The sequence below is a fragment of the Cibotium barometz genome, chromosome 35 (assembly GCF_041138505.1).
Source record: "Cibotium barometz isolate CiBa-2024 chromosome 35, ASM4113850v1, whole genome shotgun sequence".
NCBI lineage: Eukaryota > Viridiplantae > Streptophyta > Polypodiopsida > Cyatheales > Cibotiaceae > Cibotium > Cibotium barometz.
In genome coordinates this window covers 4,716,797-4,850,354 of record NC_141080.1, presented here as the reverse complement: position 1 = coordinate 4,850,354, position 133,558 = coordinate 4,716,797, and the positions used below count along the sequence as shown (strand labels likewise).

General features: G+C 41.7%; 3 protein-coding genes across 4 annotated transcripts; 2 read left to right on the top strand and 1 right to left on the bottom strand.

Annotated features, from left to right (window-relative positions):
* Positions 1-50,068: 50,068 nt before the first annotated feature.
* LOC147618081 (putative acyl-CoA dehydrogenase IBR3) lies at positions 50,069-103,824 on the bottom strand. 2 transcript variants are annotated; one of them, XM_086775325.1, is made up of 17 exons: positions 103,644-103,824; positions 68,623-68,757; positions 68,396-68,536; positions 68,164-68,295; positions 67,875-68,063; positions 67,700-67,777; positions 67,497-67,613; positions 67,318-67,416; positions 63,269-63,395; positions 62,840-63,072; positions 52,225-52,419; positions 52,013-52,155; positions 51,809-51,893; positions 51,446-51,655; positions 51,201-51,353; positions 51,000-51,104; positions 50,069-50,754 (listed from the first exon to the last, which is right to left on the bottom strand). In XM_086775325.1, exons 1-17 carry the CDS (start codon positions 103,770-103,772, stop codon positions 50,563-50,565), a joined length of 2,463 nt encoding a protein of 820 aa, XP_086631451.1. In that variant the 5' UTR covers positions 103,773-103,824; the 3' UTR covers positions 50,069-50,562. The 2 variants fall into 2 exon arrangements, with proteins under 2 accessions (XP_086631451.1, XP_086631452.1); XM_086775326.1 differs by lacking the exons at positions 62,840-63,072; positions 63,269-63,395.
* LOC147618083 (uncharacterized) lies at positions 60,553-61,377 on the top strand. The gene is made up of 2 exons (XM_086775327.1): positions 60,553-60,769; positions 60,900-61,377. Exons 1-2 carry the CDS (start codon positions 60,600-60,602, stop codon positions 61,231-61,233), a joined length of 504 nt encoding a protein of 167 aa, XP_086631453.1. The 5' UTR covers positions 60,553-60,599; the 3' UTR covers positions 61,234-61,377.
* LOC147618082 (uncharacterized) lies at positions 85,880-89,165 on the top strand. Its single transcript, XM_086775324.1, has one exon. It carries the CDS (start codon positions 86,542-86,544, stop codon positions 88,711-88,713), a length of 2,172 nt encoding a protein of 723 aa, XP_086631450.1. The 5' UTR covers positions 85,880-86,541; the 3' UTR covers positions 88,714-89,165.
* Positions 103,825-133,558: the final 29,734 nt, after the last annotated feature.

The following is a 133,558-nucleotide window of genomic DNA, read 5'->3' as shown; positions in this document are numbered from 1 at the left end:
TTCTTGTGCTTTACTCGCCACGTGTATCACCTCTTTTTAGGGAACCTAGACATCACATTTTGGGTTGAGATTGTCCAACTTGATGACTATGTTATTTGTCATGGTTATCCAACATGTGTACTCTCAATCACTATGTTATTTGTCATGGTTGTTAGAGACGATGCCGAATAAAGTTAGTGTTTTTACTAATATTATCCTTAAATTTTGTCAAAAAATTAGTGACCTCATGAGGGGGGTAGGCTGCAAGCGCTAGGGTGTTTTTGAAAAAACCAATATTTAGTGTATTTTACATCAGTTGGAACTCAAAAAAATCATAATTAAGTCATTTCAACACTAAAAATGGAAACTTTAAAATGCTATTTTTTCTGCTTTGCAACCACATGTATTATCTCTTTTAGGTTAGAGCTGATGTGCTGAATAAAGTTAGTGTTATTACTAATATTATCCTCAAATTTTGTCAAAAAATTAGTGACCTCATGAGGGGGGTAGGCCGCAAGTGGCAGGGTGTTATATGTACATTATGTGTGCTATGTTATATACACATTATGTGTGCATATACTAGGAGGCTAACCCACATTAGACTTGTGAGCATGGGAGCATGGGAACAAGCTCTAGTGGAGCATGGGTTAGGACTAACCTTAAGGTTTAAGGTTAGGGTCAGGCATCCAAGGGTCACACATGAGGAATGGAAAGTCAAGAGTCACTTGAGGGCCCTCCTATATAATAGGGGCATGGGGCACACTCAAGGGGGCTTGGGGGCTTGGAAGCTTGGAGGCTTGGAGGCTTATGCTATGGTCTCTTGTGTAGAGGTCCATATCTTCTCACCTACCATTTCACACTATAGCTACATGCTATTGGATTGTGTTATACCTCTTGATGGTATGGGACATCAAGGTAGAGGTATGATGTATTTCATTCATTATTCATGTGTGCATCCCTTGGGCTCGGGGGTGGTTGGGTGGTTGAGTTTATGCCTGATTTATGCATGTTTTATGCATAACAATTATCTAGAGAGATCTTAGGGTTTTAACAGTGGTATCAGAGCAATCTCTATTTAATTGTTGTTGATTTTTTTTAGTAAATTCTAATATTTACTAATAAAATGTTATTTTTTTGTTGATTTGTGTTGATGAAATGCACATGGATCATCGTTATGGTGATTGGAACGTGTGGTACTTCAATTCAATGGACGAATCGACGTTGCGGGGGAATATCGTGAGTTAATGCTATTTTTCCCTATTTTTTATGGTTAAAATCGAGCATTAATGGATTTTTTTACAAAAATACCATAAAGTTTATGGTGGATATTTTTGTAGGATGGATTCCCTGAATTTCTAGAATTTTTAGAAATTTTTTCCTAAATTTTTAGGAATTTTTTGAGCATTTTTATGATTTAAAATGTATTTTTATACATTTTGCGGGTTTTTTCCGCGGGAATGCGATCAAATTTCTGTCAATTTCTACTGAAAATTCAGTAGGGGACAGCGTGTTGATGCATGAGATGCTCTCCCGTGTGTGTGGGGTTCTCTCCGCCTCTCAAATCTGATATTTCCTTCATTTTTCCGTGAAATTTCTCTTAAAAAAGGAATTTTTTAAATTAAACATTAATCATAATTAATGTCTAATTATGATTATGAGTTTAATTAAAAATCTTAATCAAAGATTAAGTTAATCTCAAGTTAATCTTTGATTAACAGAGTAGAGTAGAGAAGAGAGGGAGATGTTGGAGTGGGTATGAAGAGGTTAGAGAGAAGAGAAGAGAGAGGAGAGGATTATGCTACCTCCTCCTCTCTAGTTTCTGCACGCAGCAGCCGGCGAGGGGCTGCGCAGCAGCCGGCGGGCAAAAGTCGCCCCCCCCCCTATAAATTTTTTTAAAAAAAGCTTTTAACTAAAAGCTCATAAGCTTTTTTTGGAGAAAATACAAAATAGCTTTTTTTTTTAAAAGGTATATTTTTCAAGATTCATTTATTTGGAAAAGCTTGGGAAAAAAGCCTAAAAATTTCTGAAAATTACTGGATTTGAGTAAAAAAACTCTGAAAAATTCCTGGAAATTTCTTATTGAAAAATTTTTGGCTTTTCATCTTCCGGAAAACCTTTGGCTTTCCGTTTTCCCGAAACCTTTTGGCTTTCCGAATTCCGGAAAAACTTTTGACCTTCCGTATTCCGAAAACTTTTGACCTTTCACATTCCGAATTTTTTTTTGTCTTTTCATTTTCCCAAAACTTTTGGCTTTCCGTATTCCCGGAAAACCGTTGGAATTCCGAAATTTTTTGACCATTCGTATTCTAAATGCGTTCGGGGTTGATTAAAAATTTCAAAAAATTCTTGAAAATTAGTGGAAAATTAGACAAAGGTTATTTTAAATTTTGGAAAAATGTGGGGTTGGTGTTTGGCATGTGGTGTGTCCATTCGGGCACCCGTGACCATTCAAATTCCTTTAAAATTATATTTTTTGATCCAAAAAATTAGAAAAATCCATTAAAATTAAAAATTTTCATTGGATTTGAGAATTGTCGGGCGGAATTGGAAATTTCGTGAACGATGGGATTCTTAGGGAAAATTAGGAATATTCTAGATATTATATTTAGAAATCCTAAAAATTGGTATTTTTAAAATATCAATGGTATTTTGGCAAATTAAATTGCTAAAAATTTTCTGGAAAAATATAGGTTTGGAATGCCATGAGATAGGTTTGGTGGAATTCAAAATTATTATATTTTGAGACCCTATAAATTTGGAAAAATTAGAAAAAAATCATGATAATTCTTTTTCTCGAGAATTTAATATTTTCGAGGGTTATTTAATGTTGAAGTACGTTTTCTCGTGCTGACATTAGATAGATGCGTGTTATTCGCATATTATTAATACGATTATATCTCGTATTAATGGATATTTATGTTTGGATTAATTCTAAACGATGTATTCATGATTTTTGACCATTATTTAGCCATTCTTTTTGGACATGTTCCTTAATTTCTTTTGATGGCTATAATTTTCGTTCAAAGTGTGTTTCACCTTTGACACTTTTCCATGATAATTTATTTTGCACTTATTAAAGTGTGGTTTGTGCTTAATTTCTTAAGCCTCTATCATGGGTTAGTTGATCGGTTTGTTTTGGTGGATTTTATTGGATGTTTTTCAAGTTTTATATGGACTCATCAGATTCTGCCAGGGTTTTCTTATTGAGTGCTACACACATGTGTTACACTTTCTTACTTTGGAGTTTTATTTGAACAACACAATGTTCATATACTCCGGATTGATGAGTTTGCCACCAATTTTAATGCTTCTTTTGGCATGATTTATGTCCATTAGATGGTATGCATTGACTTTTATGATCAACTATGGTTTTTATGGTTAAGGAGCTTCTATGCTTTTATCCATGGTTTTATAAGGATCTTTTGATCTTTTGGATAATTTCATGTGCCTTGAAGGTAGCATTTGCCTTCGTTTTTATCACATAATTTTGGAGTATATTTGTTGTACTCTTGTGCATTTTCCAACTCAGATACCTAGTTACTTATATATCTAGGTGAGTTATTTTTCTACCCTAACTTTATTGTGTTTTGGGTAGTTATCATTAGAAAGGCGCCAATAATTCAATTTCTTTTCTAAATGATGTACTCAGAAGGAGTTATTCCTTGATGTAGTCTCAAGTATATAGAGACAGGTTTAGTATGTGAAAGTCTGGATAAGGCCATCTTATTCCTTTTACACAGGAATTTATTTATATTTTCCTAGACGGCATACTAGAGAGTTTCAAATTGTTAAGGTATGTATGGGTGGTATCATGGTGGTATGGGACGCTAGGGATCCCTCACATATATTATCTTATGGGATAATTTGGGCTCAAGATTGTTGCTTTGCTTACATCACTTAGCATGTTGAACTCAACATTCAAAGACAATCTTATTTTCTAAAATTCACTAGAAGTTATAGTGTGGGCATTCTCTAGATAAACTTCTTTTATCTATAGCCTGCATGTTTTGATGAGGGTAATCTCATCGGCATTTTCACTTGTTGAAATCTCTTTCTTTAGAGTTCAAACAAGTTTATCTTGTTGTGTTCGGATAAGGAAATTTGGATTCTTCCTTTGTTGGCATTTCTTTCTTTAGTTCCGTACTTTAGGTGATTTACACAATCAACCTGATAGGTTTACGGATGGACATATGTGACTCATCGAGACGTTGATGATTCTCTATGTTGATATGGATAACTCGAGACGTTGATTATTCCATATGCAGATGTGGATATGTCGGGGCGCCGATGAATCCCTGGTTTCTGCTGTATAATGCCATGTTTTCCTACTTTATTCTGAATGGTTTACAACAAGGAAGTTACTTTGAATGTGAATTGTTCTGATCATCCGCAGTAGTCTGATGGGCAAACAGAGTGTATGAATCAGATTATAGTGTATATGCTTTGTGCATATGTCTCTAGAAAATCATCATATTGAAAAATATCTTCCAATGATGGAATTTGCCTGTAACAGTTCTAAATTTACGGCTATTATTTTAGTCCGTGCATACTTATGTATGGGTATCAACTCAGGACACCTATTGATGTCAGTCTCTTAAGGACATCGAGCTTGATGCATCGAGGGATTTCTTGCGAGATATGTAGGAAATTCTGACCAAAGCTCGGGATTCTATCAGGAGTGCTCATGATAGGGCACGGTTTTATGCTGATAGGGGACGCTCATCTCGGTCTTTTGAACCAGGAGCGTTGATTTATTTTAATGTTCTTAAAGATTTTCAGACTTTGTCAATGGGAAAATGCTCGAATTTATCTCCTAGATATTGTGGTCCATTTCGAGTTATATATCGGATTGGCACGGTTGCGTATGAACTAAGACTACCTCCAATTGTTAGGGTTCATCCAGTCTTTCATATCGATAGATTGAAAGGGAAACTGGGAGGTGAGGATGACACAGTTACTCCTCAAGAACTCGTTGAAGTTGATGAATTATCCTATGTTCCACATGAACCTGATAAGGTACTTGAATTCAGGGAAAGGAAACTTTGTAGTTGACTAATCCCTGAGGTTAAATTTAGGTGGAAAGATAGGAAAATTGAGAATTCGACTTGGGAGTCGGTTGAGTTTGTTCAGCGCAGTTCTCCTTCTTTTCATTGCAAGAGTGCAATGTTTTGAGAGAGGGGAAGTATGTTATATGTACATTATGTGTGCTATGTTATATACACATTATGTGTGCATATACTAGGAGGCTAACCCACATTAGACTTGTGAGCATGGGAGCATGGGAACAAGCTCTAGTGGAGCATGGGTTAGGACTAACCTTAAGGTTTAAGGTTAGGGTCAGGCATCCAAGGGTCACACATGAGGAATGGAAAGTCAAGAGTCACTTGAGGGCCCTCCTATATAATAGGGGCATGGGGCACACTCAAGGGGGCTTGGAAGCTTGGAGGCTTGGAGGCTTATGCTATGGTCTCTTGTGTAGAGGTCCATATCTTCTCACCTACCATTTCACACTATAGCTACATGCTATTGGATTGTGTTATACCTCTTGATGGTATGGGACATCAAGGTAGAGGTATGATGTATTTCATTCATTATTCATGTGTGCATCCCTTGGGCTCGGGGGTGGTTGGGTGGTTGAGTTTATGCCTGATTTATGCATGTTTTATGCATAACAATTATCTAGAGAGATCTTAGGGTTTTAACACAGGGTGTGTTTGCAAAAACCAGTATTTAGTGTATTTTACATAGTTGAAACTCAAAAGAACCCATAAGTCTTTTGTGAGTAACTCTTGAATGGCTAAAAATAGTAGACAATTTGCTTAAGCAATTCTTAGGAGGTCTAACAAAACTAGATATCTCATTGATAGGTTGATCGATGATAGTTGCATTATAATGCATCATGCCTACATGGCAAAAGTGACACAGTGTCATGAGCAAGAGATGTTTGAACAAGCAGGAAAAAGCAAGTTGTGGTGTTGCTTCCATATATGTGTGCAAAACCTAGCCTTATGGACTGACTCACATCATTTTTGTCCTCAAAAGTTGAGGTTCCCATAGCTACATTACTTTGGGGTAATCCAAGCATGTGAAGGAATTTGAAGGATTAGATGAAAGGTCATTTACATGTAGGTGTAGAGAAAATAGTAGAGCCTAAATGTGGAGAAAGGTCATTTACATGCACGTGTAGAGAAAATAGTAGAGCCTAAAAGTGGAGAAAGGCACATGATTTACAAAGAAGCATATTCATGGAGGCTAAGCCAGCGGCTTATAAGGAGTGCCATTAATGGAGAATTAAAGAAACCCTGCAGTGCAACCCATGAATATGGTTAGAAGTTTTAAATTTGTTTGAGCAAATGTAGTTGTTATGGCTCACCCTAACCCTCCTTGAAACACATCCAACAAGAGATTACCTGGTGAACCACAACTATCGTGAGGATCTTTCCAATGGCCAAGCTCGTAACCCTTGAGGGCTCCAAGCTCTACGACTCCTTGAGAAGCAATTTCATCGCGTCTCTCACGAGCGTTGTCACACCGCCACATTGCACTACGTGTACTCGTCCCTCCTCTTACCTCACATCACTCACACACACTCACTAGCATGCATTTTAGAGAGATTATCTAGAGGATTAGCAAGAGCAAGACTCTATTGCACTATGGGAGAGTTCTTTGTATTATGAGAGATATTTACTTATATACATGGCCATAAGTGTTCACACTCACTATGGGAGAGTTCTTTGTATTATGAGAGATATTTACTTATATACATGGCCATAAGTGTTCACACTCACTTAAACTGTGGCCAGCCGGGAACTTTAGGCTCCTAAGAGGCCTAATGCTATTAAAATGACTCATCTCATAATATATCCATGAAGTACATCACTCGGGACTTCCTCCTAACTTACTACCACACGCTCTTGAAATGGAAATCACCATAAGTATTCCATAGGACCATTACAGGCGCCCGTCCAAGTTGTAGGTTTGGACACCATTGCTTCATATCTTGAATGTATGACCTTTTGGTGTATCTAACTTAACTCCTTAATATAAGATAATGGTAGTAGCTCTTGTTAACCCTAGGAATGGGTTAATAGTGGTAAGATGGCATCTCAAGATGCTATCACATTTGTCTATATCTTGAAAGCATGTTGTTGCCACATAGAAGCCCTATGTGAGAAGTGCTTGTTTGACTTGTCACACAAAAGTGGGCTATGATGGGGAAGCGATGATGTGGCATGTGCAACAAATTTGAAGCTTTATTTTCATTTGGGAGGAGAATGGATATAGTGGCAAAAAGTCACGAAGGAGGAGGGTAAGGGATGGCAGCCTAGTGGGGGCTTTGAGCACAAATTGAACAAGGTTTAGGGGACGCATCATCCAAAGCCTCATATCGACCAAGGGTGCACAACTAGCACTAGCTAGACTCCTAGTCAAGGACATGAGCATGGACAAGTTGGGAGAGAATTCGTTTAATTGTTTAGACAAGTTGGGAGAAAATTTTCTCAATTGTTTAGACAAGTAGTGGCGCAGAGCGAGCCCTAACGAGAAACATCAAGGTAAGCCCCAACTAGCACCTCAAGTAGAACACCCACATCTATTCCGATGAAGAGGTATCCTTTGGTGCACAATTTACTGTCGAAATTATATAAATATGAAGTGGGATCAATGCAAAGGCCTAGAAAAAAACAATTTTGCACCCATTTCTAGTGCTACAGGAACCATGACAAGGCTTATTGTGGTACCAAAACGAAACAAAGTAAGGTGGATTCCAGTACTACGACAGATTCTCAACAAGCCATGAAATTATAAAAATACAAAGTGGGGTCAATGCAAAGGCCTATAAAACAACAATTTTACGCTCATTTCTAGTGCTATAGGAACCATGACATGGCTTATTATGGTACCAAGGAAACCGAGTAAGGTGGACTCCAGCACTATGACAAATGCTCCCTAAGCTAAGGCAACTATTGGCCTTGCTAGCCCCACATGTCACTCCTCAGTAGTAGGCACAAACTCTAGTGGCTACCTATCAAACCCCCTTACCAATGTGAGGTATGAATAGAGTACCCCCTAGTTCCAGAGTTCCGATAAGTTGTCTTTTACATTGAAATTCCCAACTGTGGGGATAAACTTAATCAACTAGATGAATGGGAATTTAAGAGCCCACATAACTGAAATTAAAACTGAAGAGGAGGTCCATGCCCTGTAAGGCTTAGTGTGCCAAAAGATTAAGGCTAAGAGAGTTAAAATGCTAGGAAAACTATAACCTCTTGATATTGTACCAAAGAAGAATGAGAAGCTGAGAATATATGTAGATTTTTGGAAGCTTAGTGCCAAGTCAAATATGGACCACTTCCCAATACTCTTCATTGAGCAACTTTTGGATGTTGTGGCTAGTCATGAAATGAATATGCGGGTAGTGAGCCCGTCAATACAGCGTAGCTGCCCACGTCCACCACACTACCTGTAGCACTATAAATGGACATAGTTGGCACAAGCAAAGGCATCCAATTCTTGTGAGAATATATTCCCTATACTCTCAGTACGCCCTCTATCCAGAGTCTCTTTAGATCACCATTTAAGCTCTACACTAGAGCGCACGGGAGGACAGCACCATCATATTGTACCTATCTCTTGTTTGGTATAATCAGAATTTTAAAATTCTCTCCATTCTCTCTATTGCATTATTTAGTGTACTTTCTCTTGTTGTATCTATTTCCGCCGTGCCATATTCATACAATAGTGAGTACAACCAAGTCCTAAATAGCTGAAGAAGATAGAGCCAAGACCACCTCACCATTGAATGGGGAACTTATGCTTACAAGGTGATGGCTTTTGGCTTATGCAATGCCCTAGAAACCTTCCAAAGAGTGATGATGGTTGCCTTCTTACATGATTTCGTACAACTAAACGTGCATAACATTTTCGTGTTCTCTTCAAGGTCTTCTTCTTTTCGACCTCTAGTGTTCTAGTTTATTAGTCTTTTTAGGGGCTACTACATCCTTTAGGGCTTGTGCCTCAAGCTCTTTTGCTACTTGCTTTGAAGTTGAGGAATATTTTGGTATCCTTTGGGATTGTCATCTTGGATGGAGCTTGGAGCTTGGAGCCTTACGATAACATTGAGAGGGACTGTATAAGTAGGTCCTCCTTATATACTTAACATCTTAAGGCTCATCAAAGTGGTAACATATGCTTTTGCCACCATTGGGGCAACCACTATATTGGGAAAATCCTTGTAAGCATGGTTAAATCTACACTTGTAACATGTGCCTCCATAAGGAATTATGTTGGGGTTTGGCACGAGATTTGGAGTGTTTGGAGCACTCTAGGGGATTATTGGTGCAGGGCCTTTGAGAGAACTCTTCACAATGTGGTGTAGGCCTCTATATCAAAAACATTACATTGGTGGCCTACATACCATATCGTTGAGGTCCTCACTCTTTGTTGCACCATGACTTTGAATAGAGAGGCATGGTCTATAGCTACATCCCATTCAAGATACCCGTAGGGTGTTGGTTAGTATCTAACCTTACACTGAGATAAGACACAAAAATAACAATGAAAAGCTTAGAGAAAGCAAGCGATTGAAGCTAATCTTAAACAAGATAAAGCGAGCAGCAATCATGGACCACATCTTGACGAGCTTGAATACACATAAAAGGACAAAATGCATTGATAATTTTCATTAAAAACTAGGCTTGTTATATAGCCTGTAGGATGCAAGACAATGACATCATTACTTAGGTGATGAAGATTTCCTCTAAATTGACTCCCCAAATGTGCTCCTAGATTTACTGTAGACTCTCTCCATAAATATTTCCTAAATGTGTTCCATTGATTGAGGTTGGCTTCTAGTAAAGCCCCATAGATGCTTTTACTTAGGCTGACACCTTTACTACTAAATGTTATGGCTTTACCGTCTATGACTCTAGCCCATGTTCCCATCCTAGGATGGCGGTGTATTTCTAACACCCTCCCTCATGGACCGTTCATGGCTTGATGGCTAAAAATAAGTCCTAGTTACTATTTACAATCCTCAGCCTCTTTGGATCTTAAATAGGTATTGATGGACATATGCTAGACCTAGCTATTGTTTACACTCTACCACTTTAGGTCTTACATCGGTATTAATGACAATGCTAGTGGGCGAGCAAGCTTTGAATGCCTTGTTTGCTAAGACAATATAGGTGGAGATTTTACAAATGATGGTATAAGGGCATGGTTAAGGAAGTCTTAGTATGCCAGGTTATCCATTAGCACATGTTTGGGCTTTATTTTTAACATCCTCCCCCATGAACCAAACATGGGTAAAGTTGAAAAAGGCTAAGATGACCTAACTTGAATGCCCTCCCACAATCAAAGGTAGGTACAAAAGCTTGAGATACATTGGTTATGATGACCAAAGTGAGTTTGCCATACACAAAAGTGGCTATCTCACTAAGCTAGATGCCCGTATAAAATATGATACATAAGATAAAAACTCGTGGTTACAATGCCATGAAAAAGAGTATCTAACCTTAAAGAAATAAAAACCGTGAGAGTAGAATGGGCCAAATCCATGACCATCAAAAGGCATAATCATAGTCTTCAAAGAAACTGGTGTTATGTCTCTTCAGAGGCTTGACGGTGATGATGACATCCTCTTCATGCATATTGTAGGAGCCAAGCCATATGATTATTTTAGCCATATTAAACATTAACAGGTAAATCTTACCACCTGGCATATGCTCAAGAGCATTGTATAAACCATTTATATACATCATCATCATGGGCATATGTGTCAGTGGCATCATGTGCACGTGTATCACTATTATCATGTGTATGTGATACATCAATATCATCATGCGTGTGTGTGTGTATGATACATCATCATAGGTATGTGGGTGTGATACATCAATGTCATCACATGTGTGTGTATGACCATCACCGTGTGTATGACCATCACCGTGTGTACATGTGTCAACATCAATACCATCATCAACATGATGATCATCATCACTATCCACATCATCACCCACTAAATGCATGTCATGATGATACCCATCCTCAGGTATACAGTTATCTCTACTCACAAATGTAGGGCACTCGATCAAGTCCCCACCTACATCATCCCATGCAAGCAAGGCCGAACCATCCATCATGTAAAGATAACCACATAGATCCTCAACAAAATCACCATATCTAGAATGTCTGGACCATCTTGCACGAACATCCTCTTCATCAAATAGGTGTCTAAACTAGCTAGGCAGCAACAACATCTGAAGCTCAAACATCCACATGTGACATGAATATGATGTGTCATCATAGCATGATGTCGATGAAAAAGGATTTAGAGGTCGAAGCCACGATGTGACAAATGTATGTATGAACTCGGCAAATAATATGCATCTCCTCACCTAAAATGGAAAATCAAGATGACGGGCATAAAGCCAAAGTAATAGGGTATGAGCGGATGCCGCACGATCAGTGTCTGGGATGGAGTCATAGTGATGTCGACGACGATAATGGTGGGTAGTACGGCGATCGTAGGCGAGGTAGAGGTAGTAATGGATCCCCACGTCGTCCCTCCGATGCCCAAAAGTGTGTGGAAACACTCCCAAATGTGCACAATAATGCCACACCCCATGTGGAAAAGGCACCAATATGCTCAAATTGCCAAAAACGTACATGTGAACGCCCAAAAAAATTAACCAAATGGTCAAAAGTCTGCACATGAATGTCCAAAATACACTAACAAGGGACAAGATGTACGTGTGAATGCCCAAATACACTAAATCCCCCAATGTGTCAAGCGCACGTGAACACCCTTCTTTAGAAAATCCCTATACACATATACACATACCCACATCACAATGCATATGAAATGACCCAATAATAAGCGGTTGCACAACCATGTAAATGGGCTAAAGAAAAGAATGTGAAGAGGTGTGGGCAAAGAGACCAAAGGGTGAATGAAGGGTGGATCAAAGGGAAGTATGAAAGGACAAATATGAAAAGGAGGGAAGGGTTCCCAACCCTAGCTCAAAAAAAACTTAACTCTAATGTTGGCAACCTCTTTGTTTTGCTCTCCTTCTCCTTTCTTCACCGCTAACTGCATACAGCTGACCAGCTACTCTTCGAGTGGCTGAAAGATTTTCCCTGGCTGCACTGAGTGCTCCTCCCGAAGGGCTCAATGATGCTGCTGTCTTTGGTGCTGCACTACTTCAATGCCGCTTGACGTTGTTGCTCTCTCTCTCTCTCTCTCTCTCTCTCTCTCTCTCTCTCTCTCTCTCGCACTACGGATGGTTGAGAAGCGTTGCTTACCTCTGTGATGAAGTCCTAGGCTGACTGCACTGCTTTGCTTAGCAGCTGCTTCACCTTGACAGATGTGCTACGTGCAGCTTGCACTTGCGCTTGGTGAGATGCCTTTTACCTTGTCTATTGCAGAGCCGGTGCCATAGCCACACGCAGAGTCTGAGGGAGCAATTGCTAGTCAACAAAGCACAGCCTCCTCTTCTGAACTGGTCGCTTGTCGTGCTGCTCTCTTATCATGAAATGTCCGTTGTGCCCCGTAGCAGGCAGAGCTGTGTACTGTGTACTATTGTGATCAGCTGAAAGGCCAGCGCACACGGAATGTTGAGTAGGACTGTAACTATAAGTATTGCGATCAAATTGCTATAGCAGGTTGGTTAGACCAACGAGATAGAGCCGAAATGATGTCTTAGCAAGCTGCACTGATCTGCGTCAATTTTGATAATATACATGTTGGCCTATCTGATGGCATCAAGAACCTTGAATTGTTGTGAATATTGTGGCATATAGGCTTGTTATTGCTGGTTTTGTTGCCCTTCATCATCACCGGCTGCAAGTTTTGCACTGTTGCCCTTTCTCACCACTTGGCTGCATGTATACTCCTGCAGCATGGTTGTAGCTAGCCTTCTATGGAACAAGTCAATGATGTCTAGAGATCTTGGTCTCTATGACGGCCAAAACCACTTTCATATACAAGTTGCTCTTGTATGGGTATATCACATGCCTAGCTTACTGCAATCCTTGATGGTTGCCAACCAATCAATGGTCGATAGTCTTTTCCCAACATCCAACACAACCACCAAGTTCTTTGGTATACGGAGCACACTGGTTAAGACTAGAGGACTAGGTTCGACTCCTAGTGGGGCTTTACTTGCAAACATAGTGTTAACCAACAAATTTTTTTGAATTTTTACACTCGAACTTGTAAAGCATGTACACTTTTGCACCAACGATTCATCAACATGCTCTCTACATAATACTAATGCTCGGATCTATAATAGTATAACATGCTATACATTTCTTGATGAAAATGTGTTAAAATGTTGTAATCTAGGGTATGTGCTTGGAAATTGTGTATTCTCAACAATTTTCTTGATTCCCTCACGTAATTCATCAAGATTTACATTAAACTATCTAATCTATTAAGAATCTTGATATCTTGCAAGATTTGCACTTCCTTGCATTCTAATACACCAAGATTCACTTCTGTCTCTATTTCCTGTGTATTTGTGACTAAATAAAATTTGATATTGAAGTTTTCTTTCACAGAATGTTTAGATGTTGGAGTTTTTATACAAAATGTAAAGATCTTGTATAAATTTCAACAAAATCAACTATAGAGCAAGAGTAAGGTCTAAAGTAACTCATTGCCATCATTTCTTATACTAAATTTAAAGAAATTTAAAATTTTTATACTTTCTCATAAAAATTTGTATCAAGTGTACTTAATTGTACAGAAAATCAAATTTACAATTGGTATAATAGTTTACACTGCACTCTGCACAGTTTCCCAAAAAGATTGCAAAGATTTTAAATTTGTAAGAAAATCTTGAAAATCTACAACTAGAACAGCAGTTCTGCATTGTACTCTACACACAGAAATCTATAATACTCTGCACAACTATTAGAAAACTCTACATAGTGGTATTTTGCACTCAAATCTTCAAGAAACCGTAATAACTTTGCAATAGATCTTCACTTTGTTGATTGTTATTGAAAATTGCATCAAAACAATACTTGCTATTTGTCTTCATAACCAACATCTTTCTTGATAAATCTTTTACCAAAATTGCACAACAACCAAGAATTTCTCCAAAATGTAAAGAACTCAAAGGATCTTGCAAATGATAGTAAGAAACTAGGATTTGTGTGAAGATTTTATATAAATAGGTTCTGATTTATACAAAATTTCTCTAAAATTCAAGAAAATCAAGAAGATTTCCAAGAACATCAAGGAATGGAAAAAAATCTATATATTCTATAATTTCTTAGATTTTCTGCACTGCAACAAACCCTAAATCTCTCCCTAGATTTAAAACCAAGGAAAAATTTAAAGGCTTGTTCTAACTTTGGAAAAGTTCACTACATTTTCTCCCAAAATCAAGAAAATCTAAGAAAATCGTATTTCTAAAATTTAGGGTTAATGAAGTGGCGAAAATGATTCAATGGACCAAAACCTAGGCTAGGATCAAAAGCCTAAGCTCTCGAATGGAGTGAATCATAAAGCTCAGATTAGGGAGAAATTATCATGGATTAATACAAGATTAAGGGTAATCTCATATAATGGCCATGATGCCTAAGTGAGTTAATCTCCCACCAAGAGAATGGAAACAACCTTTCATAGGCCTAGGTTAAAAGCCATGAGGCTCCAAGAGTCATGAGATGACTAATGTCAAAATGTATCAAAAGATGTAAAAAGGTATAAAGGGTACAATGATAGTCCATGAGCCCTCTTTTATACTTGAGCCCATGACCAAGGTCCTAGACCTAAACTAAAGGTGGTGCTTCATTACACCATGAATACTTCCTAAATGTTTTCCATTGATTGAGCTTGGCTTCTAGTAAATCCCCATGGATTCTTTTACTTAGGCTGACACCTTTACTACTAAATGTTACGGCTTTACCATCTATGACTCTAGCCCATGTTCTTATATAGCGGTGTATTTCTAACATAGGGATCATATTATTGCTACTTATATGGGTCTTGGAGGATTCGGTTGAGGTGATAGTGCCAGAGGTGGATATGGCAACTCTGGGGGTCTCTTCATGCAACTCCATGAGGGGTTTTGATAGCCATGCACTAGAGTTTATGCCCTTTAAGGAGTGAGTGGTGGGGCTGGTAGGGCTAATGGTTGCCTTGGCACACAGGGAGCATCTATCATGTTGTGTCGACCCTACTAGGCTGGTACCAACAATGTATGCCATTCTTGGGTGCTAGCAATGAGCACAAAATTAGTGCTATCTAGGACTCAACAAACTCTTTGTACTTATATGATTTGCAATAAATTATACACCAAACCATATTTCTTCATGGTGGTGGAAATAGGTGTGGGTGACTTGCTTGAGGAGCTGGCTGGGGCTAGCCTTAAGTTTGCTCTTGGGGTTGGCCCTCCTGTCATTGCTAGCCTAGAAGGTTGAATAGATTTTTTTACTAAGTCATCCATGCTCATGTCCTTGTTGTTAGGACTTTAGTTTGTGTGGTTAAGGAACCTTATAGTGTGGTTAAGGCTTTTAATGATGCATCCCCTGTCTCTTGGTTTGGGTGGATGACTTCTGCATCTTTGACTAATAGATTGTCTACTAGATCTATTGCCTTACGATAACACTCATTAAAGATGTTGTGTCTAGACTTGTAGAGATGGTCATGGAGCCTCTTTCTCTTAAGACATATTGTCACGTAGCCTATAACGGCATGTGTGAGTCACCCGTAAAACAGCGAGACAGAGCTCGACTGGACACAAAGTCCACACACTAGAGCACGTGTGGCGAGTGTGTTCGGGGTTCAAGGGTGAGGCGCCCGGGTCAGAGGACTGTGGGGTGCGGCTGGGCTAGTGTGGGTAGGCATGCCACTATATAAGCCCGGCAGTGTGGACACTTATCCACATTCCTCTATGGTTTGGTGGTGACTAGAGCTCAGAGCTCTCCTTGGCTATGGCAACGACTATCGTAATGTAACATTGGTATCAGAGCCCAGTTCCGAATTGGACGCTTTCTCTCTCTTGTGCGTGTGAAACTACTCTTGACAAGATAATATTTCTTAATTACTTTTTAATGGTTGAAAATCTATCTTCTTCCTCTTCTTTCCATTTTTCTGCATAGAACTGTGGGTGAGAGAATTGGATGAAGAGAGAAGAGAGGGTTTCTTGCTTGCTTTGTCTAAGCATTGGATCAGTAGAGGCTTTCAGTTGTTGTCAAAGGTGTTTGTTTGCAAATCTACACGAGATAGAGAGAGGGACAGAGAGAGTGCTTCAAAACTATGGGGATACGAAGGAGGATGTGATGCTGAAAGTTTTCTCCGATGGCGCTCTCATCACCACTTGCTTGTCAACTCCCTTAATATCCCAGTTTTTGTGGGTTTGAAGGAGAAGAAAAGGAGCTTGGTAGAACCTCTCTTTGGCCCTGCCTACATGGAGCTTCTTGTTGGGACCTGTGCTGCTCGATTGTGGGCATCGGCGGAGGGGAGGCTACTTATGAGGCTACACGTTTTGGCTTAGGCCAGTGGCTAAGGCTTATCCTAGCTGGGTATCTCGCGAAGGCAAGTGGCAAATGCCTCTCATAATGCGACCTCCTTATGGTCGATGCCTTCCGTTTGCTCGCCATTGGCTGGCACCTGGACAAGGTTATGGTTACCCATACCTTGTGAGCTGCACATGGGTCACCATGTCATGCATTGCCACATTGTAGGCTCATACCTGAATAGAGAGCATATTGTGTGCTGCAAAATACAAAAAATGACAAGGTTGAAAGGAATCTGAACCTTATCATTTTAAGTATGGTTTAGAAGTGGTTCCCATGTGGTGATTCAAAACCATTGAAAACACATACTTTGCATTTGACAGCAAATATATGTGTGTTTAAAGGCCTATGCTTTATAATGCAAGGGATGGTTTCTGCACTGCAAGTCTATGTGGGTAAAATTGAGATTGAGTGATGATCACCTGAAATATTTTTTTTGTTTACAAACCTAAATATAGCCCAAATTGGTGATTAGATGCATTTTACTTGAAATAATCGTACTTAGATGCCCAACTTGATATGCTTATTACGATTCGTGTATTGCAGTACATTGGGAGTTCCTATGAGGGACTTTAAGTGGTATCAGGTGTGGGACTGGCTATTACCTCACGTGTGTGGGGACCATGAGAATTTGGGAGGATACGAGGGAGTCTAACTTGGCATTTTTGGCTCTAGCTATGCGTAGGCACACACGGCATCAGTTATGCATTACCCAACAAAATGGTTCTCTGATCTGCAAGGATGTTATTTCTCCTTTGGCCCAAACTCTAGCCTGACTCGCACGGAATCGCAAGTCACCCCATGAATGAATGATGAAAGATAGAGACCTACTATATCACAATTATAGATTGTTATTGACCAACAAAGTGTGTTGTTTGATACACTGAGACTAGTCTTGCCCGCCCCGTTAGTGACAAGATATATTAGTCTGATTTTGTTTCATCTAATTGCTCCAAGTTTTATGAGAGGGTAAAGCAATTAGCTTTTATTTTCTTTAAGACCCTCTTTCATGTTCTTCTAAGATTTGGGTAATCTTAAAGTATGGTCCGTAGAAATCAATCATTTTATAAGATTCGTAGTAATCTCAAAATGAGATCCTTAGTGATAATTGAGTTTGAAGTTTACCGAATATACATGAACCTGGGTGTTGATGACGTTATGCCTAATTGTTCAACATGTGTAATAGAGTACGGAGGTACTCTACCTACCTTTGGAGTATGTATTTTCTCATGTTGTCCGATAGGATGGGAGTACCTTGGAGAGATTTTATTCAAAAGCTACACTGTATGGCTAGTCTTCAAGATCTTCATAGATGGGCTTAATTACTAGTTATGTAATAGGCCATTGAGACCTTATCAGATTGGTTTGACAAATACTCAAATGAGTACTTGAGGCTATGGTTCAACGTGATATAGTGCTTCAAATTACAGCATGTTGAACTTTGGAACAGACTGTGCATGGTTTGTTTAGTGCAAACACCCATGGGTGTGTAGTCATCCATATGCTTGAGATTTTATTTCTTAAGGAGAGGAAAAGAGTTTGTTTGTGTGTCATGGTGAGATTCATGCTCATTTGATGGTATGGGACATCAAATGTTCATGAAGGACATGGTAGTCTTGGTGGTATGGGACACCAAAGCTTATACGTATAGGTTGATCCTTTGATTGCTTGTACGCTTGTTCCGTTAGTGATCAAGTGTTTGGACAAGATTGAGTTTGAGACTCACTTATAGCCTTTTTTTGGGAAGAAATCCAAAGACAGAGTTCGGAGAAGCTCTGTGTAGTATAGCCATGATTAAATACTAGTGTTGTGACAAAGTGGTTTCTAGTTTGTGAGTGCTATAGAACCATTGGTGAGCAAGGAGACTAGTATTGTTGGATGGTTGCAATATGTGGGGGATGCCCTACAACATTTGGGGAGTAAACTCACTTATATCCAACACTTGTGTTCATTTTTGAATGCATTTTTGGCTTCTACAATACAAATCATGGAAGTATGGAATGACTTTCACATGAAAAGGAAAGTAAATTCCTATTTTACTTGGGCTATTTAGTTTTGCAAAGTTTATGTCCTTGTAGAACCTACTAGTTTGCAAGGCACTGGGAAATGAGTGGATCATTACCAGTATGTGATGGGGTTACTACCTTGTTAAAGTGAGAAGTACTTCACTCAAGACGAGCATGGTTATTTATTGTCATTGGATCCAACATAGATTTATAAACCATGACTATGTTTGTTAGAAAGAATTCTAAGCCAGAGAGCTTAGCAGAGTATTCTAACATGTCTGACAAGTTTAGGATTAAACATGGTGGTTCAAAAGTAAATTGAAGGTTTTAAGCTAATCTGGAGAGATTAGAGGCAAACCACACTAGATTTAGCATTAATCCAGAGTGATCTTGATGATTCATTTAACCGATACAGGTGTTGACTTCCAACGAGCTCAAATTTTATGGAAAGTCACAAACATTAGGTGATTGTTATTCCATATGAAGCCCTAACCTTGTCAATTTGGTGCTAAACCAAATTGGTAAGAGTGTTTAGTGTGTAGTTAAGTATGCGTGAAATTGTTTTCACACTATGCACAGGCATGGTGATTGCCCATGAGGTGGTACCACAAAGTTTTGAGCAACTTCTTTAGGGACTTTGCTATTTATATTCACACTGAAAGTTGAAGTCTAAGGCTACTATTCACGGCCTAGGTTAAATGCTACCATAGAGTTTAGAGATTGACATAGTTATTGAGTGAATGTCTTTGAATCAACAACAAATGGGTGCTAGAATGCCCGATACTTTGTGTCCAAAGGTTTTAAGTCAATCTAGATGAGCACTTTGCAGTAAGTGGCTTAAGCATCTTGTTAAAGATGGCTCTATTGATATTCCAACTCGGGAAGGTGTATCCACAAGTACGGAGTTTCTTGTAAAGAGTACGGACTTACTTAGCCAAATTGAGAAAGAATTTGGTATCTAAGATAGACGAGATAAGTGGTGAAGTCCAACTTTACCAAAAGTCATAAAAGGATTCACTTGTACAAATTTGTGTTTTGTAATATGTTTATGAAGTGCATATAGGACCTGTTACTTTTTTTTTGTCATCGATTATAGTTGGGTCGTATATTGCCACCTACAGGTAGGTAGTGCATTGCCACTGTAATAAGGAGGCAACAAAGATTTGTTATACGTCGAACTTCATATTGGTAACACAAATTGACTGTTGTGTTTTCATGTCAAAGAAGTCTCAAAGTATAGAGATTGATATTGTTTGTCTATCAGTGTAAGGTGTGTTGGAGGCATACCTAATCCACATATCGTAGCAGATGTTCATACAAAATAAGCGATAAAAATTTCTTATTTATTGCTTTATAGTAAATCATTTCCCATAATTGAAATGGTTTATGATATTGTTTCACATAGTAGAGGTGTCTAGTGAGACCACACTTGTAGAGGTGTCTAGTGAGACCACACTTGTAGAGGCATGTCTAGATGGTGCTATTAACTTTTGGATGTGACCATAGATAGCTCATAAACATGTCCGTAGAGACAGGGTTGGCGCCGTAGAGACATAGATATGTATTGCCAAGCAACTAAAGTGGTTTCACTAGTAGACATGTGGATAGGCATGTATCTACTTGTGGGCTGGGAGTGGTACTCCCATTGGTTCACGTTACTCTTGATTTTCTAGTAGTGCATAGACACTATACATCACATAGACGTTGTCTATGTGAAAGTCATCTTCGTGGTTGTTGCAAGATGTGTAAACTATTCTTGGAAGAACACTTGAACTTTTGGAGATAGTAAAGTGTACTCCCATTGGTTCACGTTACTCTTGATTTTCTAGTAGTGCATAGACACTATACATCACATAGATGTTGTCTATGTGAAAGTCATCTTCGTGGTTGTTGCAAGATGTGTAAACTATTCTTGGAAGAACACTTGAACTTTTGGAGATAGTAAAGTGTACTCCCATTGGTTCACGTTACTCTTGATTTTCTAGTAGTGCATAGACACTATACATCACATAGACGTTGTCTATGTGAAAGTCATCTTCGTTGTTGTTGCAAGATGTGTAAACTGTTCTTGGAAGAACACTTGAACTTTTGGAGATAGTAAAGTGTAGCTTTCCTTAAACTATATGTAAGGTCAATTGAACTTTACCACATTATAGAACAATTTGCTAAAGCCTTCTAACAGTTGTGCAAATTTGTTAAATTAAATTTCATGTGGTTTCTAACCATAAGAGGAAAACATCTTTGATGTCGTAGAGCATGCAAAGAAATTCCTTGAATGTCAGAGCACATTAATTATGAGGTTCTTGAGGATTTGAGAACTTCTAGCATATACTAAAGGCATGATGTCATTCGATGCCTTAGTAGCAATTTGTGTTTTACTAACATCTTTCATAGTTGCAAGTAACAACTATGGTTTGGTGTTCTAGATGAAACACGAGTGTTGCATGTTTCCTTGGTCGTAGTACTTAAGGAAAATATGTGATGTGTGTCATTCTTTCCTTGTCGTAGTACTTAGGGAAGTTACAAATGTAATACTTAGGGAAGTTACAGATGTAATACTTAGGGAAGTTATAGATGTAGATGACCATATGGTCTACACACAGACACTTGTTTATAACTTTCTGAACCGTTTCACGGACGAAAACTCTTCTTGAAGGGAAAGTAAAAAGTTCAACATTTGACCAACTAATAAGACGTGAAAACATCTGAGTTTGAAAGGCTCTTTATCAACAAACATCTCTACAAACTATATGGCATGCCGCCGGCCGCAGATATAGTGTTGGGTAGAGATAGAAAGTTTGATAGTCATCTTTGAAGGAAAATCTTCAAAGTTTAAATATCACTCTAAGTAAGAGTGAAATCAACCATCCGTAGTTAAATATCACTCTAAGTAAGAGTGAAATCAACCATTCGTAGATTGATAGTGGTCAAACTAAAAACCCAACGAGGTTCTAGAGCATATGCTTATGCCATAGATGAATAATCTAGTGGAGAGGAGTACCTCTCACCTTTGGAATCTCTTTTTTGTTGTTGTTCATGACTAGATTTTATCCATTTACATTGTTTTATCCATTTACATTGTTTTATCCATTCACCTTTGGAATCTCTTTTTTGTTGTTGTTCATGACTAGATTTTATCCATTTACATTGTTTTATGAACTCTAGTCTAGATCTCCTATGGCCATCAAGCTATGCAAGGAGAAGAGTTAACAAGTTGGTAGCATAGCATGGTAGCGTAGTCTACAAATATTTAGTAGTGTAGTCTACAAATGGTTGGTAGCATAGTCTACGAGCTTGAGTTGCCAAAGAGCTCTTGAGTACACCTAGTTTTTCATGTCACTGGCATGTGAAAACAATGTATCACCAAGACAACATACTCTGTCTTAAAGTTGTTAGTTGAGTCCTTGGAGTTACCACACTTCCACATGAACCAAGGAGAATTCTTAAGTTCAAAGACTGGAACACAAGGTGTACTGTGTACCGATTGGCAATTGTTAAGTGGAAGGATAGGTCAAAAAAGGTCTCAAGTGAGAACAACTATATATGCTTACCAACAACTTTCCCCAGTTTGTTTTTGCAGATGAAAACTCTTTAGAAGGGGGGTTAATATCACCTAGCCTGTCGGCATATGTGAGTTGCCCATAGCGGTGGGGCGAGCAGAGCTTGATCGGACACGGAGTCCACATGATGGAGCACATGTGGCGAGTGTGTCCTGGGTTTAGGGGTGAGGCGCTCAGGTCAGAGGACAACAGGCGATCGGGCTAGTGTGGACATGCAAGCCACTATATAAGCCTAGCAGTGTGGACACTTATCCACATTCCTCTATGGTTGGGGGTGGTGACTAGAGCTCGGAGCCCTCCTCGGTTATGGTTGGGTGGTGACTAGAGCTCAAATCCCACCTCAGTTATGGTGGCAACTACCACGATGTAACACATATTGTCTACTAGGTCTATTACCTTGCGAGACAACACTCATCAACAAAGAAGTAGTATCTAGACCTGTAGAGATGGTCATGAAGCCTCTTGCTCGTGAGACTGATCACATAAATCAACCAATGAGCGATAAGTCATCTAGTCTCTCATGGGGGTTGCATCTCATGTGAAGATACTTGGTTCTAGCAAATATTGTCCCACATTGTCTCTCCCTCCTTTTGCTTGAGGTTATAGATCTGTGCAATGGGGCTCAATCTAGTTCTACTAGATTGAGAATTCCACAATGAATGTGTCTCAAGATCTCATAGATAGCCTTTTTAGGTGAGTTTAGATATCACTAGCATGCTTTATCTTCAAGGTGAAATCCAAATGAGCAAATCTTAGTGGGATCATCAACCCTTCATATGGTCTCAAAATTTTGATCAAACTTTTCAAGGTAGTGAATAGGATCTCTAGTTTCATCAAATTTGTTCATCATCCCTTGAGGTGTGGATTGGATTTACTTTGCCTAGCTCTAAGCCTCTGGGTGTTATATTTGTCGCGTAACCCCCTTGTTCATGTCAATCATAGTGCTAGTGGTTAGACTAATTAAATCTTGGATCATGAAAGTCCATTTGGAGAGGCTAAAGAAGCCAAGAGGCATATCAATCTCTTGTTTAAGCCATTCCTCTACTCTCTAATTAACTAAGCAATCCTTCTAAAGGTAATAGTAAAGCTAGGAAGTTTGAACCACCCTCTTGTTTAAGGAAGTGTTGCAAAGGATGCGCCGGCTGAGTGTTTATATCTACCAGTACTGTGATGATAAGATGCGCTAGCTGAGTGTTTAAGGAAGTGTCATTTCTTGTAATAAAGTAGGCGGGCCTTGTGACAGTTGGCAGGGGCCCTAACAGTTGGCGGTGTTGACATGCGGCTCTGCAGTGCGATGCTAGTTGACATTGGCCCGTGGCTCAGGCTAGCCTATGGCTAACACTTGGCACACCCGGTGGTGGGACGGATTACCAATTCGTCAACTCAAACCCATAAAATTATCGTCTTCCAGACTCTTATATGTCTTTCATTTGGGCGAGTTCTGACTAGAGTCGGTGATGATCTTTGGTTTCAATGCTTGTAGAGGCCGGATCCTAAATGTTGTGGTAGCAGGCACATCTTGGACGAGTTGATCCGGAAGGCGGAGGATGACAAATGCCTTCCATGGGATGAATTTCAGGGATTACTTCCCAGAAGCAGACATCTGGAAGAAAAATTCAGGGGTAGTACCGACTTTTGCTACCCAGTGTGCTTGCCTTGAGTTCCTTGATGCGAGCGAGGATTTTAGTGGTGTTATGATTGTCGGTTTGCTGCTGGTCTTTGTCGGGAATTATCATAGAGATTAGCCAGTCATGCTGTTGGTTGTAGTTCTTCTTGAGAGCGGTGGAGTAGTCCTTCAGTACTTCCAACATATGTAGCCTTACCATGTTGATAGGTGTCTATGGATTTAGTGGTGGCAAGTTCTGTTGGGGTATCTCCACTCCTGCTACTTTTGCTGCTTTGCTATCTTGACCAGTTACTTCAGAGCGAAGGTGATGCTCTAAGGTGAGGATGGCTCTGCCTCTTCTAGTGCTATTCCAGCAAGTTGCCCATGATCTTTGAATATGAGGATGGCTTTGTGCCTTCTAGTGCTATTCCAGCAAGTTGCCCATGATCTTTGAATATGAGGATGGCTTTGTGCCTTCTAGTGCTATTCCAGCAAGTTGCCCATGATCCTTGAATATGAGCCCTTGTGTTTGCATATTTCTCCATGTTACTGCTACTGTTAGTAACTTCAGAATCATACTGTTGTCTTGTAGATGGTCTTCTAGTGTCATTGTTGCTATATCTCCATCTTTTAGAATGCCGGCTTCTTTGCCTTGTGCCACCAAAAGTAACTGTCTTTGTCAACAAAGTTATGACTACCGTGCTGGCTCTTGGCATAGCTATGAGTGAGCTTTGAGAACCCATTCTTTGATCTGCAGTATTGGGAAGAAGGGGGTTCTCCTTTTGGGTGTCCTTGACTTCTCCCTTCATTGTAAAGATCTTGACTAGTGGTACGAGAACATTGTCCTTTATGATGGAAACTTCTACGAGGGCCAGGACTGGTATGGGTTATGCGGTTAGAGACAGAAGAAGGAACTACAGGTTGTTGGATTTTGGGAGTATGTTGTGCCTCATAAGATGTGGATGTACAGCCAGGTGGTACTTCAGTTTTGGATATGGGGGTTGGATTTTCTAAGGTTAGGAGTTTGGCTTTGGGTATGTATATGGTATTCTTCATGGCTGTATGTAGAACATGTGTAAGGTGAGAGGAAATGTAGAAGGTGGTTGTAGGCGAAGGGTTATGGCTTGGGGCGAGAAGGGGTGCTGTACACCCATATTAGTTGAATTTAGGGGGGTTTTAAAAGAGTTACCATCTAGCATTGGCACACAGCAATTGAAAATGTTTGGTTAGACTGCATCATGTCGATGAGCACTTGAGGTGAATCTTTCATGATTGTTTGGAGAGGGGTGTCATCATGATGGTGATGAATGCTTAGGTAGTAGATTGGTGGTTCTGTTGCCTTAATGAAGGGATTTGGTGGCATCGGCGCATGCATGGTAGTGAATAGGATCTCCAGTTCCATCAAATTTGTTCATCATCCTTGAGGTGTGGATTGGCTTTATTTTGCCTAGCTCTAAGCCTCTAGGTGTTATATTTGTCATAAGCCCCTTGTTCATGTCAATCATAGTGCTAGTGGTTAGACTAATTAAATCTTGGATCATGAAAGTCCATTTGGAGAGGCTAAAGAAGCCAAGAGGCATATCAATCTCTCTTGTTTAAGCCATTCCTCTACTCTCTAATCAACTAAGCAATCCTTCTAAAGGTATGGTAAAGCTAGGAAGTTTGAACCACCCTCTTGTTTAAGCCATTCCTCTACTCTCTAATCAACTAAGCAATCCTTCCAAAGGTAATGGTAAAGCTAGGAAGTTTGAACCACCTTTGTTGGCGGGGGAATATGACCGCTTATCCCCACTGCAACCTACTGAGATTCACTGGTTATACATGCAGCATACATCAAACAATTCCAGATGTAACGCAATAAACTCAGCACATAGATTACTGAACACCAAAAAAGGGGGATGATCTTGCTTATATCAATCCAAAACAAAAATAATACAATTGACAACTAGCCTTTGCAAGACTAGTTCTTCATGCCATGTCTGGGGGATGGGAGTGACTGTGAGTTGTAAATAGTTCAGCATCCGGTAGGTCATTTGCCACTCCGGTTGGGGCTTCTCCAGACACAAGTCGGGATAAATAATATGCCACTGTATGATTGGCACCTGGGGTGTGCACTATTGTGAACTCAAATTCTTAGAGTATTAATATCCATCTAACTAGCTTTCTTGCTAGACTCTACTTATCTACCAAATACAGCAAGGCAGAGTGATCTACATAAAAGGTAAATTTGTTACCTACCAATAGGTAGGTAACAATAGGTAGTGCTGGAATTTGTTACCTACCAATAGGTAGTGTCGAAACTTGGTCTTCTCTTTGTGTGGTTGAGTAGTACCGCTCAGCTTTAGAGAGCTTTCAACTAGCGTAGTACACAGGACAGAACCATTTCTCCTCGGCCTCTAGCATTAGCAGCTATGAGACCCCCGCCCCCCTCCGAGAGCGCTAGCGCAGCGGAAGCAGCGTCAACCTCTCACCGCGCAGGGAAAGGATCCACACTCGGGGCCTTGCTCGCGGATGTTCGGACAAGAGACTAGTTCAACGGTTCTCTGAAACCCAGCCCGAAAAAACTTCCCTCGCCCGGAAGGCATGGGCGATTCCTCCAGGGAAAATCTTCAACGGGGGAATTAATCTAACGAGTCAAAGTCTTAACTAGTTAAACTGATCTGATCGAACCTGAAGTCACATGGTCAGATCAAAGAAGAGACTTGCACTTGGTGCATAAAATCACTGCTTTTTTCCTCCTTTAATGAGGCACAGCTAATTCCCTCCCACAAAACAAGGGTCTTCTTAGGACTTAATCTAACTAATGTAACTAATCGTATCTTAATTGTTTCGGAGGAATCCCCCGATCCGACCCATTGGTTAGCCAACCACCCGACCACTGTATTGGTGGGATTCCTTTATAAAGATTTGGTTATGTTTTGCCCGGGTACCGAGGAAAAGAGTTCCCAAGCCCCCTAGCCGGCTTTCAAGCAAAATTTAAAGTAGGCATACCACGTACACACCCCATATGAAATTGCCATTTATAATAGATTCGACTGTCTTTAAAACAATCCTTCAATGAAAATCATAATATTACTGATCATCATCCTCCAAAATTTTGAGTCCATTGTATTACAAAATGTGTCCTCTGGACTCTCCAGTTGAAGACCAGCTGGCCAACCAACGAGATCCAATATCAAAATTTGATCCACAAAAGTCATTCTTCTTAATCCATCCGAATCTTCCTCGACACACCCATGGGTATCCTAGCAACCGTGAGCCCGTGCATCACCTGGTCAGAACCCTCTAGGATCCTACTTAGGTGTCCTAGCACTTCACTCAGGGACCACTTTGTCGGTCCTCGCCCATCATACCGGAAGTGCACCATTTTAACCGTACCGAGGCTGGTCAAGACCTCGTCAAGCTTTGCCGCGAGCGGACGACTCCCCGCCAGCTATTGCCAATGAACCTCCTCTTAGTAAAACACATGCCAAATGCTTCCTCCAACCAGCATTCTGGCATAAAACAGTCCTACAAAAGAAAAACAGAGGTTCTATGTAAGTAAAATTCCCAATTTGAGATTGGTTCCACAAAACCTCTTTTTCCTTCATTCCCAATTTCATAATGAGAATCCTTGATCTCTCATCAGGGTAATCTACCCATCATTTGACTGATTGTCCAACTAGATTCTTGGTGATTTCGGTCAAAAGAAAACTAGTTTAATTCAACGGTAGTCTATTCTTTGTATTTAGAAACTGGAATTGGTCATGAAGTTTTTGCTTGATTTAGATCGAGAGATGGACAAGTAGGTTTACTGTCCGTCCCTCTCGCAGTCTCTAACCAAAATCATTCGATTTAGTTCTAGTAAGGATTTTCTCAGATAAACAACTACTAATCTTCTAATCGTAAGGAAATCCCAACTTTGTAAATTTCATTCTTTCTTTTCCATGGTAGATTAAGAAATGATTTTATTAGAGAATATTGGGTTTTAATGAAAATACTCTTCTTCCATTTAATCTATTTTTGGGTAAATACCAATTTGGTGATTTAACCACATAAAATATCTAAAGATATTCTTTCTACCATTTAATTTCTCAACCTTAATTCCCTAGGTGGAATTATGGTGAAAATTCCTCTTTTGTCATTAAAAATTAATTCAAATCTTTCTCTACTTAAATATCATAAAAATTCTTCTTTTAATTAAATATAATTATCCATTTTTTAAATAAGCTTAAAATTCCTCTTTTTTCCATTTAATGAGTGTAATCCAAATGTCATGGAAATTCCTCTTTTATCATAAAATAAATCTATCTAGAATTTCTCTTTATATTAAATAAAAATATTCAATATTCTAAATATACCAAGAATTTCTCTTTTTCTATTTAAATGATTGAATTCTAAATATGATGGAAATTCCTCTTTCATCATTTAAATTTATTCATGCATAAAATAATTTTAACTAAAATTTTTCTTAAAAATTAAATAAAAATACCCATTAATTTAAATATGACAAGAATTTCACTTTTTCCATTTAAATGATTGAATTCCAAATATGATGGGAATTTCTCTTTCATCATTTAAATTTATTCATGTATAAAAATAATTTATCTAAAATTTCTCTTTAATTTTAAATAAAAATATTCATTATTTTGATATACCTATTTTTCTCTTTCTCCATTGAAAATACATGGATCTCCATTATCATGAGAATTTATCTTTTATCATAAAAATGAAATTACTAAAAATTTCTCTTTTTCTCTAATTAACTATTTATGCAGCATAAACATTAAAAATTAATTTTCCATGAATATGATGAGAATTATTCTTTTAACATAGGATGACTAATCCTAGAATATGGTAGAAAGTCCTCTTTTCACATTATGCATAAAAATGATTTATGTATTAATTTCTAAAAAATTTACCGTAGGTCCGCTGCTATTACTGATAATTTTTAATTATTCTAAAAAGAATAAGACTTAGTAATATAATTATGATAGATAGATCTAAATCCAATTTGTGGATCTAAATCATAAGTTCATCATAATTTATGTAACATAAAAGCATTAAAAAGCCATTTCTTTAGCCTCTAGCTTAACTAGCATAGAGTTTGATTTTAGAATTGAGAATTGCTCCATGAGAAGAATCGTTTGAATAGAGAATTGGTCATAGGAATGACCATTCTTTAGGGGAGAGAGAGATATACTTAAAAAACATCCTAATTAAGCATAATGTAAAATTATTGTGATTAATCATTAGAATTCTTTGGAGAGCTTCATTTGCATTGAAAAACCATTCATTTGAATACATCTCAAGCTTGAGAGGGGTTGAGAAGTGAAAACATTTAGAATATTAAAGAAAAAACCATAAAGTCACATCTTACCTCTTGTTTTGCTTGCTTCTCTATTCTTAGAAGAAGCCCCCAACCAATCAATTGGTTAGTATGTTGAGAGGAAAGCTCCAAGGAAGATTGAAGAGAGAGAGAAGCTCCAATCTCTCCAAATTGTAGAGGATTTTTAGGGGATGATAGAAAATATACTTATTTTAATGTTATACTGGCATGGTCTAGTTCATAGATGAGAATACAAAAGAATGAGGGTTTATTTATAGGTGAGGGAGGCCATTAACTGAGTCCAACTAAGTTCTAGAATTTTCCAGCTTGAGTTTGGCTGAATTTGGACAAGATTTGGACCAGTTTAGCTCCCATTTTTTGATTCAGGAGAGGAGAGAAAAATATCTTAATGTTTTTGAATTAAAAACTTATTCACATGTGTGAAATAGGCGCATCCTTAAATTCTCCCCTTCTCCTTACCAAGGTGTCAAAAATGTATCATTATACCAAAATATCTCATTTTTTTAGTAATATCTCATAGTTTTTAACTAATAACCTTGTACTCAGTCAACTCTTCATCTTATATGAGCATTTACTCATTTTTGCGTATTTTCTTTTATTCATTGGATTTATTTTGATTTTCTATTTCAGGGAAATATATTTTTTATATTTGTAGAATTTTTATATCCAAAAATATCTCAATATTGAATTATCTCTCTCTAGAATTTTTCATCTCTCTAGGCAAAAACAAGGAAAAATAATATTTTCTTGTATTCAGAAATAGGGAAGGATTACAGGGGATTGAAATAAAGCTTATTCATTATTCAGGCTGAGGAGGAATCTTACATCCTCTCCCACTTGAAAAACGTGAGATTTTCTCATCTTGCAAAGTGGGGGTAATCTTTCGCCAACTCTTCTTCTTTCTCCCAGGTGGTGTCTTCTAGAGGGAAGGACTTCCACTTTACTAAAAATTGAGGACTCTGCTTCTTGAGAATCTTCTCCCGAACGTCAAGGATTTCCTCAGGTTGGAGTTCCATCTGGCCTTGAGTCGGAGAGATCAATTGTTCATCATCATCAAGCACGTGACTCGGGCTGGGTACATATTTCTTAAGCAAACTGACATGGAATACATTATGTACCTTGAGATGGGGAGGCAGAAGAAGTTTATAGGCTAGATCGCCCACTTTCTTTATAACAGCATATGGCCCACAATATCTGGGAGAGAGCTACTTGTATTTCCCTAAGGATAAGGAACTTCTTTTTGGTCGTACTCAAATGAAGACCATATCTGATTCTTCAAACTCTCTCTCTCTGATCTCTTTTTATCTGCATACTGTTTTGCCTATCTTGGGCTACCTTTATATCTTTACGGATTGATTGCATTTGCTGGTCCATGGGTCAGACCAAGTCAACGGTGTAGGGCAATCTTGTCTACCCATTTCTCCACAGCCTCGCTTATGTTCTCCCCTTCTCCTTTGAATGGTCTGGCTGAGTTCTGTGAAGAGCCTTACGAACGTCGGGGTCACAGTTTCCTTGCCTCATGATTCTGCCAAAAATGATATGTTATTAAATTTTTATTTTAATATCGTCCACGAGATCCTAATTCTTAAGAGGTTTGAAAAATAATTTCTTAAACAAGATAAATGATCTTATTGGAGATCTATGACATATGTCCGATAACAGATTTTACTTCATCAATTCGTCATCAATAAACAATCACTTATAATTTTTTTCACAAAACATTTCTTTATTTATAGAAAGGTTGCAATATGTACATAGAGCAGCTCGGCTCTAGAAGTCTCGGGAGACACATAAGACGACGGTACTGGGCTATAGACATGCCTTGATACAAATGTTCCTACCAAGGGAGCTACTATCTTCTCCTTATTATTAGGAATAAAGCGACTAAGGAGTCTGTAGATTTGGTAGGAAAGTTTGAAATTTCGAGGCGTTGACTGATATAAAATAACACCATGTATTACTTTCAACCTCATCAAAATCATGGTTAATGAGAGATTCTGCCTCACGCTGGTCGCAAGAGGTGTGGACATACTTCCCTGCAAACCACGTGCTATCGTCTCTCCGCTGGGTTAGGGAAATATAGATCCTCGAAATGTCCTGCGAGTCTGGCTCGGCTCGTTCGAGTTGTAGCGAAAGAGATGAGAAGCTCGAAGAAGGGAACGTAATCATGTCTTGTGATTGGGTGAGGTCGAAACACCAGATAAGTGTGGAACTTCCATCTATAAAATCAAATTCTTTGATTAAAAATCTTCATTAATGAAGCTTAAGGAATGAAAATACAATATGTAAATGCTCTTTCTCAGTTTTTATTGCAATTTTTTGATAAGAATTCATTTCTCCTTATTAGCTTTCAACAAAGCTCTGATACCAACTGTGAGACCCCCGCCCCCCTCCGCGGTTCCCCCTCCGAGAGCACTGGCGAGCGACGGAAGCGGCTTCAGCCTCTCGTGCAAGGCAGGGACCCACACTCGAGGCCTCGCTTGTGGATGTCTGGACAAGAGACTAGTCCAACGGTTCTCCAAAACCGAGCCCGAAAAAACTTCCCTCGCTCGGAAGGCACGGGCGATTCCTCCAGGGAAAATCTTCAATGGGGAATTAATCTAACTAGTTAAAGTCTTAACTAGTTAAACTGATCTGACCAAATCTGATGTCACATGGTCAGATCAAAGAAGGGACTTACACTTGGTCCATAGAATCACCACTTTTTTCCTCCTTTAATGAGGCACAGCCGCCGCTGATTCCCTCCCACAGAACAAGGGTCTTCTCAGGACTTACTAATCGTATCTTAATTGTTTCGCAGGAATCCCTCAATATCTAGCCAGCCCAAGGGTTAGCCAACCACTCGATAACCATTGTATTGGTGGGATTCCTTTATAAAGATTTGGTTATGTTTTGCCCAGGTACTGAGGAAAAGAGTTCCTAGGTCCCCTAGCCAACTTTCAAGCAAAATTTAAAGTAGGCATACCACATACACACCCCATACGAAATTGCCATTTATAATAGATTCGACTATCTTTAAAACAATCCTTCAATGAAAATCATAATATTACTAATCATCATCCTCCAAAATTCTGAGTCCATTGTATTACAAAATGTGTCCTCTGGACTCTCCGTTGAAGACCAACTGGCCAACCAACGAGATCCAATATCAAAATTTGATCCACAAAAGTCATTCTTCTTAGTCCATCTGAATCTTCCTCGAGCATGCATGGGTGTCCTAGCAACCGCGAGCCCGTGTATCACCTGGATCCTACTTAGGTGTCCTAGCACTTCACTCAGGGACCGCTTTGTAGGTCCTCGCCCATCATACCAGAAGTGCACCATTTTAACTGTACCAAGGCTGGTTAAGACCTCGGCAGGCTTTGCCCGCGAGCGACATCCCTCGATGACTCCCCACCAACTATTGCAATACACCTCCTCTTAGTAAAACACATGCCAAATGCTTCCTTGTATTCTGGCGTAAAACAGTCCTTTAAATGAAAAACAGAGGTTCTATGCAAGTAAAATTCCCAGTTTGAGATTGGTTCCCCAAAACCCCTTTTTTCCTTAATTCTCAATTTCATAATGAGAATCCTTGATCTCTCATCCGGGTAATCTACCCATCATTTGACTGATTGTCCAACTAGATTCTTGGTGCTTTCGATCAAAGGAAAACTAGTTTAATTCAAAGGTAGTCTATTCTTTGTATTTAGGAACTGAAATCGGTCATGAAGTTTTTGCTTGATTCAGATTGAGAGATGGACAAGTAGATTTACTGTCCGTCCCTCTCGTAGTCTAACCAAAATCATTCGGTTCTAGCAAGGATTTTCTCAGATAAACAACTACTGATCTTCTAATCGTAAGAAAATTCTAACTTTGTGAATTTCATGCTTTCTTTTCCATGGTAGATTAAGAAATGATTTTATTAGAGAATATCGGGTTTTAATGAAAATACTCTTCTTCCATTTAATCCATTTTTGGGTGAATACCAATTTGGTGATTTAACCACATAAAATATCTAAAGATATTCTTTCTACTATTTAATTTCTCAATCTTAATTCCCTAGGTGGAATTATGGTGAAAACTCCTCTTTTGCCATTAAAAATTAATTCAAATATTTCTCTACTTAAATATCATAAAAATTCTTCTTTTAATTAAATACAATTATCTATTTTTTTAATAAGCTTAAAATTTCTCTTTTTCTCATTTAATGAGTGCAATCCAAATGTCATGGGAATTCCTCTTTTATCAATAAAATAAATTTATCTAAAATTCCTCTTTAAATTAAATAAAAATATTCAATATTCCAAATATAATAAGAATTTCTCTTTTTCCATTTAAATGATTGAATTCCAAATATGATGGGAATTTCTCTTTCATCATTTAAATTTATTCATGCATTAAATAATTTTAACTAAAATTTCTCTTAAAAATTAAATAAAAATATCCATTAATTTAAATATGAAAAGAATTCCACTTTTTCCATTTAAATGATTGAATTCCAAATATGATGGGAATTCCTCCTTCATCATAAATTTATTCAAGTATAAAATTAATTTATCTAAAATTTCTCTTTAATTTTAAATAAAAATATTCCTTATTTTGATATACCTATTCTTCTCTTTCTCCATTGAAAATACATGGATCTCCATTATCATGAGAATTCCTCTTTTATCATAAAAATAAAATTACTAAAAATTTCTCTTTTTCTCTAATTAATTATTTATGCATAAATATTAAAAATTAATTTTCCATGGATATGATGAGAATTATTCTTTTAGCATCCTAGAATATGGTAGGAAGTCCTCTTTTCACATTATGCATAAAAATGATTCATGTATTAATTTCTAAAAAAATTACCATAGCTCCGCTCTGCTATTACTGATAATTTTTAATTATTCTAAAAAGAATAAGACTTAGTAATACAATTATGATAGATAGATCTAAATCTAATTTATGGATCTAAATCATAAGTTCATCATAATTTATGTAACATAAAAACATTAAAAAGCCATTTCTTTAGCCTCTAGCTTAACTAGCATAGAGTTTGATTTTAGAATTGAGAATTGCTCCATGAGAAGCATCATTTGAATAGAGAATTGGTCATAGGAATGACCATTCTTTGGGGAAGAGAAAGATATACTTAAAAAACATCCTAATTAAGCATAAATGTAAACTTTTTGTGATTAATCATTAGAATTCTTTGGAGAGCTTCATTTGCATTGAAAAACCATTCATTTGAATTGTTTTTCATTGAAAAACCATTCATTAGAATTCTTTGGAGAGTTTCATTTGCATTGAAAAACCATTCATTTGAATACATCTCAAGCTTGAGAGGGGTTGAGAAGTGAAAACATTTAGAATATTAAAGAAAAAACCATAAAGTCACATCTTACCTCTTGTTTTGCTTGCTTCTCTATTCTTAGAAGAAGCCCCCAAATAATCAATTGGATAGTATGTTGAGAGGAAAGCTCCAAGGAAGGTTGAAAAGAGAGAGAAGCTCCAATCTCTCCAAATTGTAGAGAATTTTTAGAAAATAATAGAAAATATACTTATTTTAATGTAATACTGGCATGGTCTAGTTCACAAATGAGAATACAAAAGAATGAGGGTCTATTTATAGGTGAGGGAGGCCACTAACTGAGTCCAACTAAGCTCTAGAATTTTCCAGCTTCAGTTTGGCTGAATTTTGACAAGATTTGGACCAGTTTAGCTCCCATTTTGATCTAGTTTGATTTAGAAGAGAGGAGAGATAAAAAATATCTTAATATTTTTGAATTAAAAACTCATTCACATGTGTGAAATAGGTGCCTCCTTAAATTCTCCCCCTCTCCTTACCAAGGTGTCAAAAATGTATCATACCAAAATATCTCATTTTTTTAGTAATATCTCATAGTTTTTAACTAATAAACCTTGTACTCAGTCAACTCTTCATCTTATGTGAGCATTTACTCATTTTTGCATATTTTCTTTTATTCATTGGATTTATCTCATCCCAACACTTGGATTAATCTTATTGGCCCATAGGAACCTTAATTAGACTATAATCCAAAAATTTCAAAAAATCTTGACCCTTAGACTGTCTTTTAAATCATTTTTAATTGATTCCTAATGCACCTTGGAAAATTTATTTGATTTTTTGTTTCAGGGAAATATATTTTTGATATTTGTAGAATTTTTATATCTTAAAATATCTTAATATTAAATTACCTCTCTCTAGAATTTTTTATCTCTCTAGGCAAAAACAAGGAAAAATAATATTTTCTTGTATTCAAAAATAGGGAATGATTACAGGGGATTGAAATAAAGCTTATTCATTATTCAGGTTGAGGAGGAATCTTACATTAGCACACTGCCAATTGAAACATCATAGGCATCTACAAAGACATGAAAGGGTAGGTCCCACTTTGGAGGTTGGACCACTGGTGCTTCTGACAACATGAGCTTAAGATGCTAGAATGCAATGTCGCATTCCTCCATCCAATTGAAAATTTCCTGCCTTAACTACTTGGTCAAAGGTTTTTGATATGTATCATTCTTTAATTCAAAGGGGTTGCTACATGGGGTCGAAAACATAATAGGCACCATCAAAGAAAAGGAGATTCAAGCTCAAAATGAGCAGCTTAGATTGGTATTAGAGACAGGAAAGAAAAGATTCACCCAATTGAAAGGTGATGGGAAGAGGATGCAGGAGCAGCCCCTGAGGGAAAGGGAAAGGGGCTAGTACTATACAAAGGATTGTCAATGGATATAATCCCCGATGATGAGCTCTACGCGAGAGAATGCCTAGGTAGCCACAAAAAAGCTGGAAGAAAGGGTAGGAGATCAAGCTGCTCTCAGAGCCCAGATCAAAGTTCTAAATGGTCTGGTGGCAGAATACAAGAAACAACAAATCCATGATGGGTTAACAATAAAAGTCCTCAAAAAAGAGATTGAATCCACAACCCCTGCCAAGAACACGAGGAAGAGGAGGCAAAATGATGGTCAAAGAGCTGAATGTCGCTCTGACAACAAGCCATGCTGATCTAAAGAAAAGACAAGATCAGCTCGATGCCACAAGGAAAATGCACGCAGAAGAGATGAAGGCATCTAGAGCTGAACTCAAGAAACGACAAGAGCAGGTGGAGACCATCAAGAAGGCCCATGCTACCAAAATGCAGAGCAAAGACAAAATGGTTGAAGATATCCAAGGGTGGGACAAAAGGGAGAATAAGGAAATAGAATCCCTCCATCAAAGGCTCCAAGAAGAGAGGTCACATAAGAACACAGCTATCTGGAAAAGGAAACGGCCCTTACCCACATGAAAAGCTTGATTCAAGCTGCCAAAAGCAGACTGGAGCTGTGCAACCGTCTAACTGGGATGAGGTTGCCAAATTTATGAACCAGTTAGATATATCACAGACAGAAAAAAGGGCAGAGGAGCTCCCAAGCAGCAAAGTCAGTGCTAGGAAAACTCCCCTCATCCGGATCCCGAGCAGTGCAAGGAAGTGGAGGAATCTTATGACACAAGGATCTGGGTGAGGAGGCAAGAGCCCATGCATAGGGCACGACTGCCAATGCCCCTCGCCAAATAGAGTTACCTGACACAAGAAGAAAGGGCACATGCCAGATCAAAACCAACAGGAAAACCACCATATGGGTGGAGGTGGAGTCAAGAGGGGAGGAAGAGACCAAGAGAGCCTGAGCAGATCGTGTTCAAAAATGATGCTATCATCCCAAAGCAGACAAAGCCACATGTCTTTGTAGAGCAGGGATGGCCATTGATATGATGGAAAGGGGCAAGAAAAAGTACCCCCATCCCAAGCCCATTGACATGGAGTTCCGATGAGCAGATGAAAGGACGAGAGTTGGACATGCAGGGGTGAGAAGCAGGAAAAGGGCTTACAAGCCTAGGTATGCCCAGTACAAGCTCATAAAGTTTGTCTCTCGAGGCCTCGCCACCCAACGGAAGAAGGGGGCTAGAATAGGCCTTAACGTTCAGACCCAGATTCTGGAGATAAAAATTATGTTTTGTTTTTCGAAGAAGTGAAGTGTTTTGGAGGGCAACAACAAGGAATAAAGTGGGCTTCGCTGCTGCTGGCACAACGTCCACCGTGATCGCCAGGTATTGAGGGTCATCCAACCACGCCGTCAGCCCCAACCTTGCCACCAGCCTCATCGCCGAGTATATCTATTGGGCACAGCAACAACCACTCGAGACATGAATCTTCTTTCTTGTAACAATCTTGTAAATGAATCTTGCCAACGGGTAGTGCCCTGGCATATGTAAAGGGGAAAAGGGGAACTATCTAGGGATGAGAGATACATGATAGAGAAGAGAGTAGAGAAGACAACTACACTAAGCCTCTGATCTAGTGATACAAGTGATTTGTCTATGTAATTCTCCATTTTCTGTACTATATAAGTCTATTTGATTCCTTGTATTTGTTAAGCGCCTTCTTATTACGATATGCCTTTTGACTGGATTTGCATTTAGAGTCTTTCCTATATCTGGGCATGACTCCTACCTGGAACCACGATCAGGAGTCACGTCAGGAATCCTAACAGATGCAGGAAACAACCTTTATGCTGGCATGACTGACTCTCTTAGCCTACCTGGAGTCACGTCAGGAATCCTAACAGATGCTGGAAACAACCTTTATGCTGGCATGACTGACTCTCTTAGCCTAGCAGATTGGCGGCGCAACACATTAGCATTAGCTTATGGCATCGGGCATAGTTGCATTAGTCGCGTCTCCTCTAGAGCTGACTAGGTGGTCTGGAACCACGCAAGTGTCAGTGAACACCAAACTCTGTGTGTGTGTGTGTGTGTGTGTGTGTGTGTGTGTGTGTGGAGAGAGAGAGAAAGAGAGAGAGAATCGTTAAAGAATTATGTGTTTGTTTCTTTGCAACAATGTTACTTTGTGTGTTTATGGATAGTAGATCCACTCAAGAATGTCATCGTAGGAGGTCCATCTATTTGGGCAGGTAATTGTTAGGAAAAACATGAATCTTGACCTTATGGTTGTCCCATGTGGCTCCTCCACAAAAGGATAAAAGCTATTTCTAAAAACAACAGTGTCAATATGAGCTTAAAAACACATAGGTCTCATGCATTTAAATCTTGCCAAGTAGCTAAGAGTATATTGGATTGGTTTAGAAAACAATACTATTTTATTTCATGCAAGAAGACCATTGACATATCAACAAGTTGCACATTTATTTATCAAGAAAATATTTATACATCACGGCTTACCCCAAGTCATTGTATATGATCGTGATTCTACATTTTGCATTCATTTTTAGACTACACTCTTTGACAAATTAAACACTAAGTTGGATTTCATGACCACATTTTATTTTGAGTCCAATGGACAAACAAATCTACTAAGTACTATTCTAGACTTACTTAGAGCTTATGTTTCATTCCAACCTAGACTTTGGGATAAATACATTCACCATCTTCATTCTGCTTATAACAGTATACCTTTGGGATAAAGACATTCACCTGCTTCAATTTGCTTATAACAATACACCTTATTCAGGGACTACATGCCATACAAAGCTTTACCCATTCTTACCTCTCACCTTTCTCATAAAGAAGAGGCTGTTGATTAGTTTAATCAAGATTTTGAGAGTTTATTTAAGCAAGTACGCCAAGCTATACGAAAATCCCAAGAAGAATACCATAAACAAGAAAACAAGAAATGTAAAACCATTTCTTTTAAAGAATGTGGCTATGTCCTCTTAAGAATTGAAAAGAGACATCTCAAAATTGTTGAAGAGAACCCACTAGTACAATTGGCACACCAAGGCTTTATGGACCATTTAAGGGTCACCAAAAAGGTAAATGACCTTACATATTGAGTAGATCTACTATCACACTGGCACATATTGTCAAGACGCCTTGTACACTTTGGAGAATAAATCAACCTACACACACATCATTGTTGACACCAAATCTACCCCCCTCATGTGTGCAGCTTGCATGAGTATTTTAATATTTTATTACAAACATTATCCTTAGAGTTAATAATAGATGATTCGTACAAAATTGGGCTTTGCTTTTCCACTTTTAAAAAAATAACAAGCACTAAGAGCTTGTTTACACACAAAGTGTAATAAACTAAAAATCCACTGTCACATACGCTAATATAATAGCAACGTTGTGCACAAGTGTGGATAAATAATATGTACAATCATTTGGCTCAAGGCCAACCAAAAATAATCGTGTTCACGTGCAAGAAATACTCACACCAACAAAATTCATACAACACCTTAATCAGTGACCCTCATATAGTTTGACACCTTAGTGATATCCTCACACTACTCATAACCCGTGTGATGCCTCAATCAGTAACCTTGCACATGTGACACCTGAGTCGGTATCCTCACACGTATCACCTAAATCCATAATAACAATCAAATCATGATCGGTGATAAGGCACAAACACGATACACCAAAATACATTAGCATAGTATCAACACGGAAAATATTACCCGTAATACAATACTTAGCATGGCCCTGCTAAGTATATGTCAATAACACTTACACATTATTTTTATTAGTGAAATCACTCACGATACAATCACTAGCATGGCCCTACTAAGTACATGTCAATAACACTTACACATTATTTTTATTAGTGAAATCACTCACGATACCAATAAGTTAGCATGACGAGACAATGACTTCTCAAGCATCCCCAATTAGCCATAAAGGGTGTCTGCTAGCATCCCTCTTGCTCGGGTTAGCAAGTATCCTCAGTTGCGTGTTTGCTCATATGAGTGGATAATGTTAGGATACGTGCAAAAAATGGTATGTTCATGATCAACAATTTTGTCTTGTTTTAATTGTTCCTCATCATCAAATAATTGTGGATGTTCTTCATAAATAGGATGAGTAGGAGTTGGTTCTCTAAATGGCCATAGCAAATTTATATGAAAAGAATTATGTATTTTCCAATGGAAAGGTAGTTCTAGTCAATAGGCCAAGTCATTGATCTTATCTACACTCCAAAAGGACCAGGCCCTAAAATCTAGGTACCAATTTGAAAATAGGATTTTTCTATGCTTTTGAGCCTTCTTTTCTCTATTCTCAAAAGGATATGGTCTCCTTTTTCAAAGGTCATTGGTTTTCTTTTTCAAGAGGCGTGCGCAACATGGATATTGTTGTTTGAGTACTAAAAAAAGAACCTATTATTTGTTGCACTTTCAACACTATTTTCCTAAACAAAAGAATGACACTCTCCCCTATGTTTATAAATTTAAGAGGAGATTTGTGTCACCTCTCCACCATACACTAGAGACAAAGAAGAAGATAACTCAAGTGAAGAAGAAGCAAAAGAGAAAGAAGAAGGAGCCTCAGTCGAGGCTAACTACATGGAAGACCAATGGGCTTTCTAAACCAACTAGAATCAGCCTACATGTACTCATACCTCTATTCATCATAGTAGCCATAGATATTTTGTTGAGGGTATTGAAACAATACACCAAAAATATCTTCATATGACATCAGGGGACATGGGCATATGGTTCAAAGGTCTTATATCTTTAATAAAAATGGGAGACTATGGTCAAAGAAGGATCCACAAGGAATATTTGTTAGATAACCGTAACGCCGCTACGGGCGTTACCACGAGAGGGGACGGCCTCTGGCTCACCACCCAGCCATAGAGGAAGAATGAGGATTGCCCCTCATCCCCCAAGCTATATAGTGTGTGGCCTGCCGTCCACACTAGCCTGGCCGCCCATGACTCCGCATGGGCGTCCTCTCCCACTGAACCCCGGATATGGCCATCCGGTCTGCCGTCGGTCACAGGCATTACAGCCTACGTGACATTACCCCCCCCTTAAGAAGAGTTTTCGTCCTTGAAAACAAACTGGGGAAACCTTTGGGAAATTGCACTACGGCGTTCCCAGGTAGCTACCTCCTCATCCCTATCTGTCCATTTAACAAGTACCTCCTGGTACACTTTATGTCGGGTCTGTCTATCACGATACTGTAGAATCTTTTCAGGTTCATGTGGTATCTTTGGTGGCTCTATCAAGTCCACCAAAATCTCTGGAGAAACTGCGTTCTCTAACCCGTGAACTGATTTCTTCAGTTTACTGACATGGAAGACAGGATGGACTTGAGAACTCTCCGGTAACTCAAGTTTATATGCTACGTCCCCAATCTTCTTAAGGATTTTAAAAGGACCACAATATCTCGGAGAAAGTTTATTACACTTTCCCGTTTTCATGGTTTCTGACTGCGCAGGAACCTTGAGAAATACAAAGTCACCTTCTGCAAAGGTCACCTTTCTTCGTCCTTTATCCGCATAAGTCTTAGCGCGATCCTGAGCGCTACGAATGCTCTCACGTGCGGCTCTGAGCATATCATTCATATCTTCAAGGAAATCCTTGATAGATTGAATCTTCTCCTTTTCTAGGCCTACAGCCATTGGAGATCTCGGCTGGAATCCATACATTAACATGAATGGTGTAAATCCAGTCGCTGAGTGTTTGGAGCTGTTATAGGCAAACTCCAATAAGGGCAAGTACTCTTCCCAATTAGATTGCTTCTTACTAACATAAGAACGCAACATATCCTCTAGAATTTGGTTAACTCTTTCAGTTTGACCATCAGACTCCGGATGATCTGCCGTACTCATACTCAGAGTAGTATCCAGCTTTTTGAAGACTTCCCTCCAAAAATGACTGTTGAATTTTCTATCTCTATCCGACACTATATCTGCGGGCAGGCCATATAGCTTGTAGAGATGTTCAATAAAGAGTTTTGCTAACTCTGGCGTTTTAACAGTTTTCTTCGTGGCAATAAACTTTGCCATTTTAGTTAACCTGTCCACTACCACCCACACCGAGTCATTCCCTCGACTCGTCTTGGGTAAACCGGTAATGAAATCCATGGAAATGCTTTCCCATTTCCCTTGAGGAATCTCCAGCGGATGGAGTAGTCCTCCAACCTTAAGACGTTCATGTTTATTGACCTGGCACTTATTGCATTTCAGCACATAAGTCTGGACGTCCTTAAACAAACTAGGCCAATAAAACTGTCTTTTTACTAGTGCATAGGTCTTCTGAATCCCGGGATGACCCGCACTTGGACTATCATGACTTTCTTTAAGAATTTGGGCCCGAAAGTCACCAATAGTTGGTACACATATTCTACCCTTGTAGAGTAAGTACCCGTCGTCAATGGAGTAATTAGCATATTTCTCCCCCCGACGAAGTTTATCACTCCCCTTTGAAGCCGTGGCAGTCAAAGGTGATGAAGGGCCTACGTCAGAACTCTCCGGTTCCAAACTATACCCAGAAGACACGGCTTGTCTCTCCGGACTAACTCTCGCTTCCCTTCCCGTTGCACCTTCGGCCAGTCTCTCCGGACTAGCAATACGTGCCAACGAGGGAGATGGTCGCGTCTGTGAAGAAGTGCGTACGCGTACAGCGCGCCAGACCTTTGTAAAAGATGGATCGTGCTCACATAAACCACGTAGGGACTCCAAGAAATCATTCTTGAAGACTGTGAAACTAAGTTCATTAATCTGTGGCATGCGACTAAGTGCATCTGCCACCACGTTATACTTACCTTTCTGGTAACGTATCTGAAGGTCAAACTCTTGTAGAATCTCCGCCCACCGAGCTTTTCTACCCTTCAGTTCATTTTGACTTGAAAGCCATTTCAGACTTTCATGGTCCGTCCGGACCTCAAAAGTGGCACCATATAAATAGTGTCTCCACTTTTTCAGTGCATGAACTATCGCTAGTAACTCTCGCTCGTAAGCCGAGTAGTTACGCTGCGCACGATCTAACTTTTTACTTTCAAATGCAATTGGGCGTCCCCTTTGCATAAGTACGGCCCCAATGGCCTCATTACTAGCGTCTGTTTCCAAAACAAACGGCTCATTTGGATCGACAATTGTCAAAACAGGTGCAGCTGCTACGGTCACCTTGAGCTTGTCAAAGCTCTTCTGTTGGGCGTCCCCCCAACTAATGTTTTTTGTTTTTGACCGTAACTGGTCAGTCAACGGGACTGCGATCTTCGCGTAGTCCTTCACATACTGTCGGTAGAACCCCGACATGCCAAGAAAAATCTGCAGTTCCTCGAGATTCTTCGGCGCTGGCCATTTAAGAATAGCTTCTACTTTTTCTGGCTCCATCCGCGTACCATCGGCGGATATAATATGGCCAAGGTAGTGAATTTCTGTTTCAAAAAATTCACATTTGCTTTTCTTTGCAAATAATTTGTGCTCTCGCAACAACTTGAACACTAGACGCAAATGCTCTATGTGTTCTTTCTGTGTCTTACTGTACACAAGAATATCATCTAGGAAAACTACTACGAATTTTCCCAGATATGGACGTAAAATACTATCCATCAGCGTCATAAACGTCGCTGGAGCATTGGTTAGCCCAAATGGCATAACCAAAAACTCAAAATGCCCGAAACGGGTCCTAAATGCTGTCTTCGTAACATCTTCTTGTTTAATTCTAACCTGATGATACCCAGATCTCAGGTCTATTTTTGTGAAGTATCTCGATCCATAGAGTTGATCAAACAACTCATCCATGCGTGGCATCGGATACTTGTTCTTAATCGTTATCTGATTAAGAGCCCTATAGTCTATGCACAGCCGCATAGATCCGTCTTTCTTCTTTACCAGAAGAATAGGCGATGCCCACGGACTTGAACTAGGCCGAATAAAGCCTTTGTTCAAATATTCCGTTAATTGTTTTTCCACCTCCTGTGCCTCGGAGTGGCTTAATCTATAAGCAGGATTGCTTATAGGTTTTGATCCTGGCATAACTTCGATGCCATGGTCTACTTCCCTAGATGGTGGTAAACCATCTGGTAAATCATCAGGAAAAACATCCTGAAATTCCTCTAATAAATTCGTTAAAGTATCTACGTACTTTTTCTTTAATGTCTCATTCACCTTGGATTTTTTCTTGTTTGAATCACATGCATGCCAAACAGGGTTTTCAAACAGTGGGTCTCGTCCAAGGTTATTTTGTTTTTCTTGTTTGTCTGCGCAAACATCATTTATCGTTTCATCTACGGAAACAGAATTCAAAAGAGGGTAACAAGCATATACCTCCGCTATCTGGCTTTGCGGACCGCTGTACACAATTCCATGGAGGAAATAAGTGGTGTGGCAGGGACAGTACGGTCGCCCTGCAGGGTGATGACTCTACCTCCATGCTCAAAACATAGCGTGTTATGTAAGTAATTCCGAACTAGACTAGGGCCCAAGCTATACAGCCACTCCCTGCCTAGATATACGTCTGCTCTGGCTAAGTGCATGACCTGAAAGTCAAGCGGAGCCTTGTAGTCCTGCATAGATAATGGGACCCCCAATACTACGGTATTCCATACCGTTTTGTCATATCCGTTGGCTAGGCCAACAGTATATTCATGATCACTCCAGGTCTCAGTCAACCCCAACTTCTTGACTAACGAATAGTTCAAGAAGTTGTGGCTAGCTCCATCATCAATAAAAACTGTGACTCTACGGCCACTTATGGTGCCATACATGCGCACCATGTCATGCGGACCTACAGTAGGCTGCCACATCGCTGGTGTCACTGAACAAGCGTGATGCTCATCACTATGACACACTGTCACCTCTCTGAACTCTGCGGAACTGAGAGGGAGTCTTTGCACTGTATGCAACTGCCTAGAAGATTTACCATCTTTCTTGGGCTCGTTGCCACTCGTGCTGGCTTTAGGCTTTGGACACTCAGCCTTCGTGTGTCCTACTTCATTGCAATTAAAGCAGCGATTTTCTTTTCGCGCTTTAATATATTGTTCTTTCTTTTGGTTTTCGGTGTCTCTTTTTTTTCTGGATGGTCGCGGTTTTTTAGACCAATGACCACCCTGTCCTTCCTGGTCCGTCCTATCCCCTTGTTTCTCACTGCGGAACCCTTTTCTTTTGAGGCTTGACCTCCTCTTTTCACTACCCTCGGCCCTGCTAAAACCACCACGCGCACTACGGCGCTTGATGTCATCGAATATCTGTGCATATTGAATTGCCTCTGCTAAGTCCTTAGGCTGTAGGGGTTCTACGTACTCAAGGTAATCATCTTTGAGGCCTCTCTTAAAGCCCCGCAATGTTTGGAATGCATCGATTCCTTTTAACTTGAGTACTATCTCCCTGTAGTTTGAGATGTACTGAGTTAGGGATTTGTTCTCCATCGAGCACTTGTCCCATAACTCCCAGCTTCTCTCTGCCTCATTAACAGGCAAAAATTCTTTTCGAAACATTGTTTCAAATTCCGTCCAAGTGGCAGGGCGAGTTGTCAGACTCATCCACCACTTGTACGCTTTGCCGGTTAAAGAGAGGCTAGCCTCTACGGGCTGTATACGGCTAGGCTGCTGTCGCAGCGCGTGCAAATCTGACCACTTCGCTAGAAACATATTGACTGAGTCCTTGTTTCTCTCCTTTTCCTCGCCACCAAAACTAGGCGGCTTTAAGTCTTTTAACAACGACGAAGCTGTCGCTACGGACGGCCCCGCAGGCGCATCGGCCTGTACTCCTACAACCACTGGCGAGGCTACGCTCACCCGTGCTGTAGGAGCTCGGCTACTACGAGGAGTCGGAGTACTAGCCGAGGCGGCTGTCAGTGCATCTAACCGTGTGGAGATGCTCTGTAACATCGTGACTAAATCAGCCTGGACTTTATTCATAGTGTTCAATTTGGCATTAAGATATTTAAACAGTCCACTAGAGAGCTCCGTCTCTGTCAGGACATCAGCAGGGTCTAGTAGGTCATAGTCATCGTCGTCATAATCCAAGAGGTCCTCCTCGGTCCCCTCGGCGACGTCAGTGTTCATGTCCTCTGGCTCATCGGCCAGAAAGGGGTCATCAGCCAATGCGGCCGCTGCGGGCTCGCTGGGTCCTAAGGCAGGGTCGATAAACGAGGAGGGCGCTGGCGGATCACGAGTGATCGATAAGCGCGCTCCGGACCGAACAACGGTCGGGCGTGTACGGCCTGACAATTCGGTCGGGGTCAAACCCGCGACCGAGGACAAGAGACTAGAAAAACCTAGAGAAGTAGAAGGCGGTGGGGACACACTACGCCTAGCAGACATTTTAAATTCTTGCAAAAAATAATGCGAGAACTCGGAAATTACTAAAAAAAACGCTAATAAAAATGAGCAATGGTGGAGAGAGAATAATAGTCACCCCCCTTTACGGTCGCCTGTCGATTTGTTGCGTTGCAAGCCTCTACAAGGACGCTTCCGAGATGCTCCGATCCACGAGAAAATATGCCTGCAACTCATAACAAAATTAACTCCGGAAACACTTATCCCTTGCCGGGATTATTTCTTGCGGGAATGATTCTCCTCCCCAGCTGAGAGAGAGCTTTTGTTTGAATTTTTCATTTTTTTTTAATTTTTTCCAAATTTGATAATGAAAATATATATATATATATATATATATATATATATATATATAAACTAATGGTATTTTTTTTTTTCTTTTCTGGTGGCCTGCAGCGCTGGTGGCCGTCTGTCGCCGGCTGTTCTGGTGACCGATGCTGGCTGGCCGCCGGCCGCCCCTGGCTGGCTGGCCTGGCTGGCCACCGCCGGCCGCCCCTGGCTGGCTGGCCTGGCTACCACCGCCGGCTGACCCCCGCCGCCGCCGCCGCCGCCTGCTGGCTGGCCTGGCTGGCCGCCTAGGCTGGCCGCCGGGTATCTTCAGACGGCGCACACGCAGGTTCAAGTCGGCTGGCTCACGCCGGCGGGTATCTTCAGACGCAGTTCAAGTCGGCTGCTGGCTCACGCCGGGTATCTTCAGACGTTGACAAGCAGGTCAATGCAAGTCGGCTCTCAACGCAGAAGACGCAGACTTACAATGGCGCACAGCTTTCATGGGGCTGGTTTCCCCCCCCCCATCTCTACGCATAGTTATTTGCTCTTCGCCCCCCCACGCTAATGGTCCTGGGCTGGTTTTCGCTTTGGGCCTTCGCCCCACACACGGTAGTGTGTTTCCAAGCCTTTCGTGGGGCTGCTCTGCGTCCCCCCCACCTGGACACACAGGTCGTTTGCAAGGCAAGCCCCCCACGCTGAGTTTCAGCTACATGTTTGCAGCCTAAGCTACTGGGTTTCGCCGCCTCACACACGGAATTGCAGCTTCCGCCCCCACACACACACGGGCTGCTGGTCGTGGGGGTGGTCTGCGCCCCCCCACTTCAACACACGTTTCAAGGCTCTCGTGGGCTGGTCTGCGCCCCCCCCCCCACCTCGACACACAGTCTTTATCTTTTGAAAACCTTCAACGAAGAATATTGCGAAGCAATTCAACGCAGAAAAACAAAGAAAACAAAGAAATTTTTGCTTACCTGCGATTGTGTGTGTCGGGGAGAGAGAGTGAGAGAGAGAGAGAAAGAGTTCTTCCCTTCAAAGTTTTGGCCCTCCTTCATCCACACATTCCCTTGTGGAGATAAGGGTGAGGAGATTGTGGATGAAAACCACCGAGTGGGCTCCGGTCCCCTGTTCGCGCGCGGACTCTCACGATCCCTTCGAACCATGCTCTGATACCAGTGTTAGATAACCGTAACGCCGCTACGGGCGTTACCACGAGAGGGGACGGCCTCTGGCTCACCACCCAGCCATAGAGGAAGAATGAGGATTGCCCCTCATCCCCCAAGCTATATAGTGTGTGGCCTGCCGTCCACACTAGCCTGGCCGCCCATGACTCCGCATGGGCGTCCTCTCCCACTGAACCCCGGATATGGCCATCCGGTCTGCCGTCGGTCACAGGCATTACAGCCTACGTGACAATATTCTAGGCACTTATTGCAAGTGGGAGATGCTTCGAATTTGCACCCAAATCCAAGAAATTTGGGATATCTTGGAGGTGCTCAATTAAAGAGATAATTAAGGTTTTGCTTAAGGGTTAACCATGCCCTATTAATCCATTGTACCCCAAACGAAGACATCTTCACACCTCATCAACTTAACATATTTGTATCCAACTAGAATGCTTGGGTGTTATGCCTCTAGTTTCTTTGAAACATCATGCAACTAATCAATATTAGTAGATGAAGCTAATTGTTTTAACTTCAATAATGCTTCTACTATTTATGTCTGTTTGAGACCTCAGTAGAATATTCCCGAGTTAAGAAGGCAAGACTCCTTCGGATCCACCTCAAGCGAGGAGATCTAGGATGAGATGGGACGATGAGCTACCATTATCTTATCTCTTGAAGTCATTATGTTGTCCATTTTATTAAGCGTGTACTTAGTGATAATCTCTTTTGATTAACTTGCTTCTAATGCTCTCACCATAAGTTTAATTATCCTAATCAATCATCCTTAATGCCAACAATCTCCAAGAAGTGAATTTGCATGTTTTCTAGTAAAATCAAAGGCATTGAAAATATGCCTTTGTTGACAACCATAACCCAAGCCTAATACTTTATAGGATATATTCTACCAAATATTTATACATGGATTTGCAAGAATAGCTTAAACATTAAACAAAATGTCCAAAGATAATGCAAGAATTGTTTTAAAGCCAAAGCCATCAACACTTTAATATCTTGATAGTTAAGTCATTCCCAATCATGTGAATGATTAACGAGATTATCCTTGCTCAACCTTGTGGTATACTCATTGTTTTAATATACTTTGCAAGCAAAGAAACAAATATCAACACCTAAGAAACTTTACACTAATATTAAGTGTGGGGTATTTAATATTCAAGAGGTTCATCAAAAGTGATTGTTTACTAAAATCATGGAGATTGTACTAAAATCATGGAGGTTCACTATGATATTGTGAGCACTTTATAGAGGAGGATAAATTGTTATGCTAAGGTGATGTGCACCATACCAACAGTGATGCATGATCATGCTTGAAGCACATCTAGAGGACATTTTGGTAGTAAAATAACTTCCATAGGTATTTATGCAAATCAACGTTGTGCAGTAAACCTTTTTTAAACCTTTCAAAGAGGTAATAGCCTAAAAGAATAAATACATTCATGTAGCCACTAACTACTTGACAAGTGGGACAAGGAAAAGGCTCTATCTAATAATTTAGAAAATAATAAAGCTATGTTCATCTATGAGCACATTACTCTCAATTGAATTTTGCATAGATGCCTAACCCATCACCTCAATAGCAAACTCTAAAATCATGAAATGATCATAAGAAAGGGACCTAATAGAACTCATGTATTCATTATGAGGTGTACATCCACCAAAATAAAGTCAACCAAAAAGGCCCAGAGACTATCAATTCAACAAGCAACAATGGTACGTGTGTGTGTGTACAAAAACCTAGTATAATAAGTGAAAGAAACATGCACCCGTGTCAAGTAGAACCTATTCCATGAGCATCCATTTTTAGATGTACAATCTCTGACAACTTTTGATTCGATTTTAAAAAAAATTTACCACATTCCCATTTTTAGTGCTAGTGTTGTTATATAGTGAAAATAGCATTCCACCTTAGCATGCTTTCACCCAATATTATTCCTCACATTTAAATCTTCTTGTCATGCAAGTATTTCTTGTTATCAATCTCCATCATTGTAGAGAGCACAATCATTTCAAGCATGGGCATTGCCTCATGAGCATCCTTTTTTTTTTTACAAGTGCAACTTCGAAACTATATTCAATCAAAATCAATACTTATGTGAATTAACTCAAAGGAATGTAGCATCAACATGTGTAATACATAGTCCTAGTGTTCTCTCAAAATTAAAGCATGCACTTGCCTCTAGCAAAACATAATGGTTGTCTTGTCACATTCCAACATGTACAAATGACAAGGACTTAGTTTTTGAATTGACCAGGAACTGGTTTTGTGAATTGGCCAACTACATCATGGTGTTATGCAAACTCAGCTCTACAAATGCCAAAAAAAAAAACCCAAAAAAAAAACCAAAAACCAAAAACCAAAAAAAAAAAACCAAAAAAAAAACCAAAAACCAAAAACCCAAAAAAAAAAAGAAAGCTCCCACTAACAATCTCTTGCTTTTAAATCTCATCATTTAATCCCATTACTAACCCACTGCATCTGTCTTTGTTGCAGTCAAATGAAATGAAGTGTGTGATACACTGAAAGTGAGGTGAATAAAAGAAATTTCACTTCAGAAGAAATCCAATGGTTTTCTCTAGATCCATTAGGATTAAAGTGGTCACACTACATTATTTGTCACACTTTGCTTTTGTTTTATTACACATATATATGAGCTCCATGATTTACTTGCTCATCTTTGTTATGAGACTTTTAACTTTTAAGGCCCATACACCCCACCCAAGTAGGCTAAAGGTTGAAAATGCATGCAATCTGATGAAGGGAACTACAAGTTGCTGGCAACCTTATGAAGGGAAGTGGAAGAAGTTGCTGCCCATCCATTCAATTTACAGTTCATTAATATAAAGATAAAGCATAAAAGAGAGCTAAATGAAGAAATTCTTCAGACAAAAGGTTCATACGAGCTATCAGCACCAGCAAGAGCCCACCAGGGCGGACTTCCATATATACTCTTACCACAATGCAAGGTAATAGCTGCCACAACTCCATAGCTATGGAAAGGGAAATGCAGATGGTAGACTACAGCATAAGAATAGATATTAACTCTACAGCCTTGCCCTTTTCAGCTCCATTCTTGCTATTGTTTGAAGATGAACTTCGTCTGGACCATCGGCAATTCTTAGCGTTCGTGCAGATGCCCACAAATGGGCCAACACAAAGTCCGAACTCACTCCTGCTCCACCATGACTTTGAATGGCAGCATCTAGCACTTTAAGAGCCATGCGCGGAGCTGCTACCTGAGGAAGGAATGTAACACAAGCTAATTCATCCCTGCTCATTTGCTTTATGTAAAAGATGGCAATTATCATGATTGAGAGAAATCAAGGGTGTTTGTGAATGCAATACAGATGGGTAGGGAGACAAGAAAATGGACAGGCAGTTTTGCCCACCCAAGCCTTGCTTCCTCAGCCCATTGTGAGATTTTCCGGACACAATGTGATGGGGGTGGGATGTGTGAACACCCTGAAACTTCATGTATTACCTTTGCCATTGCAATTGCTCCTCTTGCTACTACGTTCCCATGCAAGTCCAGCTGGTTTGCCGCATTCAACACAAGCAGCTTTACTTGCTCAATCTCCAAACGGCACTGGCAACAGCAAATAAAGGCAAATTGATGCAAAGTAATATGTATTTGGTGATGAAAGATGCTTCAATAATCTTAGAATAAGCACAAGTTTGGTACCTCAGCAAGCACTGATGTAAAGGATCCATGATGGGCCAATGGTCTTTTGAAAGCAATCCTTCCCAAAGCTCGGGTTTTCATCATGTCGATTCCACGCTCAGCAGCACCCACAAGACGCATACAATGGTGCAGTCTTCCCGGACCTAGCCTGCCCTGTTGAAGGAAAAATATAGTATGTTAGCAGGCAAAAGCTCAAACAAAAGGAACAAGTCCTTTCTAACTTAAACAGCTCCATATGCTCTTACCTGCGCAATCTCAAAGCCACGACCCTCTCCTAAAAGGAGTTGGTTTTCCGGAACACACACGTTTTCGAATACAATTTCCGCATGACCATGGGGAGCATCATCAAACCCAAACACAGTCAATGGTCTTACAATGTTAACGCCAGGAGCACCCATGTCCACCAAGATCATAGATTGTTGCTTATGCAAAGCAGCCTTCGGGTCCGTCTTGCCCTGTTTGATCCACAGATGAACTCAAGTCACTGCAAAAACGAAGCTTGAGAATCCAAGCACAAGCTCTAGCCCAACAGCCAATAGTCTATCAATCAGACAACCTTGTATGCCTGCCAACAATCATCTGGCATTCAGAAAACCTTGTATGCTTACCATTACAATCAGAACTTTGCATCTTGGATCCATGGCCCCACTTGTCCACCACTTCCGGCCATTTATGACATAAGTATTCCCTTTCCTGTTTTAAAAATATAACTAAGAATTTGCATTTTAACTATCAAAACAATCAAAAATTTTGATATCCTTGGTGATTGTAAAGCTTTAAAAAGCAAACGTTACAGTCACAAAATTGTTGACCTGGTAATGGAGCATGCAATGTTTGTTGCATCCGATGATGCCACGTCCGGTTCCGTCATGGCAAAGCCGGACCGTATGGTACCTTCCAGTAAAGGCTTTAGCCAAACCCTTTGTTGTTCTGGGCTTCCATATCTTAGCAAAACCTACAAAAATGGGACATTGTGAGTCATCCACAGCATGCCTGCATTGGAACGGTCAAAAACTCAAACTACCTCCATATTGCCGGTGTCAGGAGCATTGCAGTTGAAAACTTGAGGTGCAAACAAAGAGCGACCCATGATCTCACAGAGATGTGCGTACTCAACGTTACTTAAGCCAGCTCCAAGAAGCCGGCTCTCCTTACTTTCATGTCGTGAACCCACGCCATCCCCCGCGAGCACTTTGGATGCCAAAGCTGCACTGTCGGCCTGCATGAGTGCCCCAAAAAAAAAAAGAAAAAAAAAAGATAATGCAATTAAAATCTACCTGCAGTACGTCAAAAAGCAAGCATGCAGGAATATAACGATTATAATCAAGGTGTGCCTCCTAGACAACCACACAAGAGATCCAAAAAAGGAGTCATAGCTATACCTGAATTAGTGTGTGTGTGTGTGTGTGTGTGTGTGTGTGTGTGTGGGGGTTGGGGGGGGGGGGGGGGGGTGTGAAACACCCCATCCTAGCATCAAGCTAGAGTGTCCCCCTGCAATATTGTTTCAGCGGTAGAGTTTCGCCACCAAGTTCGAGATGGATCAGTGTGGTTCCTCCATGCCTAAGACACTAGAATATCGACCCGTGAATGAGTAGTGGCATATAATGGGAAGAATTGCGTAGTTCTTATAAGGCTATGACTCAATTGTGTAAGGCACACCAAAGGGAAAGGTGCATCTTCCAGGCAGAGAAGTAAGAAGTGCACTCACCTACCCCAAGTGAGAAATCCACTTACCTATGATCCACCCAATATCCAAACACGCATAAGCATACCGATGAAGCATATCCACGCATCTGCAATGCATGGTCAACTATACATAGACATTAAACATGAGGACAAAAGCACATTTGGCTAGCACTTGCCACTGTCACCATTTGTCCATCTCTATTTTTGGAGCCACTTCTATGCGACTGTCACTCCATGGAGCCGCCAGATTTGTACCATGTTCACATGTGACCAGGCCAGTGCCCCATGTGAAAGAGTCAATCATTTGGTGTCACATGGACGGGAACCAGTTGTGTGCCACCTGTGTGTGACCAGTATTGTACCATATGGACAAGAGCCTGTTTGCTGCCACCTGTGTATGGATTGCATCTTATCCATGGGACTGTCACTCCATGATAGGACTGATATTTGTGCCGACCTTGTCTATGGGATTGTCACTCCATAGGAAGGCCCGTGCTAGGACTTGTGTTTTGCCTACGCGACTATCACTCCATAGGAAAACCAGGACTTTACATTTCTGTCGCACCAGTTTTGTGCCCGACAAGAAATCTTTGTACAAGTTTCATGAAAGGGAGATTTCGTCCATTACATGTGCACATGCATTTATGTTTGCATGCATAAACTTGTTTTCGCATGACTTGTTCTCGTATGTTTGCCTACTATGTCATGCCAGTACACTGGACGAGGACGTCCCCAGTGTACCATGGGTGTGCTATTTGCTGATGAGTTGGTGTGGCGTGTGAACAGGTGGTAAGTATTACCCTTTTTGTAGGGTGTTATGCTGATGTGCAAGTGTTCCACACGAAGATCCTCATGATCCTTAGCCCGATCATTATGCAGATTCAGTAAGGCCCTGGTAACATTGATAGTATCGAAGAGAACGGCTGACGTTAGGCCTTATGTACTTCTCTCTCTCTCTCTCTCTCTCTCTCTCTCTCTCTCCAGAGGATCCTCTTCACAAACCCTAGGCCCACCCCTTTCCCGACAAGCGACTATCACCAGCTTCTTCAAAGGTGGAGGGGACAGGAGCACCACTGATGCACCTGCCAAAGCCATCCCCCTGAGACAGACCAGAGGAGTCACACGGGAGCGAGCAGTAGTACTACAGTGTGCCAAGTGCCCCCCACCCCCACGGCAGACATCTCGTCTATAGATCCAGATCCACGACATCCTACGATGGCACCACACTACTTCCACTCAGCCATCCAACTCGGTGGACCTAGGCGGTCTCTTGGTAGCTGCCCTTGATTGCCCCATGGCTGATGTTCTACATGGACCACTACCAAGGAGAGGTGCACCCTAAGGAGCTCTGTACATTACCTCACCTATCACTTAGCTCTATCATTGTACCCAGCTATTACCCTTTTCATTCAGTTCATTTCATTTTTGTACTACCTAGGATAAGTATCTCCTGTGCGCTACAGCGCTGACGCCTTCAGGTCTGTCCACAGCCATCGCCCCAGAAATTACCATTATTAGTTACCGAATAAGTGCATAGCTTTCACACATGGTCATTCCTAATTGCCCAGGATTTGGACAAAGACTTGACACTGACTTAGCGGTCCTAGGCACCCAATCATGGGTCTAATAAGTGTTTCGTCTCGCTTGTACAAACATTACATCTTGCATAGACTTGTGCCATAGGCATGCCTGAACTAAACCCTAATGACCTAGATGGCACACCTGGTGACTTGTCCTTTGGACTAGAGCTCACAACATGCACTTGGCCCATCAAAAAAAGTATCCTCTATCCTATATGAAGGAGAATGTGTGTGTGTGTGTGAGAGAGAGAGAGAGAGAGAGAAATGAAATGAAATGAAATGAAATGTTATATTAACGTCTTCAAAAGGCCATAATGACCTATGAGACCAAAAAGTTACATCATGGTGGATCTAATACAATGTCTGGATAAAAAACCAGAAAATAGAAAAGAAAAATAAAGATGATACTACTGGCACCTAGAAAATGAAACTGGAACTGGAAGGTAAACAGAAACCCTTATAGGGTGTGAATATAGTGAGGGGGGGCTACGCTATGGAGGTGAGTGGAGTATAGTGAGGGGATACAATATCATGTGGGACGGGGGGGTACACTATGGAGGTGCCTACATCTCATAATATGTGCCGCATCGGACGCTGGCGGATCTCCTCAATATCCTCTGGGGTCAGCACCTTGACTGGGTGTCCCGCATGTCTCGCAAGAATAATCCAAATCCGTCGCTGCAACCTCCGTCTATGCTTCTCCGTCTATGCTGGGATGCCCTCCTCTGTAGTCGTGGGCGTTTGGACCACCCAAGCTCAATCGCACGATCAATCAGTGTACCGCTGGTGTGGGCAGTATCCATGTCCTGCTGCTGCTGTGGTCCATCTGGCACAGTGATGGCTGGACTAAAGAAGTCTGTAATGTGCCTCTGAGTCTGGCTCTCTGTGCGCCTAAGCAAGCTATCTCTATATCTCCGCAGCTCAAGCAAGAACAATCCCAAACACCTCTAGTCCTGGTACCCCATGACTCTGGAAAGTGGTCCAAAACCCTCTCTGAATAAACAGTGGAAACGACCACGTATCTCATAGTATGAAGTACAATGGCATATATAATGCAGCTCTGTCTCTGGCTCCCCATGGCATACTCGGCATATCCTGGCCTCAGCTGGTATACCTCTATATCGGCCAATCTCAATCTCAAGCTGGTGTGAGGATGTGCGAATCTGACCAATAGCACATCGTACTGCATGAGACAAGTGTACATCCATGTAACTGGGCCTGATCACAAAACCATCTGCTGTGAGCTAAAGAAAATGCTCTCTGTAGAAAGCCATCTTCGTGCCCAGCTCCTCAGTCGGCTGTATCCATGTCCTCCTAATGTCCAGTTGAACTGACGGATGAGTCTGGTAATCTCTGTCAAAATGAGAGTGAGAGAGGGTGCCTCTAGAGAATACTGGAAGGGAGGCAATCTGTCCATGCTAAAACCATGTGCCTCGAACCAAGATGTCATCTGTCCATACCAACAACCCGTGTCTCCCTGTAAAGCTAACTGTCGGGAAGACTCAAGGGCGAGGCGTGTATATCTGTCTCACGGGGGAGATCCCACAAGCCATGTATGTAGGAGACTGATCTCGTAAGAGCCTCAATCACCAGAGGGGCAGCCGCTAGCTCTACTCGAATAATCTCATGAGGTACCACGGCCTTGGCTCTAATAATCCTAGCAATCATAGATACCAAAGGCCTCTCCATACCTCTCCACCCGCCTGCGCTGTGATGGCCCACAGAAGGTCCCCATATCTGCACTCCATAAAGCATAGCTGATGTCACTAGAGTGTCAAAAAGCCAAAGTTTCGTTCGAGGTTCCTGAAACTGAACCTGCGAACACATTCTCTCCAAACTACCCATGGCTGCATGTGCTCTAGTCAATCTAGTCTCTGCTGCTCTCCTCATCGAAAACACTGGCCCACTGAATACTACCCCAAGATATGTATATGCATCTGTATACTCCACAATCTCCTGCCCATATGTAAATGTGGGAGCTGATCGCCTAACCCACTGTGTGTTGAGATATCGAGCTCGTCTAGTCAGGCGGTGGACACTGATGACCCGCCTGGGGGATAGGCCCCATACCTACACCACTGGCATGGTTGGTGAGATCTTGGGTGATATGCGGCCAGTGGGATGACAGGCTGTGTGACAGCCATTCTAGAGACTGGCATAGTTATAGCGCCAGCTCATTTAGTTGGGTTCACACTATAGAGAACCCTAGTATGTATTGGTTGAGTACCTTTCATATTATGTGTACTCTTATCTTGTATATGGTGTGTTGAGTGTTGAGTGAAGAAGAAGAAGATATTCAGCCTCTCACCTTGTGTGTTCTCTATTAGGGTTTTGTGAGTGTGTGTGTGCTTGCAAGAACTCAAGCTCTCTTCCCCCCTGCATCTTTTCATGGTATCAGAGCCTGGTTCGTGCTAAGGGCTGAGCTGCAAGCAAGAGAGCCACAAGAAGCGGTACGAGGGTAAGAGCTTCAACTACTCTTCCCTATTTGTGTTGGTGACTACACCCTTGTCGGGAGCTCTACGAGAGGCACCGGCAAACGATCTCTGATTGAGGAGCTTTCTTCGCGGGAGTAAAGCTATAGGGCAACTATTTTGTCCTATCGGACACATCGGACAGAATTTTTTAGGCCGGAATAGCGTTTCGGGCGCGTCTCGACCTCCGTTTTTCAGAAAGCAGGCGATTTCGAGCACTGCGGGTAAGTCATCGATTCTCTGCAGAACTCTGTTTTAAGAACTGCAGGAAGACAGATTGACTGTGCAGACACTGTGGGTGCTGCAAAGAGGTCAACAGTTGCCATTGGGTGTATGTATGCACATTGAAGTCACTGGTTGTGACATTTGAGAGTACTACAGTACCGCTGCAGGAAATACAGCAGTTTGTGCAGGACAAACCAAAGTGCTATTTCTGGTAAAATTGTGTGTTTGGCAAGATGTCAAATGATGGGATAACCCAGATTGTGGCTGAGAAGCTAGATAAGAATAACTTCTATGCTTGGAGGTTCAGGTTGACGAATTTCCTGATGGGAAAGGGCTATTGGGACTACATAGAAGGTGAGCATGAAGAGGCACCGGAGATACCGGACCTCAATCCGACTGCTGCAGATGTGAAAGAGTTTAAAGACTGGAACCAAGGAGCCAGGAAAGTTATGTATTGGCTCTCCATTAGTATACAGGACACCATGATTGGGCACATTCAGGATGCCAAGTCCCCCAAGGAGGCGTGGGACACCTTGGTAAAGCTCTATGAAACAAATACCAAGGCACGTAAGATACATGAACTTCATACTGTGGAGAAAAAGAGCATGTCTGTGAATGACTATGCGTTGAAGATAAAGGGTATTGTGGAATCCCTTGCATCTATTGGTGTGTCAGTAGATGATGATGATAAGGTGGAAGTCTGTCTACTTGGTCTCGGGCCACAATAAAAGGCGTTCAAGACGTCTATTCAGACTCGGGAAAACATTCCCAACTTTACAGATTTGGTGTCTATGCTGATTATAGAAGAGAAGAGCTTGGGTGAAGACCAACAGTCTTCACAAAACAAAAACAGTTCAGAGCAACAGGCCTTCTACACAAGTTCAGGAAGAGGACGAGGTAGAGGAGGCCGTGGACGCGGTCAAGGAGGTGGCCGAACAGGTAATCAGAATTATGGCCAGCAGCAGCAACAACAACAGTCCCAGAATACACAACAACAACAACAACAACACGCAGGTGGAAGAGGCAAATTCAGAGGCAAGGGGAGTCAAAGAGGACGTGGAAATTGGCAAAGGCAGTATAATGATGCACATGAATGCTATTATTATGGTAAGCCTGGACATGTGCAGGCAGAATGTTATAAGAAGCAAGCTGACATGCAAAATGAAAAAGTGCCGCAAAACAACTATGCATCCTCAAGCAGAAATAATGAGGATAATGAAAGGTTGTTTGTTATGCAGCATGTCGTGAATGCCATGTCTGAAAATGTTGATGCAGCACAAAAAGATGATGTATGGTATGTGGATTCAGGTGCTTCGAACCACATGACAAGTCATGGGGAGTGGTTCAAGGAGATGAAAAACCCGGAAAGACCAGGTTTTGTGGAAACAGGAGATGACACTGCTCATCCAATTGCCCATGTTGGAGATGTGCCATTGTCTATGCAGGATGACAAAGTGAAGTATCTTGCAGATGTACTTCACGTTCCGAACATAACAAAGAATCTGGTTTCAGTTGGCCAAATGATTGAGCAGGGTTTGCAAGTTCGGTTTAACCCTAATGGTTGTTATGTTGAAGACTTTAAAGACAAGTGCAGGTTGGGTGCAAAAGGCAACAGAGTGGACAGAATGTTTACGTTGAATGTAGACATGCCTGAAATGAGTGCTGCGATGTTTGCAAATGGTTCAGGAATTGTTGCAGACACGGACATTTGGCATAAAAGAATTGGACATGTGAATGTGCAGTGAATGAAGTCTATGCATAGTTTCCAGAAATGGCATTTCTGGACCACCGAAACGTGGAAACGTTTCGGAAACGTTTCCAGAAACGGAAACGGCGTTTCCAAGTTTTATTTTTCCCAGGGTTTAGAAACCCGCGTGCTCTCTTCGCCGGCATTTTGCGCCTTCTTTCCGCCGCCTGTTTGGAGCTGCTCTACCCATCTACCTTGCCCTCTACTCCTCTACCTCCACATCAGCCCTCTACCACGCCCTCTACCTCTCTACTTGGGGCCTCCACCTTTGCCATCTAAGCTCTACCAAGCAAGAAGGAGTCACACCTTGCTCGCAGCCTGCAGGACCAGAAAAACAGCCTCCACTTCTCGAATCTCTCCTAGTCTTCCGACCTCGAACCGCACAAGTAAGTTAAGTAACATGGCTCGGACTCCAGATCCTTTTTGGCAGCATGTGGAGCAAGTGGGGGCTTATGCAGGATCTGGTGGCTCCAGGAAATGGAGATGTAAATATTGTGGGTTGGTCAAAACGGGGAGTGTCACCCGTGTGAAGGACCATCTTGCTCATGTTCCAAACAAAGATGTAGGGCCATGCCCCTCTGTTCCTCTAGATGTTCGGAAAAGCCTTGAAATGTGGAGGCGAAAGCGTTTGGCCATTCCCGAAGAGGAAGTATCTACAGCAATGGGTGGTCAAGAGCATGAAGCTGGTTCAAGTCAAGCAGCAGCAGCAAAGAGGGCCAGAGGCAGAGACACAGGATCAGATTTCTCCTCTACCTCAGTGTCGGGTGTGCATGCAAGGACTCCTCCTTTGCCAGGTGATGTATCACATTCACAAGACACCCCTCCAATAAATACTGTACAAAGGGCTAGCATCCAAGCAGGATTTCAAAAGCAAGCAATTGCAGAGGCAACTAGGGAGCTCACCCGGATGTTCATATGGTGTGCCATTCCCTTTCATGTGGCCAAGACAAATCAATGGAGGAAGACCATGAGGGCCATCAGCCGCATTGGATGCGAGTGGGATGGCCCTACATCTGAGGCTCTGCGGACACGAGAGCTAAAGCGGGAAAAACATGCATAGAAGTGCAGCTAGAGCCCTTGAAGGAAACATGGAAAAAGTATGGCTGCACTATATTGTGTGATGGGTGGTCAGATGTACGCAGGAGAAATGTATACAATGTTTTGGTGTCATGCTGCAAAGGCACTATGTTTTTGAAAGCCATTGATGCCTCCCTCCCAGGTCTCACAGTTACAGGTGCATTTATTTGGACACATATAAGGGAGGCTATAGTGCAAGTTGGGCCTGAGAATGTTGTGTTAGGTGGTGACAGATAATGGAAGTAATTGTAAGTCTATGGGCTCTATGCTAGAGGATGAATTTCCAGCCATTGTGTGGACCCCTTGTGCATCACATAGCCTCGACTTATTGATTGAGGACATAGGTCAAATACAATGGGTTGAAGCCATCTTTTGCACCGCACGAAGCATGGTGAAGTTTGTGAAGAAGAGGCCAAAAGTCTTGAGCATGTATCGGGCCTACAGCACTCTTGAGCTATTGCAGCCTGCAGCCACCAGATTTGCATACATGTTCATTGTGCTTGAGAGACTCCTACGAGTCCGCAGAGAGCTGGTACGCACTGTCTACTCAAATGAATGGCTAGAGTGGGATGAGAGAGAGAGCCCCAAGGCAACAGCTTTTGTGCGTGATGTCATGAGAGAGGAGTGGTGGGTAGAGGTTGAGGGGTTGATCAAAACTCTCAACCCCATCTACACAGTGTTACGCATTACAGACATGGAGGGCAGTACTCTAGGCCTTTTATACGAGTACATGGACAAGATTGGGGAGGCTCTCAACAAGCAAGACTACTTGAGAGCAGAGCAGTAAGTCTCCTCAGTCATGGCTACCCTTGCTTTACTTCTTATCTTTATTTTACTCTTGAGTCTTTACATTGGTCTCGACTCTTGACTCTTGTTTTTTGTCCTTTTTTATCTTATGGTTTGATCTCTAAAGGGTTGATGAAATCAAGGCTGTGTGGAATCGGCGATGGGATTGGTTTCACAGGCCGATTCATGCAGTAGCACATGTATTGCATCCTTTGTGGCGAGATGAGGAGCAATACGAGAACGAGGAGCTAGAAGAAGGCTTCATGACATACATGAGGAACTTGACATCTGGTAATGTGCACATGCTGAAATGTATAGAGGATGATCTCTTGGCCTTTCGCAACCAGACAGGGAGCTTTGGTCGAGAGACTGCAAAGCTTCGAGAGACTCAGCTACAGCCTGTCTCATGGTGGGAGAAGTATGGGAATTGTGCTCCCACGCTGGTAATTCACTACCCTTAACTACAGTTTACATAGTACACTGTACAATGTGCATCTTTCTTGTTTCCACTTAGTTCTAATTTCTAATTGTATGTGCATTTCAATAACAGAAACGCATCGCCATTCGAGTGCTCTCACAGGATTGCAGTTCGGGTCCATGTGAGAGGAATTGGAGCACTTGGGCCCTCTTCCATACAAAGAAGAGGAATAGGCTGAGTACCGCTCAGCTAGAGCGGTTGGTGTTTTGTCATTGCAACCTCCAGCTCCTTGAGAGGAATGCCCGACATCCGGAGCCTTCGCAGGTGAATGTGGATAAGATCAACATCATGAGGGAGAGGTTCATCCCAGAGATCCCACGGAATGAGCGTGATATGTACACCTTGCTTTATGAGGAGCTGACAGTGCCGAGCCACAACACCCGCTGAACCACCCATTCTCAGAGGCAGAGGGGGGGATCCATCGCTTCCACTTCAGCAGAGGCAGAGGACCACGATCCTACCATTTCTTCATCTGAGCCTGACTCTCATGAGTCAGAGGATGACTCCTCCATGGATGATCTTGATGAGTGATTTTTGGAGCACTTAGCTCTAGGATTTTGTCATGCCAGCAGCTGCTGCCAGCTTGCCAGCCACATGGATATTTTTTTATCATGTTTTGTATTTACTATAGTCTATACATATGGATTATGGATTATGAATGATGGATGATGGATGATGGATCTTGTTTTGTATTGACTCTTTTGAGGCTTGAGCCTTGAGCCTACAGTTGTCATTTCTGAATTTTGATCTATCATTTGAGTCTTTAACTCCGAAACTCCGTTTCCCGCCGTGCTCCGCACCCCCGTTTCCGAAACTCGTGTAATCCATATTAATCCATGTGTAAACTCGATGTCAAGGCGACATGAAGGGCCTATGAGACCAAAAAGATGTTACATGTAACAAAAAGGGTCTATGAGACCAAAAAGATGCTACATGGAATCCATGTGAAAACTGAATGTCAAGACAACATGAAAAGAAAAAAAGCAAGGCCTACGTACTACATAGGTCCTTGTGTATACAATGTAGTATGCAGAAACAAAAACCTCATGTGTTCTGGGTGGGGCATAGGGCTATGATATCCACCTCCTGTGGTGGTGCCTCCCTATGGCGTAGAAGAATATCTTGGATCTGAAAGCTGGTGGGTGGAGAACTTGGATCTCTGGGGGCGACAATGTCTGGCGCTCTGAAGGAGGCAGCCTGATCCCTGGTAGCTCCACATGGAGAGTGGCTAGAACCTCCCTGGTTCGATCACAGAGACCAGTCTAATATGGGTGTCCCATCTTCTCCATGTGGCTCACTAGAGCCACGCTGGGGGCTAAAGAAATCTAATAGAGGCCTGGGTGGGATCCTACTGTATTGCATCACTGCATTGCATCACTTGAGTAAACAAGTAGTGCTCTTCTGACTATGTCTCTCCAGTTGAGCATAGTCTGCATACCCAATACCCTCAGCTCATCCTGTCTCTATCCTGAGTCGGTGTGAAGTTACCCTGATCTAGCCAATAGCAATCCTCCTGGAATGTGATGTTTGTCTATGAAGATATCCAGGCTTTTTGAGAGAGAAAGAGAGAGAGAATGGTAACAACTTACTGGAATCCATAAATTCCAAAGGCCTTCCACCTTCGCCTTGTCCTTGAGTTCGTCCTCGATTGGATATATTGTCCAGCGTTTGTCTGAATAAGCATGAGCTGTAAATTTGGCTTCATTTGGATAGATGAAAACATCCATAAACCTGACTAACTTTCTCATCAGCTCTTCCACCCTTGATGAGGGTCCAAATCCTCTCAAGTCTAGCCCTTTTCCATCCTCAGGTGGATTCAGGCCTGCACAAGCATCAGTGAGAACAAATCACATGATTTTTCTACACCAAGCTTTTCTGCCTTATCTGATCTACATATGAATATGCATGAAAAAAGGGACCTTTTTGAACCTGTGTCAACCTTATTCAATTAAGTGGCCAACCTTGGATTCACCCACAGCTATTAGCAAATATAAAATAAGTAAAGAATAACTGCACACCTGATGCTAGCCAAGGAGGTATTGGAGGAAGGATGGAAGTTTGTTCTACAACCTTCAAGGCGTTACTTGTGAGGTAGCGAGCAAACTCCCCAGCAGCCTCACTGCCTTTGCCTCCAGAAGCATTCCCCTAGAACGTCAGTGCATCAGTAAGTGAGATGATATTGAGATTCTATATAAGACAAAAACATCAGAGTAACCTGTCAAGCTAGAGCACACTCCACAACTCAAACCCAGAAAAAAAAGCATTGCTGCATAATGGGGACAGAATCTTTTCTTTTCTTTTTTTACCATATTAGAGACATGCTGAAGACTGTGGTAAAGGCCTCTTAATTTTGTTATGAGTGCTCTGCAATTTAAACAAAACATATTTTTTCATGCTGCAAAATTAAGAGAAAAGTTTTCTGTAAGGAAGTTCCAACTTTTCACACATTTGCACCAAAGGATCATCGTATCACAGAATCGCACTCCAAAGTTTCATACCATAGTGTTGCCTCCTTCCAAACTGGAAATCATCAAACTCTCTCATTTGACACACAAAGCCCCCCTTGCAAGGCCTCGTACCAGATAAATAGGCCAGTACCTTACAGAGCTAAAGCAGCAACTAAACGAGATTTTGACCAAGGGAATGATCTCTCCATTTGGAGCACCACTTCTTCCGGTCAAGGACATCGAGTAGAGCCACTATGCAAGTTTCTGTACCAGCTGAACAAGATGGAGGAAGAGGAATTAAATCAGCAACTAGCAAAGTTGTTACAGAGGGTATTTATTGAGCCAAGCCACTCCTCTTTTTCTTCCCTGAACTATTTTTTCAAGAAGAAAGGTGGATCAGCTCCATTGTGTATCAATTAAAGACCTTTGAGTAAGATCATAGTCAAAATCAAGTTTTCATTATACCTTATTATCAGCTCAACGGAAAGCCATGCAGCTGCCGCTTCTCAATCCATTGGATCAAATCCTGAGGGCACCCTCATCTCAATGGTATCCATTCAATTAGCTTTGATGATGATGTTGTTCAGTGTAAGCAGATCTTATAGTAGATGAAGAGATGTGTAATAACAGCAGCACATCCGCACCATACCAAGAGATTCCATACAATGTACGGAAGTACCAGTAAACCTCAAGATTTACATGATAAAGATGAGGAAACTCCACCCCGTATTCCAAGATAAGCACTAGGGGATCTCACATGCATCAATCCTCAAAACAGCTCCAAGGACATGTACAAGGTAGATTGGGGGTTAGCAGACCATTGTGAGCCCTCATTCAGTGGGGACAAGGCCGTTGAGTGATCCATGAGTATAGTTACGGTAAGTGTGATGCACCTGCAATTTAGCACAGCCCAGCTGCCCACAGGTGCCAAATAGAACAGCTGGATGCTGGACACATCAACAGCCGAGCATAGGGACACTATGTGACGTTGCTTCGCACCTTATTTCACTGATAGGAGATGCTACAGTGATGGATGGCTAATCTCAGGAGTTCGAATGATGTCTCTTATCTGGTGCCGATGGATAGAATACAATCTTTTGAAAGATGGAGATCAGTGTTTGTACATGTGCAAAGAGCTCCACCATGGTCAAGTTGTGCATGATAATGAATCATGTGTGAGCACATAAATTGATTTTTATGTATGGACATTCCGTAAATTTAAATGCCTATGTATTGTTTATGAATCTGGAAGGAAAACACTCACTATCATGGGTGCTCAGCATTTATAAATAAAACGTGTGAAAACTAATAAGTTGATTGTTTTCTGCAGGATAAGGTAAGTAAAATTTATATTCAAGCTTTTTGTTTCACATTTTTCGTCCAATCATGAACGCATAAAAGAATGACCAAGCCCCACTATATCAAACATGCACCTTTGCCACCTTGCTCCCTTGTAGGAAAAGCACCCACCAGCGGCCAACAATCCCCTCCCATCACTGCATCCCCATGTACAGCCACTTTTGTACAGAGAACAGAGCTGTACAACAGCCCTGTAGAGACAGTTTTTATACGACAGCCCGTGTACGGACACCCACAACTGTATGGCAGAATTACACACCAATACAGCCAACACCTGTGCATCAATACAGCACTGATTGCTGCTCCTGGTACGGACTAAACAATGTTGACATCTACCAGGGGTGCAAGCTGTACAATCAGCACAGATCAGACCAGCAGATGACTGCCGTGGTGCACGCAGCTGTATTGACTGCTGATGTGGCTTTATGGAATCGCTGACATGGCCAATGTATTGAAGAGCTTGTGAAGACCCATCCCTTTTCTGGAAGCAAGGTTTTGGGACCTCAACTCAGTCCAAACTGCTCTGAAAAGGGTTCGGAAGTCCTCGATATCAAAAGTCAACTCCTCAATAATCGACATAGATTTATTGTGTACACACAAGACCTGATGTCACCAGCCAGACGTGATCGTCCAGATCCATGAGATTAAAAAGGACGCACTTCATACTTGATTAATGAAATGGGAACACCATTAAAAAGGCCACCCACCAGGTAGGTGGGCAGCCTGCCAAGTGTTTGGGCTGCCCAAAAACTTGGCACCCACCAATGCCAAGGTGGTGAGCTGCCTTGAAAGCTGTACAGATGGTCAACACTCCTCTCCTGCTGTCCATAAGCTGTACGACTGATCAAACGCCTCTCCTGCTGCCCACGAGCTGTACGGCCATTCATTGGTGGGCTGACCAGTCATGCAACAGATCCCACGATTGTACAATCAGTTTTGGACTGTCATAACAGCCCCTTCCACATTTAAAGAGCCGCTTGGGGAGATCGGAAAACTGTGTGTGTGGAAAGCTGTCCACATTGTCTGAAGGTACTTTGAAGGCTTGAAGACCCTAGGAGATTTTTGAAGACTTACAAATCAAGGGTATCGGCTACATTTGAGTTGTACCAATTGTAGATAATCAATGGCATGGGCTGCATAGAATTGTGTGAGTACTTATCTAGAGTTACATAATCACATTTCGGCTTGCCATGGTACTCTTTTCGTCATTGAAGCCACCAAGAGGCAGTGGTATGAATTGACCACATGGGAGAGAGACATCATGCTATCCAAATTGATGGAAGAATACTCTTATAGACTCTTGAAGACCTTGGAAGACTTTTGGGAGCTTTGGAGAATCCGGTTGCCTGTTTGGCAAGCCCATGAGTGTAACCAGAGAGCGTGAATTTCATGGGGCCAAAGATGGCCCCCCTCCCTTTTTAATTATTTGGTTCTGGGACTGGTTTGGGCTCGAATGGACTGCTCTTAACTTGTCTAAACTGTTTGAAACTGAAGCACCCTTCGCACACCAGAGAGAAAAATTAAAGCTAGAAGTCCCTGGTGAGTGATGGTGGCATGCCACATGTGACACAACTGATAGAGTACTAAGACCCAACTGATGGAATTGGCTGCTCTTTTATGCTCAGCAAGCATTAAGGGACAGGAGTGGGAATGAATGCTCAAATAAGGGGGAATCGTCTTCTATCCAGGACCCCCTACAAACCCCCGGGTCCCCACCCACACAAAGCTGAGAATTGCATACAAGCATGGGACTCACCAGAACCTGTGAAGGGAGGCTGAGACCATAGCATGTCGCAGAAGCGCGATTGAAGGCAAAGCGTCAGACGAATAAAGATCATCGTGCAAGCCTGGTAGTTTGGTGAAGATGAGGCCGAAAGCTGGTTGGCCTGCTGTACTGTGGCTGGTCTAGGACTGCCTATGAACTGGAAAAAGCCTCCCATTGTTCCCAGCCTGTCATTCTCATAGGCCTTTGCCCCCAGGTACTGAGATCCCCATCATACTAAACCTCATAATCACTCAAGCCTTTGTCCGTTATCAATCAGGCTCACAAATGCCAACACTCACCTAGCCACTCATATATTCTCCACTAGTATGGCACATGCATCCATGCTGGGGATGATGCATGTGACAAGACACAACAACCTTGTTACTAACAAGTCACAAAATAACTAAAAATTAACTGTTCATGGCCCATAAATAACCTAGTTGCAACCATGAAGAAACTTCTAGTCAGACTCGATTTCCAAGCATGAAAGACTCACTTGCAAATACCGTAGGTATACTCCAGCCAAAATGGCAGCCATACGGAACAGCGAAAGAGCTAGATAAAACTTCCAAGTATCCGCTGGCCAAGGCACTCCCTGTGAGATCAAACCAGATTTAGGGTCAACATTCAAAACAAAGCAAATTAAGAGCATGCACTCTTTAGAATATTACTTACCGCAGCGGCACAGTACTCTGCAAGGTAATCTTCTTGGGAGGGGATGCCTGGAGGGACATCTCCACCAAACCCATAGAAACCAAGTCCATGACTCTCACGGTTGTTTATGATGTAAGGCTGCAAGTTCCAGGTAGAAGGCTTAGCCTTCTTTGAACACAACCACCAAAATCAAGACTGGAATAAATGAGCTTAAAGAAAGTTACCATGCAACTATAAGCAACATCTGACATTTGGTTACCCAGGGTTGAAAGCTCCCAGTCCAACACAGCGATAACACGGGCCTGAAATACAGTTGAGCAGAAAAGAGGTATGGGGGACACATACACTGAAAAAAGCGCTTATTAGGTTCGCCTCGATAAAGCAAAGATGGTAGCCCACCTCAGTTGGATGGAAAACAAGATTATCTATCCGGAAGTCTCCATGAACAAGCCCAGTTCTGGACCCTTTTTGAGAATCTTCTGCAGGTATATGGTCCTTCAACCAAGAGATGAGGCGCAACATGGCAGGATCCGATTCCGACTTCCCTTCTCCTGTTGATGCTAGATATTGGGTAGCCCACCTTTTAATCTAGAAAAGAACCCATAAGGCAGAATCTTTTCAATGTTTTCCACACCATAACAACATGAAATATCCCAGTGCTCCAAGATTCCAACCCTAACATCCTTACCTGCCTTCTGCAATAGTTCTCTCTCCGCCCATACTTTTCCAAGCCAATGGCATCAACATCTGCTCTGTGGATGGAAGCCAATGTTTTTGCAATAGCACTGTATACAGCCGATCGGTCTCGAGGATCCAAGTCCTGTAACCCCACGAGGAAGTGCTAAGAAATATTGTCCATTCACAAAGTGAAAAAGGACAGAAAAGTGATTGGCAAAGCATATAAAGGTCAAGGATTATACAGGTAAATTAGGATCTGTAAATATACGCCCTTGCATGAATTCCATCACATAAAAAGGTGTACCAATAATGCTGGGATTATCGCACATGCAGTAAACCTTGGGCACCGGAACATCTGTGTTTGCACCCAATGCTGCAAGCACCTGCAGAAGTAAATGCTACTCTGAGAAAGGCATATAAAAGGAACTCATTAATGATTGCATGATAATGTATCCTGAGAAACACTAACCTGATATTCTCTTTCTATGGCATGTGCAGACTGTAAAATCTTTCCTGGAGGTTTCTTACGAAGTACATAACGATTCACTGCACCATGGCACTCCACCTCAAGAAGAAATGTGGGATTTGATTGGCCATGTCCAAACTGCAACATGTCAATGGCTACTTTCAGAATAAGAGTTAATATAATTAAACTCATGTGCCTCTTTCCTTGTGAAGATTTCAAAGCATCACTCAGATGGTATCAGTCGACTTGTGTGTGATCATCAGATTTGAACACCCTACTAACATTTTCATCAAAAAGCCAATGCAAAGAAGTTATCGGCTCCACAATAAAGAAAATCCAAGATAAACGGCATCAAAATTGAACAACTTGGAAAAAAACTCATTATGCCCTTGAATAGAAATGGCATATCGGCCAATGAGGTGATAGCTCAAGTGGTGAAGGTGTTTGCCTAGGACCAAGAGATCTTGGGTTCAAAACCCCCCATGGTGCTTCCTCGGCAGCATCACCTATGGGCGGATAATTACGCACCTACGGGCGGGCGAAAATCAGTAACTACAGGAGGATCTTGGGCCTAAGGCCAGAAAGGGGGGGCGGGGGGGAGGGGGGGGGGGGAAGAAATGGCATATTGACCACCGCATCAATCCATGCTCGGGCCTATAAAAAATGAGGATCTTGGAATGCGGGACATTTCCAATGGACATGGATGTGAGGATCCAAGTACAAAAGATCTTCCAAGACTCTGAATAGACAACAATCTCAATTGAACAATGCCCTAATGCAACGTGGCACCTCTGGCGAATCATGTTAGTTGACAGCAGCTGAGGGGCTGGTCTTCTGAGAATCTGAAGAGAGACCAACGTCATGAACAATATGATGCAAATTGTCATGGAGCGCACATTAACTATCAAATCCTACCTTTCTAAGTATTCGACAACTGAATCAGCCAACTAGCACAGTCTGAGTCGGGCGATTCTGTGATTGAGGTTGCAGTCTGAGGATGCATGATGAGCTCTTTGGCGTGCTCAATGTCTATGCGCCTAACCATGCTGGTGCCAGAGCAGAGTTCTGGACCCTTGTTACAAATGCATTGCCCGAGGCCGCACATTGGTGTGTCGGAGGAGACTTCAACATGCTTGAGGACCCGACCGATAGGGTGGGAGGCAGTCATGTTACCGTGCACGGCACGGAGCTTGCAGCTTGGGAGCGATTTTGCATGACACTGCGGATTACTGATGCATGGCAGCATGGAGCTTTCTCCCGCTCTCAGGACAGTCTTAGTTTTTCTCGGTCGGATCGCCGGCAGGGAGGGACTAATCTATCACGGATTGATCGCTTCTATGTGGGCGACAGGTTCGGGGAGCGTGGGGGCTCCGTTGGCATTCTTGCAGTTGAGGATCCTAGAGAGGATACTTACAGATTCCAATCTTTCTGAGGACATTGAGAGGATATGGCATGATAGCCAGAGCTCTGACCTGGATGCAGCAGGCCAGTGTGCCCAGGGACTCATTGAGCTTAGCTCTTTTTTGCACGCTGTAGCCTTGACACGACTGGGGGAGGCACGAGAGCGGGAGCGCCGCTTGAGGCGTAGCCTTGCTTCGCTCCAGCGCCTTCAGGAGCAGCAGCCTACATGTGAGTGGGTGGCATCCCAGCTGAGCCAGGCACGCCAGGAGGTTAGAGAGGCAGAGGAGCAGAGACATGAGTTCTACTATCATCGCCAGGCCTCTCAGTGGACGCAGCTTGGTGATAGAGTGACTGGGGAGTTCTTTGAGATTACCGGACCCCGCCATGCTCGAGCAGGTGTACGCCAGCTCAGGAGACAGGACGGCTCGTTAGCCACTGAGCCCGGGGAGATTAGAGCGATTGCCACTGAGTTCTATAGAGACCTGCTCTCAGCGGAGCCAGCCACAAAGGCACGTGATGCTTGCAGACAGACTGTGTTGGCCCATGTACAGAGGAGGGTCACAGATCGTACGCGCACAGTTCTGGGTGAGCCTCTTTTAGAGGATGAGCTGGTTGAGGCTTTGAGGGTCCTAGGTGGTTGGCATGCTGCAATCCTACAATTTTTTTGCAACTGACCGTGGAAGTGAAAAGTTATGCATGCCTCTCTGTCACCATTTGGTCCATCTCCATTTCTGGAGCCACTTCTATGGGACTGTCACTCCATAGAGCGGCCAGATTTGTAACATGTTCACATCTGACCAGGCCAATGCCCCATGTGAAAGGGTCAATCATCTTGTGTCACATGGACGGGAACCAATTTTGTGCCACCCGTGTGTGACCAATATTGTGCCGTATGGACGGGAGCCTGTTTGTTGCCACCCGTGTATGACCAGGATTGCGTCTTATCCATGGGACTGTCACTCCATGGTAGGACTGATATTTGTGCCGAGCTTTGTCTATGGGATTGTCACTCCATAGGAAGGCCCGTGCCACGATTTGTGTTTTGCCTATGGGACTGTCACTCCATAGGAAGACCAGGACTTCACATTTCTGTCGCACCAGTTTTGTGCCCGACAAGAAATTCTTATACAAGTTTCATGAAAGGGAAATTTCGTCCATTACATTTGCACATGCATTCATGTTTGCATGCATAAACTTGTTTCCCCATGACTTGTTTTCGTGTGTTTGCCTCCTATGACGTGCCAGTACATTGGACGGGGATGCCCCCAGTGTATCGTGGTGTGCTATCTGTTGACGAGTTGATGTGGCGTGTAAACAACTGGTAAGTATTGCCTTTTTGGTCTTTTTAAATGTAAAATCTATAAAGTAATGTAAACCTTAATATTTATAAGGTTGGGTGTTCACACATATTTAAATAATGGTTGGACACCTTTCAATGTGGGTGTCCATGAATTAACCTTTGATTAAGGCCTAATCATATTTAAGATTAAGGATTGCATGGGAAGAATTCACTCTCACGTGGATGGTGAAGGGGGTGGTGGATGGAAAGGGAGGCGACTACTGTATGGAGAGGAGAGAATCGTTTTTCACACACCCGCCTACTGCAACAGTACCCGCCTCCAGCCCTGTCGATGTAGACTTGCAACCCACACTACCCTCTCAAATGCCCATGTTCCCTACCATCTGCTCTCTATTGTTCCACCAACACATGGTAGCAACAATCTGCAAGAGAGCACGTAGGACAAGAGAACACTACACAGGGTATGTGATACTTGCTCCCATATTTAAGCATAAAAGCTTACCAATAGCAAGTAGAGTCGATGACAGTGGAAGTCTTCGCGATGGAAGTCCTTGGAGTGTTGAGATCTTTGATTTGTCGCCTTTCTTCACGAGACAAAAGTCTTCAAGAGGATGAAGGGAACATTGGGAAAGCTTCCCCTATGGTTCAACTTGAGAAAGGAAGGCTGAAATTAAGGTTTTCAGAAAAAAGACCAGAAATTACAGCAATAAAGAGAGCTGTTTTGCTGAATTTCAGTCATTGAGAGTGTGTAGGAGACTGATTAGCATCCGGAAACACTCTAGGAAGCTTGAAAATCACCTTAGCAAGCTTGGAAATGGAGTTGGGAAGGAGAATGTGCAGAAAATGCAGCCCAACAGCCCTCATGAAGGAGGCGCCAAACTCTAGAGAGAGGAAGATAAGTGAGGTGGTGAGGTGTCCAGTGTAGGTGGCAGGCAGGTGCTTTGTGGAGCAAGCTAGAGTGGACACATGGCTGGTTACTCCCTTTGTACAAAGGGGATAAGGTCTGGGCGGTGGACATTGGGTTATGTCCACCTTGAGACATCAGTGTGTGTGAACACCGGGCTGGTCATAATTTATAAGTGAGTTTTGGTCGCCCAAAACTTAATGACACACTCACTTATAAATTAGTGCTAACTCCTAAGGCCAAGTTTATGACCAATACTTACCACCTGTCACATGCCACATAACCATGTCAGTAGACAGTTTGACATGCACGGTTCACGGGCGGGCATCCCCTTACCCGGAACTACACATTGGTCAAGCAAGCATGAAAACATGCAATTTCAATTGCAAGCAAGCACATAAAGATCTATGCAATGCAGCATTGGTATGGACAATCCCCGTTCATGAGACTATACCAAAATAGACATGCTCCAGGCAAGTACACAAGGTACCAGACCCGATGGAACACCAATCCACCAAGCATTTCCGGGCATATACACGGAGGCACAAGTCCCAACGGAAAGCCAAGTCTACAGTATCACATGAGTGGCATCAATCCTCGGCATAAACAACTGCCATGGACACCAGTCCAATGTACATACATGATAAGAAAGCACGGGTGGACCAATTGGGTGGCCAAATGGTGACATCCCCCCCAGCTTCTAAACAGTTGTCCGCAACTAAAAAGCATCCAAATATGTCTGAAGCACATGCAGGCAATCTCTGAACAACTCTTCATCTACCCATTTAGCATCAATGGGAAGATAGTTCTTAAACTTCATCTACCCATTTAGCATCAATGGGAAGATAGTTCTTAAACTTCACAAGGTAACGCCTCATAACTTTGCCTGCAGCAAGCTTGTGTTCCTTGTGATACACAATCTGCTCTGGCTGCAAGATCTCCTCAAGCTCATCCACTTCTGGTGGATCCTCAATGACCATTTCACTGGGCTCCGGCCCTACATACTAGCGAAGGAGACTCACATGAAAAGCATTGTGTATGTGCCAATGACTAGGTAATGCCAATCTGAAAGCCACTTCATTGATCTTCTCGATCACTCGAAAAGGCCCATAGTACCTGGTTGCAAGCTTAGGATATGCACCCTCTTAGCCAGGCCTTTTTGCAAGTCTTGCTTTCTCAAATTTCAACAATACCCAATCATTCTCTTTAACATCCAATTGCCTTCTATGCTTGTCGGCAGCCTTTTTATGCTTGTCTTGTGACCTTGCAATGGCTGTCCGCACCTGAGCAAAAGCAATATCCAAGCCTCTTACATACTCATCAGCTGCAAATATCCCATCCTGTGCGAAGGATGGGTGGCAAAACCACCTTACCATAAACAATCTCAAACGGGGCTTTTCTCGTAGATGCATGCACCATGTTGTTGTATGCAAATTCCACAAGCAGTAAGTACTTCTCCCAGGAAGACTTCTGATCCGCCACATAACATTTCAAGAGATCCAACACGGCTAAATTTGCAGCCTCACTTTGCCCATCCGTTTGAGGGTGATAAGCTGATGAGAAGTCCAATTTGGTGCCCATATTATCAAATAAGGCCCGCCAAAAGAGACTTGTAGTCTTGGGATCTCTATCCCCCACAATGGACTTCGGCATTCCATGATGTTTGAACACTTGTGCAAGATATATTTTAACCATATGCTCAGCTTTGATGGTCTTTTTGACCGGCAAGAAATGTGCTTGCTTGCTAAACCTGTCCACAATTGTCCAAATTGCATCATTACCCTGTTGGGTACGTGGCAAGTCCATAATGAAATCCATTGTAATAATTTCCCATGGCTGCATGGGAATAGGCAATGGCTGAAGCGAACCTGGTGCCTTTTGCCTATCAAATTTGACCTTTTGACAAGTGATACATGCACGTACATGTGCCTCTTATGTCCTTCCGCATACCTGGCCAAAAGAAATACCGCTCAATCATGTGCGTAGTAGGCATTACGCCTCTATGACCAGCATATGGAGGAGCATGGCACTCATCCAAAACCTTTTGCCTCATGTCAGACACCACACATAGGCAATTATCTTTCATGAGATAACCCTCTTTGATCACATATGACGCATGTGCATGACCAGCCATCAAATCAGCCCAAATAGTGGCAAAATCAGCATCCGTATGATACAAATCACGCATAGTAGACAAGTCCCCATGAGAGGCAACCGAGATAGCTGCTACATACGGCTTTCGTGACAATGCATCGGCCACTACATTCTTCTTTCCCGGGGTGTGTAAGATCTGAAAATGAAACATAGAGAGAAAATTGGCCATCCTCATATGCTTCTCTGACAACTTAGTTTGAGTAAGAAAATACCTCAAACTCTGGTGATCTGTCTTCACAGTGAAATTAGCCCCAAGAAGGTATTGTTTCCATTTAGTAAGTGCATGAATTACAGCCAAGGGCTCTTTCTCATAAATGCCAAGAGATAGCGCTGCATCATGCAATCTACGACTCATAAGCCACGGCATGTCCCTCTTGATTAAGGACAGCTCCTATGCAATTTCATGATGCATCACATTCTACAGAAAAAGGCTTTTGCAAATCCGGAATGATCAACACTAGACCATGAGTAGTTGCATCTTTCAATTTGAGGAATGCATCTCTCTCTACATTAGTCCATTTGAACACGGCCTTCTTCTTTGTCAAATCATGTAGAGGAGAAGCAATCCATGCAAAGTGCCAAATGAACCTGCGGTAGTAAGAGCATAATCCAAGAAAACTACGGATCTCATGCACCGAACTCAATTCGGGCCAAATTTCGAATTGCATCAATATTTGCACGATCCATCCGCACTCCATCTTTGGACACAATATGCCCAAGATAATGTATCTCTGACAAGAAGAACTCACTCTTCTTTGCATTTATGAAGAGTTTATGCTTATGGAGCTCTTCAAAAACAATGGCCAAATGAGCTCTATGCTCTTCTTCGGTCTTCAAGAAGACTAGGATGTCATCAAAGAAGACACCTGTAAATTTTCTATATCCACGGAATATGCGATCCATCATTCTATTGAATGTAGCTGCAGCATTTGTAAGACCAAAAGGCATAACAAGATACTCATAAAGCCCAAATGCTGTCCTGAAAGCAGTTTTGTGTACATCCTCAGGCACTACACGCACTTGATGATACCCACTCTTGAGATCACTTCAGCTAAAGCATGCCGATCCATCCAACACTCCACGGTTGGAGTGACTCAGATTGGGGAGGAGATCCAGACACGAGGAGATCTACTTCAGGCCCAGGAGCAGTTTTATGGAGCAGTAAGAGGCAGTCATCTTTTGCCTTGTCGTCGACAAAGACAGAGTACCGGGCTGCTTGTGATGCTGTTTGTGAGGTGGTGAGGTTGCAGAGGTTGCATGGCAAGATTGGGCTTCCACTGGAGGAACCCACGGTCATCCAAAGGCACTTTGTTTGTGAACAGTTCATTGCTAATGACATCTTGCTAGAGTTCTGTTCGACGGAGGACAGTACAGTGGATCTCTTCACGAAGTCGCTATCTCAGGATTTGCTCAGGTTGCTCAGGCGGCACTCCAGCTCCCTGTGGTTGGTTTCACAGCCAGGAGCTGAGAGGGTGTTAGAAGTCATCTCCTGTCTTTATGTGGACACCAGGGCCTTTGTTGTGGGTGTGCCCGCCCTTGTAGGTGTTGTTCTCATTTTTCCTCACTCCCCATATTTTTTCCATTTTTCTATGGCTTGGGTGGCTACCATGTGGTGGCTGGAGTTCTCAAGTACTACCTGACTGGTCACTGTTCTCGCCAACTCATGACAGCTGGCCGACTGGTGGTTGTGGCTGGTCGTGGAGCTTCAGGGCCTGTTGTTTGCCTCTAATGCAGGCCAACTGTAGTCTGGGGGCCATGTAAAATGGCCCCACTACCCTCTTGCCATTTTGTATCATATTCGGGATCTTCTTTGTGTATATAGAGCAGAGTTACACGCCTCTATCTCTCTCCCTCTCTTGTGATGTTGTTCTTCATTGTGTTTGCTCATGTTTCCAAATTTAGTCATCATCTCCGCTGCGTATTCTGACAGGAAGGCCACTGGGATGGTGATTTTTCCCTGTGAGTACCCTGACCGTGCCCTCACATTCAGAGGAGCCAGTGAAGGTCAAAGGGATTTGAGAGAAACTGGGAGAAAAGCTTACTTGGGAGCACCAGGTATCACTCCCTCCGCAGTGCCTCACCTTGCCAGGTGTTAGTACGGGCACGTCTGTTGGTGCACGGTCCCGGGAGACCAATGAGGGGCGGGTGTTCACCCAATGAAGGTGGGAGACTACCTATGATTTGGTCTACTCCGACAACCGATTCTTCATCGACAGAAATCTTACTGTTTTTCAATTGTATTCACTCTATGTTATGGAGAAATCTGGCCTTGGGACCCTTGAACACATGTACATATAAATACTCCAAGAAATACAAACTGTATTGAGGGGGGGGTGGGGGGGGGAAGGGGGGGCCTTTCCGGCCCCAATGATGGTGTCAGGTGTTCTTTGTCATTTCCAGTTTTAATGTTGCAAGTATTGTTCCATTGTTTGTATTAGTTAAGTGATCTAAAAATGTATATTTTATCTTCCGATTTGTAGGCCTCCTGTAGGGAGCAGTTACACTCTCATCTATGATCTTCCTTTGGTGCTGAAGCACCCTCCTCTTTGACCTGTTGCTTCATCTATGGCAAGCAATTTCCCGCAATGTGCTCACTGGAGCAACATTTGAAACATTGCCTTGCCAACCACTTAGCCTAAAGCTCTTGCTTGGCTTTACACTCCCCAACTAGAACTGTCCTTATCTTTTATAGCCATAATAGCTCCCTACCATTCTACTACCGGTGTTGTATTACTTGCTTAGGACCTTCTCAAGTCTCAAGGGTCATTGCCAAATGAACTGCATCGGAGAGAACTGATGATGAACATCACGTTTGAAATTCTCAACAATGCCAAGTTCATAAGGAAGATTGCCAACAACAAGGTGGCCTATTGCATTCATTAGAGATTCTCGAGAAAGTGGGAAAGTATCTCCCTGCATTTTGTGGTTAAATTACACAAACTAGTAGAGGAAATGATGCCATTTTGGTGAATATCATCGATTGCCTCACAAAGTTCGTTGAGTTCATTCCAACTAGGATTAATGTAGCTGCTTGGCTTGATAAGGATGACAATGATAATGAGACCGTAGAAGAATTGTGGGATGCCATTTAAAGGAGTTATCATAGAGAGAACTCTACTCAAAAGATTGCCTTGGAGAATCAACTTGCCAACTTGAAGATCTCTTATTCTGCGATTCCATCACGGAGTTTGTTACCATCCAGAAACAGGTGGTCTCTTTGGGGAGCAAGGCTACTAATGAAGACTTTGTTATTCGGCTTCTCACCAAATTGCCCGAAACTTTCTAGTCTTTCTGTGATACTATTTCACTTCTCCCCTCTACTCCTGATCTGCATACTGTTGTTGACATGCTTCAGGATAGAGCTACGAGGAGGAAAACAAGCCAGGATGCTTCTGAGACCCTTCTTCATGTCAAGGACAAAGGAAAATGGCAATCTAAGGGTTCCAAAAGGAACAAAGTTGACTCTAAACTTGCTAACAATCTTGCTCATAGGGATCTTACTTGCCATTATTGTGGTCACAAAAGTCACATTCAACCTGGCTGTCGCAAGAAGAAGAGAGAAGGTGGTTTTGCAAAGAAGCCCACTAATCAAACCTCTCCATCTACCAATTGTTGGCAATCGTGGAGATTCATATGCATCAATGTAAGCCATGGATATGCATAATTAAAGAAGATAAGATCTTAACAACAAGGGTTAGGTTAAACACATGAGATTAGCAAGATGATTAACATAATGACAGTATGATGAAGAGGAGAATAATTCATGTAATCTTGCATTAGAGAGCCTCTTTAAACAGGCGAGTACAAAGAGTGATTACAATCAGTTGTCCCAGGTACCACGATATGGGTTTGAGGATAGTCTGTAGCCTCCTAGTATACATAAAGATATATGTGAGAGCCCGCGCTATGGAGTAGTCGAAGGTGAGGGTCAAGGTCCTAGGCTTCTTTAGAAAGCCCAGTTATCATCAACATAGTTGGCCTCATGTGAGGCCTCCTTCTCTTGGTCTTCCTGTAACACGCGGAAGCTCTGGGGGTCTTCTTTCAGCCCTAAACACCACTTAGAACATGCTGATGCAAAAAACACAGACAGAATGGAGAGTAGAGAGAGAGAGAGATAGCTGGAAATTCAATATATTCATATGGTACAAAAAGGTACCCTAAGTCTACAGCCATAGGCTGCCTTCTTGAAAAGGTGGAAAACACCAAAACAGTCCTACACTAAGGACCCACTCCCTAGTGGAGTGAATGAGTCCAACAATGAGCATACTTGCCTATTTATAGGCCTCTTGGATCATTGGAGTGCTGGCCGACTGGTCCATAAACCCCATGTAATGATGCGCCTACAGCCGCCTTCCCTCTGGTGCAGCCGACAGCCCCTGTGTGCAGCCAACAGCCCCTGTCATGCAGCCGACAACGCCCTTCCATGCCTTCATGCCCTGCTCCAAGTCCACCACTGCCACATCTGCACTTTATGCTCAAAATCCTGGTTCTAGTCATCTTTTTCTTGGCTGCCCCTTCTGGACTAGCTCTAGAGAATGTCCATGTCAATTCTTGCACATGACATCCCCCTCTGTTAAACTTGATGACGGGATTCCAACCTGTTCTTGGATGACTGTCATGATTCCCATTCTGTTCCCTGAACCCCTCTATCATCCATCCATCTCTCGCAACCCTTTTCACTGAAAACCCGGCCCGGTCTCCAAAACCACTCTGACTCTGAATAAAATCTATGCATATGTTCCATCCAGTCCCCAGTCCGTTCCTACCCTGACTCTGAACACTGTCTTGGTCTTCATTCCTGAGAAATGAGTCTGGCACTCTCACTCCACCCCTTGGAGGATAATCCTCCTTGGGACCGTTGCCCGAGAACCTATCTGGCTCACAGGACTGCCATCCCCTCTGGCTTTGTGGAACACCACCAACAAACCTCCTGGGAGCTCTTCCCGATCTTGTGTTCCTTGCCTTGGGCTTCGTATCCATGAATTTTCCTGTACCTTGGACCTGTACACCATCATATGGGACTCAAACAACGTTTAGCCTTGCTAAGCCTGATGCTCTGATACCAATGTAACACGCGGAAGCTCTGAGAGTCTTCTTTCAGCCCTAAACACCACTTAGAACATGCTGAGGCAAAAGCGCAGACAGAAGGGAGAGTAGAGAGAGAGAGATAGCTCTGAGAGTCTTCTTTCAGCCCTAAACACCACTTAGAACATGCTGATGCAAAAACGCAGACAGAAGGGAGAGTAGAGAGAGAGAGAGATAGTTGGAAATTCATTATATTCATATGGTACAAAAAGGTACCCTAAGTCTACAGCCATAGGCTGCCTTCTTGAAAAGGTGGAAAACACCAAAACAGTCCTACACTAAGGACCCAATCCCAGTGGAGTGAATGAGTCCAACAATGAGCATACTTGCCTATTTATAGGCCTCTTGGATCATTGGAGTGCTGGCCGACTGGTCCATAAGCCCCATGTAATGATGCGCCTACAGCCACCTTCCCTCTCGTGCAGCCGACAGCCCCTGTGTGCAGCCGACAACACCCTTCCATGCCTTCCATGCCCTGCTCCAAGTCCAACACTGTCACATCTGCACTTTATGCTCAAAATCCTGGTTCTAGTCATCTTTTTCTTGGCTGCCCCTTCTGGACTAGCTCTAGAGAATGTCCATGGCAATTCTTGCACATGACACTTCCTCAACTTCTTCTTCTTTTCCTATAAGGAGAGCTTTGACTTTGTTCTTCAAGAAGCACTTGTCTTCAGTGTGGCTGGTTTTACCACAAAATCCACAAGCCTTCTTCTTTGAGCCAATGTAGCTCCTTTGTTGTTGAAGAACTTTTTCTTGGTGTAGAATGCCTTGTCAGGTTTGTGGATTGAGCTTTGGTTCTCTTGTAGCCTCTTGTACTTTTCAAGTGGTGCTGTCTCCACACTAACTAACTTTGGTTTTAGCAAGTTCTTTAAAGTAGACACTAGATGTGAGTAATCCTCACTAGGCATACTTTTAAGAAGTATGCCCATGGAATTACTTTGTCCAATTTGGAGGTTACAAGGATGGGTGCCTTGACTACACATTCTTTAAGCTCCAAGAAAGCTTCCTGGCACTTTGGTGTCCACCAATACTAGGCTTCCTTTCTTAACAACTTAATAAGAGGAGCCGCCTTATTTGCAAATTGTTCTATGAATCTTCGATAATATCCCACGTAACCCAAGAAAACTCTGAGCTGCTTTAGGGAGGTTGGAGCTATGAGGACTACAATCTCAGTGTGCAACTGACCATGGCAGTGAAAACAATCGAGATATTTGCACATGTCTCTCATCTGTGATCTTCCTTTGATGTTGAAGCAGCCTCCTCTTTGATCTATTGCTTCATCTAAAGCAACTGGGGTCACATTTGAAACATTGCCTCGCATAGCAAGAGCTTCAAGATAAGTGGTTGGCAAGAAAGCTTCCTGGTACTTTGGTGTCCACCAATACTAGGCTTCCGTTCTTAACAACTTATGAAGAGGAGCGGCCTTATTTGCAAATTGTTCTATGAATCTTCAATAATATCCCACATGACCCAAGAAAACTCTAAGCTGCTTTAGGGAGTTTGGAGCTATGAGGACTACAATCTCAATGTGCAACTGACCATGGAAGTGAAAAGAGTCCAGATATTTGAACATGTTTCTCATCTGTGATCTTCCTTTGGTGGTGAAGCAGCCTCCTCTTTGATCTATTGCTTCATCTATGGCAAGCAATTTCCTGCAATGTGCTCAGTGGAGTCACATTTGAAACATTGCCTTGCCAACTACTTAGCTTGAAGCTATTCCTATGGGAGGCATGGCTTTGACACTCCCCAACTAGAACTGTCCTTATCCTTTATAGCCATAATAGCTCCTCCTCTAAAACTCTCCTTACCATTCTACTACTGGTGTTGTATTACTTGCTTAGGACCTTCTCAAGTCTCAAGGGTCATTGCCAGATGAACTGCATCAGAGAGAACTGATGTTGAACATAACATATGAAATTCCCAACAATGCCAAGTTCATAAGACGGATTGCCAACAACAAGGTGGCCTATTGCATTCATTAGAGATTCTCAAGAAAGTGGGAAAGTATCTCCTTGCATTGTGGAAGGTGTTCAGACAAAAATATTAAAGTCAAAGTCAGAGTCAAAAGTAGCAGGTCAGGCTCCCCACCTTTGCCCCCCTTCTTCTGCACCCGCCTCTTTTTCAGCAGCAATTTTATCTAGATTCAAGTCGGCCACCCACTTTTTTTGATTGGCTTTATGGCTTCTTCAGCCACAACCAATCTTTCGTCACCCCCGCTGGCCGGGAGAATCATCAATTTTTCACAAGACGAGCTCACCTCTCTTTAGCACGACATTGACCTTGAGGTCCAGACCACCCTTGTTGCGAGAGTTTATGATTCCCGCCCCTCTCATTCGCAGGCCCGTGAATGGCTTCTAGCAGCTCTCCCTTCGGATATAGGCGTGTAACTCTGCTCTATATACACAAGAAGATCCCGAGGAATGATACCAAAGTGGTGGGGAGCATGGGGCCTATTTATATGCCCCATGCATGCATTCGGCCTGCTCTAGAGGCTCTCCACGACTGCATAAAGCAGTCGGCCAGCAGTAAATGCCTCCACGACTGCATGAAGCAGTCGGCCAGCAGAGAAAACTCCACGACTACTCATTAGGCAGTCGGCCAGCCACACGACTGCTGAATGGGCAGTCGGCCAGCCACCAGAGACTCCTACCAACATCTGGCATCCATCCACACCACGGAAAAATGAGGAAAAATGCGGGGAGTGAGGAAAAATGATAAAACACCTCATAAGGGCAGGCACACCCACAACAAAGGCCCTGGTGTATAAAAATAGACAGGACATGACTTCTAACACCCCCTCTCAGCTCCTGGCTGTGAAACCAACCACAGGGAGCTGGGGTGCCGCCTGAGCAAAACCTGAGAGAGCGACTTCGTGAAGAGGTCCACCGTACTGTCCTCCGTCGAATAGAACTCTAGCAAGTTGTCATCAGCAACGATCTGTTCACGAACAAAGTGCCTCTGGATGACCATGGGTTCCTCCAGTGGAAGTCCAATCCTGCAATGCAACCTCTGCATCCTCACCACCTCACAAGCAGCATCACAAGCAGCCCGGTACTCTGCCTCTGTCCGCGACAAGGCAAAAGATGACTGCCTCTTCCTGCTTCGTAAAACTGCTCCTGGGCCTGAAGTAGATCTCCTCGTGTCCGGATCTCCTCCCCAAACTGAGTCACTCCAACCGTGGAGTCGGACTCCATCCAACAATCCCCCTCCTGTGTACAAGAGTCCATGATCCTTCGCATGCCGCAGAAACCACAGGAAACGCAATCCTGCCTCCCAAAGAGTCATCCGCAACCATGAGCTCAACTGCCTCATCAGGAAGCTCCCGTCCAAACTGGTGTCCATCAACCAGATCAATGAACCATTCTGCTTCTGAGTGAAAGAAGCATCACACTGCTCACAAAGATCTACACCTGTTACGGTGCAAAAACAAGTCCTGGAAACCTGATGAAGACCATGCCATGCCTTCTGAAACCTGTCAACCACCCCCTCTGAGTCCGGAACCACAAAGCCTGGAGTATGCACCTCCTTCTGCAAGTAAACAACTGCCACCTGCCTGGCTTTCCGAATGGTCCCTGTGGAAAGAGCATCCTCATCTACTGGAGGTTCTTTGTCCCGAATACGACGAGACATCAGAGCATAAGTGACCTGTTCAGTTTCCTCTGACTGACGAACACAAGAACTACCAAAATCAGTACTGGAGAGTTCTTGCCAACTGTTGCCATCTACTGGCAAGCTATCCACCATCTGGTCCCGGAAAGCCTGCACCTGCAGCGTATCCACACTTAAGTGGCCATTACTAGATTGCCACTCGTCACAAACCTGAGGACCTGGGAGAGAGAGTGCTGAAAGCTTGTAAACTCCATTCTCCACTCCGCCTTCCCAAACCACTTGGCCTGTTGTTTTGTCCCGGAGAGCAACAAAATGCTCATCAAACTCCACCCGTACGCCAGTCTTGCAAACCTGATGCACTAACAAAAACAGATGAAAACCAAGTGACGGAACATACAACACCTTGGAGGAATGCACCAGAAAGCCTGCAGAGATCCTGTAAACCGGAACGGGAAGGAGTCATGTGCCTGGAAGCACCAATATCTAGAATCCACTCCCGAGTATCCGTTGCGGAGAGTCCTCCAATCTCCTCCCTGCCTGAAGGAAATGAAACATCGGTGTCCACCACCTCCAGGTGCACAAAAGCCGAAGTCTTCATGATTGCTGCTGAGGAATCTTCACCCTTCTCGGTCTTCTGCTTGGGACACTGCCTCCAATAGTGGCCTTTCTCGCCACAATCATTACAAGTCCTCTCTGCCTTTAGTTTCTCGCGGTCAGTAATAACGGACTTCTTCTCAGAAGACTTCTCCGACGAAGCCTTCCCTTTGCCCGTGTTACGGCCTTTCGACTGTTGGCCAGTTAAGGCCTCCGAACCTCCACCCTGAGGAGGGTTCGTGAATTGTTCCTCCTGGTCCAGGACCATGGGCACAAGCTCCTCCCACGTGATGGTGCTGAGCCTACCACTGGTAATCAAAGACGAGTAAAATGCTAAGTACTGAGAGGGCAAGTGCGACAGCAACGTTATGGCCATGTCCTCGGACGATATCTCCTTCCCAGCCTAAAGAACTTCCTGCTGAAGAGCCTGCAGCTTGTTAATATACTCCCGCATCGTCGACGACTTTGCAGGGCTCATAACCCGCATCTGTACTTCCAAGGAAATACTCTTCATGGGCGATACCCTGTTGTAAAGAGAGGCCAAATGCTGCCATATACCTCTGGCCAACGTCATATGCTTTACATGATTGATTACCTACGGTGTGCAGTTGAGAAAGATAAACAAACGGACCCTAGCGTTGACACAATCCCACATCTGTGTCTGAGCCTCCCGGTCCTTTCGGATCGACGGTAACTCCCCTTCCTCTACTTCCGGCCGTGGAACCCCAACAACGACAAAATCTGCGAGGTCGAAAGACTCCAGAACAGATTCCATCATAACCTTCCATATGCCGTAGTTGCTTCCGTCCAACTGGCGGTCCACCGGGAACGTGGGGAGTGTCGGGATCTTCACATGCCTCTCGGCCATCTCAAACAGATCTGCCATTGCGGGGATGTACTCTGAAAAGGGTGGGTGGGTGGGAACAAAGAAGAACTAATACCTGCAAGTGGCTGTCCAGCAAATCAGCCCGCCATCCTCTTGCTTCTCCTCTTCCCGAACAGTCCCGTACGGTCCACCAATCAGCAACACAATAGTCTCCCTCTTGCTCACACAAATCCCAAGAACTATCTAGAGCCTAGGCTCTGATACCATGTCAGAATGCGCAGCGGAGATGATGACCAGATCTGGGAACACAAGAGCAAAACGCAGTGCAGAAAATCACAGCACAAGAGAGAGAGATATATAGGCATGTAACTCTACTCTATATACACAAGAAGATCCCGAGGAATGATACCAAAGTGGTGGGGAGCATGGGGCCTATTTATATGCCCCATGCATGCAGTCGGCCTACTCTAGAGGCTCTCCACGACTGCATAAAGCAGTCGGCCAGCAGTAAATGCCTCCACGACTGCATGAAGCAGTCGGCCAGCAGAGAAAACTCCACGACTACTGATCAGGCAGTTGGCCAGCCACACGACTGCTAAATGGGCAGTCGGCCAGCCACCAGAGACTCCTGCCAACATTTGGCATCCATCCACACCACGGAAAAATGGGGAAAAATAGGGGGAAAATGCAGGGAGTGAGGAAAAATGATAAAACACCTCATAAGCGCGGGCACACCCACAACAAAGGCCCTGGTGTATAAAAATAGACAGGACATGACTTCTAACACTTCTCAGGTTTTGGCTGGTAGCCCCTTCCCTCTTGGTCCTAGGAAGATTTTCTTCTTTCAATACCAGGTGGGCTTTGATCCAGTGGCGGAGGATCAACGCCTTACCCTGGTCTCACTACGGTTCCTTGTTCTTCCTCGGTCCTATTGAAAGCTCTTAGCTTCCATAGGGGCATCCTTTGGGTACTAGTCCTTCCGAGCTCTCCCGCCTCAGCCATGTTATTCTTCAGAGACCTGACGGATCTCAATTCCACCAGAGGATGGAGATTGCAGGTAGACCTGACCAGTGTCGGATTTGTCGTCGACAAGGTCACATTGCTAGAGATTGTTCAATATCGAGGGGCCATGCTAGGAGGCGGTCTTGCCCATCAGAGGCCTTCTACAGTTGCCGAGACTCCAGTTGCTCCTTTGCCACAGCAAACCACACAGCGTTGGTTGTGGTTAGGGATGGCAGGCACCCTCAGACCCCCGTACCTGCCCCTTCACCCACACCCAACCCTTATGCAGATCTTGCCTCACAGGATGTTGATCCTTCTTTGGAGGATGAGGCTTTGCAGGCACATGATCTGGATCCTTCACAGGAGGATGCTGCATTACAATTACAGGCATAGTTGCATTCAAACGCGTTTGATACGCGAAGCAAACGTTTACAAACGTTTGAAAAAAAAAACGTTTGAAAAAAATTTCAAACGTGGACTTTTTTGGGGGTTTTTTTTAACGCTTCGTCGCCCATCGCATCTCTTGCGCCCCCGCCCACCGTCTCTCTCTATTTCGCCCCGCCCATCGTGTCAAGGGAGTCGAGCGTATCTCTCTTGCAAGTTGCGCCCACTCTCTCTCGAGTGACGAATCTGCCCGCCCATCGTGTCTTGAGTCTAGACTCTCTCGAGTCTCTCTCTTGCTCGACTGTGCAGGCACAGCAGGTTGAGGCAGCCCTGCACAGTGCACACAGCCGGGCAGCCCATCTCTCTCTCTTGCGTGATTGTGCAGGCACAGCAGGCTGAGGCAGCCCTGCACAGTGCACACAGCCCATCTCTCTCTCTTGCGTGACTGTGCAGGCACAGCAGGCTGAGTCAGCCCTGCACACAGTGCACACAGCCCATCGATTCTCGAGCAGCAGTCTTTCTCTACTGAAATTTGAAGGCCCAGCACTGCCACTCGCCAGCAAGCAGCAGCAAGCACCTTCCACTGGTGGGACTCAGCAGGTGGGAGTCGGGACTCGGGACGAATATACAGGTAAGTTGGTAACAGGGTTTTAACTTGTGCAAATGGGACGAAAGCGCAAAGCTGAATGGGAGCATGTGTCCATTTTGAAAACAACTGAAAAAGGCCAGACTACATGTAGATGCAAATATTGTGGGCACACTTGGGATGGTGGTCCATCGCGAATAAGGGCACATATTCTTGGTTTATCAGGTCATGGTGTGGGAAAATGTAATGCTGCACCCCAAAATGTAAAAGATGTATGTCGCAGATTGCATGTGGGTGGAGTGCAAGACTCCATGGCAAACATTGATGCATGCGTATCTGATTTGGGAGAGGCTTCTCATGGTAGTGTCGATGTACATGCATCAAATGTTGCAAGTGGTATTGGGCCTTCTAGCTCTCAACAGCACGTGAGCAGAAAGAAGGTGTCAAAGACACAGGGTGCTCTAGCTAAAGCTTGGGATGTACAAGCACGAAAAGAGGCAAACATTGCTCTTCGTCGCTTCTTCTATGCGGAAGATGTTCCTTTTTGGAAAGTTAGAAGCCCATATTTTCTTGACATGGTGAAGGCAATTGGGCAAGTTGGGCCAAGCTATAAGCCTCCCTCATATAACAGCTTGCGTACAAAAGAGCTTGTGGATGAAGTCAAATGCGTTGATCGTGACTTGCTAGACATTAGAGAAAAGTGGAAGAGATATGGATGCAGCATTGTTTGTGATGGATGGTCAGATGCAAGGCGCAGGCCAATTATCAATGTAATGGCTACATCCATATATGGGTCTGTTTTCATAAAAGCAGTTGATACAAGTGGGGAGTTCAAATCTGGCGAGTATATTTTTGGCATCTTGAAAGATGTAATCCTTGATATTGGCCCCGATTATGTAGTGCAGGTGTGTATGGATAATGCCTCAAATTGTTTGCGGGCTGGTGATTTGATCGAGCAAGAGTGGCCTAACATCTTCTTCACTAGATGCACTTGTCATTGTTTGGATCTATTGTTGGAAGATATTGGCAAGCTTCAATGGATTGCTCCTATTTTGGCTCAAGCAAATCTAATTGTGACATTTGTTACACGGAAGCACACAATCTTGGCTTTGTATCGTCAATTTAGTAAAAAGGAATTATTGAAGCCATCGATGACGCGCTTTGCTTACTCTTTTATAATGCTGGTGAATTTATTGGATGACAGATGCTACAATGGGTTGCGTCGTATGGTTGTTAGTGAAGCTTGGACAAGGAAAAAGGTCTCACGTACCGTGAAAGGCTTGGATGTGGCTAACATTATATTGGGTGCAAGCTTTTGGCAGGAGGCTAAAGTGATTGTGAAAATTTGTGCACCTATTTTAAAGATCCTTCGTCTTGCAGATAGAGAAGGCGCCACCATGGGTCTCATGTATGAGATGACAGATCGCATGGTTGAGAAGCTGCAGGTTGTAGGAGGAGTGGATGCAAATAAACTGCAAGACATTAAGAATCTTAGTGTGGATAGGTGGGATATGATGCATTCACCTTTACATGCTGCAGCCTATGTTTTGCATCCTATTTGGAGAGCTAAGAATCCTGGTGGTGACAGAGAGGTGCATGAAGGTTGGATGACTGTCATGGAGAGATATACAAAATATGATGTGGATATGCAAGGTGTTCTATGTGATGAACTTGACACTTATAAGTCCGAAGCAGGTGCATTTGCTCGTGCTGTGGCTAGAGATGAGAAAAGAATGCATCAAGCTGTCAAATGGTGGGAAACATTTGGGGCCCAGACACCCAAATTGCAACAGCTGGCTATAAGGGTGCTCTCACAAGGGACTTGTGCCTCCCCATGTGAGAGAAATTGGAGCACATTCTCTCTTATCCAAACAAAGAGAAGGAACAAGTTGCTTCCAAAAAGAACAGAGCATCTTGTATACATTCACACCAACCTTCGCCTTATCAACAAGATCAAGCAAGGAGGCTACGAAAAGATGGAGGTCACATTGGAAATGATTAACAAGGAGAATGATGATGATAGATTTCTTGCATTGCAAGGGACACAAGAAGAGGAGCAAGAGGATGTTGTAGCCTCATTATCGCATACGGGGGCAAGCAGAAGTGATATCGTTGGCACCAGTTCCCTTGGTGAGCATCATGATGATGATGATGATGATGATGATGATGATGACGATGATGATGATGATGATGAGGAGGAGGAGGAAGAAGGGGAGGATGACTCTATTTCAGAGAATGATCTATCATGATTCATTTAGGTGAAGACTCGCGTAGAGTCTAGTTTGTATGAGTCATGACCATCTCCCCTTCCTTCCTTGTTGTTTAGTTCTGTAGTTGCCAGGGCACTTTTTACCTTCTTTAGGAGGGGTTTTTTCCCCTGGCTTTATCATTTTGTATCAGCTGGCTTTTGTTCTCTAGAGTCTAGACTCTACACTAGTCACTCTAGAGTCTACACTGCAGTTTGAACTTTGCGCAGTGCACAATGCGCATTTCAATTTTCAATTTTCATTTGCTTCAATTCAATTGCTAGTTTTGAGGTGCTTCATGTTATGATGTTTTAATGTTCAAGTAAATATGGATTTGTTTAAAAAATGCTAAAAAATTAGGGTTGCGTTTGATTCAGGTCAAGGGTTTGAATCAAACTCGTATCATACTTTCATACTCGTTCGCGTTTGACGTTTGATTGACGTTTGAAAAAACTATGATTACAGGATGATGGTACCCTTGAGGATGATGTTGCGCATTCGCATTGTCATGGTACCTCTCCAATTCTGAGGACTAGCCCTAGCTTTTCCCCGGAGTAGGAGAGAGAGGTAAGGTTTACATCGTTAGATTTTCCCTCCCTTATCTATGCGAGACGTACTTCCGCCTCTAAAAGGGGTCCTTCGTCGACCACGAGGTCTAACAGGAGAAGAGATGCAGGATGTATCTATGCACGGTTAGACAGATTTTATGTGGATGATTGGGTGCTTGACAGAGGTGGGCATACTTTTATTGCTACAAGCACCTCTAAATCGGATCATTGCCCAATGGTTTTATGTATTAGAGATCTGAATTGCCATGGATCAACATCCCATATACGCATCCCTGATCATTTGTTTTCAAATGTAGAGCTATCGCGTCGTATGCTTGATATTTGGAGATCTCATGATTTCTTACAGGCCTCTCAAAGCCTGGCCTCTGCTCTCTGTGATATTAGTGACTTTTATCACACATGTGCCCTGTCTATGAGGCAAGAGGCCTTGGATTTAGAAAGAGCTATTATATGTAGATTGGCTGCCTTGCAGAAAGAGCATGAGAAACATCCTCATGCTCAATGGGTTGCAGATTCTTTATGTATTGTTAGGGCAGAACTTCATCACTCTCTTGAGCAGCGCGCGAAGTACCGTTTCCATGCCCAAGAATCCTTTTGGACACAGATGGGTGGCAGATGTAACAAACATTTCTTTGCTACTCACGACCCATCTCATGCCAGAGATAGTGTCAGGCAGTTGCAGGATTTACATGGCACTCTTCACTCAGATCCTCTTATGGTTAGACAGATTGCCACTGATTTCTATCGCCAGCTTCTTAGTGCTGAGCCGCACTCTGATTTGAGACACAGGGCACAGAGGAAGGTTTGGAAACCATTGCCACATTTGATCACTGAGGAGACGTGTGCCGCTCTGGATGCCCCTTTTTCTATGCAGGAGTTCAGTCATGCTCAGGCCTATGATAGAGTGGATTGGGACTTCCTTGAGGGTACTCTTAGCCATATGGGCTTCTCCCAGAGATGGATCAAGGGAGTTTCATGCATGTATCGTGATGCCCACAGTAGAGTGCTCGCTTGCAATGATAGAGGAGAGCGGTTTCAGATTCCTCGCTCAGTACGGCAGGGCTGCCCTTTAGCCCCATTATTATATATCATAGTTGCAGAGGCCATGAGCATCTTTCTCCGCTCCACTGCTGGTATTTCTGGATTGAGGTTGCCTCTTCGTAGTCACGAGGAATTGGTTGACTCTGAGTTAGCTGATGACACAGCCATGTTCTTGGAGGCTTCACATATATGCTTATGTTCCTTCCAGGTAGCACTAGAGGAGTTCTGTTTGGCAGCAGGGACACTCATTAATTGGCACAAATCTGTTGGTTTTTGGGTTAGTGATTCACCGAGAATTGCTTGGGGTACAGAGCTTGGTTTTACTTGGATCAACAAAGGATGCACTGCTAGATATTTGGAATGCCAAGTTGGGATTGATATTTCTCTTGCACAACAATCTGCTCCCGTACTTATGAGTATCCGGAAGAAGCTCCTCCATTGGAGCTCCAGGAGATTAGATTTAGCTTCCAAAGCTTTGGTGGCTAATCAAGTATTGCTTGCCTCAGCTTGGTTTATTGCCTCTTGTTGGTGCTTCTCTCGTCCGTGCATTGGCCAATTGCAGAGCGTGCTGTAGGTGGTGACAAGCAATGTGAGCCGTCTGTGTGTTGACCAGCAGGAGATGGCGAGGCACACTGTGATGTGCAATCCACGAGATATCCAGCCTGCGATGAAACGCAGATGTGAGGTGACCAGGGCACAAGCGATGGAACGCTGATGTGAAGAGAAACGCAAATGCGCCCAGTCCACGTAGGTTGGTGGTGATGAACACATGAAGGGCCTCATATTTATATGAGAGTTTTAGTGGCCAGCATAGAAGTCGGCCAACATAGAAGTCGGCTCTTTTTGGGCTGCCTGTTTTGGGTATATTTTCACACACCCCCTCTCGAACCAAAAAGGGATCATGAGAGAAGATGAGGGGAAAGAGATGGTTGTCGAAGATGAGGTTTTCACATGCATGAATGCCCATTTTTGGGTTTTCATTCATACATGCGCCCCAAACACGTAAAACAGAATGCTGTGCATAGGGAATGCAGGATGGAAAAAAATGCAATGCAGTGGGTTTTCACAAGAGCCGTGCTCTCATGGGATTTTCACTGACTCATGTGCCCGATACAAAAATGGTAAAAAAATGAAGGGGGAGGCAAATCCCCCTCTCAATGAGCGAAGGGTGATGGTGGCGGACCGATGCCAATCCGATTGCGAAGACGCTCAAGAATGGGGCGGTTAACGGACTTCGTAAGGTTGTCTGCTTGGTTATCAACTTATCTGTCGTAGAAATGTACTGGAGTCGGATGGTACCAAGCTCAACCTGTCCCTGTTAAAGTGAAAATGGACACCCGCATGCTTGGTACGGTTAGAAAAAATAGGATTGCCAGCAAGGGCAATCGCACTCTGACTGTCGACAAAGATGGTAGAGGCGGTGTCGATGGAGACGCGCATGTCGGAAAGAAGTTGATGAAGATGCATAACCTCACTGGTGGCATCATAGAGGGCCCAGTATTCGGCCTCTGCTGAAGAACTTGCAACAGTGTCTTGCTTTTTGCTAGACCAAGAGAAAGGGACAGATCCGAGGGAGAACAAATAACCACCATGAGAACGTCGGAAATCGAGGTCACCAGCCCAGTCGGAGTTCATGTAACCATGCAAGGAGATCCCGCGTCTGTAGTGAAGTCCATACAAATAGGTACCTGGTAGATAGCAAACAACCCTCATTGCTGAACTCCAATGTGGCTCCTTTTGGGAGCATTGAAATATTGGCTTAAAATGGAGGTGCAATAGGAGATATCAAGACGAGAATTTGTGAGCCAAATAAGTTTCCCAACCACTTGTCGGTAGGCTTGCTCTTCATGTGGAGGTGAGTCCACTTCCTTTGATAGTTTAACGATGGGATCCAATGAAGTGGCCACGGGGATAGCACCATCAGGAAAATAGGAAGTAATGAGTTGGAGACAGTATTTCTATTGAGACACGAAAATACCATCAGGATGTTGGATCACCTCCATGCCAAGGAAATATGAGAGAAGACCGAGATCAGTCATCTCAAAAGTCTCATCGAAATCAATGCCTTCTTTTTGGCGAAAGCCTTGCACGACAAGCCAGGCTTTGTATTTGTCCAAGGTACCATCGGCTTTAAATTTGGTGCGGAAAATCCATTTGGTTCCAATGACCTTCTTACGACGAGGGCGATCCACAAGGGACCACGTGCCATTACGGTCAATGCTTTCGAGTTCGAGTTCCATGGCCTGTTTCCAGGATGGAATTTTAATAGCATCTTTCCATGAAGTTGGCTCATCATGTGCCACATAGTCTACAGAAAAAACAGAGGCAAATGAGGCACGAGGGACGAGTATGGTGGATCGACGAGGACCGTCCAAAGGGATATCAAAGGGAAGTATACTAGAATCATGCATGGTTTGTTGATACCAGCGAGGTAAAGGGTCCCTGGGTGTTTGACGAGAGGAGGAAGCCTCCTCAAGCGGTGGAGTTGTAGGTAATTGATGGTGTTCATTTGGCACAGTCTGAGATTCTTGTTCAGTTGGTATGGACAGCCGAAGGCAAAGTAAGTCTCGCTCATCAAAGACAATGTCTCGCCAAACGAAAACTTTGTTTGATCGTGGATCAAAAACTTTGTATGCCTTTGATTCAGAAGAGTAACCCACAAAAATGAGCAACTCACTCCTTGGCTCAAGCTTGCTCCTTGTATCATTTGGAGTGTGAGTATATGCTTGACATCCAAAAACACGGAAGTGGGAAACGATTGGCTTTTCGCCAAAGAAAGCCTCAAATGGGGTCCTGTGGGGAACAACAACCGTGGGACAACGATTCAGAAGGTACACCACAGTGTTGACTGATTCTAACCAGAGACGTTCATGCAACTCAGCTACAAAAAGCATGGAGCGTGCCATATCCATGACTGTTCGATTCTTGCGCTCGACCACTCCATTCTATGAGAGAGAGTTGGTGGAGGTGAGTTGGCATTGAATGCCATGATCTTGCAAGAACTGAGAAAATTGATGGGAGATAAATTCTGTAATATGCAGAAGCTTCGGAGAGGAATCGGTAACTTCAATACTCAGAATTCAACACTCTTTTCGCGACGGAAATTAACGCACAATTTGAAAGGAGAAGTGCAAAAAATAGAGAGAGAGAGAGAGAGAGAGAGAGAGAGAGAGAGAGAGAGAGAGAGAGGTGGAGAGGACACAGTATTGGGTCCCGATTACCCTCTGTAGGGCCCCCACCACGGATGGTGTATTTGCTTTATTAGAATGATGAGAAATCTGAAAGAAAATACAGCAATCTTGGACCTTTTCTTGGCTGGGAATACCCTGCCCTTGACATGAATCCTTCACCCCTTTGCTTAGCACCCTCTTCGCTTTGTCTAGCCTCTTATGCTTGAGCTCTTGGTGGAGAATGAGATGAATGAATGGGATTATGGGTAATTCTATTTATACTACCCCATCAGGAGCAGTCGGCCAGCCCAGAAATGTCCTACGACTGGAAATTCAGTATTAACATAAAATGCTGCATTTTTTCCTTAAAAGACTGGACATGATGCGCCTGCTTCTGATTGGCTGGACAGAGCCTTTGCAAACCTCAGGAGGGCTGGGCAGCCTGTATGGGCCTGCCCTACGGCCATGCAAAGGCTGTTTTCTCCTGAAATTTGCCTTTAGCTTGCCCTAGGGCTGTCCTACAGCCCCTCCATGGCTGGTGGGTTCAGCCTGGGCCTTCCTGGCCCTCATGGGGTTGGTTCCACACCATTCCCATGCCCACACTAAGATCCGGGGTAGCCCTATGGGCTGGCCCTTGTCCTAACCACTATCTACTCAGTGATCTGGAATCCGGTACCATACCAGATACACAGAACCACTGACATCATTCTAGAGGGAGACTCACAGCGCCGACTGGCACTGTTTCATGTGCAGGACAGTGCACACCCGACCTTGGACTCATGTGCAGGACAATGCACACCTGACCTCGGACGACTGAGATGGATCCCTGGCTGACTCGTCTCGGACTGGGCTCACATGGGACCAGTTCACCATCCCAGGTCCTGCACCTTCTGTACAGAAATGTCTACGTGGCATCCAAGTGTGGGATGCATGTGACATCCCCTTCTGCTTAACTTGACGGAAGCTGCATAGCCTCCAAATAATCCGTCAATAATGCCGGATAGTCTTCGAAAAACTCTTTGTCGAGCCATACCGCTTCATGAGTTCCTCGGTCCTGAAACTTTGTGAGGAACTGTCGTAGTCTTCGGCCGGAGCCATGCTTGAAACGGTGCAGAAGGATCTGTTCTGGAACCATAACTTTTGCTTCATTCAATATGTCTGGGTCCGCTTCGTCTTTGACCTCTGAAGGGGGTGGACCTGCATATGGCTTTAACCAACGGACATGAAATACATCGTGCATAGTCCAACTCGGAGATAGCTTTAATTGCATAGACACCTCATTAATCTTTTTCCGGATGGGAAAAGGTCCGAAGCTCTTGAAAGACAACTTTGGACATCGCTTGCCCACCTGTTTCAGTCTTTGCTTCATAATCCGAAGATAAACCCAATCCCCTTCCGAAAACTTCATATCCCCTCGGTCTTTATTGGCCTGTCGAGTGTAAGCCTCTTGCGCTTTAGCCAATCTGTCTTTTACTGACTCTAAGATCTCCTGGTAAGACTCCGTCACTCTGTTCGCCTCCGATACTGAAGACAAAGTCCTGGTTAACAACGACTGAAAAGGTCTTCCAAACGCTCCCTTATATGGAGTCCTGCCAATAGCTGAAGAAAAAGAGTCATTCAAAACAGCTTGAACTAAAGGCAAATATGATTCCCACTTACCTTGTTGATCATGGACATAACACTTCAGCACATCAAAGACCAACTGGTTGTATATCTCTGTCTGGCCATCTATCTGTGGGGTGGAATGCACTGGAAAAATTCATCTTAGTATCAAAAATTATTAAACAATGCCCTCCAAAAATGACTGGTAAACTTGGCATCTCGGTCTGACACTATGGTTCTAGGAATCCCGCCAATCAGGTACCAATGCCGAATGAACAACTGGACAACATCCTCAGCGGTCACATTGGCCCTGCAAGGAATAAGCATAACAAATTTGCTAAACCTATCAACAATAGTTAAGCACTACATATTACGCTTACTCGGACTGGGAGGCAGATTCGTGACAAAGTCCATGGAAATGTCTTGGAAAGGATCCTCAGGAATTGGCAAGGGCAGTAACAACCCTATCTTCTTTCCACGAGGAGCTTTCACCTTTTGACAAATGTCACAGCGTTGTACATATGTAAACACATCACGCCTCATCTTTGGCCAATAGTATTACCGTTCCAATTTCTCCAAAGTCGAATTCATGTCCCTATGACCACCTGTAATGGCGTCGTGGGCATCATGGAGAAGAGCTACCTTGAACGACTTCATGACACATAGTCGGCCTTTGTAGAGAAGCCAACCATCGCGTATCAGAAAGTGGCATGGTCCTATGGCATCCAATGCCTGTTCCCACTGTGTACCGAATTCCTCAGAATCCGCGTACGCGTGCTTCATGTCCTCTAGTCCTGTACCAACAAGATCAAGTCTAGTGGTCTGAATCGTAGACACTTGTCCCTTCCTGCTCAAAGCGTCGGCCACTGGATTGGCCTTTCCTGGAAGGTACTCAATCATACCACCAAACTGCTGGAATACCTGACTCCAGCAGTGTTGTCGATCACTCCACTGTGCACTTGGCATTGTCTGAATCCAGTGTAATGCCTGATGGTCAATGCGAACCTCAAAGTCACGGCCATACAGAAAATGTTTCCAATGTTTCAAGGCTTGTATCACTGCTAGGACCTCCAATTGCGATGTTACTCGCATCGGTGATCACCTGAAATGGTTCGTCCCACAAGGCAAGTGCTAAACAAGGTGCTTCTGATAAAGCCACCTTAAGGTTCTGGAATGCCTCCAACGCTCGTGGAGTCATTCGAATCTTTTGCCTTCTTGTTTTCACCCTCTTTAGCAGATCGGTGAGATCTGTCGAGAGGTCAGAAAACTTGTCGATGTGGGTGGAATATACCTGGCATATACCCGCAAATGATCTAATGTCATAGGCTGTCTAAGGTACTTCCCAGTTGACAATCTCGGCCACTTTAGCCGGATCAAGCCGAATGCCTTCAGCACTAATTATATATCCCAAGTAATGCACCTGGAACAGATAAAATTATGACTTCTTTTCATTGACAAAGAGCTCGTTGCTTTCCAGCAACTTAAGGACTTTCTCCACATCAATGTCATGCTGTTCAACCGTAGCTGAAAATACCAGTATGTCATCCAAAAATATGAACACACTGTCCAATCAAATCCCGGAAAACCCGCATCATCATGCGGTTAAATGTAGCTGGGGCATTCGTCAAGCCAAATGGCATGACCACAAATTCATAATGGGCTCATTCCGTACGGAAGGCTGTCTTGGGGATGTCCCCCTCCACAATCCGTACCTGGTGGTACCCACTCTTTAAATCCAGTTTTGAGAACACCTTTGCTCCATTCAGCCTCTCGAGGATATAGTCAATTCGAGGCATCAGGAATCTACTCTTGATAGTCAGCTTGTTGAGTGTACGATAATCGACACACAAACGGGAAGACCCATCTTTCTTCTTGACAAACAAGATCGGTGCTGCAAATGGCGACACGCTGGGGCAATTCTTGGAGTTGGCGGTCCAACTCCGATTCCATTTCCTTGGAAAGGCGATACGGAAACTTGCTCGGGGGTTTCGAGCCTGGGAGGAGGTCAATCCTGTGATCCTCCGGTCTGGACGGGGGGAGCTGGGGAGGGAGGTTGTCCCGAAGAAAAATCTTCCGGAACTTTTCATGGAGAACCGAGTACTTCTTGGAAGCACTGGCCACCGTTTGGGCTATCTGGATGTAAATCATTGCACACTGTGTGCCTTTCCTGACTGCTCGCTTAGCCTGCAAGTGGCTTATAAGCGGAAAGTTCGGAATTCCTGGCTCACACTTAATGGTCACCGGGGCGTTTGACACATTCCGATTGATCTAGAGCGTGTGCTTGTCCCACTTGACATCAGGGAGAAACTTGTGAAACCACTGAATACCCAAAATTATGTCTGCTCCTACAAGAGGAGCAACCATAAAGTCACGCACAAACTCTATGCCCTGAATCACTAACTTAGCACCTAGAGCTTCATACTTGACGCTCATTGTCATACCTGTGCTAAAACCCTCAACCTGTTTGTCCACCGAAGTTAACTCGAAACGAGCACGCCTAGCGGCCTGTTCCGTGACCACATCCTTCGTGCTGCCGCTTGCCGCTGTTAAACAAGACAACTCCTCTCTGGCCACCTATGTAGCCAAAGGACTTGAGCAATTCGTTGCGCTCATACTCTTGGTCATGGACGCCCTTCTGCTTATCTTCGAGCTCCCGGCTAATAATTGCTCCAACTGAAGCACCGGGGTTGGAAGAACTAGGGGTAGCCGCTGGGGTCTGTGTGGCAGCTGAGCTCACCACGAAAGCTGTGGAGGCGGCGACGGTGGGCTTTGGAGGCTTCTTAGGACAATCTCGAGAAGTATGTCCTTTTGTATGACAAAAGAAACATCTACCCTTCTCTTTGTACAAAGAAAGTTCCTCAGCACTTAACTTGCCACCTGTCTTGCCTGCCTCCACTTTCTGGTCTGGAGTAAGCTTAGACGCATTGTTCGAGTTCTTGGAGCCAGAGGCTCCCGGGCTCTATCCTGGGGAAGACCCCATCTAGTTCTGGCTTTTGCCCTCTTGGACTTGCCACCATTATGCTTCATTTCTGCACTCTGCGCAAGCGAGAGTGCGTCTTCAAAGGTGGCTGGCCTAAACATACACACCTCCCATTGGATTTGCGTGTCCAGGCCATACAAAAACTGTCCTTTCTTGTCCGTATCAGATAAGCCTAATTGCACACATAAAGTCGAAATTTTATTGGCAAACTGAAGGACTGGTTGCACGTTCTGACGCGCTCCCCTGAACTCGTCTTCGAGTCGCTCAAGGTAGTGGGGCGGTAGAAACCGCTACTTAAGATCGCGGACAAACTCGCCCCACACATAAGCTGCCATACCTGCTCTGGTGTGGGCATGAGCCCACTGAGTCCACCAAGGAATGGCCTCACCTTCCAAGTACCAACTGGCTAAGATAACTCTGTCAGTATCTGTTTTCCTAACTGCGGCAAAGTAAGCTTCAAATTGATGTAACCATGAATAAAGAGTTGTGGGATCGAGTTTACCATTATACTTACTGAAGTTCATTTTCTCGAGAAAATGATTCGAGGGCGCCGCCGGTGTCAATCTGGCGTCCAAAGCTCTAAGGTAACGCTCGTGTTCCACGCGTCGCATGGCGTCGTCTTCTCGTTGTCGGATCTCCAATGCACCCATCTACAACTCAAGCAAAGAGCTTGGCTGCGGCTGTGACCCCGCAAGAGGGTCCCTGTGACGAGGATCTGGAATCTGGGATACGGAAGGAGAGGAAGGAGGAGATGGAAAACGCGACGCTGGAGAGCGGGTACGCTCCTCCAGAGCCAAGATCTGTGCCTTCTGCTCATCCAACTTGGCTATCTGTTCTGCGATTGCTCGCATCATCTGCTGGAACATGTCTGTGACACTCAAGCCTGGTGCCCTAGCTGGGCTACCTGGAGCACTCTGGTCCCATGGTTCTTGGTCTCTCTCGTCGTTGAAGCTCGCCATATCAGGAAAATGCAATTCCTTTTCGGAACGCAATCTGACCATCCACTATCTGTGTGGGAGATTTCCGGACGCTTCTAGAGGCTAAAAACCAACCGTCCTTCGAGGAACAGGAGTCACTCCGAAAGGGGTAGTCCACTGGCATCTAAAAACCAACCACACGGGCGAGAAAAAATTCTGGTTTCTTTGCTGAATCTTTGTACTTGAAGTAGGCTCTGATACCACTGTAATATGCGGAAGTTTCGGAGAAGAATCGGTAACTTCAATACTCAGAATTTAGCACTCTTTTCGCGACGGAAATTAACGCACAAACTGAAAGGAGAAGTGCAAAAAATAGAGAGAGAGAGAGAGAGAGAGAGAGAGAGGTGGAGAGGACACAGTATTGGGTCCCGATTACCCTCTGTAGGGCCCCCACCACGGATGGTGTATTTGCTTTATTAGAATGATGAGAAATCTGAAAGAAAATACAGCAATCTTGACCTTTTCTTGGCTGGGAATACCCTGCCCTTGACCTAAATCCTTCACCCCTTTGCTTAGCACCCTCTTGGCTTTGTCTAGCCTCTTATGCTTGAGCTCTTGGTGGAGAATGAGATGAATGAATGGGATTATGGGCAATTCTATTTATACTACCCCATCAGGAGCAGTCGGCCAGTGCTACTGCAGTCAGCCAGCCCCGAAATGTCCCACGACTGGAAACTCAGCATTAAATGCTGAAAATATTCACATAAAATGCTGCATTTTTTCCTTAAAAGGTTGGACATGATGCGCCTGCTTCTGATTGGCTGGACAGAGCTTTCTCTTTGGGAATATTTTGCCAGTAGGGAATGACTGTGGAGGTAGGATTTTTGGAATCAGTGTGGTTGCCGGGAGATTTGCCTTGATTTCCTAAGTTGCCGTTCCCTTTCCCTTGCTGTCCTTTTTGAGTAGAGGTTGTATTGGACACAAGGGCCCCCTCTTGAGTGGAGGGAGAGGATGACTTCTTGGGATGAAATTGGTCATGCAACCTAACGAAACGCAAGAGTTGGCATTCAGACTCATATAGGTTAGGCATAGGCTCTAAACTAATGGTCTATGTGACAAAAGTAAAGAAGCTAGGAGGCAACTTGTTTAGAAGAGTGATAACCTGATCTTCCTGGGACTTGGCAGAGCCAGTGGTGGCAAACTCAACGTTAAGGCGTCGATATATAGCAACTTTGACGGTTAGGTCATCCCCTTCTTGATAGAGAAAATTTGAACTTGATGCTCAAGATCAATGCGACGCATATGATCACGTGCGGCATCTCTCTATGCGATGTGTGCCCATCTGTTAGAGACATAGGGGAACTGTTGGAGTTGAGAATGGAACTCGGGCAGGAGGCCTTGCATGAGCTCCACCATAGCAGTGGCATTTCTAGCCTCCCAATGGCTGATGACTTCAGGAGGTACTAGAGAAGGGTGGGGTTTTGGTTCAAGGCCCTTTACGAGGTTCCAGGAACCTTGGGATGTAAAAACTTGTTCCATAAGATTAGCCCAGGTTGTATAATTAGACCCGTTAAAACGAGTCTTTTCTGTGAAAGCATTTCTAGACATAGAAACATGAAAGGAAGATGGTGGGGGAGTCCAAGAAGGCTGGTGGCCATATCCAGAGTGTAAGTGTTGAGGAGCGATTAATATGTTGTTATGTTTATTGCATGAAGCAAGTTACATTTATTGAAACGTGCATAACGGTTGGTTGCATGAGATGTGTCATTTGGCATCACGCCTTGTGAGCGTTTCACACATGCACTTAGACATGAGTCTTAAACTCCAACACTTTCTTGCTCTTTCCAGGTACGGTATTACACTTGTTCCTTTGCTAGTGTATATAGATTAACGTCCTTTAAAAGTGGATAAGAGTTTGCTAATGTCATTACTCTCCATAGGTCTCGAAGGGGCCATCTCATTGAGAGAGAGAGCCTATCATCAAACTTGCCTATCCTTTCCAATTGTGTAGGTTTGCGAGTTTGTAGATCAGCTTTGCAAGGTGATCATTAGGGCAAAAATGTTACCCTACCGCCAAGAAGCTTCATGCGACGCTGTGGAGCAACAAGCGGGGGACTATGGCATCTTCTTTTCCTGTAGTACCACAGGTCTTACATGGCATGGTTGAAATCACCTTACATATTGGGGTGATTTTCCAGCTTATAGCTGTGATTGTTGTATGTTTTTCTCATACTTAATAAAAGTCTCTTTCTGAAAAAAAAAAAAGTAGCAGGTCAAAGTTAGAAGTCCAAGGAGGAAGGACGACAGAGTGTCCACCCTATCATCAAATTTAACACGAGGGAATGTACCGTGCATTCCCGTGCCATGGCTAATTCTCAGCATGAACAGCATTAATCCTGTAAGATTCCTCCCTCCACCTTTTGAGGTGTAAAGGTGTAAGAACCTCCTTTTCTATTCTTGTAATTATTCCCCTCTCTGAAATAGAAGAAAGATCTTGTTTTACCCTGTTTTGACCTAGAGAGAGAAATGTCTAGAGAGAGGTAATTCAAAATTGAGATATCTTTAGATATAAAAATCCGTCTAATGTCTAAAATGGTTTCCCCTGAAACAGAATTTCAAAATGAACTTTCCAATGTGCATTAGGAATCAATTAAAAATGATATAAGGGACCTTAGCCTAAGGATCTAGATTTTTAGAAATTTCTGGATTATGGTCTAATTAAGATTTCTATGGACCAATACGATTAATCCAAGTGTTGGGATAAAATAAATCCAAAGAATAAAAGAAAATACCTAAAAATGAGTAAATGCTCACATAAGGTGAAGAGTTGACTGAGTACAAGGTTTATTAGTTAAAAATTAAGAGAGATTATTAAAAAAAATGAGATATTTGAAGAAATGATAAATTTTTGAGAACTTGGTAAGAAGGGGAAGACTCTTGAGGTAGGCGCCTAATTCACACATGTAGATGAGTTTTTAATTCAAAAAAATTGTGATATTTTTATCTCTTCTCTCTCTTGGATCAAACCAAATCAAAAAAAGAGCCAAATTGATCCAAATCTTGTCCAAATTGACTCAAACTGAACCTGAAAATTTCTAGAACCCAGTTAGACTTGGTTAGTGGCCTCCCTCACTTATAAATAGATCCTTAGTCTTTTGTAAAAAAATCTGTGATATTACATTCAAATAATGATATTTTTTATTATCCCTTAAAAATCCTCTACTTTTGGGGAGATTGAAGCTTCTCTCTCTCTTCAACAATCCTTGGAGCTTTCTTCTCAACATACTAAACCAATTGATTGGTTGGGGGCTTCCTTCTAAGATAAAGAAGCAAGTCAAATCTAGAGGTAAGAAGTAATTTCATGGTTTTCATTAATATTCTCAATGATTTCACTTCTCAACCCCTCTCAAGCTTGAGAAGTTTCTATTTACTTGTTTTTAACGCAAATCAAGCTTTCTCTAAGAGTTTTAATGATTAATCACAAAAAAGTTAATCTTTATGCTTAATGCTTTTTATGTATATCTCTCTCTCTCCCAAAAGAATAGTCATTCCTATGACTCATTCTTTAGCAAATGAATGCTTCTTATTAATAAATTCTTAATTCAAAACCATACTCTAAGCTTATCAAGCTAGAGGTTAAGAAAATAGCTTTTTGTGCTTTTATGATAATAAAATTATGGTAAATTCTTATAAGTAGTTTAAAAACTACTTTAAGTGATTCTAAATGTAAAAGAGATATTCCTATCATTTTGAAAAAAGAAGAATAGTAAAAATAGCCTAATCTAGTAGATTAATCATAATGGATAGAATTAAATTTTTATAAATCCCATGAATCTTTTACTCAAAAGAAGAATATTGAATATATTTCACTTGAGAAATTGAGAAAGAATATAAAATTATCCGTTGAGAAAAAGTATCTTTAACTAGGCCAAGCAATTAGCAAAAATTTAAAAAAGTCCCATCGGTATCGAAAATAAAAAATGTTACTAGATGTGAATGCGATGTGATAAGCTGTGAATGCGATGTGAATAAGATTGGATGTGAGGTGATGTAATTTTTATTAATTTTATTGAAAAATATGGATAGAATTAAATTTTTATAAATCCCATGAATCTTTCACTCAAAAGAAAAATATTGAATATATTTCACTTGAGAAATTGAGAAAGAATATGAAATTATCCGTTGAGAAAAAGTACCTTTAACTAGGCCAAGCAATTGATAAAAATTTAAAAAAGTCCCATCGGTATCGAAAATAGAAAATGTTACTAGATGTGAATGCGATGTTACTAGATGTGAATGCGATGCGATAAAATGTGAGGTGATGTAAATTTTTTTTGGGAGCACTGGTTGGAAACCCTGTGAATCAGGACCCGGATCTGCCTCAATTCTAACAACGAAAAGGTGGGTTCTTGTGGTGTGGCACACAAGAGCTTGGATTTAAGAGTCTACAACCATGTGATTAAGTTCAGCAATAATAATGACTCTCACTCAGTATATTTCAATTAGTATAGTCGGTAAGGTGAGGCATGACAATGCAAGTTTTGGTGGAAAACAAACAGATATTTGAAAGGAAAAGAAAAAAAAAACAGTTCAAGGAAAAGGGAAAAAACACAGATTATTAAGATCAAAATTAGCTTATGATGAGATGATGGACCTGGGAAATTTTGATGGTAGCAGGCGGCGGAGGGAATCCTTCAACGACCGTTTGCAAGTAAGAAAGAAGAGCTAGCCCATCGAAGCGATGGGCGGGGCGGATCTGTGCGAGCAATGGAGGCACCGCCATGGCTGTGTGTGTGTGTGTGTTCGTGTGCGCGTGTGTGTGCGTAAACCAACCTTGCCAGGGTTCATTTGAAATTATTATTATTATTATTTATTTTAAGCAGAAATATTCAATTCGTCCACCAACCCCTTTCAACGAAAAGGACCTACAATCTTTTTTACCAAATTTTGTATCCTTCTTCGAAATAAACGCCTAGCTTTTTTAGGGAAAACCAATGAATGTGCTCGGACATGTATCGGTCACACACTAGTCGATTCTTACTATGGGGATGCGTAGTTGCTTTTCGACTCGGTCACGCCCATCTTCTACTTGCAAATTTCTAAAATGCCCATCAAAAATTACACTAAAATTTTTCCCAAAAAAAAAAACTTGATAGATGCCAAAGGTGCGCCCGTCAAAAATCAAGCCTAACATTCGGGTGTTCCGTTTGGTATCACAGCATCGATTTTAACTAATTAGTGCTTAGCCCTTTGTGTTGATTTATAAAAATTAATAGAGGATCAAGAGCTTTTCGGTTGGACAATTTTCAATTGAATATATATTGTGTCTTTTGAATGGTTGTGAAAAGGCTTACATGAATAGTTACAAAGCATAGCCTTTAACAAGGTTAATATATTGGGTATATACTTCTTTGGACAAACTTTAAAGAAGGGTGAAATGTGGGAAATTTGAGCTTAATTGGGTGTTGAAGGTGTGGTTTATAAACCTTGGATATTATGTGGTTTGAAAACCAAGGAAAATTGTGCATTTTGGAGTATGTTGTATGGGTAAAACAGTGTGTTTAATGCATAGAAAACCCATGTTTTGACTTCTTGAAAATGAGAATGGAGGAAGTACCGCCCTTGGGAAATGCAAGAAAAGGTGCATTTTGATATTTGATTTTTTATCCATGCCTCCTTTCCTCCTATATTTTTGGGATAAAGGTTGAGAAATCAACCAACTCCTTTACAAGTGGGTAGCCTATATTCTTAATAATTTAAATTTTCTTTTGTATTTCTTGTCTTGGATCCAAGGGGAATAACCGGGAATCTAAACTCCTTTCTCTCGTTACCCATACTCATATTTCTTGCAAAATTTTCATCCAAACCTTTGCTTTTCTCACATAGATTTACACCTACACTCTATCCAATATAAGAGCAACCATTAAGGTTTTGATAATAAAGTTTCAAAACCTTAAGCCTTTTCAACAAGACAAAGGACCAAAGCTATGGAAAATCAAAGCTCTTTTTGTGCTCTGTGTAAAACAGCAGTCCTTCTTCGACAACAATCCTCTAATCATCCGTTTAACCTAAAGAAACATTGCCCATTTAATTTTAAATTCTTTCTCTTTTTATTAATTATCTCAAGACTTCAATTAAATTAATTGCATAAATCCATCAATTACACATGTGTACTCTATTATTCAAAAGCATATTCTACTATATTATTAAATTACATATTTCACGCTTACGATAGGGGATGTATTTTTCTCTCATAGTTTGAATGGTTGAATTAGAATCAGACAGAAATTAATACTAAACCAACTCAATTGTATACAAAGATATGGAAGCTACATCTAGTGAGACCAATCAAGTCATAGACCCACTGCGTACAAAAGGGTCCCGTGATAGTGGTGTTAGAGCTTTGGTTTAATTCAATAGGCCAAGGTGATTTTGGTAATTAATTTAAACTGAAGAAGAACACATTTATGGATTTATGGTTATGTATGGCTCAAAGAAGGCTTATTGTTAACCATTGGATAAGAAATCCCCATCAATCTTTTGTCCAAAGGATAAAGCAAGCTGGAAAACCATTAGTGGGTTTTGAAAAAACACCACACCACCTTCTTCAACTCTAATCTTCTTCATAATCTATCCGTACGGATCAAATCAGCAAATTGAGGAGGTCAAATCTCTGATCTCAGAATTGCTAATCTTATTTAATGCTCAATTTGTATAATGGAGGACTAATATAAATCCTTCAACTTAATATCTTAAAATTATCCTCTCTTTAAGAAAAACATGCTGGGCCAATTTCAAGGAGAATGGGAAGTTTAAAGTCTCTTATATATATATATATATAGATATATATATTATAGATAATATATATATCTATATATATAGATATATAGATCTATATATATATTATATAATATATATATCTATATATATCATATATATATAGATATATATATCTATATACATGTATATAGATATATTTATATACATGTATATATATATATATATATATATATATATACACATAAAATATAAAGCTATTAAAAGCTTTGAAGCTTAGCTAAAAAGTTTAGCAAGCTTACTGGCTAAAAAGTTTAGTAAGCTTTATAATATAAAGCTTTTCTTTTTAGCTAAGAAGGCTAGCTAAAAAGTTTAGTAAGCTTTATAATATAAAGCTTTTCTTTTTTTAAGTGCCAATTTTCTGGCTCGCGGGCCGATTTTTCTCTCTCTCTCTCTCTCTCTCTCTCGCGCGCCGATAAAGAAGCTTTATTTTTAAAGCTTGATGTATAACCTTTAAAACTTATATATATGTATGTGCGTGTTTGTTTTTTTTTTTCTTCCCCTCCAATTACGGCATCAGTGACATTAATGCCGAAAATTTCATTCCTCTCTATTCTTCTTTCCGCAGCCGCCGGCTGCAGCAATACCCTTTTTCTTTTGTTATTACGCATCCCGGAGGTACTATGAAGAGAGAAGAACTATAAAAAAAAATAAAAATAAAAGAGCTTAAACTATTAAAAAAATAAAAATAAAAATAAAAGAGCTTAAACTATAAGCTTTAAGGCCTTATAATATTAAGCTTTATAAAACCCCACCTTTAAAGCATCGAAGGGTTTATTCAAAGGGAAAAATTTCAAAGAAAAAATCAAATCTTCCAAAGACGTACAAAATTTACAGAAAATTCTCAAAAAAAAAAGAGCCTTTTTTTTCATATATTGGAAGCCTCTTGCTGCTAAATTTTTTGACATCAAAGAAGTGTTGGCTTTCGTAAAATTCTTCGAGGACAGTACCTAGCCAACTATTGGACGATGAATTCAACAGCTAGTCTTTCGTCTTCATTTATTTGCATTATTAAATTGCAATTACCCACACCACCCATGGTGCAAGAACAAATCTTAGCACTTCAAGAACAAATTGCCAGTGAGCGAGAACTTCGACGCAAATTAGAGCGTTACAAATATAAACGTGATTTTTCTCTGTCATTTTGGTCATCATCAACTTAAATTCACCATTGAATCTTTCATTCAAGCCATTGCATTGAGGGCGATAAGTAGTATACTTGTGGTTGATGTTCAATCTTCTGCATAAGTGGTCAACTACCTCTCCTCGAAATTCATGACCATTATTTGACGAGGAGAAAAGTGATCATGTTAGACACATTGTTAAAGCTACCTTGTATGCTCAAAATTCTCGAAAAGACTCACAAATCAGCTGAAAGGCGTTCGCTTTCCAAAATTATGATGGCAAGAAGGATGCTCAAGTTCATATTTCATGGATTAGCCAACTAGATGGACTCAATATAATTAATGAAAATGAAGAATAAGAATACCACGACGACTACTCAGACTCTTGAGGTAACATATTTATTAAATTTGACTATTTAATACTTTTTTGTAAACTCAAGGAGAGATTTTATGCATCAAAAGTAGAACTTCTTGAAGGAACTAGCCCTTCCATCTTGAATTATACTTTATGTATTTTTCACTATATATTAGTCTTGTGGTATAGGACACGAGATTAATCATGTGTGAAGGATTCCGATGCATACTTATCTCTACATCTGTGTGGGATAATCTTTGGTGGTATGGGACACTAGAATTTATTACACATAGAAGTTCTTGATATAATATATTTGGTTATAAATTAGGGAACATACTTGAATTTATATAGTATATGACAATTGATCTCCTTTGCTCGCAATAAGCAAACACGCATCTGAGGTCAGCTGCTTATCCAAGCAAGAGGGATGTTACATAATGTCCACCCTTTAGTTGTACGAGGACGCCTGGACGCTAGTGTGTTCATCCTAGTGAATTGGTATCGTGGGTGACTCCACATTAAATATTGATTACCTAGTGGTATTGGCATAGCTTGAGACCATGCTTGACAGGTGTATATTGTTAAAGTGTAACAAGTAGTGCCATACTTGATAACTGTATTGTGGTCAAGTAAGTGAAACAAGTGGACTATGCTTGATAATTGCACACGGTCGAAGTGAAACAAGTGGTTTATGCAACTGATGTGCCATGCTCATTGGAGTGTAACAAGTGGTAACTCACACCATGCTAGATGATGTGTACATACTGATACTCTCATCATAGTGAAACAAGTGGTGAATATATGTTGTGTTTGTGTCTATCAATGTATCATATTGGGATTAATTGTATAGAAGGCAATTAATTATGATATGTTTATAGAAATAGGTGATGAGCAATGTGTGTGTGTCACACATAAGGGATCTTATCTATATCATATTATTTTGTATTATTATTTGTGATTTGATGATCGGTGTGCGAAGATCACCAATTTAGGTGTCGCACGAGTTTTTGTTGTTGTAGCATTTTCTTTTACACAACTGAGAACAGTTGCTTCCTCAAATGGGAGGACTGTTTACAGGTATATATTTTATCATATTTTTTATGAATTAATAATCGAAGAAAAATATACTTGATTTAATGTGTGTAGGAATTGGCTTAATGGAATGTGTGAATGTGCATAAGATCATTATATGTGAAAATGTGCACAAAGTTATTTCATGTGTAAAGGCCTATTAGCATTTATATTTGGGCTAAGGTTTTTATATGTACAAACCTTAGGGATTTTGATATGGTTAAAAATATGTAAAGCAATACCCCAAAAGTTGGAGAAGCAAGCCCAATTTGTACATTTAACTATTAATAGCTCCTTGGGCTATTTTTATGAATACAATTCTCTAAATACTCATGTTATGGAAGTGGAGCTACACGGCCTGGGGGGGGGGGGAGATTGCACCTTGCCTTGTGTCATGCTATGTTATTTGATTTCAATTTAATTCAAGTCTTTGTTTTAATTTTTGATGTATTTTGTGAGTTTTTAATTATTTCTTCAAGAAGTACAAAAGGGTCCCGTGGTGACAAGAAGCAGAAGCACCCAAACTTTATTTAACGATTGGTTCTTAGAGGTCATGCGCTCACATGGTGGCAAGACCTTAAAAGTAAACCTACATGATCAGATCCTTTGGTATTTATGATGATATAGTTGTGATACTCTACAAGTCCTTTTGACCTACAAAGTGGAATGAAGAAGAAGAGAAAAGCAAAAAAGAACCATCGAGTTGTATCAGTAAAACTAAACATATTGGGTGAGCAGGGCCTCTACCTTTGAGCAACCAAAGTTGAGACCTCTTGGAAAAAAGAGACCTAGATTCTGCAACCTCTAAGGCCCGTAAAGGGGTGTGTTTTAAATGTTCGCTATGCATTTCAATATCCATTCAATAAAGGGGCATGTTTTAAATGTCATAAACTTGACCGCTATGCATTTCAATATCCATTCAATAAGAAGACCTCCTAGTGGTGGTGGAAAAGCTATGCAACCACAAGCACATGCACACTTGGTATAGTTAGGTATAGTTCCAGGTAATCCACTTATTTGTAATATTAATTTATATTCTTTCAATAGTAATTGTGAGAATTATTGTCTGAACATGGGGGTGTTTGGTCCACATGATCTAATACGCATGTCTTCAAGTCATGGAAACCATGTGTATTACTTGATAATGGGAGTACTCCATGATTTAATTCGCATTGTTTGATAATGAGATTACTCACAATTTTATTTATGCTTCTAAGTTCAGAGATTTTGTATCCCAGTGGCGTCGAGTGACCATCACTATGTGGTCAATCTTGCTAAAGGCGTTATCCAATGTTGTTGTTGGCAAAGGAAGGTTCTTCAAGTCACTCTGAAGATTCAAGGCTATAAGGAAGAGATTTCTTTTCTAGTTATGTTCTTTGATTGAGCATCACTATGTGGTCAATCTTTCTCAAGGCATTACCTAATGTTGTCAAAGGAAGGTTTCTCAAGTCACTGTGAAGGTTCAAGGCGGCAGAAGAGCTTTCTTTTCTAGTTATGTGCCTTGATAGCATAAATGTTTTGCTAGTAGGCAAAGAGTAGTTTTTCCACAAGAGTCCTCATGCATCACGTAATCACTTGTGTACATAATCAAAAGAAAATTTATTTATAATGGTGATCTTTCTAGTCCAATGAGCAAGATTTCTTCCTCATTTCTTCTTATGTAGATTGTTCAAATGTATCTTGTGATGATGGTCCTATTTGTTCTACTTTGGAAACTATGGAAATGGTATGGAAATGCTTCACAATGTTGAATGTGATGTTCTATATTGTGTTTGTAAGAATGAAGTGCAATTTAATGATAGTGCATCTTCATTTAAGAATAAGTATGAGGCATTTCTAGATTCAAAAAGATCGTTCTTTGCTAGTTGTTTTCCATAATATGGAGTTGATGTTATATGCGGACATCAATTTCTCTACTAGGGCTAAGAGTTTAGCTCTGGGAAAGGGAGAAATGAGTGATTCAATGAGAGGTTGGTTATTGGAGAGACCAGCAAGCTACTTCAAGCTCTCATGTCATGGATATGGTGAGCTCAAAGGGTGTTAGCATTTGAAGTGAGGATTCTCTAGAAGGGAAACTCTTTTCAAGAAAGATAAAGTCTAAATAGTTGGATGACTTAGAGGTGTAGACCATAGGATTGAGCTTATACCTAGGACACAACAATAAACGGGGTGTTTAGGTAGCCTTATAAGTTAAGTTAATTTGAGGAGGATGAAGTTGATAGACAACTTCAGGAGTACCTCTAGGAGGGGCATGTGAGTCCTAGTAAGTTGCCATGGGGAGCACCAGTTCTCCTAGTGGGACAAGAAGGATAAGATAAAAAAGAATGTGTGTGGACATTACAAGGGTCTTAACAAATTTAGTATCAAGAATAAGTATCCTTTGTCAAGGATGGATAGCGTTACTTGATTGTCTTTATGGAGCATGATACTTCACGAAGATTGATTTGAGAAAATGTTATCATCTAATTAGGACATCTACGGGTGATGTCAAGTTATTGAAACTAGTTTTAGAATTAGGTATAGGCATTATGAGTTATTGGTTTTTCCATTTGGACTCACGAATGAACCAGCTACTTTCCAACACTATTCAACAGATAATGTGCAATATCTTTTGCTCATATCTAGGAAAGTTTGTGATAGTCTTCTTGGATGAATATAAGTCTTACTTGCTAAAGAGAGAAAATGTGGTTTCTTTAAGCTAACTAATCCCCCATTGAGATTAAGTTGCCAACACATGAAAAAAGATCTTTATATAGTACGATAGATCCTATGCTCCAAATTGTGGATCTAAGTAAACCTTTTGTGGTTTAAATTGATTATACGATTAGAACACCATTATTCCAAGATAGTAGGCCAATTGCTTTTGAGAGTAAAAAGTCGACTGCCCCCAACACATGAAAAAGAGCATTATGTAATGATGGTTTTAAAAAGTGGAGACATTATTTGTTGTTTATTGTCTATGTGAATAACTCATCTTTGGAATACTTTTGTAACTCTCCAAAGTTAAGGGGGAGAAAGACTCATTGGTTGGAGCTTATGTAGGAGTTTAATTTTGAGATCCACTTTGAAAGGGTCTACTAATAAGGTGGAAGATGCTTTGAGTAGAATATGTGAATCATCTTTCATTCACTCAAATTCAATCTGACCAAAGAGACAGATTCTTTAGTAGAGTTAGGTCATGCCCAAGCTGGGATGACCTCTATTTCTATTAGTTTGAGAGGGTATCATATTTAGAATGGTTTGCTCTTTTGAAAGGGAAAGGTTTGTACACCATGCCCCAATGTAGATGGTGTGCGAGGAGTCACATCATGTTTGAAGTGTCATGACCTCTATTTCTTTAGTAGAGTTAGGTCATGCCCAAGCTAGGATGACCTCTATTTCTATTAGTTTGAGAGGGTATCATATTTAGAATGGTTTTCTCTTTTGAAAGGGAAAGGTTTGTACACCATGCCAATGTAGATGGTGTGCGAGGAGTCACATCATGTTTGAAGTGTCATGACATTCCGGGCATACGAGTGTACTGAGCATTTGGCAAGAAGAGATTTCCTTTGGTCAAAGCTAAAAGCTGATGTCAAAAAATATTATCAGCAATGCCAAGTCAATAAAGCTAAGCTCTTAAGACATGGTGGGTTCAAAATTGTGAGCAATTCCAATTCAATAAAGCTAAGCACTTGAGATGTGGTGGCATGTTGTATCCATTGGAGATACATGCAAAGAAATGACAAAGTATTTCTATAGATTTTAAGGTGTCGTGCACATATGATTAGACTTCGTACAATTCTAGGATGTACAATTTCATCACATACAATTCTAAAGTGTACAATTCCAATGCCTATAATTGGTTTTATATTTGCATTGTACACGTCCCTACATAATTTGGGCACATATCATTAGACTTTATACAATGCACAATTTCATGTCGTATCATTAGACTTTATACAATGCACAATTTCATGCCGTATCATTAGAATATAATTGGTTTTATCTGTATTGTACATGTTCGCCACATAATTCGGGCACATATCATTAGACTTTATACAATGCACAATTTCATGCTGTATAATTTAGGCACATAATAATTTATGGCATACAATTCCAATGCCTATGATTTCGGAATGTATAATTCTAGCACATACAGTGTACAATTGCAACACCTTGGACCACATGGGTCTGCATACAAAATCATTTGGTCCATGTAATATATCATTTTTTTGGTGTAGGATTGGATTTGGTCTACATAGATTGGATTGGTTCGAGTATGATTGGACAACCCATGTATAAATGGATTTAGTTTACATACAATATCATTTGGTCCATGTGTATAAGCTAATTTGGTCTATGTACGAGTTCATATAAATGTATCTAGAGATCCAACGCCCTTATATTGTATCTAGAGATCCAATGCTCTTATACTAACCAATCTTAGATTTTTATCACTCTCTAAACACTCAAGGAGTGTTAAGACCTAAGATGATAAGAATCCTTAGATACATCAAGTGAGGGATCTATGGATCCAAGGAAAGAAAGAACATGGGTCTAGCAAGGACATGTAGTGATTCCTATCAAATGGAAGACCTTTCCAAGTTAGAGGGCCAAAGGACTTACAATTAAGGGTTGATGCTACTTTTGCAGAGACCTTGAACTTGCCTACAACTAGCAATAAGTTCTTTAAAGAGACAGTCACCTTTAGACCTGAGCTTGCGCAAAAATCAAGATTGGATACAAGCTTCAAGAGCATTATTTGTTTATCTATGATAAGAAAAAAGAGATGGAAGAAGACAAAACTCGAAATCCTTATAGACAGAACTAACCTGGGAGTAGTCAAAGTGCTACCTAGAGAGGTGTGTTGAAAGTGTCATTTATAGGGCAACCTGGGAGTAGTCAAAGTGCTACCTAGAGAGGTGTGTTGAAAGTGTCATTTATAGGGCAACCAATGAAAATCAAGATAATGACAATCCATTGGAATCACCACTTCTTTTAAGTAGCCCACAACTTTTGGAACAACCATTGGAACTCTTGATTTGGACACCATAGCCGAAAGAAGTAGAGGTGAAACACAATTAAGAGGAGAAACACTGATTACACTTGACTTGATATAGGAGCAATTGATGGGGTCTAGTGTGGAATTATATTGTGAAACACAATTAAGTGGAGAAACATTGATTGCACTTGATTGAGAGACTATGCTAAATTATCCATTATTTTCAACATTTTTAGTTCAAATTCCATCTCATTTCCTCCCATTTATCAACCTAAACATACCTTCATGATTATCATTAAAATAATCAAAGATAATTATTTTTTTTCATTAAATACTCATAAAAACATTATCCCAATGATTTTTTCATTAATCCTAAACTATTTCTAATCATTTTTTAAATTTTAGTAATTTTTATTGTCGATACTGATTTTTACTATTTTTACCATTGTCACTGCCTAGCCCATGTCAAGCCTACTCAAAGCCAAAGTTATGTTTTCACATAGCTTAAAACTTCCTCACACTTGGATAGACATTTATCCTTGACCAATGATACAAGGTTCATTAATAAGTTTCATGAGGCCTAAAGTTTAATGTGGTGACAGTAGGGATGAGACATGAACAGTCGAGTTTTACACATTATTGGCCATAGAATTAAATGGGATATGGATGTTTCCCTTGGATTGAGATATTTTACATTTCTAGAGCCAAAAATGCATCATTCCTATGCATTCCAAGCCAAATCGAAATAAATGAAGGATTCAATGTACCAGTCAATGAATTCAAGTAAGAGATGTTTCAATACCTGAAGTGTGATGGTAAAAGGATGGATTCATTGAATTAAATAAAAATAGTGACACAAACTCTATTGAATCTCATTATTTATTGCATTAAAAATCCATGGAAGAGGGAAAACAATGAAGAAGATGATGTTCTTGCTGGTAATTGTAGTTCATTCTTTGAATCCATCTATTAATAAATTATTCTCTTGATTGATTGTTGAATTATAAGATATACTTTCTTGCATAAGTACCCTTGATTAAAATGTTACTCAAGAGAGTAGCATTTTTGGTGTGTAGCTGAAAGATGGCTGGTCTTAATTGTGTGCAAAGAAGAGGTGTGTAGCTGAAAGATGGCTGGTCTTAATTGTGTGTAGCTGAAAGATGGCTGGTCTTAATTGTGTGCAAAGATGGCTAGTCTTAATTGTGTGCAAAGAAGAGGTAAGAAGCATTTCCATTTTTTGGATCTCAAGAATATGCAAAAAAAAATTATTTGTTGGTAATTATAGTTCATTCTTTGAGTCTATCTATCAATAAATTATTCTCTTGATTGATTGTTGATTATAAGATATACTTTCTTGCATAAGTACCCTCGATTAAAATGTTGCTCGAGAGAGTACCATTTTTGGTGTGCAGCAAAGGAAGATGGCTGGTCTCAATTATGTGCAACGAAAGAGTAAGAAGCATTTCCATTTTCAACAATATGTAAAAAGAGGTACTCTTGATTATAATATATACTTTCTTGCATAAGTACCCTTGATTAAAATGTTGCTCGAGAGAGTACCATTTTTGGTATGCAGCCAAGGAAGATTGGTGGTCTCAATTATGTGCAAAGAAGAGGTAAGAAGCATTTCCATTTTCAATAATATGTAAAAATTTCAAATTTTTGGCCAAGATCAAGAGCTTCAATCTTCAGTAATAAAAAACCATGGGAGGGTGAAGATGGTTATCTTAATTGTGTGTAAAGAAAAGGCTTCATTTTGGAGCTTGTCAAGTGCGTGGGAGGGAGTGATTGGCCAATCTTTGTAGATTCCAATCAACAAACAATAGCTTTTAGTTTTTAGGAGGAGGTTATGAAGAAAAATCAAGAAGCAAGAAGGGAAAATTAGGTAACTTCTACAAGAAACCAAAGTTTTTTGATGCTATGTGGAAGAGAAAAGCAGCAAACTAGACAAGGTTTCTTGTGCTATGCAAAATGTAACCCTTCTATAGTTGTGCGCAGTGGAAAAAGAGTATGAAGTTTTTTTTCACCATCCATGGCCATGCATGCAACATAGTTGTGGGAGCTACACCATGATGATGATTCTACCTCTACAGCATGGGGGCTTGTTCGAGATGACATAGATGATGGTGCACACAATAGTTCATGGAAAGGGATAAGAACATGATGATTGTGCCAGGCTATTGTTGCCTCTCCTCCGCATTATTTGTAATTCATGATGATGATGAAGATGATGATTTAGGGTAAGTGCTCTTTGTGTTCTTTGGATTTCTTTCCTTCTTTGGAAGTTAGGCTTTGCTGATTTTTGAGATCAAAGCTAAGCTTATGCATAGATTTTTCATGCCATTAACCTTGGAATTTAGAGGAGAAGCTTCCCTTTATGTACCATTTTTAGTGCTATGCAATTGGGAAAAGACATGTAGTTAACAATCAAGAAGGAGTTGACAGAAAGTTTCCAAAGAAGGATTTGATGACAAGAACGAAATACAATTAACAATTAAGAAGGAAAAAAGAAAAGAAGAAAGATCAACCTTCTTTGGTAAGCTTCTTACCCCCCTTTGAAAATAAGTCTCGTATGAGAAAAGAAAGAAAAGAATGCAAGGAAATGGGAATCCTATCCCTTACCTTACGAGGAATCTTTATTGCTTGAGTGTTATCTATCTCCCCCTATTTTCTCTTAAGAGGATCAGGTTATAGATCCTAGGATGAGATCCTAGTAGTCACAATCACATGTGTGCACCACGGAGCCTATTTTGGGTCGAGTAGTGGGAATAGGTCCCCTAGTCACTGTCACTATTCTCATAGGAAGTGTTGGAATATGTTGAATGCAAGATAAAAGATCCTCATTACTCCCATTCAAGGAAATAATTGATTACATTCTTGAGTAGAGTTGGCTATTATAAAAGTTTCATTGCAAATTACCAACTCCTAGTGGCTCCCTTGTAATAAGAAGTCGTTCAGAAATGAATACTTTGAATTTACAGTATCCTACCAAGTTGCTTACTATATCTTATTGACCTTATTGGATGGATCTTTCATGGGTTGATGACCTTCCTAACCCTGCTAAAGCATTAATTATAGAAAAGTTGGTAAAGGATACCTATAGTGTGTTCTTAATCCTCCTAAAATAAGGAGTATGAGTTGAACCTGTCACCATCAAAGGTACTTTCATTAAGGAAGTGGAAGGACATAAAGAGCTGATTTTGAGGACCAAAGACAAAAAAGAAAGAATCCTCAAGGTTGGGTAAGTTTCTAACTAAAAAAGAAACATAGGAGTTTAAGGATCCCTTAGAAAAAAACATGGATGTGTTTGCTTGGTCTTATGGAGACTTGAAAGGAATATCCCTAGACATCTGCCAACACCACATTGATTTGGAGCATGATACTAAGCCAATAAGGTAGAGACAAAGGAGGATGAAGCTTAATTACTCAATATTAGTCGAAGCTGAACTTCTTAAGCTCCTAGAGAGACAGGCTTCATATATCCAGTGGCCAATAGTGAGTGGCTCTCACCAATTGTGGTAGTGCCAGAGAAGAATAGAAAGTTGAGGAATATGTGTGGATTATAGGAACTTTAACTCTAAAACAAAGAAGGACCACTTTCCTATTCCCTTCACTAACCAACTCTTAGACACAGTGGTTGGTCATGATATGTATTCCTTTTCTTTCCTATTTTAAACGTCATCCTAATCATGTCTTTTGCATATTCATGTGATGGTGGAACGTAAGGGTGTGTTTACACAAAACCCTCTATTTTAGGGTTTGTGTTTTCTTACCCCATGGGGTTGGATTGTGTAATTTTCAGTGACACTTTTCCTACATTGAAAGGACATGTTATGGAAATGCCCTTGTGGATCCCTTTGGTTTATTTAAGGTAGTCCTTATCATTAGCTATTTACCCTTCCCTAGGTTCTTTTTTCCTTGTTCAAATGAAGAACTAGAACTTGGTTTTATGGTGAAGAAACTTCTATAATGAGCTCCTCTAGAAAGTGGGACTCCAGAGTTCGAGACACTGCCCTTCATAATACTTCCACAGTTCGAGACACTGCCCTTCATAATACTTCCAACAGAGGAATGAATGTGCAGGATAGTCATCCTCTAGAAAGTGGGACTCCAGAGTTTGAGACACTGCCCTTTGGAATACTTCCAATAGAGGAATTGATGTGCATGATAATCATCCTCTAGAAAGTGGGACTCTAGAGTTTGAGACATTGCCCTTTGGAATACTTCCAACAGAGGAATGGATGTGCATGATAATCATCCATGATCATCCACAATGTATAGCTTCCTATCAAGACACTCTAGATGTGGCCATCTAAAGCTTCAATAAAGTTCCTTGACATATTCAAAATATTATTGCAAGATTTTAGGGAACATGATGGAGTCATTCATGGCACAAGTATGATGAGTCTCTTGTGTAGGGCCTCGTCTCTCAGGCCTACACTACAAATGTATGGCCTTTTGCCAGGATCCAATTTTGGAGGCATTTTGAATGCAAGCTTTTGAGGAGATGTTTTCTTTGGAATTCATCCTCTCTAGGCTAAAATTTTGTTTTCATCTATAACAATGGTAAACCCCTCTAATGATTAAAAGTGATGTAACACTTCCATTAGATGTGGTCATAGATGAAATAAAGATCCTCACATTGATGCACCCATCTCTCTCAGCTTTCGAGAATAGAAGCAGGTCTAGGTAGGGGGTTGTTAACTCTTTTTTGTACACGTAAAATCCCTCCCTATAGACTTAGTTATATTCACATTATATATAGTTCGTGGGCCATTGATGTATTGAAGCCAACCTCAGCCACAAACCTTGTATAAATATGGGTGGAGATAGGAATTGGGAACCCTCTTAGATATATACAACTTTTAATAACGTAAATGGGGTAATTTTATCATTTCTCACTGGAAATTTTTTCTTCTTCTTTTGAGCTCCTACGTTCTTGCTTGCTTCATTATTGTACTGTGTAGGGAGACAGTGATTGAACACAGAAGAAGGTGATTCAAACTTCTTAGCTTTACCATTACCTTTGGAAGGATTGTATTGTGTAGGGAGACAGTGATTGAACACAGAAGAAGGTGATTCAAACTTCTTAGCTTTACCATTACCTTTGGAAGGATTGCTTAGTTGATTAGAGACTAGAGGAATGACTTAAACAAGAGTGTGGTTCAAACTTCCTAGTTTGTTAAATATGATTATAGAAGAAGGTTGTTAGCCATAGGCTAGCCTGAGCTGAGACCAGCATCGACTAGCGTCGCAGCTCTGCAGAGTCGCATGTCAACACTGCCAACTGTCAGGGCCCGCCTACTTTATTGCACGAAATGACACTTCCTTAAACACTCAGCTGGCGTATCATTTTTATTTTGGATTGATATAAGCAAGATCATCCCCCTTTTTTGCTCTCTCTCTCTCTCTCTCTCTCTCTCTCTCTCTCTCTCTCTTGTGTACATTCATCTTCTTGCTATGTTTCTATATATTTTAGTTCTGCTGCATGCATTATAGTCATTTGTTAACATATCGTGTTTCGTCACTATTTTATCAAGCGAACAGTCCGATAGTGTTCACTAATCTCTGTGCGCTGAGTTTTTTGTGTTAGATCTGCAATTGTTCGGTGTATGCTGTGTGTGTAACCAATGAATCTCAGTAGGTTGCATTTAGCTTACATAGAGTTTGAAAGCTTTCCTTTGGCTTGAGGGATTGAGGGTTCTACTCTTGTTTGGATCGAGAGTGGCCACCAATTACTTTGGAGAGGATTAAGCCAAAAACAATTAAATTATCAAGAAAATTCAATGTAATTGGCTCTCGGTAGGAGTAGAGTAACAGTGCATAAACACTATTAACCTTTTACAAAGGAGGAGGCTTCTATTTATAGAAAAAAATGAGCCTCTAACCAAGCAAACCGATTCTAGAATTTTCCAGATCAGTTTGGTCAATTTTTGACCATTTTTGGGTCAGTTTAGCTTACTTTTTGGTTCTAGTTGAAACAAGAGAGAGGAGAGATGAAAATATCTCATTATTTATGAGTCTAAAACTCCTCCACACATGTGAAATAGGCGTCTCCTTCATGAGGGGAGATCCCTACACTGAGGTGTCAAAAATGCATCATTTCTTCTAAATATCTCTTCTTTTTTAACTAATAAACCTTGTCCTTAGTCAACTCTTCATATTATGTGCGCATTTACTCATTTTTGGGGGATTTTTTTTTTTCCCCTTCAATTTATCTCCTCCCTACATTTGGATTAATCTTAATGGTCCATAGGAACCTTAATTAGAGCATAATTAAAAATTTTCTAAAAATCTGGACCCTTAGACTAAGGTCTTTTTTAACCTATTTTTAATTAATTCTAATTGCACATTGGAAAGTTCTTTTTGAATTTCTGTTTCAGGAGAAACCATTTTAGACACTAGGAGGATTTTTATATCCAAAAATATCTCAATTTTGAATTACCTCCTTTTGACATTTTCTTTCTCTAGACCAAAATAGGGTAAAATAGGATCTTTCTTTTATTTCAGAGAGGGGAATAATTATAAGATCAGAAGGGGAGGTTCTTACACCTGCACACCTCAAAAGCTGGAGGGAAGAATCTTACACTATCTGTCACTTCGAACCACAACTCAGTTTTTCGAAGATGAGCCTGGAAGGAAAACAAGGCGAAGTGGCCTCGCCATACAAAACACAGATTCAGCTAATGCAAGGTGCAGAGACACTAGGGTCGGAAGAATGTGCGGAAGCATAAAAGCGGGTGGATTCCCCAAGAAAGCTCATAAGAGCAGCACATCGGCCGTATGGTGTATGGGAAGATCTGAAATGGTAGCCAATACACATGTTAGTGGAATAGTTACTTACATGGGTGCCTAGTTTCAGGGAGCCGTTGATCGGTTGCTTGAAACCTCAAGAAGAGGGAAGGCCACCCTTGCAGCCGCTGGAAACCCTAAACGTTGAAAGGTAAGATATTCCACCAAGGAAAGCCCCTATTTATGATGAAGCCATCCCAATGATTTAGGTCAAGTTGGCTGGAGTGGATATAGCAGAAGTTCTGCTGGATGGCAATTTTGGAGTCAATATCCTATTAGTAGATGCAATGTGCAGCATGCTTGGGTGTTGAGCAGTTGTTGGCAGCCAGTACCATTTTTTGTTAAAATGGCAGATCAACTGACAAATATAGCCACTTGGATTGATCTAGGAGCTCACACTGGAGGTATCTGGATATAGCTTTTAGATAGCAGTTGTCGTGCTTTGGATGGAAGATATCAAAGATGCTTATCCAATGTTGCTCGGCACACCCTGGCTCCCCCAAGCACAGATCAAGCAAGATTGGAATGTGAATATGATTACTATCTGGCGTGGTAAGAAGAAAATCAAGATCTCTGTTGCCACCAGTAGGCGGAAGGTGGAAAAACCAGCTTGACGTGAAGTAGCCGAAGGAGTCAACATGCTTGAAGGGCTAGACCTCGATGATGATGAGGATGAGTATATCCAACAAAATGCTCATTTTATTAGCATGTTTGAGGTTGATGTAGTCCGGATGATGATGGATAGATATCGATCAAGCAGTACCCACAAGGATGAGCAGGGAGACGAAGGAACACAGCCCGGAAATAGAAGAAGATTTTTATGAGGCTCTGGCTATGAGGAAGACACTACTCCAAGCTTATAGCAATTCATTGCAGTAGAAAAAGCTTTTGACAAATATCTTAAGCACTCCAAAAGAGTCAAAGAGGATGAACTCATGGAAATGAACCTCGGAATTTATAATGACCCCAAAATGGTCCGGGTCAGTGTCTGCAAAGCTAGACATTGAGTTCCGAGAAGAGGTCTGGGTGTTGCTCACTTCTTTCAAAGATGTCTTTTCTTGGAGCTACACCGAGATGAAAGGGATTGATCCCAACTTTTACCAACACTGGATCAATCTAAAGGAAGATGCCATCCCTATCTAGACATTGAGTTCCGAGAAGAGGTCTGGGTGTTGCTCACTTCTTTCAAAGATGTCTTTTCTTGGAGCTACACCGAGATGAAAGGGATTGATCCCAACTTTTACCAACACTGGATCAATCTAAAGGAAGATGCCATCCCTATCTAGCAACAAAGATACCGGATGAACCTGAATTATGTCAAAAGGGTGAAGGAAGAAATAGAAAGAAAAATAAAAAATTGAGGGTATATATAGATTATCGGAAGCTAAATGTAGCAACAATCACATATCCTTTTCCCCTGCCATTCACAGATTCCATGCTTGTTGATGCCACCAGGCCATGAAATGTATTCATTTCTAGATGGGTTCAGTGGCTATAATCAAGTACAAATGGACCCGGAAGACTGGCACAAAAGAGCTTTTATCACAGAATGGGGAGCTTTTGCATCAAACATCATGACCTTTGGCCTCAAGAATGCCGCCGCCACATTTCAGTGAATGGTTCATGAAATTTTTGCCAATTTCCAGACCTCCTTCTTGCGAGTATTCATTGATGACTTTAGTGTTTTTGGTAAAACATCTCAACATTTAATGCATCTACAGCTATGCTTGGCCAAAAGGAGACTCTCCTCTAGATTAAGTCTAAACCTAGCTAAATGTGCCTTTATTGTCCAAAGTGGAATGCTACTAGGCCATATCATTTCCAAAGAAGGAATAGCAATTGACCCAGCCAAGGTCGAGGTGATCCGAAAAGCCCCACCTCCAACAAATGAGAAAGAGCTCAGAAGATTTCTAGGACAAGTCAGATGGCATAGCAGAATGCTCAGATACCTCAATCCTGGCCCCTTGTCTCCTTGGCTATGGGCAGTAGTCTCCAAGGCTCTTGTAGGGTCAGCTCCTGTTAGCTTTCCTGTGTCTGAATTTCCAGATGCTCCATCCGGATTTTCATCTTCCCTCTGGAAGGGAACTATCTGCCCCTATAGGTAGGTGTGGGGGATTGCATGCCGGTTTCAGCTTCTTCATATATTCATCCCACACCTCCTTTAGATCCTCCATGGTGTGGCTTTCCCATTGTTTCATTTTTTGCTTCTAGTTCATAGACTTCTAGAAACTCCTCTTCAGCATCTAGAACTGCTAGTCTTGACTAGCTCCACTTTGTCTCTATCTGGCTTAGCTGGCACCTCTCTTATGATTCTACTATGCTCTTCTCTGATCAAGAGGATCTAGCCTTTAGTCCTAGCTTGTCTTTCCTTGGCCCCTATCTAACTCTTGCTTCAACTGCGTGTTGGTCTCCTTGTTCTTGGCCAATTCCCCTTTTATCCCTGCCATTTCTCTTTTTATCTCTTCATTTTTCTAGAGCTTCAATAGCTGTCTTTGTTTTTCCTCCATCTTGCTGGCTTATCTTCTCCTTCTCTTTAAATTTTCCTGTAGAGGTTTGTGTTGGTTCCTCATGGCCTGGATGATTACATCCTGTTCCTTGACCACTACCTGTTCCTTGACCACTACCAGCAGCTTATTGATTTCCTTTAGTCCATCTGCCATACATCTTTGCAAATAATTGAGGCATCCTTGCACCCAGTCTATGCAAAGGACTTTGGAAAATTTACAGGATGGGGCGTAAGGAGCTCAGCTTGTGATTCCATTTGCAGGGGTTTTGTGACCACGATCTTTTGTGGTGCCTGTCCGTTTGCGGGCGTTCTGTTCCTGTGGCCTTCTATTGCTGTGCCTGTTCAGGATGCAGGAATTCGGAGGCTGCTGTTTCCTGTTGCGCTTCCAGCTTTTGTGTAAGTATTGTGACTTGTCGATGTCGGTGAAGTCGTCCTTTAACTTCTTGTTGCTCTTTTCTTCCACTGTCTTCCCCTTCTTGCCCTTCTTCTTTTCCCCGAACTAAAAAATTCTCTTCTTTCCTGACATTGACTATTTGGAACTTCCTCCGTGGGGTCTTACCTTTGCCTCCTCCTTGTGCCATGCATCTTCTTTGTTGCATGCTTCCTCCTTTTGGCTATCCTCCTCCTTTGCAGCTCCTGGTTGTGCTTTAAAGAGTGCTATTAGGTAGGGGGCAATCTTTGTCTTGGTGTTTGGGCGAGTGACCTTCCCGATCTGATCTTTTAGGTTATTGTAGAGCACCTCTACCCAAGCCACCTTCATCCTTGCCTTCCTGGACATGCAGTATGGCTTGTGGGTGCGATCGATCATCTCTACCATGAAGTGCATACGCTTTTGTCTATCCTCATATGGAGTTCTTGTGATTTTGAATTCTTTAGCCTTACCTTCCAACGGGCCGAGCTCCTTCTCCTTGTTGATCAAGTCTTCTTCATCATCGGCTGGCTTAATCTCTCCTTTCCCTTCAGCTATGCCCATGCATCCCTTTTTGTGGCGGCAACCTTGACTTTCTCGCCTACGCCATGCTATTGCAACGTGATGTATAAACCATTATCATATTTACACATGGGGATTCTAATTTGGGCTATTTTCATTACCATTTTTAATTTCTCTGGAATCTTGGTTGGACCTAGATTTTGGTTCCTGAATCATCTCTAGATTAGGATTTTGATTCCCTTTTGGACACCTTTTCCCTTCATCTGGAATCTTTCCATAATACGGCTTCAGTCTGTACCCATTAACTACCTTCCCTAGTTTTTTACCATCTAGACTTGCTAGCTCAAAAGTTTATGTCCCCAGCTTTCTGACAATCATGTATGGGCCCGTCCATCTCATTTTTAATTTACCCGAGTGGGGTCCAGCACCAAATGCCCAAAAGTGCCCAGGTGACCCCTTGGTTCTCATGGCGATGAACAAAAGGTATCCATTGAGTGCACAAATGGGTACAAAGGTAAGCAATGCATCATTCATTCATCATGTGCATGTTTGACTGCTCGAGCACAAAAAAAAAAATGAATGAGAAAAATTTGATCTTATGTATTCCACGTGAAACTGCAGAAAAAAGGGTTCATGCCGTGCACCACATTATAGCCATTCACATCATGAACCACCTTATAGAGTTTCATGCCGTGAAAGAGTTCAAAAGGTTTCATGCTGTGAAACGAAAATTTTTTGGTAGCCAATCACACAACGCCATGTGGCATTCTTCATTAAGAGAGCCGCCCTATCCGACGGCTACATTATAAAATCGATTTTCTTTCCTTTTTTGTCATTTCACTCGTGTGATTGAGTGATCGTCACATTCTCTCCCCTGTGTATCATCCGAGCATGCCATCTCCCTCTGCATCGATTCTCGACTACTCTTTCGTGGGTGGGAGCTTGATACTCGTTTTTTCTTTACTTTTCTTTTTTCTTTTTTGGTTGATGTTTTTGTTTCCGTTTTGTGTTCTTCAAAACACAGTGCACATTGAGTGTTAACACATGATTTAGCTTTTCACGAGTAATTCACAATTAAAAAAAATTTAAAGATTGGTGTCTCCACATACACCAAATCAAATGATTGAATATAATGTTACACTCTCACGAAAATTATGTCTACACTCTCACACAGAAATTATGTCTGCACTTTCACGCTTGAGCGCCTTTCACGGCCAGAGCACTTTCACCTTTACGCGGCCAAAGCATTTCACGCTAGTGCCTTTCACGAAACATCCTTTCACAACTAACACTTTCACGGCCAGAGCGTTTCACGCGCCTGAGTCTTTCACGTCGGAGCCTTTCACGGCTAGTGCGTTCACGAAACAATTCCTGCACTTTCACGTAAGAGCTGTTCACACCTGAGCCTTTCACGGCTAGAGCACTTTCACGGGGCCAGAGCACTTTCACAGCCAGAGAGTTTCACGCTAGTGCCTTTCACAAAACAGCCTTTCACAACTAAAATTTTCACGGCCAGAGTGTTTCACACCTGAGCCTTTCACGCCTGAGCCTTTCATGGCCAGTGCGTTCATGAAACAATTCTTGCACTCACGTATGAGATGTTCACACCTTATCCTTTCACGGCGGCCAGATCCCTTCACGCCTGAGCCTTTCACGACCAAAGCCATTCACGCCTGTCATTCATGGCAAAAACATTTCACGAAACAATTCCTACACTTTCACAACCTCACCTTTTCATAGCCTCCACATTCACGTACTAACTTACTCTGCCACCATTAACTGACTATTAACCGAGACCAATGGATTTCTCATACACTAACACTCTCTTCAACCATACTAACCTATAAAAAAGAGAAACAAGAAAAAGAAAAAGAAAAAGAGAATGATATCAACCCCACCCGTCATTCGATTGATCTTCTGTGCCTGATATAGATGTCGGCCTCATAGCCTGAAGCCCATGAGCACCCATCTACCACTCAAGCAAGTAGTGCCACCAGATCCCCAGCCAACCAGAAATGATGGGGGGCACAGAAACCAAAGATGAATTTCTTGGGTCCTTACGCCCAACCATTCCATGGGACCCTCATCTGGAAGGAAACTATTACAACCCATGGAAAGGTAGTACCATAGCCCGGAGTGTCTACAGATACTGGAAGGTGCTGAAGTGAAGGACAAATTAGACAAAGTCGGTCTCAGAAGAATGACAAAGATACTCCCCCGGACTATCGACCACACAGACCTCTGCGTGGAGTACTTGAAGACATATGACAAGCAGACCAAAAGAGGGAGAATCACCTGTTGAGATATCGAGCTCGTCTAGTGAGGCGGTGGACACTGATGACCCGCCTGGGGGATAGGCCCCACACTTACACCACTGGCATGGTTGGTGAGATCATGGGAGATATGCGGCCAGTGGGATGACAGGCTGTATGACAGCCACTCTAGAGACTGGCATAGTTATAGCGCCAGCTCATTTAGTCGGGTTCACACTATAGAGAACCCGTGTATGTATTGGTTGAGTACCTTTTATATTATGTGTACTCTCATTCTTGTATATGGTGTGTTGAGTGTTGAGTGAAGAAGAAGAAGATTTCAGCCTCTCACCTTGTGTGTTCTCTATTAGGGTTTTGTGAGTGTGTGTGTGTGCTTGCAAGAGCTCAAGCTCTCTTCCCATCTGCATCTTTTCATCACCAAGGCAGACGGCACTACTCATCACACAGAGGACTTAATAAGAGAATCTCTGCAGTTTCCAGCTCTGCAATCAGGGCCCACATACACAACATTAACAAGATGCCTTTGAAGGACATGCTGAAGAAAAATTCCTATAATTTGAATGGTGTAGAATATGAAAATATAGAGAAGGCATGCAGGGCGATGTCTTTAATAATGCAGATAAAGCCTGTAGACAGATACAACAGAGTGGGTCTCAACAGAATCGCCAAAGTACATGAAGAGAAGGAAGAAGATTGGGCATTCTATCTACATAAAGAGATGGAGAACTATTTGAAGGCCCACTAGTCTAAAATATCTAACCCTTACCTTCTCACATAGGTGCTCAATCATGTCGCCAAAAGACCTCTCAAGCCTGAACCACCGGAGGAACACATGTAGTTGGCCCTGCTATACCAGATCAACCCACATTAACAGCCGAAGAGGTACACGAAGGACACGCCATCTTAATGGAATCCAAAGATATAATCAAGCATATGAAGAAAGATCGAAAGAAGAGAACAGATAGAAGGATGAGGGGGGTACTCACTGATGTTGTAGCGGAGTCACAAAGACTAGAGGAGGAAGTGGCCACCAAGATTTGGACTTACCACCATGAGGCATTGAAGGAACCCCACCAAAAGGTTACTCCCCCACAGCAAGCCCTGCCCAACTTATATTTACCGACTTATCTCCTCTCAAGGATTCCAATCTGGTAGACACAACACCAATAGAAATAGCTCCAGAACCAGCAACACTCATACAAGCTAAAGAAACAAGTTATGAAGAGGCAGCCACAACCCAAGTACTAGAACTTGAGGTACCCATGGAAGCAAGCAAACGACAAAGAAACCCAGACCTGTCAAGTCCAAGCAAGAGGAGGAGATTGGAAGATGAAGAAGGGCTACCACAGCAAGAGCTATCAAGTCCAAGCAAGAGGAGGAGATTGGAAGATGAAGAAGGGCTACCACAGCTTGCCTCCCTGCAAAACATCGATTACCAACAATTCTTGTAGGAGACTGTATCTAGGGACTTGACGAGCTGCTCAACCAACCACCAATTGGGCTAGAGACATAATCAGGGACCAATGCAATGTGGGAGCAGGCAGAAAGTTTGGTGATGCCATCTCCTAACAACACATATGCTCCATGACCGCAACAATCCACTATGGAAGCAATTTAAAGAAACATCAGCACAAGTGCAAAAGTTAAAGGCAAACCTTGAAGCAGCTAAGTCAACCCACAAGGAAGTCATTATTACGAAGAGTTTGAAGGCTATAGAAGAGCATGAGAAAATGTACAACTTGCTGGAGAATAATAACCTTGTGTTAAGCCAAACGATAGTACAAAAGACCAAATTTGATCTCAACGCCAAGCTGGAACAAGCAAAAGAACAACTCCAGAAAGAAGTAAACTGCACAAAAGAAATCATGACACTCTATGCGTAGCAAATACAGGTCTTCCAAGACAATGCCAGGCCAAAAGAAGCAGCATTGCAAGACCAGACTACACAACTAACAACATTGCTCAAAGCAGAGGAAGAGAAGACACTACATCTGCAACAGGAAAGAGAACAGACCAACAAGGCCCATGCTGAGAATATCAGAGGTCTCAATGAAACAATAAGGATATGCTAGGCCGAAGCACATAGAAGTGAGTTGGCACACAAGGAAACAGTGACACAGCTCATGAAACAACTTCAAGACACCGAGAGGTTGGAAGCACAAAGATTACAACACATCACCGACGCTCAGGCAAGGGAAGCAACAGCTCGGCGAGCCCAAGAAGAAGTCACCCGAAGATTTGAAGAACTGGATACTGCGCGGATGGTCAGAGAAATAGCAATATCAAATCTCCTTAGCAACATAGAGTCTCGCATGCAAGAGGAGGTAATTCAAAATTGAGATATTTTGGGATATAAAAATTTTCCTAGTATCTAAAATGGTTTGCCCTGAAACGGAAATTCATAAAAGAACTTTCCAATGTGCAATTGGAATTAATTAAAAATAGGTATAAAGGACCTTAGCCTAGATTTTTAGAAATTTTTGAATTATGCTCCAATTAAGGTTCCTATGGACCAATAAGATTAATCCAAATGTAGGGAGGAGATAAATTGAAGAATTAAAAAATCCCCCAAAAATCAGTAAATACTCACATAAGATGAAGAGTTGACTAAGGACAAGGTTTATTAGTTAAAAAAGAAGAGATATTTAGAAGAAATGATGCATTTTTGACACCTCAGTGTGGGGATCTCCCCTCATGAAGGAGGCACCTATTTCACATGTGTGGAGGAGTTTTAAACTAAAAAATAATGAGATATTTTCGTCTCTCCTTTCTCTTGTTTCAACTAGATCCAAAAAGTAACCTAAACTGACCCAAAAATGGTCAAAAATTGACCAAACTGATCTGGAAAATTCTAGAATCAGTTAGCTTTGGTTAGAGGCTCACTTTTTTCTATAAATAAAAGCCTCCCCCTTTGTAAAAGGTTAATAGTGTTTATGCACTGTTACTCTACTCCTATACCCAAAGCCAATTACATTGAATTTTCTTGATAGTTCAATTGTTTTTGACTTAATCCTCTCCAAAATAATTGGCGGCCACTCTTGATCCAAACAAGAGTAGAACCCTCAATTCCTCAAGCCAAAGGAAAGCTTACAAACTTCATGTAAGCTAAATTCTTCTTACTTTTAATTTTAAATCTATGGTTTTCTTGATTTTCTTGTTTGTTTTAGTTGATTAAAGTAAATTCTGATGCTATGCCTTGATGAAAAGGCTTCCCCCTTCTCTTCTTTACAATTCAGCCTTTCTTTATCCTAGAATAATTAACAAAAAGATCAATTATTTTTTTCTTATTGTTTACTCTCTTGAAAATTAAAAATTGTGTAGATTAGAGTCCTTTACATCTAATTGGGATTAATATAAATAGAAAATATAATGTAAAGTGTTATTTTTATTGAATTTAATTTCTATGCATAGAAAGGTGCATAATGGAAATTTTTATTATAAAAGTGTTGTTTTCATTGAATTTAATTTCTATGCATAGAAAGGTGCATAATGAAAATTTTTATTATAAAAGTGTTGTTTTCATTGAATTTAATTTCTATGCATAGAAAGGTGCATAGTGGAAATTTTTATTATAAAAGTGTTGTTTTCATTGAATTTAATTTCTATGCATAGAAAGATGCATAATGGAAATTTTTATTATAAAAGTGTTGTTTTCAATGAATTTAATTTCTATGCATAGAAAGATGCATAATGGAAATTTTTATTATAAAAGTGTTGTTTTCATTGAATTTAATTTCTATGCATAGAAAGATGCATAATGGAAATTTTTATTATAAAAGTGTTGTTTTCATTGAATTTAATTTTATGCATAGAAAGATGCATAAAGGGCTTATTTTTATTTCAAAAGTGTTATTCTCATTAAAATTGATTTTATGCATAGAAAGATGCATAAAGGATTTGTTTTTATTTCAAAAATTTGATTTTATGCATAGAAAGATGCATAGAGGATTTATTTTTATTTCAAAAGTGTTATTTTCATTAAAATTGATTTTATGCATAGAAGGATGCATAAAGGATTTATTTTTATTTCAAAAGTGTTATTTTTATTAAAATTGATTTTATGCATAGAAAAATGCATAAAGGATTTAATTTTATTTTAAAAGTGTTATTTTCCTTAAATTTGAATTTATGCATAAATAGATGCATAAAAGGATTTTTATAAAAGTGTTATTCCCACTAAAGTTTATTTTTATGCATAAATAGATGCGTAAAGAATCTTTATATCAAAATTAGAATTCTCTTAAATTCTATGTTTAAATTCTATGAATAAGATGTAATGAGATGTGATGAGAATCAGATAGGTGTGAATGAATGGATGGATGGATGTGATGTGAATAGAGGTGATGAGATGTGAGGTGAGTAGATGTAATGAGATGTGATGAGAATCAGATAGGTGTGAATGAATGGATGGATGGATGTGATGTGAATAGAGGTAATGAGATGTGAAGTGAATAGATGTAATGAGATGTGATGAGAATCAGATAGATGTGAAGTGAATAGATGTAATGAGATGTGATGAGAATCAGATAGGTGTGAATGGATGGATGGATGGATGTGATGTGAATAGAGGTGATAAGATGTGATGTGAATAGAGGTGATAAGATGTGAGGTGAATAGATGTAATGAGATGTGATGAGAATCAGATAAGTGTGAATGAATGGATGGGTGGATGCGATGTGAATAGAGGTAATGAGATGTGAGGTGAATAGATGTGATGTGAACCAGATAGATGTGAATGAATGGATGAGATGTGATGTTATGTAAATTAAGATGTAAATGAATGATATGGGATATGAGTGGATGATATGTGATGAAAATGGATGTGAATGTATAAGTGAAGAATGGATGTGGTTATATATGTGAAGAATGGATGTGAATGTATATGTGAAGAATGGATGCGAATGTGTATGTAAAAGAATGGATGTGGATGTATGTGAAAGAATAGATGTGGATGTATGTGAAGGATGGATGTGGATATGTATGTGAAGAATGGATGTGGATGTATGTGAAGAATGGATGTAGATGTATGTGAAAGAATGGATGTGGATGTGGATGTGGATGTGAAAGAATGTGATGTGGATGTGTATGTGTATGTGAAAGAATGTGAAGTGATGTGATGTGACATAAATATATGTGGATGTGAAGTGATAGATATGAATGTATGAATAGATATGGGTAATCGTACTTGTGAACGATTGGATGGATGTGGATGAATGAGATGAGATGAGATGTGTATGAATGAGATGAGGTGTATGAATGAGATATGATGTGTATGAATGAGATATGATATGAACGATTGGATGGATGTGGATGTGGATGAATGAGATGAGATGTGTATGAATGAGATATGATGTGGATAGATGTGATGTGATGTTATGTATGTGATGGGTGAAAAGATGCAGGGGAAAAGAGAGCTTGAGCTCTTGCAAGCACACACACACACACTCACGAAACCCTAAAAGAGAACACACAAGGTGAGAGGCAGAAAATCTTTTTCTTCTTCACACAATACTCAACACACCATATACAAGGATAAGAGTACACACATTATGAAAAGGTACTCAACCAAATACATACTAGAGTTCTCTATAGTGTGAACCCAACTAAATGAGTTGGCGCTATAACTATGCTAGCAGTCTCTAGAATGGTTGTCACACAGCCTGTCATCCCACTGGCCGCATATCACCCATGATCTCACCAACCATGCCAGTGGTGTAAGTGTGGGGCCTATCTCCCAGGCGGGTCATCGGTGTCCACCGCCTCACTAGATGAGCTCAATATCTCAACACTCCTCCTCGAGCTCAACTCCATCTCATGTACACCAAGCAAAGCCCTGAATCTGCGGAGCTTCTCTGTACCAATGCTTTGGTGAAGATGTCAGCCACCTGATCCTGTGTGCTAACATAAACAAGGTCAATGTCTCCTACCAAAACCTTCTCTCTGACAAAATGGTAGTGGACCTCTATATGCTTCGTGCGAGCATGAAAAACTGGGCTCCTGGCCAATTGTATACTACTAATGTTGTCACAAAAAATGATAACTTGTCTATCCACTGATAGACCCAAATCTGTAAGTAGCTTTCTCAACCAAGCTACCTCACATGCTGCCATAGCAGCACCTCTGTACTTGGCCTCTGTACTGGATAGAGCAACCGTAGGCTGCTTCTTGCTGCTCCAAGTCACAGCAACACTCCCCAAAGAAAACATGAAGCCACTAGTAGATCTTCTATCTGAGATACTACCAGCCCAATCAGCATCTGTGTACCCATGTACACATATCTCTGTCCTAGTTTCATAAAATAGTCCACAATGCAAAGTAGACCTCACATACCTCAGTATGCGTCTCAATGCATCCAAATACGGCTTCCGAGGAACTTGCATAAACTGACTCACCAACCCAACAACATAGCTCAAATATGGCCTGGTGATCGTCATGTAGATCAAGCTTCCTACTATGCGTCTATACATAGTAGGATCCTCCAAAATCTCTCCTGAATATCTGTACTCAACTTGCCATTCTAATCCAATGGCACTGAGATAGGCTTACAGCCTGTCATACCATACTTGGACAATATGTCCAAGCCATACTGTCTCTGTAGTAATCCAATACCATGTGGTGACCTAATCACCTCAATGCCCAAGAAATATCTGAGCTCCCCCAGATCCTTCATCTCAAACTTCTGTCTAAGCAAGATCTTTACATCAAAGATCTCTGCATCATGGTCCCCCGTAATGATTAGGTCATCTACATAGATGACAACAAGCACAACAAGCACAACCCCTCTATCACTGTGTCTCACATACAGCAAGATCTGCATTATGTGGTGACCTAATCATCTCAATGCCCAGGAAATATCTGAGCTCCCCCAGATCCTTCATCTCAAACTTCTGTCTAAGCAAGATCTTTACATCAAAGATCTCTGCATCATGGTCTCCCGTAATGATTAGGTCATCTACATAGATGACAACAAGCACAACCCCTCTATCACTGTGTCTCACATACAGCGAGAAATCTACATTGGCTACCTGAAAGCCAATAGTGACAAGATATTCAGAAATCTTGTCAGACCATGCTCTTGGTGCTTGTTTTAAGCCATAAAAGGCTTTCTTCAACCTGCAAACATGCTTGGGGTGACTCACATCCTCATAACCAGGCGGCTGCAACATATACACCTCTTCCTGGAAATCCCATTGCAAGAATGCATTCTTTACATCCATCTGATGTAAAGACCATTGCTTTGACGTAGCCACTGCTATCACAACTCTCACTGTTGCCATCTTGGCAACTGAGCTGAAAGTTTCCTCATAATCAATGCCATATGTCTGCGCTTATCCTTTGGCTACCAATCTAGCCTTGTACCTGCTTATGCTTCCATCACTGTTATGTTTTACTTTGTACACCCACTTGCATATAATGGCTTTCTTGCCTTCAGGCAATTGCACTAAATCCCAAGTCTCATTTCCATATTGGGATAAGTATCTTCCATTATTAGAATTTTCTTATAATAGTGCTAAACATTATGCTATGGGTTTTAGTCCATTTATGCCAATGCATGGATTTCAACCTAGAGCACCCATAGCTGCTGTTGGGTTACAAAAAGAAAAATTGAGTGTGAAAGACTTTCTCAAAGACATGTAAGACATGTTAAACGTTGCAAGAAGAAATGTTAAAAGAGCACAGGATCGTTTTATTAGTTATG

Coding starts and splice junctions, on each gene's coding strand:
- LOC147618081 (XM_086775325.1), bottom strand. CDS start 103,772: ATGGCGGTGCCTCCATTGCTCGCACAGATCCGCCCCGCCCATCGCTTC. Junction 67,417..67,496: donor CAGAGTACTGTGCCGCTGCG/GTAAGTAATATT, acceptor TTGATCTCACAG/GGAGTGCCTTGGCCAGCGGA. Junction 52,420..62,839: donor TTTGGAATTTATGGATTCCA/GTAAGTTGTTAC, acceptor GCACTCATGCAG/GCCGACAGTGCAGCTTTGGC.
- LOC147618082 (XM_086775324.1), top strand. CDS start 86,542: ATGGGACGAAAGCGCAAAGCTGAATGGGAGCATGTGTCCATTTTGAAA.
- LOC147618083 (XM_086775327.1), top strand. CDS start 60,600: ATGAGAGAGGAGTGGTGGGTAGAGGTTGAGGGGTTGATCAAAACTCTC. Junction 60,770..60,899: donor GACTACTTGAGAGCAGAGCA/GTAAGTCTCCTC, acceptor TGATCTCTAAAG/GGTTGATGAAATCAAGGCTG.